The sequence below is a fragment of the Euphorbia lathyris genome, chromosome 2, assembly GCF_963576675.1.
Source record: "Euphorbia lathyris chromosome 2, ddEupLath1.1, whole genome shotgun sequence".
Classification (NCBI taxonomy): Eukaryota; Viridiplantae; Streptophyta; class Magnoliopsida; order Malpighiales; family Euphorbiaceae; genus Euphorbia; species Euphorbia lathyris.
The window spans coordinates 47,618,091-47,762,269 of record NC_088911.1 but is presented as its reverse complement, the minus strand read 5'-3'; the positions used below and the strand labels follow the sequence as shown (position 1 = coordinate 47,762,269).

Here is a 144,179-nt window from a genome sequence, read left to right as displayed (position 1 = left end):
GTGTAATGTAATAGGATTAGTTCCAGGGGGGTTAGGAACTAATGTAACGTTTTCGCATAATTGCTGACTTAATTTAATTCTTTAAACAACTTCACTCAGTTTAGGTCAGCAAGGTTGAGCGCGATGCAAGACAGCTGTAGTCAGAGGCTGACTAGAACTGTTTTACTTGTGAGTTGGGAATTAACACTTAAGGTCAGCTTCCAACTCAGCACTCTGATTACTCAGCGTCGACTTATACAGATTATATACTGAGTAATTTAAACAAGCAACACATACATATATATATATATATCAAGAGAAGGGCTAGAAATTACTCAGCAGCCTTATCCTGGTTCGGCCTCACCGCCTACGTCCAGTCCCCAGAATCCTTCCGGGCTTTTTCAATCCACTACTGAGCTCTTTAAAGGTAGAGCACAAACCGTTTACAAGCAATTGAGTATGCAAGAGTACCATCCTCTATTCGTCTACTCAACCCTACTGAGCGCTATAACCAAACACTCAGATTTTCTCTACCACTGAGTACTAAAACCGAGTACTCAGCACCACTCTCTCAATCTTTACAGTTGATACAGATTAGTTCTTACTAGATGAAGAACACTTTAGATGAATACAAATTCAATCTAGACTTGTTACACAGAGATAGGATTTGGGTGTAAGTATTTGCTTTTCTTGTTTGTATGTGCTTGTATGTATATGTTTTTCTTTTGTACTTCGGCAAAGGATCCAAGTGATGAACTTGTCCTTTTATAGTGAAATATGATGCTTCAATCATTTGAATTCGGATGTATCCGTTGAATTCAAACGGTCTTCTTACGTCATTCACTAGTCAGCATGCAGATTTGCAGGCCAATCCTGTCATCTGAATTTAGCAAGCGTCAGGCTTGTCTTCTTCCGTCAGGTTCGTCTTCTAGCTCCAGTTTCGTCTTTTAGCCAAATGCCAATTGACCCATGCGTCTCGAGACTGTCTCTTGCGTGATTCCAAATCTTCTGAATTGGCACAGATCCTTGTCGGTTTTTGTCTTTTAGTTAACGGATCATTGGCGTTGTCCTGAAGAACACTCAGCTTGACTTTAATAGACGTTGCATTCGATCTTTATCTTTGACGAGGCTGAGTTACATTCTACTCAGCTTCTTCGGTCAGCTTCGTCTTCAAGCGTTTATTCTGAAGAAAACTTTTCTTCTATGATGCTGAGTTGTGTTCTACTCAGCTTCTGTGGCTCATGCTGACTTCGTCATGTCTTACTTTTTATTTCTGTTCTCATTTATAAATATACTTAACATTGAACAAACACATTAGACAATTAAATCAAAGCACTTAAAATTAATTGTCTTAATCATGGGATTAACTTAAATAATTTTGTCAAATCAAAATCATGTGGAAAAGTGTTTCAACATATAATATTTATAATTTTGTTGGTGTATCTTAGGTGCTTTAGAGTTGGAGTATTTATACATGTTTTTATAACTTTTTTTAGCATTAATGAAGGGATAGTTGAACAATCATGCCTTCAATGCATTTAAGCGTGATTGATTGCTTATGTAACTGTTCTCAGCATAAAGGACGTTTGATCAGTTTAATCTTTTGGTGATCTTATAAGAGTCCAGGGATATAAAAAAATGCAAAACATGAACAAGGAAAAAAAAGTAAAATGGTAAAACGCAAAACAAAAACGTAGAGACGTGAAAAATTGTGAAAAGGCGAAAACAGTAAAAACTTGATAAACATGAAAAACGCGAAGATAGAAAAACCCATGAAAACATGATAATGTAAAAAAAACGTGAAAACGCGAAATATGCAAAAAAAACGTGAAAAATATATGGAGAACACAAAAATGTTAAAAAATGTTAAAAACATGAAAACCTGGAAAAAATATGGAAAACAAGAGAAGTGAAAAAAAAAACACAAAAAAACTGTTAAAAATACGAAGCATGAATTTCTTAGTTATTTTAAAACTTAATTATGACAATAAATTATTCAAATATATATATATATATATATATATATATATATATATATATATATTATATTTCATTTCAATATTCTCATCATCATTTTTGTCTTTTCCTGTTTTTTTTTTCATATTCCCATTATTATCTTTGTTTTTTCTATTTATTGGTTTTTAGAATATAGTCTATTAATATTTCCGTGTTGTTTATTAGACCCCTTGGATCCGTGGGCGTGTCTAGTATCAGAGCCTGGGGGGTATATTTATAGAAAATTCGTGTTTATTTTGGAAAGATCTTTTGTAAGAATAATTTATTTTCCTGAGTGTTTTTGCCTAAGCTTGTGTCTGGGTAGTAAGCCAGTGGAAAGGCTGTGAAACCTAGAAAGTGCTTTGGATTGTAAGGAAAATAATTTATTATTGCAAACAATCTTTTTAAAATGGATGCATTTTTCTGTAGAACTACCTCTACAAATTCTGTATCAACCGCTTCTTCTGATTCCAAGAAAATAATAAACAGTGAAGAAATAGCAATAGAAGATTTTCAAAAATCAATAGATAATTGGCAAATTCCAAAGAAAGAAAAGGATGAAATTTATGAAACTTCTAAATTTCATTTTTTCAAAACAAATTTTACAATTAAGACTGAAGAAAGAGACCTTCAGTTAACAAAACCTTTTGAAACAATAAATCTACTTTCTCAACAGTCTTTGAAAAAACATCGGGATAAAAATTTTAAATATATCCATATAGGTTTAATCCAAGTCGGAATTAAACCTTTGACCAAAGAAGGACTAGATACCTCCATCCTTGCCATCCTAAGAGATGCTAGATTCACGAACTTTGGCGATTCCCTATTAAGTTCCGTAGAGTCTAGTCTCTGTACATGTCCAATATCTTTTGAATGTTATCCCAATTTTACTATCTCCTTAAATGATAAAAATATTTTGAAGTCTTTGGTTTTACAAATCAAAACTCACAATTATAGAATGCTTGAAGGGTCAATTCCAGTTGCTTTAATCTATAGAATTCACTATAAGGCCATGATGTCCGCCTTTGCCACTAAGGTAAAATTCCATAGTAAGAAGGGTGAAACCATCCTTCTACAAACAGACTTAACCAAGTCAAACACTGTGATACCCAGATCTATACTTTGGAAGGAAGTTACGCTTCCTGAAGAATGGATATTGGAAGGGGTAAATGAACCTCGACCAGTTAGACCATTAGAGACTCCCAAACCAAACTCCGAGTTGAAACATATAACTCAGTACCAAGATGGGAAAGTTAAACTTTCATTCCATCGACATTCTACCAGTAGTAGATATTCAGATAATTCCTCGGTCTCAGATACCATAGACCTAGGAAGAGTTACTAATTTGCCATCTGTTATAAATTTGCCATACTCAAATATGGCAAGACATTCAACTTCTGAGATTCCCGATTCTATTTTAAGAGGTGTAAATTTCACCTCAGTGATAGCCAGGGTAGTTTATGACAATCCTAATAGAGCAGAGAGTTCTGGAACTCAAGCTCGTATTGAGGAGACCCATAATACCCAAAACCAACATGATCAATCTCACATTCCTGAAACGGACTTGCCTACAAGCCCAACGTTTTCAGCCGTCACAGAAAATGTTTTTAATGAATTGAATGTGATTTCAAGAGAATTTAATATCAACAAACAACTTCTTCATGATGACTTTTATTCAGAAAATAACATTGAAAAAAGGTCATGGTTTTTTAAAAATTTTATGGATTCCAGAAAAGCAATTCAAAATGAATTTTATGAATTTGTAAATCAAAATCAAGTTCATATTTTGTTTTTTGATTGGTTTGAAATTTATGCTTCAAAAAATTCCATTGATTATCCTTTTAGAAATTGTGTTAGCCCAATTACCCTTAGAAATAAGGCACCTGAGTGGGAAATGTTAGATAATAGGAAAGTTCAATCGACTCATCCACCACTTAGGGGTATAAGGCTAGATCACAATAACCAAAAGGTAGAAGCGATTCCTTATAAGACACCCAGTAATGATGACAAAACCAATGTTAAAAATATAATTCTCCAAAATAACTATACCAATACAAATTTGAATACAATAGGAAGACAACTAGATAGGATAGAAAAACACCTTGATAAACAACCTATAGTTTTTTATTCCTCCAAACCCATTACCAAACCTAAGATCCAAAATCCCATTTTTAAACCATATCAAATGACAAATCAAAGTTCAAAAAATATCCAAGATAGCAAATCTGAATACATTAAAGCCATTCGTGATCAATTAAGTAGGATGACTCCTACGAGTACCAACTCCAACCAAGATTCCGCTCAAATTATCCCTGATACTCCTCCCCATTCGGCCAGTAAAGTTAATGTCATAACTCAAGACTCTGAAACTGAAAGTCTCATTGAACAATTCCAAGAAGTCACTCCTGAAATTAATAAACTTCATTGGTCTAGGATTCCACAAGACCGTTTGCAAATCATCCCTGCCCCTGATATCAATACAGCTAAACCTTTATCTCAATCTCGTTTCAATGCCACCTCTGTCTATGATTGGAACATAGATGGACTCTCTGAGTATGAAATTCTTGGTCTTCTACAACAGATGACCATGGCTGCCAATGCTTATAAGACTCAACCTGGTACCCAGGATAGGACAGTTGCTGAACTCCTCATAGCAGGATTTTCAGGGCAACTGAAAGGTTGGTGGGATTACTATCTCACACAACAACAGCAAGAAGAAATTTTAGATGCCATTAAGATAGATGAAAATGATGAACCAATCTTTGATGATGATGGTGACCCGATTCAAGATGCCGTAGCCACTCTAATTCTTACAATTTCTCTTCATTTCATAGGAGATCCCTCCCATTTAAAAGATAAAAATGCTGAACTTTTATCAAATTTGAAGTGTAAAAAACTTAGCGATTTCCAATGGTACAAAAATACGTTTTAACTAGAGTAATGCTTAGAGAAGACTCAAATCAACCCTTTTGGAAAGAAAAGTTTTTGGCTGGCTTACCAACCCAATTAGGTGAGAAAGTTAGAAACAAAATTAGAGAAACACATGGACACCAAATTCCTTATAACAAATTCACTTACGGTGAGCTGATTAGTCTAACCCAACAGGAAGGATTAAAAATTTGCCAAGAAATGAAATTACAAAAACATCTAAAATGGGAACTTAAGAAAACTAGGTCCGAATTAGGAACTTTTTGTAATCAGTTTGACATCAACATAAATAAACCCTCAACATCAACTTGCCCAGGAAATTGTAGCAAAAATTCTAGGAGAAATGCTTATAGGAAACCCAAGAAATCCATGAAAAAATATCAAAAGTCCCAAGATGATTATTATAGAAAATCTCACTATAGGAAACCGAGAAAATACAAACAAAAGAAAACTGAAATTAAGAACAAAGAAAATAAATTTAGAGATATTACATGTTATAGATGCCATAGAAAGGGACATACATCGAAATTCTGTAAATTCAATAAAAAAATTACATGAACTACAACTAGATGATGAAATAACCAACAAAATCTCCAATCTACTTCTTGATTCCTCTTCTGATACCTCTAGTTCTGATTCTGAAAACCTTTCTTCAATATCCTCTGAAAACAACCAAGACCTTCAATTAGATGAAATCGTTGCAACTAGCTCTACGAGCTCTTTTGAAATTAATGTTTTAACTAGGGAACAAAGTACGACTTTAGATATCATTAACAACATAGGAGACCCAGAACTCAAAAGAGAATTTTTAAATAAACTTTTAAGATCCTTAGACAACCAAGAAGAGAGAAAAGAAGATAAAAAGGTAGAGAAAACTTCCATTTTACCCAATACCAGTAAAGGAGCCTACGATCTCACCAAAATTCTAAATAAAAGGAAAAAACCCATCTTAAATGAAAAAACAAGCATTCAAGAACTACAAAAGGAAATCAAGGAAATAAAATCTGAGCTTAGAGAACTTAAAGAAAAGCAAAGAAAGGATTCTGAATTAATTTCGAAACTTCTTCAAGATACCTCTGATTCTTCTGATTTTCCTGAAGAAACTGAGATTGGTCAAACCTCTTCCCATGAAATTCAAAATGTTCAAAATGTTGAAAAGATTCCAACTGATTTTCTCTTTGTTTTACGGGAAATCACTACCCGAAAATATGTTATCAAAATAACTCTTGTTTTTTCAAAAGATTTCCAAATCGATACCATCGCACTTTTTGACACTGGTGCTTATTTAAATTGTATAAAATCAGGAATTGTTCCAAAAGAGTTTTTAGAGAAAACAAATGAAAGGCTTTCTGCTGTAAATAATTCCAAATTGATTGTTGATTCAAAAACGGAAGCCTCGATTTTAAATAATGATATTCTCCTAAAAACTTGGTTCGTTTCTGTCAGTGCTATTCAACACAGTGTCATTTTGGGAACTCCTTTCATGAATCTGATTACTCCTTATAAGGTGAAAGCAGATTCAATTTCCTCAAGAACAGAAAATGGAAAATTAAATTTTGAATTTATCGAAAACCCTCAAACAAGGAATCTCGATTTAATCAAAGCTTATTCGATTCATGAAAATTCCTTAAATGTTTTAATCAAAGGGAAAACTTACCATCTTCAATCTCTCCAAAAAGATGTTGTTTTCAAACGGTTTGAAGAACAGATAAATAATCCTTCAATCCAACAGAAAATTTCTGAATTTCAAAACTTGATTGAAAAAGAAATTTGTTCTGATCTTCCAACTGCCTTTTGGGACAGAAAACAACATATTGTTGACTTGCCTTACGAAATTGATTTTGATGAGAAACAAATTCCAACCAAGGCTAGGCCAATTCAAATGAACCAAGAACTTGAGCAATACTGTAGAAAAGAAATTCAGGAATTAGAACAAAAGGGTCTAATTTCAAAATCAAGGTCCCCTTGGAGTTGTGCTGCATTTTATGTCAATAAAAATTCTGAAATAGAGAGAGGAACGCCTAGGTTAGTAATAAATTACAAACCTTTGAATAAGGCGTTGAGATGGATTAGGTACCCTATTCCAAATAAAAAAGATCTTTTGCAAAAACTTCATTCTGCTTATGTTTTTTCGAAATTTGACATGAAATCAGGATTTTGGCAAATTCAAATTTCAAAATCTCATAGGTACAAAACTGCTTTTACTGTTCCTTTTGGTCAGTATGAGTGGAATGTAATGCCTTTTGGTTTGAAAAATGCCCCTTCTGAATTCCAAAGAATTATGAATGACATTTTCAATGATTATTCAAAATTCTGTATTGTGTACATCGATGATGTTCTTATCTTTTCAAATTCTATTCAAGAACATTTCAAACACCTTAAAACCTTTTTCTATGTTGTTAAGAAAAATGGTTTGGTTGTGTCGAAATCGAAAATTTCCTTGTTCCAAACTCGCATCAGGTTCTTAGGACACTACATATCCAAAGGAACTATCACACCAATTGAAAGATCCCTTCAATTTGCACAAAAATTTCCCGATAGGATTCTTGATAAAAATCAATTACAGAGGTTTTTAGGAAGCCTTAATTATGTTCTTGATTTTTGTCCCAATATCAACAGAATGGCTAAGCCATTACATGATAGACTCAAGAAGAATCCTGTCCCATGGACTGAAGAGCATACTGCTTTTGTTAGAAAAATCAAACAACAGGTCTTAGAGATTCCTTGTCTTCATCTAGCTGATCCTTCCCTACCTAAGGTTGTAGAAACAGATGCCTCAGACCTAGGTTATGGTGGAATTCTTAAACAAGTTTCCGAGGGTAAAGAACACATAGTTCAATACACCTCTGGACATTGGAATGAATGCCAAAGAAATTACTCAATAATTAAAAAAGAAATTTTGAGTATTGTTTTATGTATAAACAAATTTCAAAGTGATTTACTAAATCAAAAATTTCTTTTAAGAATTGATTGCAAAAGTGCAAAAGAAGTTTTACAAAAGGATGTTAAAAACCTTGCATCAAAACAGATTTTTGCACGATGGCAAGCAATTTTAAGCATTTATGATTTTGATATTGAGTTTATAAAAGGAGATACAAATTCCATTCCTGACTTCCTAACCCGTGAATTCCTTCAAAATTCCAGCCATGCCGAAGAAAAATAAAGGAAAAGAAATCACTGGGAGAGATTCCACAATCACTGGGAGAGATTCCAACAAAAATTCTGATGGAGATTCAAAAATAAAAACATGGAGAGATGCCGCTCTAAAGAAAGAATCAACTCTTGAAGATACCAACCAATCAGGTTTGGATCCTAAAATCCAAAAATGGTTGGCAGAAACATTTGCAAAATCCCCGGAGCTTCAACAAGCTCTAGTCAAGTATCAGACTCCAAAAGAAGAGATTCCAATTGTTCAAAAACCTGAGAAAGGAGAATCTTCTTCAACAAAAGCCCTTTCTCATGAAATTTCTAAAAATGTTTTAAGTTCCCAAATCTCAACTTCCCAAAAATATTTTCATGATACCCAAAAAACAATCTCCAATTCCAATTTTCAAAATTCCCAAGTGGCTTTCACACATGTTGCCCCTTCTCCAATTCCTTCAACTTTTCCAAGTGATTTTATTGTCAAGAATTCATTTCAAAATGTTCTTTCTGTAGAAAAAGGCTTTTATCATGAAGATCCTCAAGTTTCAATTGAAAAAGCTTTTGGTAAAAATTGGTTTTTCAAATCATGGGACTTAAACAAGACTTCACGATATTATGAAATGATTCTTACTGTCACAAATTCTGCTTCTTTCAAACACTTTTACTGGAAATCTGAACACTCAGACCCAGCATATTCCACAGTAAAAATTCACAAGGTTATTTCTCCGATAGACTGGAAACACCCACTTGATTAATAATGTTGGGAGAAAACATTCTTGGCTTATCTTTTTTGATACCGCTTGTAATCCAGAAAAATTTCCTCTTTGGTTCCAACATTGGTGGGAACATTGGGGTTGCGTTGAGCAAATCCTCCAAGACAGAATTCTTACTTGTTACAAAAAATTTAAGGCGGGTTACAAACCCAGTGAGGAGGAAAAAAGGTTCTCTCCCTTGGCTTTATTTTGCATGAAAGTTTACTTTGCTTGGGTAGGTGTTTCGAAGGTACAATATGCAGAAAATTATAGAAATTCACTGATTCAAAGGAGATTTCTAGTAAGATGGTGGGACAAATTCAAGATTCCTCCTAGTCTCACTGTTGAGAAAATGGATATATGGTTGAAAAATCCTACTAGAAAATCTGGAGAAATACAGTTCACTGAGAATCGATTCCTTCCACTTTCCAAACAAATACCTGAAAAAACCATTTCTTTGGGACAAGCACAATTTTTGGCCGAGAAATCCCACTTAGCCTCAAAATTAGCTGCAGCAAAAACCCCTGAAGAGATGACTGCTTTGTTCAGAAAATATCTTCCCCAATCCCAGTCAGACTCGGACCAGGATGAACCAGCAATTAACTTGAGTGATAATGATTCCGACTATGATCACTTTAGCATGTTTGGTAATTCTGGTTTCTAAAAAAAAAAAAAAAAAAAAAAGATCCCGCTAAGTTACCCTAAATGGTACTTAGGCAAAACTTAAGGGACAATTACTCCCCAAAATCCAAATTTTGAAGATTGCAGATTTTGAAGATTCCAAAGATTGAAGATTTTTGAAGATTTCTGAAGATTTTTGAAGATTCCAGAAAACTGTGTTCCAATGAAATTATTTGAAGATTCCAACACGTGACCACTGACAATTTTGCAGACAGACATTGCAGCTGGCATGTGGATATACTGTACCAGTACTATTCACAAAGACAAAATTGCCCTTGGTTACTATTCATGATTCCAAAAATACCCCTGGTTACTATTTATGATTCCAAAAATGCCCTTTGGTTTGCCTATATAAGGAGGTACCCTCCAACACTACATCCATCCAATTTCATACATCCATTTTCAAGCATTCATTCTACTCTCCATACACCTTCTCTCTTCTTCCAACACTCTCTCTCTTCTCTCCATCATCTCTTCCACTTCCATCCCTACCTTCTACCTTCATCCATATACACCACCTTCCTCCTTCATCCATATACACCACCTTCCTCCTTCATCCATATACACCACATTTTCCACCCCAAACCTTAAATTTCTCTCTTGTAATCAATTTCAAGAATAATTTGTAATTCCTTTTACGAAGGAAGTTGTATCTCCAGTTTTTGATTCCAAATTTGTAAGTTTTTGATGGTTGGCTACGCCACCTACTTTTAATAAATTTCATATTTCAAGTTTATTTATCTAGATCCTTTCAAATTTTGTGGGATCCCTTACAAAAGTATGCAAGCTTATGGTCTATGATCATAAGTAGACAGAAACTGGGGGACGCTCAAGTTTGAAAGTTACTATTTTGTTTATTTCATTTTCTTACCTATATATATATATATATTTATCTATTAGTATTATATTAAATATATATACATATATTATATTATATATATATTATATATTATATTATATATATATATATATTACATATATATATATTATATACATATTATCTATATATTATATTATATATATATATATATTGGTAGAAATTCAAATATATATTAGTTTAGAGGAAATATGAAAAGAGGAAAAAAAATATGAAAAACACAAAACGGTAAAAAAGCATTAAAAAAGAAAAAAAAAAGCGAAAGAAAAGTGGAAAAGGTGAAAACGCAAAAAAAAACATATAAACAGATTAACGCAAAATAAAATACGCAAAAAATAAAAAAATTGTACAAAACGATAAAACACAAAAAAATAGAGACATGAAAAACCGTGAAAACGCGAAAAATAGTAAAAACTTGATAAACATGGAATACTATAAAAACGAAAAAATAGAAAAAAAAAGTGTAGAAAAAATCCATGAAAACATGGAAATGCAAAAAATACCACGAAAAACGTAGAAAAAACGGAAAAATCGAAAATGTAAGAAAAGCGTTAAATACACAAAAATCTAAAAATATGTAAAACCATAAAAATATTAAAAACCGTTAAAAACATTAAAATGCGTTTTTAACATTTTTCATGTTTTCGTGTTTTTAAATTTTTTTGTGTTTTTCACGTTTTTTTATTTGTTCATGTTTTGTCATATTTTCGTGTTATTCACATTTTTGTGTTTTTTTCGCGTTTTCGCATTTTCATGGTTCACGATTTTGTGTTTTTCGTGTTTTTCATATTTTTTTTACGTTTTTTTTTTTTGCATTTTATCATTTTTTCGTGTTATTCACGTTTTTTTTACATTTTTTCCACTTTTTTTTATATTTTTCGCGTTTGTTCATGTTTTGTGGTTTTCGCGTTTGTTTTTGGGTTTTATAACATTTTCGCGTTATTAACATTTTTGGTGTTTTCATATGTTTTGCATTTCCTAATGTTTTTCCCATTAACAAATCAAGAAAACGGTAGATTGACTGTTAAATCATTGGGGCAATTTACCAAACAAATAAATATCAACTTGAACTTTTCTCTCTCTAGAACTTATTACTAATAAGTTCTATGAATCTCTAATCAAATGTCCAAGATTACTCATCTCACCCGACCAACTCGAAATCATTTTTAGCAAACTATAAACAAGACAAGAGTGTCAAAAGTGAAGTGTGTGTGTGAGTAGTAAGCATCGCAATTTCTCCCTTTTTCTGAAAATGTGAAAGCAAATGAATGAAGCATGAACTTCAGATATTGGGGCATTATTACATTATTACATTACATGCGTCCACTCCACTGTCCTACTCCAAAAGTCCAAACTATGTCTATATGCATTCCTTATCACACATTAATTTTGAACTAAGTAACAAAATCCATAAAACGAGATTTTTATACTAATACAAGCTCAAGGGTTGAGGGGCACATAGCGTCAATACACCTACTGCCCTATGCCTTTAAGAACAACTCCTGATCACCCCATCATTTTAATTGCAGGTGCTTATCGTACTTCCAACAAGTAAATAAATATATATTTATTCAGGAATTTTTACATGCACTTTAATGAGCAAGTGAATTTGTTCATTAACCGTTAGATATATGTTTATTAAATCTAAGTCTCGTGATGCTTTGAATCTCCACCTTAGAATTCTAATAAGCCTACATCTAACGGTGAATGAGCAAATTCTATATGCTCATTAAGGTGCATGTGATCAAGACTGTGTATTTATTTTATTTTATTTTGCCTTAGTCCAATAAAATGACATTATTTTGGCTCTGAGTTTTTCAGGACAAAAAAAAAAAAACACCGAATTCATATGACCTGAATTTTTTGACACTCTAAACGGTTAATGACAGATTATATCAGTATTTAGACCAAAAACTAATCGACTTTGTAGCATAATGTTAATTTTGTATTGTTATAGTAGGATAAAGATGGTTGTTAGATCCAGAAAAATGATGTATAGCAAAGCAATGTGTTTTTTAAAAAGGCAAAAAAATAGGAATATTTACAAGTAAGATTGTTCCGCTTAGAACGGATGAAAATGAATATGCAAAAACCATTGATCACCACTTCACATGGCAATTGACTTGGTAAAATATTTATTTGGGAGAGTGCAGTGCAAGTGCAAGTGCAAGGTCCACTTTCCATGATCACCCCATAACTAGTGTCTCACATGTTTTTCACCCTTCCTTTTACTATTTTTATTTTATCAATCATTGCTCTATCTCAATAACACCAACCTTTTATTATTTTTAGTGTGGGATGACTATTATACTATATAGTACTTCCCTCCTTTATATTTTCTGGGACTAATATTTATCTATTTGTTTACATAAATATCCATGTGTAATATTATTAGTGGCTCTCTCTTATTTTATGTTTTCAACTCAATTTGTACTTAAAGGAGACTTTATTATCTTTATTCAATTAATCAATAATTATTCTTTAATCCATGTTTTTAGTTTTCTGTCAAAGACTTCTATTTTGTTGCTGTCTTCCTTCTTCCTCTTTTCATCGGGTTAGATTTTTGTATTTTTTATTATTGTTTTTTTCTTCTTCTTAGTCCGTGTTCATATATTTCATTGGATTTCTTTATCCATTTAAATTGCATATGTTTTCTAGTTTATACCTTTTTCCGATTCAGCAAGAACGGAAATGATTTATTTTATCAGTGGATCAATAAATCTACGTGGTTGCAACAAAAAAAACGACTCAGATCCAAATGTTCAAAGTGGTCTAAATGGTGAAATTTGGATTGCATCTACTTTTCTGCAGATTCCGATTTACGAGAAATATATGTTTCATTGTTATTTTGTATTATTTATGTCTTTATGGCATTTTTTGTTTTATGTAATAGTCTTTTATTCTCCTTGTAGATCTTGTAAGGTTTGATTGTTTACTGTTATTTTCTTATTGTACTTATTGAGTTTTGATCTAATGAAGTTATAAACATTTTTTATATATAAAAAAAATTATCGGGTAATAAACAGGGTGTGTTAATATTGGCATACCTATTTAATATTTGAGTTCGATAAAATATATTTATTAAATGAGTTGATATGACACAACTAATTTATTAGAGGATAAATTCCAAAAAGAACCCTTGTGGTTTGATGTTATTCCAAAAAAACCCTTGTGGTTTGTTATTACAAAAAAAAAAGGACTGTGGCTTGCGCCGTTACCCGAAAAACGGAAATTGGCTTAACACCGTTAAAGTGCTGACGTGGCACAGGGGTAAAACGGGAAAATCGATTTTTTTTTATTTTTTTCCTCTTCTCTCTCCTCCTTCTTCTTCTCTCTCCTCCTTCATCTTCTTCCTTCTTCTTCTTCTTCCTTCTCTCCTCCTTCTTCTTCCTTCTCCCTTCTTCTTCTTCCTTCTTCTTCTTCCTTTTTCTTCTTCTTCTTCTTTTTTTCTATTCTTTTTTTTCAAAAAAAAATTCCCTTACTCGAAGAAATCTGGAATTCCAGAAATCTGGAAAATTTCCAGATTTCCGGAAATCTGGACAGATTTCCGTAAATCTGGAAATTTTCGAAACTTAAAAAAAAAGAAAAAAAAAGAAGGAAGAAGAAGAGGGGTGAAGAAGAAGAAGAAGAAGAAGAAGGAAAAAAATAAAAAAAATAAAAAAAATTTCATTTTTCCGTTTTAACCCTGTGCCACGTCAGCACTTTACCAGTGTTAAGCCAATTTCCGTTTTTCGGGGTAACGGCGCAAACCACAATCCTTTTTTTTGTAATAACAAACTACAAGGGTTTTTTTGGAACAACATCAAACCACATGAGTTTTTTTTTTGAATTTACCCTTTATTAAATGAGTGAACATTTAATCAAATAAATTAAATACATAAAAAAAGTCAACAATAATATTTAAAAAGCGTGTAATTTCTTAATACTAGAACAAATCAAGAAAACAAATTTCTAGCATTTCATGTTTTCCATTTATTTATGTTTTTTTCGCTCTTTTGTGCTTCTCAATTTTCTATATTATTATATTATTATTTTTTTGCGTTTCTTGTTCTGTTTTGCACATGTTTAGTGAGAAAAAAATTTGGTGATGAACAAAATTAATCTAAATACCAATATATAACTCCATTCATGAACAGTCGTCTATGTTCATGAATAGTCGTATTTGTTCATCAAAATCGGAAAATTTTTCTTATCTGGGAAGAATCTCCATTCATTAAAGATCGGAATTTTTTTTTACCTGAACTTCAGAGAGCTCAAATGATCATTTAATTTAGACGAGTCTAATAGTATGAAAATTCTCTATGCCCCCATTTTTATTTATATTTATTTGAATTCTAATTCTTAATGAAATATACATTTGTTGTAAAATAAGTAAAAAAGAACTATGTATGTACATATGTTTCCTCCATCAATGTAGAAGCGACTTATTTATTTATTTATCTCTTACTATATTTACAAATTATTGTTATTATCAACACTTAACACGTGCAATCAAGAGTTTTCTCTGGAGCAAAATTCGATAAGTCCCGATGAGAGTCTCATTCTGCCATTCATCCAGTTCATTATTTCATCTTCATCTTTCTTTCTCTACTCCATTGCCTTTTTTCTTTGCTTCTTGAAGATTTTATTTTTGCTCCTTGTCTTCTTTTATTTGTTCATCTTTTTCCCTTCTTAAACATCTTTTCTGTTTAAATAACTTCTAGCTCTCAGTCCCTCCTTTTGGAGCATTTCTCTTGAGAAGTTTTAACCTAATTATATTTTATGTGATACTTACCTTACAAGCTAGGGTTTCGACCTGATTTTCAATGGACAGATGGAAGGGATTAATGGAGGCCTATTCCCGATTATGTTTAGAAGATGAGGAGAGACAATGGATGATTTTGGGAGAAGAACATGTTGTTAATCCTACAAATCAAGGTTTCTACGTTGCTGTTGGTCAGTTTCTAGCAGCCAAATCTGTAAAACTTAAAAGTATGAAGAATATGCTAGCATCAATATGGAAGTTTGTGAAGGGAGTCACCATCACTGAATCAGACTTGGAGGGGAGATTTCTTTTCCAGTTTTTTCACGAGCAAGATGTACAGCGAGTGCTGAATGACGATCCTTGGACATTCAATCAAAACGTGCTGATAGTGAGACGCCTGGATGTAATGGAGAAAGCAATCCAAGTTGAATTGCATGACTTAATCATATGGGTTAAGATATCTAATTTTCCAGTTGGCTTTCAAATAGAGGCTATATGTAAAATTCTAAGCAACCAAATCAACATGGAAGTGGAATCTAATATCCTATAAAAAAAACGAATATGGGGCGGGTCCTAGAGTTCAGGCCCGTCCAGGATTATGAGTCTCATAAGCTAAAACTGTCGTTGGCTGGGCAACCCATAGACAATTAGTGTTATAAAGGATCTAGTGCAGGTCCACAGACCCATGTTAGTGTTTCTTATGGAGACAATGGTTAACTCAGAACGTATCTTAGAAATATGTAAACAGCTTGGTTTTGAGGTCATTTTGTTAGTATCTTAAAATAGCTATGCAATTTCTCAGTCTCTTATGTAACACGTTCAACGAATTCGACCGCTCATCTCTTAGCTAAGGTGGTAAATTCTCAGTCTGATCATGGTGTGTGAGCATGTCCACCACCCTATCTCAATGTTGTTATGTCTTCTAATTCTAATAATTAAGAAGTGTTTTATTTCAAAAGAAAAAAAAAAAACTCAAAATAGTACTTCTCTTAAAAAAAATCAAAAGACTTCTTTAAATAAAAACAGAAACATATATAAAAAGTATAATACTCATTTGGGTCCCTAAACTAAGGCTTCAAAGTTAATTAGGATCTTAAACTATCAAAATCATCAATCAGGTTCTTGAACTAAGTAAAAATCATCAATTGAGTCCTCATTCTAAACAAAAATCATCAATTGAGACCTCATAAAAAATCATTCGATTGAACAATTTCATATCCTTCCACCAAACATATTTTGAACCAACATCAAGATTATTACTATCTATATCAAATAGTCATAGTTTCTGATTTTAGGATAAGATGATGACTCAATTAATGATTTTTACTTAGTTCAGAAATCCGATTGATTTTTTTGATATTTAAGATTCTAATTGACTTTGAAGTTTTAGTTTTAGGAATCAAAATGGATGTAATTCCTGTATAAAAAGAATCTGACCTGCGCATCTAATATATTTGTGTGGACAAAAATCAGTGGCGGAGCCAGAGCATAAAGTCCGGAGGGGTTCCACTGTATGAATTTATTTTCTTAATAACGACTTAAGGCTTTGATTCATAGTAGTGAAATTAAAATTTTTAAATTTTTGATAATGTAAGGGTAAATTTTATCTTAATTGGAAACGTTAAGGTGCAAAACAACTAAGCTTCAATATAAAGTAAGGATAAGGTGTAAAAATGCCCTAACGTGTATGCCTAAGAACAATTTTACCCCCTAACGTCTAAAATGGTATTGGCAGCCAAGAGCAATTTTACCTGTTGACAAGTTTGGTCAATTGGAGAAATTATTCATCAAATTGTCTTCTCGGTCATGAATCTCGTCATCTATACTTCACATATGTGTGTCATTTTATCATCCATTAGTAACAGATCACAAATTTATGATTAAACTAAAAAAAATTACAATTAAAAATAATAAGGAGAATGAGGTTTAAGGAAAAAAATAAAAATGGGATTAAAAATGGAGAGATGGAGATTCGAACATGAAACCAATTGGATGTGGAAGTTCCTTTACTTACTACTAAAAACAAACTATGCAAACTTAATTTTATATTATATTATTACGTCCTATATTATAAGTTATAACTACTAATTTTAACTATCTTGGAGGCTGTTCGAGACTGAATCACTATTTCTCAAGGATTTGTCGAACGGCCGGAAGGTCGGCCGACCCTCCCCGCCCCCTCTAGATCCGCCCTGACAAAAATAATTACCAATTGCTTAATATAATTAAACTAATTAATGCCCTTTCAGAATATAAATGTCTCTCAAAACATATGCTTAAAAGTTTCTAACACATTTAATAATAATAAAAAAAAGTTTCTAACACATGGGTCATTTTGGTTGATGATTGGCCAATTGTAATTCATTTATACACTTCCAGAACAATAGGGTGTGCTACAGTAAATAAAAAATATATACGTATAATATCCATTTGCCTCCCAAACTAAAACTTTAAAGTCAATTATAAGTTTAAATTATAAAAATCATCTTCATAAAAATTATTCGATTGAACAGTTTTAAACTATTTTCTCCAAACTCATTTTAACCAACACAAAGATTATTACAGTTTATATCAAATAGCTACGGCCTGTAATTTTAGGATAAGATTAGAGCTCAATTACTGATTTATTTTAAGTATGTAATTGATTTTGATTGAAGATGTCAAATAAATATTATGTGTGTATATAGATGAAAGGTTTCATTTGAATTTTTTATTTTTTAAGGAGGTTTAATTCTTATTTTTTGTTTTCTTAAGAAACTCTCTCTTTCTCTCTTTTGTATTTATAATATATTATTCCCATATCTCTTATTTATAGTAGTATTTATTATATTCCCAGGTCCCACCCAAGCTTACCGTATGGACCACGCTTCGCATGGAAACAATTATTTCTAATATTTTTTTTTTCTAAACATAAATATGTTAATGTTTATTAAAAACAATATAAATATGTTTATATTTTCCAAGTCAGGTGATTTCTGAGATTCTTATTATATAAGTATGAAGCCTCAAGGCAAGCTAAGCTATTAATCTCAACAAGTTAAGCATCTTTTTCAGTTTTAATGTTCAACCTCGTTTATCTATTAGTCATCCCAAGAAAGAAGTGTATCTTTAACTTTCTAAAGGATCGTTTACGCAAGAGATATAGTAGTTGGGGTTTTCGATTCCTCTCTAATGCCGGTAAAGATGTCCTTATCAAATATGTGGCTCAAGCTCTTCTAATGTTTTTTTTTATGAGTGCTCTTCTTCTTCCCCGGTCTATCTGTGAGCTCCAAAAAATAACAAACTCGTTTTGGTAGGATATGACAGCTAATGGGAAAGAGTATTGATTGGTCTAGTTGGTTGAAACTATGTGTAAGTAAGTGATGTATTAGGGTACCGCAATGTTCATTCTTTTAATTTCTCTCTTGGTTGAAACTATGTGTAGTTTATATCTATCCACACACTTTTGTTAGTAAAATCTTCAAAGCCAAATATTTTTTTAGAATTAACTTTCTTGTATTCTAAAATGGGCACTAATCCCAATTTTATTTAGAGGAGTGTGTGAAGTTAGATTGATGTGTTTCGATTAAGCCTAAGTTGACGTATTCGAGATGGCAATTATGTTTGTGTCTGGAAAGATCCTTATTAGTTGTTGGATAACTCTAATAAATTTATTTCTTCATCTTATTGGCTTAGATTTGAAAATACAACTGTTTCTGAGTTATTTAATCCATGAACCAAGGCGTAGGATATGAGAAGATCAGTGACGGATCCAGAATTCACTATCTCTCGTGATTTATGAGTGCTAAATTGATATTTTTGGTGTTTTTACATAAAACCTTAAAAACTCGTACACCATTTCCATAGAATTTTTAGCGTTTTTTTTAGTGGTCAGTGGGTGCTCAAGCCTCCCCCCCCCAAACCCCCCTCTAGATCCGTCCCTGGGGAGGATTAAAGCCCAACTAAGCCCTAGAGAGGCTAAAATTGTTTGCAATATGTTGACTCCCTATAGAAATTGTAAAGATACGATCATCTCGAGTCATACAGAGACTGAAGTGTATTCGTTCAAGTCAAGTTACCGAACTTTAGAGGATTTCTTGTATGGAGGTAAAATACTTTCGGCTCCAACTGTTATCTCACAAAACAAGTTGTTTTGTAGTGAATGACGAAGGTCATAGGTGGTGTGTGGTTGTTCTTATTCGCAAGATTCTTGGGTTGTAGCTCACTAGATTAAGCCGTCTCGGGGAGGTGTAAAGTGCATGTTGACAGAACTTTATTTCACTCGAACAAAAAGTGTGGTATTGGAGATGCTTTTCGAAACGATGAGGGGTTATTTTTAACTTGCATTAGGTCTCTATTGGATGGTCTTTTGAGGTGAAGGTGGTTGAAGCACTTACTCTGTTGAGAAACATGCAGCAGGTTAGGGACTTGAATTATCACCGAGTTATTTTTGAATCGGATTCGAAAGTTGTCATGGCCAATATTGCCTCTTCTAAAGTTGATTAATCATATCAAGATTGTAGGTAGTTGTTAGGCAATTAAAGATTTTTTCCATGACTTTTATTTCTCAGTTAGCGAATGAAGTTGTTATAGTGTTGTTAGACATTCTCTTTTCAATACTAATTTTATTATACATTTACCATTCTTAGTTGGTTAATTGGTTATAATTCGCTTTTTTAATGTAGTTCTTGGTTTCTCGTTAAAAAAATCCAAGTCTACAATGGGTGAAAACAAAAATATAAAAGCTCAATCAATCTCCAAAAATAATTACTTTTTGTGAAATTAACTATAATGGTCAATTAACTTTCTAAAATGAAGCAATTATAGCCTAGTGAGAGAAGGTGTGCCTTCTCTCTACATCCTACCCAGATCTTTCGCCGCCCTCTTCTTGCCTTCCCTTTCCATTTTTCTTTTTTTCCTCTTTCACCACTTTCTTTGTAAATCTATTTGTTTCTTCCTTCATCTGTTTCTAAATCATTGAGAAGGCTTCCTTCTTCCTCCTCTCCCTTTTTTTTATGTTTTTTTCATTTTTGTTTTGATAGTTTCTCATCGAGTTGGATTTCATATATTTTTTCGGATCTCTGACACCCCGTTTGAACTGCATCTGTTGTTCTTAATCTTTTCATTTGTAACCTTTTCTGATTTAGCAAGAGCGGAAAAGGTAGATCTTATTCGTAGATCACTAGATCTACGGGATTGCGAAAGAAAGGACTCAGATCTGAAGGTTCAGAATAGTTCTAGTGTTGGAGATTGGACTACAATTGCTTTTCTGCGAACTTGGAGTTTCGAGAAATATATGATTTGTCTGTTGTTGTTTATGTTAGTTGTATCCTTTATGAGTTTTTCTGCTTTTTGTAGTCATATTATTGCCTTAGTGGATCATGTATTAGACATAGTCTATACTTATGTGAGGTTTTTGTACCTTACTGCTTTTCTGATGTACCATCAATCTTCTTATTTAATGGAATTTTAACATTATTATATAAAAAAATATATATAATGGTCAATTTAATTAGTAATTACAAATTCTTGACCCATCAAATTCAGTTTTTGTTTTATAAAAAAGAATCAGAGTATTTATTATTTAATTTTAGACAAAATGAAAAAATATGATTTGAATCTTTTTTTCTTTTCTTTTGAAAAGAGTTTGAATCTAGGTTAACGCCACCTTCCAACTTATATTTGCAAATATTTCAGTGCGGTTATGATTCAAAAATCAATTAGTAAAGTTACAATTCTTTTATTTTAAGGGCATTGTTTTGTTTTTCTTTTATATAAGAATGGCACTAAAGTTATAAACTCCAAATATTGATAAATAAAAGCCGAAACAATTTTCTTTTCAAAAAAAAACCCGAAAAATTTGAGTTTCATATTATATTTAATTATACCACTAATTATGTCAAATTAATAAAAATTATCATGTCGTCTATAAGTCAGTTATGTCAACTAGTATTTTTAAGGCAAGAAATAACTTCATTTATGGTAACAAAATCCAGAAGACTATTTTTTTAAGAAAACAAAATCTGGAAGACCTAACCGAAATTCAAAATTATTTTTTAGTAATAAATAATCAAATTAAAGATTGAAAAATTGTTCTAAATTTTTTGAAAAACTGAATAGTGTACTATCCCCATCCCATAATATAAGTTATTTTAGAGATTTTCACACAAATTAAGAAATACAATTAATATAGAACCTAATTCATGAATTTTAAATAGGTTAACTTAAAAAAATTCTCTCTCATATAATGGGTGGACAATAAGTATTGGAATGTTAAAAAACATATCGATCAAGACAAAAAATTTAATGTTTGGACCAAAAAACTAAACTAAATTTTTTTGAAAAACCAAAACGACTTATATTTTGGAAAAAAAATCACTTTCTAAAACGATTTATATAATGGGACGCAGGGTCGGTCCTGAGGGGCCCTAGGCAAAATAAGCAGTAAGGGCCCTTTTAATATAAAATTTACAATTTAGGTCCCTGTAATAATAATAATATATACTTTATGTATTTATTTTTTCTCCTTATTTTAAAAAATATTTTCTCTAATTATTTACAGCGGTATTATTAATTTTTTTTGATTTATTGTTATCATTGATATTGTTTTTGTTGCTTTTTATTAGGGTAAATTCTAAAAAAAACCTCTGTGGTTTGATGTTGTTCCAAAAAAAACCCTTGTGTTTTGTTATTACAAAAAAAAGGACTGTGGTTTGCGCCGTTACCCGAAAAACGGAAATGGACTTAACACCGTTAATTTGCTGACGTGGCACAGGGGTAGAGTTGGAAATTCAAATTTTTTTTTTATTTTTTCTCTCTCCTCTTCTTCTCCTTCCTCCTCCTCCTTCTTCTTCTCCTTCTTCTTCTTCCTTCTTCTCCTCCTCCTCCTCCTTCTTCTCCTCCTTCTTCCTTCTTCCTTATTCTTCTTCCCCCTCCTTCTTCTTCTTCTTCTTCTCTCATTCTTCTTCTTCTTCCTCCTTCTTCTTCTACTTTTTTTTTCTTTTTTTTGTAAGTTTCGGAAATTTCCAGATTTCTGGAAATTTTCCAGATTTCCGAAGAAATCTGGAAATTTTTCAGATTTCTAGATTTCTTCGGAAATCGGAAATTAAAAAAAAGAATGGAAGAAAAAAAAAGAAGGAGGAGGAAGAAGAGGAGGAGAGGAAGAAGAAGGAAGAAGGAGGGGGAAGAAGAAGAAGAAGAAGAAGAAGGAGGAGGAGGAGGAGAAGGAGAAGAAGGATGAAGAAGAAGGAAGAATGAGGAGGAGAAGAAGAGGAGAGAGAAAAAAAAATAAAAATATAAAAAAAAATTCGAATTTCCAACTCTACCCCTGTGCCACGTCAGCAAATTAACGGTGTTGAGTCCATTTCCGTTTTTCGGATAACGGCGCAAACCACAGTCCTTTTTTTTGTAGTAACAAACCACAAGGGTTTTTTTGGAACAACATCAAACCACAGGGGTTTTTTTGGAATTTATCCTTTTCATTATTAAATTTTAAATTGATTTTTATTCATGTCATTATATAATTTTCAAATTTAATCATATTAAGGTAATAAAATGGAACTTTTTTTAAAATGAGGTAATAAAATGAAACTTATCTTTTTACCTTAACCATCCATATCATTTATATATTAAAAATATGATGGACGCTATGGTTACTTTGTTTTTGACAAAGTAACCATTACTTTCTTTTTTCCACTATTGGATGAGAATTTTATTTTTTTTTCCACAATTGGATTAATTTTCTATCTCATCATCCAGTGGTGAAAAAACAAAATAATGGTTATATATATAATTTATATATTAAAAAAGATTAGAGGTGGGAATCAAACTCATGCCCTCATTTTTATATTAAAAGTATATTAAAAAAATTACAAAGATTAGAATCGAACCAATGCCCCTCTTTAGTTAGAGAACAAAGTAATACCATTCTGCTACTTTGAATTTATTTATTATACTTAAAATATAATGTATTTAGTTATAATTGTAAATTTTTTTGGGCCCCCTTCCAACCCTGGGCCCTAGGCCGGCGCACACCGGGCCTAGGCCCAGGGCCGGCCCTGATGGGACGGAGGGAGTATCTTTTAAGACGTTATTATTGTTAAGGCTATATCGTTAAGGTGCTTTTAAATGGAAAGATTTTATCAACTTCTATAAAAAAAAATAATAGATTATAGGCGAAAAAAAAAATTAAGTGTTTCTCCGAGGTTACAAAGAACAAAGGTAGAGAGAGTCACATTTTCTCTTTTCTTCCTTTCAGATCCCGCCATTGCCACCACCGTCATCGTCACTTTCTTCGCTCTAGCTTTCTAACATGTCTAGTTAAAGGAGGAAGAAGGAGTCTTCCTTTTCCTCATCATATTTTAGTCTTCATTTATAACTTTAGATTTATTTGTTCTTGTTAGTTTTGAAGTCTATATACCTTTTTGAACTTCTTTTTCCGTTAGATCTACAACTATTTGCTATACTTCTTTCTTTTATTTTCTTTTTCGGTCTTAGCAAGAGTGGAAAAGATTCATATTATCCGTAAATTTATAGATCTGCATGGTTGCAAAAACATAAGGGACTCAGATCCAAATGTCCGGAAGAGCCTAAATGATGAAGCATGGATTACATCGGTTTTTCAATGGGATTTGACTTACGAGAAGGATATAATTTCTATGTTTGTTGTATTTGTAACTTTTATGGTTTTTATTACTCTTTGTAGTCTAATTTCTTCCCTTTGTAGATCTTGTACTGGTTGTAGCCTGTATGAGTGAGATGTTTTATTCCTCTTTATTTTCGTGATGTATTTGTACCTGTTAATTTAATGAAATGATATATGGCATTTTTATAAAAAAAAAAGTGTTATCATATAGTATTGGCTAAGTTTACAAGGTGCACATTAACATAAGTGGACTTAGACCGCTGACATCCGCTGCAGAGTAAACCACCATCTCTCGAGCCTCCAACTCATTCTACCATAGAAGGTATAAGGAGTCCTAATATTATTATACTTCCATTTGTCTTACATGTGTTATATTATGAGCGAGAGTGCTTTACGGTTTCGGTTCTCATATATATATCATGTTGTTGATGAATATATAAGAGAATAAGTTATTTTACTTGGTATGAGAGCCACATATGGTTTAAACATCTAAATAACCTTATAATATGTCTATTGATTCATCATTCTTCATCATCTTCTTCGTCCACTGCCTCTGTCAACAACTCCACCACTAACAATGCAATCGAACAGTCCATGGATAAGATCAATGGACAAACTATATCTCTTTTGTCTATGTTCCTAAATTTGTCTTATCATATCTCTATCAAATTAACATCTACCTACTTTTTACTTTAGCAAACGCAACTAAGCTCTCAAAGGTTGTCAATTGTTTTCTTATGTTGATGACAACATTACTCCATCACCAAATTGCACCGAATTTAGGAGTTGCAAGCTCACCAAATCTTATCCTGGATTTTCTCTTATATAGCTGAAAATGTGTTTCCACAAAGCATTAGCTCATCTTCAGCCAAAGAAATTTGGAAGAAATCGTAGATCAAGTTCTCCCATCCTCAAATTTGTAATCTTGGAATGTGATACTAATACTATTACTGTCTATATGTAGAAAACAAAAATATGATCAACTATCTGTTCTCTAAAGTACTGTGTCAAAAAAGGATTTAGGCTGGAAACGCAGCTAGACGGAGAATGAGTAAGCAGATTTCTCCCTAATGCATGATAATAAGAATATAGATCTAAGGCATCTTCCACTATTATCACTTGAGTCAAGTGTCCATTGTTCTCAAGGTTCTTTAAAAACATGCAAACTAAGCCTCATTGAGTCTACATATATTCTAAGCATTAAGATCAAGAAAGCATTTCAATATAAGCTAAAAACACTTGGCATATTCCCAATCATTTCCCCAATCCTAATCAATATGTGCTTAATGGTAATTCCATCTCCTAATCCCAGCCTTATCGCAGTTATTTGACTGATGTATAAGTTAACTAAGCATATAATGTATTAAGAACCCATTAAACAATCTTCTAATGATGTTTTCATTGAAATTAAAGGAGAAACTACTTACACTCACCGGCCTAAGGTTGGCTTCATCCCGTAGAGTGACCACTCACTCTTTGTCACTATGCAAGCCAATGAAATACAAAAGAAAAAGAAAGATTAAGTTTTGTCTATATTAGACCTTCTCTAATTGATAATGATTGATAATACTTGATAATGATTCTGTACAACACCCCAAACTGGGTTAAAAAACATAAGAAAAATGATAAAATACTAAAGCAAAGACAAAATTATATAAAAATCATCAAGTGAGAACAGTATATCGAAACAGATACAACATTCTGCCAGAAACAGACAAAATAGTCACAAACAGAGAAAACAGTCTGCAATATAAGGTAAAAAAAATACAAATTACTAGTTTCAACTATAAGTTTTAATTCCCTACGCAAGACAAAAACTTAGAAAAAGTAATTTGATAGTTCTAATGACAAATCCTTGAAAATCAATTGTCTTCTTTTGGCTTCATATCCCAAAAACATAGAAAAGCAATTTGATAGTTCCAATGACAAGTCCTTGAAAATGATGGTCTTCTTTTTGTTTCATCTCCCGCTCATTCTACCTTCTTGTTTGACTGTTCTTTCTCCAAATAGAAAGCAAGCGGAACAATCTTCCTATTTTGATTGTTTTTTTTTTCTAAATAGAGAGCAGGCACAGGTAAAACAGAACCGCCTTCATTATTAAGGTAGATTATGAGATTTAAGGATAATAAAAGTCACAATTAAGCTATGAGACATATCCAAGCACCCTAAATAAATAGGTATAATTTGCACTTATCAGTTATTGTAATTGAAAATTTGCCACCTAGATGGGAAAATTCACAAATTACCCTAAGCATAAATGAAATAAAATGACTTCTGAAGAGCTTATTTTTAACCTCTATAATAAGAAAGACAATAAAGGCTCATAGTGAAAAGTTTAATAAATGAATTAATTGTTGAAGAGCTTATGGGCAATAAATCTCAACATGGGATGAAGTTGGATCCAAAAGTGGCATTTACAAGAAACTCAAGTTTAATGAGAATTGCTTTAATTGCAACAAGATGGGCTATAATTCATCTGATTGTATGCTGCCAAAGAGTGGCAAGCCAAATGAAGCTAATGTTGTGCAATCCATTACTCAAGATGGATCTGACATCAATCTATATGTTGTGGTTTTTTAATTCAACATGGTTGACTCCAATCCAAGTGAATATTGGCTTGGTACTAGTGCCACATATTATTGTGACAGAGATTCCTTTATTTAAGTGGCTCTTAGGATTGGGGAGAAGCTCTATATGGGAAATTAATCTTCTTCAAAGATCAACGAGACTCATACTATTATTCTGAAGATGGCTTTTGGAAAAGAAGTGAAGCTGTAAAATGTCTTGAATGTCCTTAACATTCAGAATAACTTTATTTTTGGTAGCCTCCTCAGTGCTAATGGGATTAAGATGGTGTTTGAATATGAAAAGTTTGTTTTGTGAAAGGCTGGAACATATATGAGTAATGGACATGTATCCAATGGGATGTGGAAATTCAATGATATTTCTTATAAGTAAAAAACAATAAATATTGATAAGAATAACATATCTTCTATTTATATCATTGAGTCATTTGATTTATGATACTTTGCATAGATTAATTGATTCAGAACATATCCCTTCAATCTACATTAATTTTGAATATAAATGTGATATTTATGTAGAGACAAAATTAACAATATCTTCATTCCACATAGTGGAAAGAAATATAGAACCATTTGATCTAATACATAGCCATGCTTGTGACTTAAAGTTTGTTAAAGCTAGGGGAAGTAGTAAATATTTTATCACCTTAATTAACAATAGCACAAAGTATTACTATGTATATTTGCTTAAAAGGAAATACGAGGATTTAGAGAAGTTTATTCTCTATAAGCAGGAAGTAACAAACCAACTTAACGAAAGATTAAAGTGGTAAGAATTGACCGTGGTGGTGCCATTTGACGAGTGTTACTATCAACATGGAATTATTCATGAGTTAACACCACCTTATTGTCCTTAATCCAATGCAGTAGTAGACCGTAAGAATTGTACCTTAAAGAAAATGATGAATGTGATGCTAAACTTGGGTTTTCACAAAACATGTGGGGGAAGTTGTTTTGTTAGCTAATCACCTTTTAAAAACTATGAGTTATGGAAAGGAAGGAAATCTTCAAATAACTACTTGAAACTGTGGGGATATCTTGCTAAGGTCATGGCTTTATTGCTAAAAAAATATTAAAATAGGCACAAAGATGGTGGACTATATATTTATTGGTTATGCACTTAATAATAACGCATCTCGGTTTTTTGTGCATGAATCTAAAAATCATGAAATTCACAAGAACATGATCATGGAATCAAAGAATACCTTGTTTTTTAAAACGTGTTTCTATACAAGAAAAATAAGGTTGGTCAAGATCCAAACAGACTCTAAAAACTGTTGATGAAAACAGTTAAGATGTTCAACAAGTAATTGAGGTTGAAGTAGAGCAAGAGGCATAAGCGAGAAGGAGCAAAAGGGAAAGGGTGGAAAACCATTCAAGACCATATTTTCTAACCTATATGATAGATGTCGAACCTTGGAATAATAGAGAAGTTGTAAGTTCCAACATAAATCCTTTTATGAAAAGAGACTATAAAGAGTGAAATTAATTCCATCGTGCGTAATCATACATGAGAATTAATGGAAATTCCTCCAAGAATGAAACAACAAAGTTCTAAATCGATTTTAAAATGGAAAATGAAAGCAGATGGAACAATTGATAATAATAAGGCCATATTGGTTATATGAGGTTATAGAGAAAAGGAATGTCTTGATTACTTTGATATGTACGCTTGTGTGTCTAGAATAACTTGTATTGGGATGATACTTGCAATCATCGCTCCACGAAATCTTGAAGTGCGTCAAATGGACGTTAAGATAACTTTCTTGAATGAAGATCTTGATGAAAAAATCTACATGGAACAACCACAAGGTTGTGTAGCTCTAGTTCAACAAAGGGAAATTTGTATTGATTAAAGAAATAACCAACAATGGAACAAAAAGTTTGATGATGTCATCATGGCAAACGACTATAAAATAAACAAGTGTGAAAAATTCATATATGTCAAAACTACAAACAAAGGATATATCATTTTTTGTTTGTATATTGATGATATACCCATTGTGGGAAGTAATGACAATGTCATAAAGAGTATCAAGGACATGTTAAACTCAAGGTTTGATATGAAAGATACGTGACTCACGAATGTAATTCTGGACATCCAAATTAAATTTTCACCTAATGGTCTTATCTTGACTTAGTCACACTACGCGGACAAGATACTTGGAAATTTTAGTAAGGATGATTTTGGTAAAGGTAGAACTTCGTTAGAAACTAGCCAACATCTGTCTAAAAATAAAGGTAAAAGCATTAACCAAGTGGAATATCCAAGGATAATAGGCAGTTGAATGTATCTCATGAGTTGGAAAAAACCTGATATCACTTTCAATATAAGCAGTTTATGTGGACTCATAAGTAGTCTAGGGGAGAACCACTGGAAAGATATCACAAAAATAATAAGATTTTTGTGGTACATTCAAGATTACAGATTGCATTATGAGAGAGATCATGTTGTATTAGAATGATGCTCTGATGCCACTTGAGTATCTAATATAAAATATTCCAAAGGTACATATGGATACATGTTCACTCTAGGAGGAGGAACAATGTCATGGAAATCCTCAAGCTAAACTATAATAACAAGATTCACCATCAAATCTGAGTTTATAGCCTAGGATAAAACCATAGAAGAAGTCGAGTGGCTTTGAAACTTCTTGAAGGATAGTCTTGAATGGCCAAGGCATGTAAATGGGATTTTAAGACCAAGACTACATTGGACGAATCAATGGAGAGATATAAGGCTTATTTAGTGGCTAACAATCGGTTTCATCAAAGACATGGGATAAGTATACTAAAAACTTATAGTCTCAAAGTTTTTTTTGACAGCCTTATAGTCTCAAAGTTAAACTAATAACTATTCATCTTATTTTGACCTTGTCTATTCATCTTAATTGAAATCCAAATGTGTTTACTTGTGGAAATTCGAATATGAGAATGCCTTTTCGGATTTTATATTTTGGTGGAAAAATCAAAAATGTTGTCAATGACTGGTAATTTGATTCTTGGAATGCATTTCCAATTGTAAAATTGAATGTGCAAGAAACTAAAAATTGATTCTAGGAATGTCTTTCCAAGTTTGCAAAAAGTAAATGTGCAGGAAATTTGAATTGACTCTAAGAGTGGATTTTCTGTTGGAGATTGATATAAGATATATGATTGGGCCTTAACTATCAGTTCGATCTTTTAGTTCAATCGGTTCCATGATATGGTATCAGAGCCTCGTCGACCAAACGGTCGAGGGTTCGAGTCACGGCAGCCTCATTAATTTGTGGAATTAAAAACACATGGCGGGATAGGCCTGTGTTGTGCACGCTGCAAGCCCAAGGGGCATTTGCGTGTGGGGGTATGTCGGAGATTGATATAAGATATATGATTGGGCCTTAACTATCAGCTCGAGCTTTTAGTTTAATCGGATCCATGACATGGTATCAGAGCCTCTAGGACCAAACAGCCGAGGGTTCGAATCCCAGCAACCTCATTAATTTGTGAAATTAAAACACATGGCGGGATGTGCCTGTGTTGTGCATGCTGCAAGTCCAAGGGGAATTTACGTGTGAGGGTGTGTCGGAGATTGATATAAGATATATGATTGGGCCTTAACTAAGCAAATGTGCAAAAAACTAGAAATTGATGCTCGAAATTGTAAAAGTCGATTTACATGCAAAGGGAATAATTATAAATTTTGATTCTAGGAATGTTTCTAATGAGGTGTGTGCGCTGCCTAGACTTGCAATCAAAGGATTGTGAATTTTATAAGGACGAAAACAACAAAGGTTCGTAATAATTCTCTACTCGACATGAGATTTAATTATAAACAAGCCATATACATACAAATAAACATATTTTATTCTGACATGTCGGTGGTTTAATTGACACATGTCAACATATTAAAGAGTGGTTTTTTTATTAGTTGGAAGACCCTGACTCTAATATAAAATCCATTTTGGGCTTGTAAGTTAAATTTTGAGGAGTTTGAATTAAAAATCAACCCCAAGAGACTCTTAATCACTCCTCAAATCACCAAGAGTCTCCATTTCCTCTATATTATTGAGGAGTCTCTCTTCACTTCTAGTCCCCTCATTATTTCATTTTTTTTATTAATAAGTTATTATTGAGGATTCTCACTCCTCCCCTATTGGTAAATATAACAATACATAGTAATTCTAATGATAAAACATAAATAAGGAATGAGTATGAGGAGTATTGTTGGAGATCATATGTCTTTTATTGTCTTAAATGGCTAAGAGTCAATCGCTTATATTTTTTTAGAGAGCGGGCTAAGAGCTTCTTGGAGATATTCTTAACTCGATGAATAGTAGATGCTAAGGCAAACTAAAATAAAGCTAATTTAAGACATAATCATTTATCCTAAAACCTTGAAGCCTTTTATCTCGGAAGAATCTACTAGAGGTAGGCTTTGTCCCTCTTGTCGTGATGGACAAACTAACCCTAGTGACTCTGAAGAGGAACTTTGGTTGCCTTATTCGAGTTGGTCAACAATGTCGTCGACGTACCTTGGGTTAATAGGTGTGTTTTTTGCAGTCTGAGATGCATCAATGTTATCTTTGTCTTTAGAACGTATGAGTGACATATTGTTGGTCCTACTATGAATGCCAAAAACATATTTCTGGATTTTTTAGTTTTAAAGGTAACGTCCAAACGTATCCTAGATTTTTGTATCGAAATCCCAACTGTGTTTACTTGTGGAAATTTGATTTTGAGAATTCCTTTCCGGATCTATTATTTTGTTGAAAAAGGTAAATATTAGCAATGATTGGAAATTTGATTCTGGAAATTCCTTTCCAATTGTAAAAGTAAATGTACAGGAAACTAGAAATTGATAATATGTAGGAAATTATAAATTGTAACTAGGAATCTCTTTTTGAGTTTGTAAAAGTAAATGTGCAAGAAACTAGAAATTGATGCAAGGAATGGCTTTCCAAGTTTGTAAAAGTAGATTTGTAGGAAAAGTAAATAATTAGAAATTTATTTCTCAGAATGTATTTCTAATGAGAGGTGTGCGTCGCCTAGACTTCCAACCAAAGGATTGTGAATGTTGAAAGGACTAAAACGATAAAATTTTAAAATAAATCCTGCATCGACATTAAGTTTAACTAGAAACATGTTATAGACATAAAGATAATAACATTGTATTGAAAACGTAAAGGGAAATGTAAATACACTTACAAAGCAGTAACTGAAAATTGATTCTATGAATACATTTCCGAGTATGCACAAAGGAAACTAAAGTTGTGCTTAACTTGATATAGAATTTATGCAAAGACAAACTAAAATAAAGCTAATTTAAGCTAGATATACATTGATGATCCTCAGATATGTCAAGGAATTATAGACTGCGGGTCTGTAATTTGATAATTGGATTTGTTAGCTTGGTTGAGGTTGTAAAATAATGCCATAACCTCTTTTTTAAGACTTGGAAAATAATATGTACATTTTCTCCACCACTTGAAGTAAGTTGTAACTTCTTTCCATGATCTATAACTCCTCGTCTTCACCTTTTTTTTTTTAACATAACAAAAGATATTATTAAACTTGTAGGCTAATACGATCAATACAAACTAAATGTTAAAATTGATATTAGGTCTATGATAGTTAGTGTGGAATTGTATGCATGATAGCTTTATTCATTAGTTGACAGCTGTTAACTAAACTAACAACTTTTAGATATTGTTTGCACCAAAAATAAAGTTTTTTTTTATTGCATACCCTGGTTTACTCTTTTCATGGGATAAACTTTTCTTTTTAGGAAAATTTTTCTTAAAAGAACATCTTAGGAAACTTTTTCTTAAAAGGCCTGTTTAGGAAACTTTTCATTTCGGGAAACTTTTCATATTTTCCTAGTACATCGTTCACTTAGGATTTCCTAGAGTGAACCTCAGTTTCCCTCAAGGGAAACATATAAAATACTGTACCAACTTCCTAGACGGTGTACCTTAGGGGAAACCATGGTCTACCTTAGGGGAAACCATGTAGTGTACCTCATGGGAAATCATATTGTACCTCATGGGAAACCAACTTCCTATAGCGGACATCAGGGGGGACTTAGAGTAAACATATGGGAAATCATGTAGTGTACCTCATGGAAAATCATAGTGTACCTCATGGGAAATCAACTTCCTATAGTGGACATCAGGGGGGACTTAAAGTAAACATATGGGAAATCATGTAGTGTACCTCATGAGAAATCATAGTGTACCTCATAGGAAATCAACTTCCTATAGTGGACATCAGGGGGAACTTAAAGTAAACATAGGGGAACCAAGTGCCAGCTAATATTTTAACGTGTTTTCGTGAGCCAATTAAAAAGCAGGAACAATCAGAAAGTGTACGTATCAATCCATCATGGAAGTTAAAGTGGAGGTTACTCAATGTGGTGGAGAACGTGGATTAGTGGAAGCAAGCAGGAAGTTACCTCCAACATTTATAAATGGAAGGAATCACGATGAAATAGCCCCAACCAATAGTCCAATCAACCAACTTAACACAACTACCCAAAACTCTAGCAAATTATCTCTAGACTTCAGCATTTCTACAATTCTCGATTGTTTCCTTAGATTTAATTTTCAAGTGCAAAGTTCATTCAAGCTTCCAGTACATTTTTATTTTATTTGTTGTTCAACCATTTTCTGTAAGGTCGGTATCGTTTTGATAATCGAATCTTAGGAATTTTACGGTCTCTTTATTCCTTACAATCGTTTTGATAATTAGAAGTTGGCAAGCGCACTCAATTTCACTCCATAGTTTGATAATACTATAATTATCTAGCACGCCCGCAATTTCCCATGAAAGAGCCAAACAAATATTTTCTTTTTCCTTCTTTTCTCTTGTAACTGTAGTATATAAACGGTTCGCTCTTGTATTCTTCTGCTAGATCTTTTGGAATAATAATTTAGAGAGATATTTTTTCTCTCATTCCATTTCATGAATTCTAGACTAAATTCCAAATAGAAACTTGACAATCCTCTGTAATCACAATAGCGGAAGCTAAACTTTTTGTCCAACAAGATAGAGCGTGTGCTACACTATTGCTAGTTCTACAAATAAAACAAATACGACATGCAGAAAATAAAAAACTCAATTGTATAGCATCAAAGTATAAAAAGAGAGGTAAGATTGAGGGATTGATCCTTTGGTGAGTCCCTCCTCTTCACTTTCTTTACTTTCTTATTTAAAACGTTTATATTTCCATTTCTATTTTCTATTATCTTGTAATTAGTAATTAACAACATGCAAAATATTATGATTAAAAAAATATAAAAATACCTTCGGACAAATTTTTATAAAAAATGAAAATTACATAAATATTTGTCGAATAACTTGTATCTTGAACTAGATCGAATAACTTATGTCTTGAATTTGATCAGAAAAAATCCGATCCAAATTAAATACGACGAAAACAGTGCAATGTTTTTTTTTATTTTATGGAAATTTGACCAACAATGTGCATTTAATCTTTCAAATTTGTAACATTAATGTTGAGATTGTAAATAAGTTGATAGAAGAATTTGTATTTTAGCCCCCATAATATTACAAGTCAACCCAACTCAAATTACAAGTACTCAATAGGAATTTGCTAACAATCTTCTGCCCTATTTGTGCGACTTTATAACCTTACACACGAAGATACACATAACAACATTAATTAGCTATACTTACAAGAAAAACCCAACAAAATCCGCTTTTCTAATCACAATTAAATTAAATTAAATATATTAATTAAAATTAAAATAATCACTTATTTTCTCATCCCCTTCCCCTATGCATAGTCTTCCACGACCTTTTAATATATATATATATATACATATAAAAAACTGTATCCATCTCCCGTTCCATTCCATTGATCTTATTCAGTTATGGAGTTATTCACTAAAACAAAGGCAGTTAAGCTCCGAAGTCATCTCGATAAATACTTGATCGCTCAAGACGACGGAGAAACCGTTTGTCAGTCTCGAAACGGTTCAACCCGTAAAGCTAAATGGTTTGTGGAGCTTGTAGATGGAAGAACAGACGCTGTACGCCTCAAATCTTTTGCTGGAAAATACCTTACCGCCTCCGATTTACCGTTTCTTTTAGGTATGACAGGGAAAAGAGTTATCCAAACATTACCGGAAAAGATTTCCGATTGGAGATTACAGTGGGAGCCTATAAAAGACGGATTTCAGGTCAAATTAAGAAGCTGGTGCGGTAAGTTTTTGCGGGCCAACGGAGGTACACCGCCGTGGAGGAACTCGGTTACTCACGACGAGCCACATGCTGGTTCGACGGTGAGGTGGATTTTGTGGGACGTACAACCGGTGGACGTGACGGAGACTGAGTCTTTATCGGATTATTTATTGACCATGTCGAGTTTTTCTTCTGTTCCTGATGATGTTCTTGAAGCAGCTTCCGATGAGTATTTAGGGTCGGAGCCGGGTTCGCCCATTTCTCCGATTCCGGTTGTTTCGTCGGTCAGAACTCGGAGGTTCAGCGTTGTTCGGACTATGTCTCCGAGGTTGTCTCCTAAAAAGGTAAGGCAATTCAATTCTTCCCTCCTTGGAAAATTATGCAGGCTTAATTGCTATAATTAATATTAATTTAATAAGAAGGTCATTTATTATTAGGACTATGAATTTAGTCGAATATAATATTACTCCATAAGTTAAAAGGTTTAATTAGATTTATAAACCACATTTATTCGAGGAGAGTTACAGTAAGTGATATATATATTGAGAGAATTGTTGCAGAAATGAATATTTTTATTGGAAATTATAGTAATCATATTTTCTTAAAATAATATGGTTAAGATTTTTTATCTGAAATTACGTATGGATTAGAATAAGTTTGTTAAGGAAAAGAGATTATGTCATATTGTGTAGGCAAGGTCTGGTTTCATACCAAATGTCAAAATTGCAAATTAACATATGTAAGAACCTTTCGTGTATACAATAGGTAGAGAAAAATAATATCCAAAATAACTTTACTCCAATTATAAAGAAAAAATGTTTCAATTTCATCCATGGTTGGTAAAACTTACTAAAGTTTAAAGTATATTGAATTTCATTTTATTTAGATTGAACATTTCTTTTAATTTCAATAAAACCAGTCCGATTAATTTAATAGATTAAATCCCACGAATAGTCATGTACAATTATATTGAAAAAAGCTTACTATTAATAAAAAAATAAATAAATTTTCTATATAACATGTAGGTACGTGACAATAAAAAAAATTAAAATATGTTATTAAATGTCATATCAATTAAATTAAATAAAAGTTATCAAATTTTTTAAAAATGTGGTTGTCAATACATGTAAAAAAAAGTGAGTCATTTCTAATGAAATTGTGATGTTATTATTTCTATCCAAAATAATAAGAATGATTTATATTTTTATTAAAGTAAAATTAAACTTTTGTGAAATTTAAACCAAATTATAATACCCGATGTATTTATCACTGTTAAGGTTTATATTTATGTTTTTTAATACAATGAAAATGTGAATCAGAAATTTAAAAACAAATAAACTGGAAAATGATAAAGTAAAATTATCATAGGTGATCTATAATTTTAGGATACCAATAAAGTGACAACTATAGATGTATGATTTTTTTTTTTCAAAAACCTAAATAATAAGAATAGAGATAGCATGAACAAATTTCCAAAATGGGATGATTAGATTAGATTAGAATACAAAAAGCATATATGACCAAAGTTTGAAGCTTGACAATACCCAAATAATTGAGTGTCCAAATATTTTCAAGTTAGAACTAGTCTTACCTACTCTTTCGCACTATATAAAGGTAATTAATGGGCACTACCCACATTTATAACTTGCTTGGCCTAATAGTTTTCTGATTTATTTTTAGCCACACGTGTTTATATATATATATATATTATGATTATTGATTATCTTCAACCGTCAATTAAAAAATCCATGGTAGAAATTCAATTATTCAATAATAATTGTTGAATTGATATTCAGCGTTGATGGTGAATAAAATGGAAGAAATCATTTCTAAATGACTTTTCATGTTTAATTAATGAGATTCTGCCTTTCAAAATGCAAAAAGCAGACTTGCTTTTACACACAATTTCTAGAAAGCAATTAAAAGTTATTACTTATTACCCTTTTAAAAAAACAAAACCATACCTTTAATGAGAACATTAATAATAATAATAATAATAATAATAAATATGTTTGTTTGTCCCTTTGTTTTTCCTATATACATTTTGTACTCTCTATTTTTATTTATTGCATAATTAGTCCTTGTTCAGTAATAAATCACCAGATACGGATACAACATAGGTTTAAATCTTACAAAATAAAAATAATTGACATTAGAAATAAGATTTTTTTAATTTAAAATTTTCCTTGGTGCAAAGGGTCAAAATAGTGTATATTATTTTCTATTATTTAATTTGTATAAGCCTCTATTAGGTTACCTATTAAGTCCGTAACATATCAATATTATTAGATAATGAAAGCATTAAAAATACGTAGTGAAAAAAAAACTTGAAACAAACAAGAAATAAAACAACCTCAATAATTTCAAAATAGACTAGAAGTCAAAGTATTCATGTAAGAAGATGATTGAAAGAACACGCAATCACTCAAAAGAAATTTTCTTTTCATGATAAAGTTTCTACTTCCTGGAAACTTCTATATTTATTTCAGATGTTTATTCGTGTTTTGACAATTAAATAATTCAGAAATATGTGCTCTCTCACACAGCATCCATATGGTGACCAACTGACTTATTATTCGATTAAATTAAAGAAATGGTTGGATATTCTGTCCAATATTCATATCCAGGTCATAAATGTAAAATCCATAAAGGTAGAATCCCGCGTGTTATTAATTCATGTCCTAAAACTCTAGATGCGGATTAATTCGTCAAGATTGACAATTGGCGATTCATATTGCCAAAAAATTTATAAATCATAGTTTCCATCATTCTTTCTCGGGTAAATTACACTTATGGCCATTAAACTTTATCAATTTTAATATTATGGCAACTGAATTTTAATTTTTAACAGCATAACTACTGAATTTTAAACCTTTTCTAATATGAGTAGTCACTTAACACTTTAAAACAATTGTTGACGGTTTCAAAATAAAAAATTCAAAAAATTAATGATATTCTAATGAATTTTTGTTCTTGAAAATTTTCGTTTTGAGATCATTTAGGTGTTGTGTGGTTAGAAGAGATAGTGATTTTTTAAAGAATGAAAGCTAAAAAAAAGGTGATTTTAAAAAATAAAAAATATGGTTTCCAAGTAAATATTGATATGAACAACTTTAATTCTTAAATATTTTTATTTTCAAATCATTAACAATCATTTTAAAGAGTTATTTAAAGTTGAGTAGTCAATAGTATTAAAAACTGTAAAATTCAATATACATAATATTAAGAATTAAAGTTCTATAACTATAATATTAAAATGAATAAAGTTCAATGAACATGAATATAATTTAGCCATTCTTTTCTCATATTAAATGTTACGATTTGAAATTAATTGTTTACAGGTCAATAGTTTTTTTTATAGATAAATTAAATAATATTTTATTAATTAAGTTTTATATTTAAAAATAATTTTTTTATTACTCTAAAAATAGCCAAATTAAATTACTCTGTTTCTAAATTAACTCTGTTTGCATAAATAATTATAAATAGCCACGTAATTGAAGCCGCGTCCACTTTATACAAATGTGGGCAGCTGGCTGGCGCTGACTATTACCACACTTTGATCCCAATCATCTTCTCCATATATAATTACCTTTTCTCTGCATCTGAACAGAAGACTCAATCTTAAGTTCTAATTTAATTTTTCTGATTCTCCATTTATAGTCAAACTCCAATCCTTTCCGATCAGCCATGGAGTTTTTCAACAACGCAAAAGCTGTACGTCTCCGTAGCCACCACGACAAGTACCTTCACGCCGAGGAAGACGAGGAATCCATCACCCAAGACAGAAATGGATCTTCCAAGAGCGCCAAGTGGGTTATTGAAATTGTACCCGGCTCCGATTCAATTATCCGTCTAAAGTCCTGCTACGGGAAGTACCTGACCGCCTCTAATCAGCCTTTTCTTTTGGGTATGACTGGTCGGAAGGTTCTTCAGACATTGCCTAGAAGGCTTGATTCGTCGCTGGAGTGGGAGCCCATCAGAGATGGAGCTCAAGTCAAGCTTAAGACCCGGTACGGAAACTTCTTGAGAGCCAATGGTGGTCTCCCGCCGTGGAGAAATTCGGTAACCCATGATATTCCTCACCGGACTTCTACTCAGGATTGGATCCTTTGGGATATTGATATTGTTGAAATTGAAGTCAAATCTTCGAGAACTCATCCAAGAGCAGAGCCTCCACCGCCGCAGATTCCTCATTCAGATTCTTTGGATTTCGATTCAATCAGTTCTCCCTCTTCCGCCTCCGTTATCTCCGGCAGCTTTTCCAGACAGGAGGTATGGATCTCTCTCCCCTCTCTCTCTTTCTCTCTGTAAAGTTTGAATCTTTTGTAAATTTTAGAACAATTTTGAAAATTGAGTTTGATTTGCAGTCGACAGAGTCGAATGTGAGTTCGCCGCCGAAATGTGAGGGGAGAATCATATACTACCATGTGGCAGATGAATATGGGGATTTTGACGATGAACTGGGTGAAGCATACTCGTTGAATTTTAAGGGGACAGGGGTGGAGGAGTTAACTCAGAAACTAAGGGAGGAAACGGGTCTTTATGAAATAATAGTGTGTTCTCGTAGTCCGTTGAACGGAAAACTTTATCCTCTGCGTTTACAGCTACCTCCAAACAATGCCGATATGCATGTTGTTGTGGTTGAATCATCATCCAAAGGCCAGTTTCTCTTCTGTGCATTTTATTAAGATGTTTTGTGATTACCTGATTATGATTCCTTTATTTTTTATTTTTTATTGATTAGTTTGTTTGTGGTGGAACAGTGGCTAAGGAATTTGGGAGAAAATGAAGGAAATGTGGAGATGAGAATGTACATAAAGTGTTGAGGGAAATTGTTGTGTTAATGAAGAACAGTACAATAGCTTAATAGTATATGAATTGTTGTTGTTGTGAATGGTATGGTGATCAATTTTTATGTAACCAATGTTACCATACCATGTGATGTCACGACAAACTGCCTGTCCAATTATTTCGTCTATGAGGAAGCCTCTTAAGATATTTATTTCTTACTTTTTATTTATATATATATTTCTTTCATGGGATATTTTATTTTTCTTCTATCCAATATTTATGATGATGACTTTGCTTCACTCATACATAACAAAATAAATTTCATTCTCTGTTAAAAAGAAATTCATTCTATTGGTTGAATAATGAAATTAATTTTCGGTAAAACTAGATAAAATGTGAATGCGTTTATTTTAGGATAGTTTCTGATACGAGTAAATTTGAAAATGCTTTGACCTTAGTCTCTATGTTGCTAAAGTTTAGCATAATATAAAAAAGGCAAAACGCATATTTAAGCCCCTGAACTTTCCCTGTTTTAAGGATCAAGTCTCTAATCAATTATTTTTCCACATTGAACCCCCGATCATTGATTTTGTTATGGATTTGGCCCTTAATTAACTTTTCTGTCGAGTTTAGGAGATGAGAAGATCGATTTCGCAATTCTAATGTTGAAAATCACAAAATGGGAGAGAAGAAAATCGAGTTTGGAAGAATATACTGAAAATTAATTTCTATGATATTTTTAATTTTTATCTCTCCTAGTCAAAGAAATCTTTTTTTTATTTGTCCATGTCAACAAGCCGAATCGCCCTAACGATGTATGCAGTCCAAACTCGACAGAAAAATTAAATAAGGGTCAAATCCATAACAAAATCAATGTTCAGGGGCTCAATATGGAAAAATAATTGATCAGGGGTTTGATCTTTAAAACAGATAAAGTTCAGGGGCTTAAATATACTTTTTACCTATAAAAAATGTTCGCACTGAGTAATTGAGGAAGAATTTTCCTAATGAGGACAATTCGTGTCTTATAAAATTTGTCTTCATTGATTCTAGGGGTGAATTTCCTGATTTATTCAGGAGTAATTTCAAAACTCTTACATTATAGTTTAGTTCGATTAATGGTTTTCTTAACAACATATGTTCTTGGTTCTTGTGACAAGGACATTTATGTAATTTTTTATATTCATTTGATATTAGATGTTCCTCTCTAATTTTCGAAGTTTTTTAGAGTCCCGTTCGACTACAAAGCTAAATGATAAAAAAAATTGATTGAGGTCCAATAATAATTGAAGTAGAAACTAAATCTTATGAACGTGCAGTGTGATATTCTACACCATTGTCATAGCGTGATATCATGCACCATTGTCGTATCTAATTCTTCCTCTTGGGTAGGTGGTTTTACAAAATCTTTTTGCAGAAGCGTCTCATCGATTTTCTTTCTAATGCGGTGATTCCACGTGTTTAGCAATGCCCTAAGTAGTAAATAGATAGGGATTGGTGGGGTTCTCTAAGAGCGTCATTTCAGATGAGTCTTATTGAGTGTGTTGTGTTACCATCCTTGCATGCAAAAATCTTTAAATGAGTATTACGGCTCCATTTTCATCTTCCTAAGATTTCTGCTTCCTTAAACTCTTTTGCAATTCACGATTTCCGAAGCTTCATTTGTTTTTACAGTAAGTTCATCTTTTCCCTTCTCTTTTTTTTTGTTGTATGAAAATGTTGAGAAGAAAGAATCCCCCTAATCCATAATGTTGTTATTGTTGATCCAACCTCTTCTAGCGATTATGAGGTTATAGCCCCCAAGAAGCAAAATCAGAAGAACCAAGTTCTTTTATAGAACTCTAAAGGGAAAGGAAAGAAGATGGTTCCTTCAAAAAGCTCAGAATCCTTAAGGACGGATTGTTACTAACAAGAACAAAATCCGAAGGTCTAGGAAAGGCTCGTTTTTTTTATTGCGGACTAGCCGGTCAAATTGACCTATGAATTCTTAGAGCTTCAATAGATGAAAGTGCACTTGCCTGATCATAGACAATGCATTGACGACGATTTTGAGGAGTACATGGGTGTCTACGTCCAACTAATATAATGGAGTCATGTTGACTAACTGAATGGATTTTTGTACCCCCAATCAACTATCACCCAATGTCTAGCTCGAACTGCTGACCCTTAACAATTTGAACATATGGTTGAAGATATAGCACACTCGGAACTCTAGCATACGCTATTGACTTATCAACTTTTTGGCGTCATTACCTGGGAGCTATTAATTCATAGCAATATTGTTTAAAGTGCCCGATCTTCCAGTTCAGATGGTCGTCTCCCACTTCTACCTTAACATTGATTTTGCTGAGTAGATGGAATGTTTGTCCACTAATTCATACCGGTGGAGCTAACGCATTATAAGATTTATAGGCGATGTTTACTGAGCTATCTGTGTCAACGAATACCCTCTGAACGGTAAGGTTTTCAATGAGTACCTCAATAACTAAGGCATCCACACGCCCTTGTTATGGAGCATTCTTCAATTTGCCGAGTGTTCATTCTAAGCTAAACTCACATAGCCTCTATCTATCTTCATGGCCATTTTTCTCTTTACTGACCTGTCTCCTTGAGGTCCTCCAGTAAATCACATTGATCACTCCTCGAGGAGTACCATCAGAGACATGTTGCTTCTTTTTCCCTAGGTAGGTCTCTTTGATTATTTTTTCAAAAAACGACCAATCATCCCCTCTCCGCCATTTTGTCCAACTCGATTGTCAGTTGTCTAGAATTTCTATGTCATGTCCTTCTCTTTTATAGACCTCACAGATGTTCCATTGCTTCGACTTAGAGACCATTTGAATTTTAGAGGGTAGTAAATATATTGTTTATTCTTCTCGACCTAGTACATGAATTCCTTCATAGTAACATTGAGGGGTGCAAAATTACGCTTGTGTCACTTTTTGAACCTCTTGCGATCTCTATCCCTATCCCTTATAGATCGCTACTTTGATTGGTTATCGTGACTGAGGCGATCCTTTGCGCTTAAACTTCTCAATAATTTACAGTCATTACTCTTATCAGAAGAATTGGACAAAAGTTTTACCCAAGTAGCTATATAGATGATATTGACATGGACAAATTCTACATTTCTGAATAGTACTATACTGCATAAATATGAAATTTATCCAGGCTAGTGACATTTCTTTTGTATGCATTCACTCAATTTGATTTTGAAAAAAAAACAATATTGGGTTTAAAGTGATTGTAATTATTAGGCTTAATACATCATTTGCCCTCTGAACTTGTCCAAAATGGTTGATTGACTCCCTAAACTTTCAAAATGTCTCGATAGCCCTCTGAACTTGCATAAAATGTTCAATTAGCCATTTGAACTTGCATAAAATGTAATCAATTAATCACTCGGTTTTAAAAAAATAAGTTAAATGCGGAAGATATGTTGCACGCATAATAAAAAAAAAGTAAAACGACCAAGGTCGGGGTATGCGATTATAATATTAGAGAAGAAAATGTTTTATAGTTGAATAAGTAAGAAATTCTTTTTTAACATGTTTTAATTTATTTTGTGAAGTATGTAATAACATTCTAAGACACGTGTAACATATCTTCCGCATTTGACTTACTTTTTTACCACCGAATGATGAATTGATTACATTTTACGCAAGTTCAGGGAGCTAACTGAACATTTTATACAAGTTCAGAGGCTGTCGAGACACTTTGAAAGTTCAGGGGACCAATCAACCATTTTGGACAAGTACAAGGGACAAATGATGTATTAAGCCTAATTATTATGTCATAACTCTTAAAAGATAAAATGGATGATTCATGATTTATGTCGGCTTCAATGGAAAACCAAAGTTTGAACACAATGCAATGGCTTTTTATTGATATGAATTATGAGACCTTTCTAATCTTAATGCCCAATTTAAAAGATGATCATCATATCATCTGTGATTAATTAGCAGATAATTATTTGTGATTAAGCACATGCTTGCTTCAGCTGATTGGCATTAATTGATTTTCATTATAATTTTAAATAAACCATTGCATTTGCACACCTGGCCTCTGTAATTATACTTTTCAATCAACACCACATTTATTATCATTATCTCATCTGTAAATAGACATCAAGTAAAACACACATCATATTTATCATTATCTCAAATGGATATAGACTTCTTTGTCCTCTTTCTTTTTGGATTAAGGTCTGATTCTGTCATTAACATCAACTGGACTAAAACTTCATCTCTTTATATATTTATCACCAACAAACTCTACATAACAGTTATTTACTCTTTTTTCTAAATAATTTTTATATAAATGTAATATTTACCAACTACTTTGCACGGAGACTTCCAGAAACCAGTGCAACACATTTATGGGCTCAAACAATTTGTAAACATTGAAAATATGAAACATGTTTCTAGTTTAGGAAAGCGATTCAGTCAGTAAACACAATTCAATACATAAAATAAAGAGATTAAGGATCTGTTTGTTTTATCTATTGTTTATTGTTGTTACTGGTTGTTAGAAAAAACTGCTTTAGAGATTTCCTACTTTTGTAACAATATACTTTTCCGATGTAAAAGACAAACACCTAAAACTCTCCATTTTTGAAGTGAAAAAACAAACAAGAGCATTAAAATGAGCAACCAAACACCCCCTAAATGTACATTGGTCATTAAATTTATATGGTGGTTTTAAAATGGTCACTCAACTTCAATTTTTCTCAATAAAATCATTCAAATTTGAGTTTTGTCTCAATTAGGTCACTCTGATGATTTCAGTGATAAAAGAGCATCGAAACAATGACTTAGGTGACACTTCAACATGAATCAACACAGATCTTTGAAGGACACATGACATCTACGTATGCGTCACCTGACTATCAAGTGTCGGTTATTTTTATGATTTTTTTTTAGTTTTCTGTTATTTTTTCATAAAAATAACTGAGATGTGGCTGTCATGTTTCATTTCGGTCAAAGATATGAGCTGACTCATGTTGACGTGTCACCCATATCATTATTTCGATGTCTTTTAACAACTAAAATCGGTGGAGTGGCCCAATTAAGATAAAACTCAAAGTTAAGTGATTTTATTAGGACATTGAAATTGAGTGATCATTTTAAGACACTTATAAGTTAAATGACCATGATGTATATAACCCATTAAAAAAAATTCATATTAATTTTTGTTTTAAATATATTATCTCTAAAAAAAAGGTTTTAAATATATTATTATATTTCTACTATTTATAAATATATCTCTATATTTTTAATATATAAATAGTTTCTCAACGTTTCCATTTTCTAGAGATATCTTATTGCATCGGTTCCATTTTTGTGCAACATAGTTCACCAAACGAATTGTATAATTTTCAGTCCAAATCTAAGTATTAAAAATGAAAATTCATTCTCGTAAGATCCGGGAGGTTCCGGCTCTACCCTGAGTAATAGTTGTTTTGCCTCAAGATGGCTGAGTTGGTTTAAAATGTGTATTTTAATATAAGAAGGGGTTATGAATTCAAATTCTATGAATCTAGTTTTATTTTATGAAGTTTTAATTTATTTTATGAGGTTAAAAAAATTTGCCTGACTTTGAAAAATTACTCCCAACAGCGCGGTTAAATTTTGCCTCCGCCATGAATTCCTGAGTCCGCCAATGAAGTCAGCAGTCTCATTTCAACCATACTTATATATAGACAGCAGGCTGTAAAGTTCAGTTTCATAAAAGGTGTTACATTTACCATTGAAGCAGAGCAGTAGAATGGACTTACAATTGATTTTACAAGGGCTAGCATATCACCAGTAATCCTTGCAAGAGCAACATCCATCTTTAAAATGATGGAACCGGACACGGTCTCTCATGATGATCTCCACATTGAACATTTCAGAGATTAATTTGGTAACTTGATGGCAGTCATTGCATATCTTAAGATTCTTGAAAATTCGTATCGGCACTCCCGGTTTTAAGCTCAAGAGCCCCAAAGCAATTGCTAGCCTTTCACTATGCACTTTAAGAGTTTTTTGTTTACCATCATTCACCTCATCAATCATAGCTGCTTGTGAGATGTCCGGTGTATACCCCATCGAATCCAGTCTCTCTTCGATTACATCCAACAACTCGTATATTTCGTTAGTACGTGGATGAGACGTATCTCCAGCGAAAAATTCATGGCTACAACCATCAATCTCTATCAAACTACACCCAGGTTCTTTTGTTACTCCCCTATCAGTCATCAACTTCCTTATCATTCCAACATCATTCCATCTGGTGGCAGACGCATATACTCGAGACAAGAGCACATAAGCACCGCTACAATCGCCTCCTGCTGACTCGAGGACGTGCCACGCCATTTCTTCGCTTAGTTCAACACTTGCATTTTTCTTACAGCAAGAATCAAGCAGACTCCTCCAAATAACAGCATCAGGTTTCATAGGCATGCTTGAGACCAATTCTAAAGCTTCATCAATCAATCCGGCTCGAGCCAAAATATCGACTAGGCAACCATAGTGCTCGAGCTTCGGCTCAATCTTATACTCCACAACCATCATTTCGAAATACTTTCTCCCTTCAGCAACCATACAATTGTGATTGCAAGCACTTAAAACACCAACGAACGTGATAGAATTCGGCAAAATTTTCCCTGTTTTCACCATACGGCGAAAATATTCGAGTGCTAACGAAGCCTTTCCGTGCATAGCAAATCCAAGAATCATAGAATTCCATGAAGTTAAATCATGTCTATGCATCCTTTCAAAAACTTGTACAGCAATATCTAATGATCCACATTTACAATACATATCCACCAAACAATTGTTAACCAAAATATCCATAGCTACTTCAGCATCAAACTTTCTCAACAAATAAGCATGAGCCCACATCCCCAAAGACAAAGCACATAAACCAGCACAAGCATTTAGAACGCTTTGTATCGTGTACCCATCAGGCTCAAACAAATTCTGTAATTGAATAAACAATTTCAATGCAGATTCAAACTCACCAAATTGGACAAGTGCGTCAATCATAGCATTCCAGGAAACCACACTTCTCTCAGGCATTTTATCAAACACATCGCGTGCCGAATCCAAACAACCGCAAGAAGCATAGAAATGGATCAAACTGTTATTTATATAAACATCGGATTCAAACCCAAGTTTGAACAATTGGGCATGTGCCTGTTCGCCTTCATTCAAGGCAAACAAGTAGGCGCAAGCCTTTAAAACAAAGGGGAAAGTATGCTTATCGGGCAAGCGAACTCCTTTCTCAAGCATTGTTTTATACATGGAAAAAGCTTGTTCTTTACTGTCAGAACTACGTGCACAGGCTCTGATGAGGGTGTTCCACATGAATGAATTGGGGTTGTGAATTCCATCGAATAGTCTATACGCATAATCAATGTCATTAAGGGCGGCGAAATGGAGAATTCGACTGTAAAGAAAGGAGGACTCTTGATTATTTGGCAATGTAGAGCGTATAGCTTGAGCATGAATTTGCCTCAACTGTAACATGTTCTTGCAGTCGTTCAAGTAGCAAAGAAGATGATGAGGGTTGGGCTTGGTGAGGATTTGAGGAGGTGGGCTTGGTGATATTGCCAGCACCATTTTTGCAGCTAATAGTAGCCACCAAATTGTGAATTGGGCTGCTTCACTTTATATACTTATCTGCCTAATCTTGAAATATAAAAAATAAAGGTAACATTACTTTCTATTTTGATTCAGATCTTTTTTGTTTTTCCTTTTCTAATTGTCACTGATGGGCCAATTGTTAGCAAAATCAATTACTAGGGACTTAATATGATAAAATGGTTGAGCAAGGCCTTATGTATATATAAAAAAAAAAAAAAAAAAAAAAAAAAAAAAAAAGTGAAAATTCAATTCATGTATAAATATGATAATGAATTGAAGTTCTAGTGCCAGAGGGAGAGAGGCTGTTCCTTCTCTCTACACGTTCTTCTTCTCTTTTATTCTTTCTTCTCAAATTTTCTTTTATTACTGCCATCATCAGCGTCACTTTTTCTGTTTTTGCTTTCTATTCAGGTTGTCTTCCTTTTTCCTCTTCCCATTTATATTTTAGTCTTTGTTTTTTTAGCTTCAAATTTACTTTTTCTTGTTAGTTTGAAGTCTATATACCTTCTTGAATTTCTTTTCCGTCAAATCTACATATGTTAGCTATATTTTTATCTTTTATTCTTTTTTCAGTCTTAGCAAGAGCAAAAAATGTTCATCTTGTCCGCACATCTATAGATCTACGTGGTTGCAAAAAAAAAAGACTCAAATCCGAATGTCCGGAAGAGGCTAAGTGATGAAAAATGGATTACAGCTGTTTTTCCAATGGATTCGACTTATGAGGAGTATATGATTTCTATTTTTGTTGTATTTATATCTTTTATGGTTTTTATTGCTCTTTGTAGTCTTTTTATTGCTTTTTGTAGTCTATTTTCTTCCCTTTGTGGATCTTATACTAGTTGTAGCCTGTATGGATTGGAAGTTTTTGTTGAAACATCTTTCCACATAATTTTGATTTGACAAAATTATTTAAGTATAATTAAAAACATATTCTAAACACACTAAGTTTAAATGCTTTGATTTATACTACTAATGTGTTTGTTCAATGTTGAGTTAAATTGTTTATAAGATACAAAGTTTAAAAGGCCCAAGCCCAATACAGAAGTCAAAGCCCAAGTCAAACAGCTTAAGGCAACTCGGCCCGCGTATGTCAAAACGCTGTCGTTATGTACAAAACGCAACTCAGCGGTAGAAGGATCTAGAAGACCTTCGTGGAACAACTTCGGGACGAAGCTGCTGAGTTGATTCGACAAAGCGTACAAGACAGCAGCTGGCTAAGGAAAACTTCCAGACAAAGTGTTTCCACTTTGGGTAAAGTTCAGAAGACACAGTATGTTGTCTAGTTGACATTATCATAAATGGAGAGACATTCTGCCGAGCTGACCAAAAGCTGACCGAGGACAGAAGATACTCAAATCTGATTGGCCGAGAGTTCTGAGCAAGTCAGGATGACAACGACAGGAAGCCGTTTCCCTCCAACGGTTATTTCGAAATTCGAAATGACCGATGTCTCAGACGTCTCTATAAATAGTGCCATCAGTTGCTTCATTCCATACAGAACTTGATCAAGCCATTACGCTGACCAAATTTCTACGCAATGTTCTGCAAGCAAAAAGCAAAGCAATCTTACACTATATTTCATATCTTTGTGTAAAAGTCTAGAGTGATTATTCAATCATCTAAGGTGTCTTAGCAATCGTTGTTTAGGACAAACACTTATCATTTCTAGAGATTAGAAAGGAGAGGTTGAGTACTCGGTTATAGTACTCAGCGAGAGATTAGGATTGAGTAGAGGTATAGAGGAAGGTACTCTTGTTATACTCAGTTGCTAAGATTGTAAAAGGTTTGATGCTCTACCGTTAAAGAGCTTAGTAGATAATTCGAAATCTCGGAACGTGTTCCGGGGACAGGACGTAGGCTTGGAGGCCGAACCTGGATAAATCTGCTGAGTAACATATTTCTAACCTTTAACTCTTATTGCTTGCTTAAACAAAAACTGACCAAGTAAAGAGGTCAAGCTGAGTTGTGCGCATTGAATATCTGAGCTCAGGAATAGACTCTAAGTGCTATCTCCTGACTCAAGTAAAGAAACTGACCTAGTCACTAGTTGACCAAGCCAGTATCTTGCTATTCACTCACCGCCGCTGTCCAAACCTTTTTCTCACGAAAAAGAAGTCTGCCCTAGCTTTAAATTTTTTAAATAGTTCCTAACCCCCCCCCCCCCCCCCTTGGAACTATACTTGTAACGTTATAAGGGACCAACAAGTGGTATCAGAGCTTAAAAGCTCACTGTAAAAGGTTTAACCACCTTGAGCTGATCCCCACTATGGGCGAAAACAGCACTCGGTTTCTCCCAGGAAACCAAACAACTCAGATCTTACCTGAGGGGCTGTCCATTACTCGGCCTCCCCTATTCTTCGGGTCTAACTACACCTTCTGGAAGAATAGGATAAAAAATTTCATTCAGGCTACAAATATGAGTGCCTGGATATCCATAGTCCAAGGTCCATTTGTACCTGTCGAAGTTGTGGCTGGCCAAACAGTTGTTAAAGCTAAGGCCAAATAGACAGAGGATGATCTCAAGAAGCTACAAAATCATGCTTCGGTTATAAATATGCTTCACTGTGCGCTCGATGCTGCAGAATATAATAAAATCTCAGGTTGTGAGTCGGCGCAAGAGATCTGGAAGAAGGTGGAGGTCACCTACGAAGGAACCAATAAAGTAAAGGAGTCCAAGGTGAACCAGCAGATGAGACTGTACGAGCTATTCGAAATGAACAATGATGAGGGTATATCTGACATGAATGCAAGGTTTACCAACATCATCAATGAGCTTAAGAGACTTGGGAAGATCTTCACTGAGGAAGAACAAGTCAAAAAGATACTCAGGAGTCTTCCTAAAGACTGGCAAGCAAAGAAGACCACTGTTGAGGAAGCTCAGGACTTAACCACCTACAAATATAACGAACTCATCGGCTCGTTGCTGACCCATGAGATATCAATGAAAAACTTCGAGGTGAAGGAAAAGTCTGAAGACAAGAAGCAGAAATCTCTTGTCATGAAAGCTGACTCCACTGATGGGAGCTCAACAGATGATGAGGAGATGGCTATGTTCACAAGGAAGATGAAAAGGCTGTTCAGGAAGAATGACAAATATTCTAAGAAGCCTTACAGAAAGTTTGATAAGTATAAAGCTGAGTCCAGCGACAGCAAATACAAGAAAGACAACTCAAAGCCCATTACATGCTTTGAATGTCATCAAACTGGCCATATCAAGTCAAACTGCCCCACGCCGAGGAAAGATAAGAAGAACGGCAAAAAGGCAATGGTGGCTACATGCAGCGACAGTGATGAGTCTTCATCAACAGAAGCTGAGGCTATCGAGTCAGCGAAGATATGCTTCATGGCTGACGAACTTGCTGAGCCATGCGTCTCTAAGCATGCTGACCCCTCCATTGCATCTGATGATGAGGAGCAATCAAATGAGGTAATATCACTTTCCCAGCTCAGAAACGAAATGGGTAATGCCCTGAGTGACCTCTATACACTTGTCAAAAAGTGTAATAAGAAAATTAGAGCACTCAGTAGGCGCTGTGATGAGGTTGAAGAGGTCAAGCTAAGTGACCTCAGATTCCTTCTTCAGGACAACTCAACTTTGCATGATAATATGGAAATCATACATAAGTCTGTCTCTGAAGTCCAATCAGATTCAAAGAAACTGAGAAAGGACGTCACAAATATCCAGAACCAACTAAAGGTTCAAAACAAAAGGAATATTCCTCTGAATGCTTAGTACCGAAGTACTGGTCAGCAGAGATGGAATCCCCAGCGGAATGTCCAGTGTGACTTCTGTGGGAAGAAAGGACACACCACTAAGGTGTGCTGGCACGCTCAGCATTGGGGTGCTGACCAGTCAGTGAAAAATCCTAAACGGAAGGTCAGCTGTGACTTCTGTGGAAAGAATGGCCATACTGTCCAAGTATGCCGCCATAAAATAAAATATGATGCTTTACCTGTTGAACCTAACAAGCAAGGACCCAAAAAGAATTGGGTACCTAAAAGTAACTAGTTACAATACAGGTAAGCCTGAGGTGTGCTGAGAAGTCAAAGATGTGGTATATTGACAGCGCATGCTCGAGGCACATGACTGGTGATGAAACTCAGTTCATCACGTTTGAGCGTAAACGAGGAGGAAGTGTAAGTTTTGGAGACAACAAAAAGGGTAAGATAGTAGGGTCAGGAACCATCGGAGGTAATCCTACTATTGAGTCAGTCTCCCTAGTCAGCGGACTCAAATATAACTTACTCAGCGTAGCTCAGCTATGTGACAATGGGAGAAAAGTTATATTTGATGCTACTGGATGTAAAATATACGAGGGAAAAACAAATGAGTTAATTTTAACTGCCCCTCGGATTGATAATGTCTTTATGCTAGACTTAGAGAAAAAGTTTTCAAAAACTGTATGCTTAGTTTCAAAGGAAGAAAATTCCTGGCTATGGCACAGAAGACTTGATCATGTAAGCATGGACCTCCTGGCCAAATTAGCAAGAAAGCAATTGGTTGAGGGACTGCCTGAACTTAAATTTGAAAAAGATCAATTATGCCACGCTTGTCAAGCTGGAAAACAAACCAAACAATATTTTCATAGCAAAAACATTGTCTCAACTAAGCGTCCGTTAGAATTACTACACTTGGATCTCTTCAGTCCAGTCCAGCCGTTGAGTCTGGGTGGAAGAAGATTTTCCTTCGTCATTATAGATGACTTCTCTCGGTACACTTGGGTCATCTTGCTGAGTAGAAAGGATGAGACATTTGAGACATTTTCAAATTTGGTTAGAAAACTTGAAAATGATAAAGACCTAAAACTAGCTCACATCCGAAGTGATAATGGTGGAGAATTCAAAAACCAACAGTTTGTTGAATTTTGTGAAGCCAGTGGCATTGACCATAACTTTTCTGCTCCTAGAACGCCTCAACAAAATGGGGTTGTTGAAAGGAAGAATGCTGAGTGAGTATAGGCTTCCAAAGTATTTTTGGGGGAAGCCGTTAACACAGCGTGCTATATTCTTAATAGGGCTCTTGTTAGACCTATACTAAAGAAAACCCCCTACGAGCTTTGGAAAGGACGAAAGCCCAACATTGGATACTTTCGTGCCTTTGGCTGTAAATGTTTTATTTTAAACACTAAAGATAGCCTAGCTAAATTTGACTCAAAAGCTGATGAAGCTATCTTTTTAGGCTACTCAACAAACAGCAAAGCATACAGAGTTTTCAATAAACGAACTCAAGTTTTAGAAGAGTCGGTACATGTTGAGTTCGACGAAACTAACCCTGCAGGAAGATATCTGCCGCTGACCGAGGATGATCCACACTCAGCACCTGCTGATCAAGATACAGCCGCTGAGTCATTCCCTCAAGGGCTGACCAAAGGTAAAAGTGAACCAAATATTGTTTTCACTGACCAGTCTTCACCTGCAGAGATTGTTGAAACACAGACAACACAAGACATCAATCTATATTTGTAACGTTATAAGGGACCAACAGTTTTATCGTACTATATTTGTACTTTGTAATTTAATGGAATAATATATGGTATTTTTATAATAAAAAATCATGTATAACAATAATGCTTTTATTGAAGTGTGATTAGAAAGCTTTAAACTTCGCATTTTAGCCAATAAAGAAAATATAAGAAACTATTGTTAAATTTATTAATTTGAATTTCGAATATCATTTGCAATATGGTGATACTTTCTCTTATAAGAATGACCGTCTTATTTGGCATTTCTTAAAGGACGAGTTGCACTCATGAAAAACTAGGTATCGGATTATTGAGTATGCATGTAGCTAGATATGTCCATGGATCGGGTTGGGCCTGTCGGATTTTTAGGAAAAAATGCTCGGTCAAAGCCCATCCCAGCCCACTATTAATTTAGGGGGGCTTGGGTCAGGCTAGGCTCGGGCTTAAAAATCAAATCCCAAGTCCAACCCATATAAGCCCACCTAAATATAAATATAAAATTATTAATTATAAAATATAAATATTATACTTAAAAATAAATAGTTAATATATAAATATATATATTTATTAATTAATATTAATAGACGGACCGGGCTGGGCGGGCCGTGTTATTTCTATTAATCTCAAGCCCGTCCAAAAAATAGGCGGGCTTTAGCGGGCCTGGGTCGGCCTGGGTCTATGAACAATTTTTATTTTCCAAGCCCGGTCCAAGCGACACGGGCCTGGACGGATCAGGCGGGTACCCGAGCCTGTGCACAGGTCTACACGTAACGCCGAAAAGGATGGATAAATCTATGGAACTTAGCCCTTCCTCCTAAACTGAATTTTTTCTTTTGGAGATTTTCTACTAAGACGTTGCCTACTCAAATTCGCCTTATTAGGAAGCATGTTAGTATTCCGATTGAATGCCTTTTGTGTACGAACGACATTAAACACGGCTATCATCTCTTTGCGAGATATCCGTAAGCGAAGCAATCTTGGGTAGCAGTTCAATTACCAACTCTTATAGCATAATGGGAGTAAGTCGAAAATTAGTTTATTGATCTGTGTGAAGCATCGAATCTGGCATGTGTATGTGTTTCAGTAGTGGTTCTCTAGTCGATCTGGACATAGATGAATGCTCATCTTTGGTTGAAGTCGTGCAGGAATCCCAACGACGACGTAAGAAGTTCAATGCAGTTTTTACATGATTAGCGACAAGGGCAGAGGACTAATATTGAACATGGGGTGAATAGGGGCCAGAACAATGAGCAAGGGAAGAATTTCTAAACTAGTAGAAGGGCGGACGAAATGTAATGTAGATACATCTATTTTTAGACCTCCTTTCATTTTGGTATTGGTGTTGTTCTACGTAATCATGGTGAATGTTTCTAGCTTGTTATAACTCGGTCTCCAATAGCCTGATACCACCCAAGCTGACTGAAGCATAAGCCTTACGAAACGATATGGCTTGGATGTTTTTCTTTGGCTACAACAATATCAATTCTGAAGTTGACGCAAAAGGAGTGGTGAATGGTTGGTGCTCGAGCCATAAGGATCTTACAAAGTATGGTGGGGTAGTTTAAAATATAAAAAAACTTCTTCAAAATCGCATGACTTGTTCGATGATGTTTGTTCCATAATTAGTGAACGAAGTTACTCATAAAATTAGCACGTCATTTTTGTTCCAATGCTAGTCCTTTTATTACTTTTTATGTTCCTAGTTTCTTAAAGAGTACTTTATATAAGGATGTGGATGTTTAATCTTAATAAGGTTCTCTTTTCTCGATAAAATTCATATAACCTCGTAAAAAAAGATCATATAATTCAAAAAAATCGAATAGCTTATAGAATTGGATTCATTTTTTATATATATAGTGCTATTGTAGATATATAAACTTGCCTTTTTCTTATCCCAACAATATAACCTAACATGGTTTTTTTAGGTGATACCTTTTCTAATTAAGATTTTTTTTATGTATGCTAGAATTTGGATTCGAGACTTAGCTTAAAGGACTAGAGACTTTTACCATTTAAGCCAACCTTAATTGGTATATAACCTAATAACGTATTAATTAATATCAGTACACATGTCTCAATCCAAGCTAACCAAAGGCGTCCAGAACAATGTGAGCCATTAGATCTAACTAAATAGGAATACCGCACTTCTCTGACACGTGTACCAATAAGAGAGTCTCCAACTTCGATGAGGACTACATCCTGCCATATTCACCTAGAATCAAGATACTACTTGCCTAAATTACATTCAATTGTCTTTTGAGGAATCTAAGGACAATGATACCCTATAAATACGCCTAGAAATCATACAGTTAAACTACATACACATATTCTCTACAATTGCTCTCAATTGCTTAATACTCCATCATATACATTGCTAACTCGGGCATTGGAGTGGGATCGTCTGTTAATGGCCTCACCCTGACCATCTTTCTATCTTATCTCAGGTACCGGAAAGATCCATTCAATCATCAGAGTATTACTTTATAGAATCTCTAGTATAAAATTAGTGCGGTGAGCATAGATCAAACTAAAAACAACTATGGCTCAATAAGAAAATAACTCAAACCCTACATTTATGGGCGCGACCATAGGTTCTTTAGAGCCAGTGGATAGAGAATTTACAGACCACACCACAAAGTAGCTCCTCTATACTATAAGCATTGTTTAATAGGCCACAAACAAACAAGGCACCATAGTGGCCGAATTGCAGAACAATCTGGTTGTAGCTGAAGAAGCCATCAAGCTAGCAAAGAACAAAAATTCCATAACGTGCTCTAATAGGCGACCTACGGATCAAAGTCGTTCAATAAGGAAAATATCTCTGAAGAGTAATTCAGAGAGTGTGCACGAGGAAGAACCCACAGTAAAACACAAACGACTAAAGAAAACATGGTCAACCGATCCTTATCATTCTCATCCTCATACGTTGAAAGCAGTATTAAAAACAAGGCCGCCTGGACCGTCTAGGCGCTCAAAATTGAGAATCCTCTTTGATTTTCTCCGATTAGTCCTTTTGGGATTTTTTTCCCCAGGGCAATTTTTAGCGGCGCAAGCGACAATGAATAATTTTTTTAATATTGATTTTTTTTGCTTTATTATAAATCACTTTTTAAATTGTTGCATGGTTATTAGTGAATTGTTTTTAGATGTTTTGGTTTAATTGCATTCTCCACTTGTTTGTATGATATTGTTTAAAACTTTAAGGACATATTTTTATAGGTTTTGGGGAATTATATTACTTGTGAAAATTATATTTTATTTATTTGAGTTGTTTCAATTATATTGTTGTTGAAATGTTAATGTTTGCACATTTTAAAAGATATATGTTACAAATATATGTGTTTTTGTTTATGAAATCACTTTATATTATTATTTTTTAGGTAATATAATACATATTTTGATTGAACTTATACAACAATTTGTTTATTAACAGATAAAAATACAAAAGTACAAATTTGATTAATCCCCGACTAATCCACGGTTAATCCTTGAGGGCCCTATCTGCCCGACTAACGCCTATCATTTTTTACAATATTGTTTGAAAGCACTGGAAGGACTCCTTTGGGGAAGACTACTCTCTCCATGGCATACGTTTAAAGAAGGAGAAAACCAAACCCTTTATCCAAAGGAAGAAATGAGAGGAACACTTTGTTTCTCCAGCATTACTAGAGCGTAAGCACATGTCTTAGAGGTCCCCGAGCGAATGTGAATCCCCACATCACCGAAAAAAGACAATTAAAATGCCTGACTCTATTAAATGACTCCACTGGAATAAGAAAACGTATGCTTTATGATCTTATAAAGATCGACGAGCAAAACCAAAAGGGCATCCTCTAACAGCATAAGTAGCCAAAAGCTTGAAGAAAAAGAATTGATGGCGAAGCTCATCCAAAGGGGGTTATGAAATGCACTAGGAGGTTCAGCCTCAGACTCATTGATGCTGGAGGTAACAAATACGTCCTCCCCACTCTTTTTACACCTTTAGAGGGAGATACTACCTCAAGGGATAAAATACCCTTCATTAGAAAAATTTGACGGGTCCGGTGATCTCATGACTCACGTTAAGAATTACCTAAAGGCCCTAGAAACCACAAATGCCTTTCATGTGTCAACTTTTCCTTACTAGATTGAGGGAGGTGGAATCTTATTGGTACGAGCAGCCGCGTCCATTCAATACTTCAATCAGATGGCTAAAGAATTCATCAAACATTTCATCACTTCCATTCTTAAAAGTAAAACCATTCAGGACCTCAATTATATAGTTCAAGAACTTGGAGAATTTCTCTAGGATTGGGTAGAAAGATTCAGAAAGGTAGCAATCTAAATTGGAGGTCGTAGTGTGGATGTTACAGTATATGCCATGTCAGTGAATTACCGGAGTGAGGCACTATCACAAGTAATGACCACATGATAGCATAAGACTTTCCTAGACCTAATGCAATGGGCTAGGACTTCCTGAAATAGGAGGAGAAAATACAAAAGTTGGAAAAGAAAAGCTATTTTTTAGGAAACCCGAGCAAACAACTTTAATGATTTTTTTGGGACATCAATGATCAAATTTTGGTACGAGGATAAGGTATTCTGAAACTAGGGAGGTAGATGAATCTAAGGAGTATTTATGGAGCTAAAATAGTCGAGTATTAAAGGAGATATGAATTTTTGAAGTTGGACCAGAAAACACCAAGTCCAACTCGTGGCAGCTATTTTCATGGTAATATTTGTGCCATTTTCTTCAATAAAGCTCACATTTTTCATCTCAAATCTGCCAAAAGAGGCCAATTGAGATAATGAGATTAAGGATGAGTGAAAAGAGGGGACAAATGAGGCTAATGGGTGTCTATTTGTCTATAAATAAAGCTTTGTTCTTCTTTTCAAATCCTCATCAACCAAATCAACAATCAAACAATCAATCTATCAACAGATAAATTCGGCAATCTCGTCCATTTCGTACCTACAGCTTTCAATTCCATGTTTAAGTTCATATTCTTCAATTCTCAATTCTCAATTTCAGCTCGAAAGCTCGATTAATTTCATACATTCCAATATTTCAAAAAAAAAGTTCATACCTTCAAATAATTGTTTCTCCAATTGTAGTCGATATAATTGTTATATGATCATTTAAACCTCTTAGTTTAAGCTTAATATATATTTCGCAATCATCACTTTAGATTAAGTCTTCTCATTCAATAATATTTCATTATTGACTTCTTTCTTAGCTTCAAGCTCCAACTCACAAACTGAAGCACTCAAAATCTCATTTTTATGACATTTTCTGTTCGTAAACCTTTTCTAAATCATATTTTAAACTATCCATTGATTCCAATTAATCAAATCCCTCATAAACAAGCTTTTTGCAATTATCGATCTCAAAATCATAATTTCAATCAAACAACTATTTTGACCAGGCTTTTTTCAAAAATTACTCCAGCCGCCACTAGTCACTATTCCTCCCAAAATTAATTCCAATCTCTTCGTTGATATCCATACTATAAGTCTCGGCTTTTATTTCATCCAAAACCGTCTCCTAAAGCCTTTGTTTTGTCACTCGAAATCACCATGTTCATTGATTTTCTTGCACAAATAGCGGCTGATGTTTTAATTCATTTTTTGGTAAAATTCCACTTTAGTCCTTTAATTGTTAAAATGATTCCAGCAAGTCCAATTTCTACATCCAATTCGACAAGTTCCAATCCGATTATTCTAAAGTCATGTTTAGCTTAGATAAACATCACTCAATCCTCAATCCAGGTCAATCGTGTCTAAATTAATTGCATGCTATTGTCATCTTCTTCCTCAAGCTTCAAGCTTTTTCCATTAATCTGAGATACTCGAAACCTCAATTTCAAGCCGTTCTCTGTTTACAAACCAATTCCATGTCATTTTTAGAAGATATTCATTGATTCTAAATAATCATTTATCTCATAACCAAGCTTTTGGTATTTATTCGAGTTCAATCGAAATTAATTTCATTAAACAACTATTCTGAATAGCTCTTTTCTCGAATTTATTCCGACCTCCACGATATACCATTTTCCTGAAACTTAGTTTTAATTTCTTCCTTGCCATACCATCTTTGTATTCCAACTTTTGTTTCCCTCAAAACCACCCCTATAGCCTCTAAAATCAACTCCAAAAGTCTCTCCCCAGCCCTCGTTTTTTCCAACAACAAGACCTGCTGAATTTTTCCCATTAATTGGCAATTATTTGCCTTAGTCCCACAACAGTCCGTTTTGTTCCTGTTAGGTCTAGAAACATCAGAAAGTCCAACGATCTTCAAGCCTTCATTCTCCATCACTCCAGTGATGCCAACAACCAATCCTCAGCCACGACATCAAATTTGCTAGTATTTATTTATTTTTTAACATTTATCGCAATTAATTTCACTATACGTATCGCTTTTTTTTTTTACAATTTACTCGTTTGATTACATTTTCAAGTTGTAATTTCCTGCTTTATTTCTCACATTTGTAACCCAAAAACAATTGAAATGAACTACAAAAAATCAATAAAAAAATATCTTTGTGTTTGTTGATTTTATTTTATTAGTCTTAAGTAAGAAAAACGTTTATTTTGTTGACCTGCCAAGCAAAACCGGAAACCCATCATGAGGGATTTTTCAGTCCTTGAGTCCTCCATCAGTCGTTTTGGTTTTAGAAGTTAAGGTTTTAGGCGCAAATATTTTTTTAAAAGTACCAAAAATAATTTGGGAATTATTGTCTCTGGCACGCTCACATCATGTCCACACGCGTCAATGTTGAAAATTAGTATATTTCAAAAATATCGCTAACAGAAATAAAATGAGTAGCCGATTAATTTTTGTTTGGGAGTAATGTTTATTTTTATATTATTTTTTGAAAAAAAAATGGATGGTTATCTAAGAGCCCACATTTAAATAATATAAATAATTGACTCTTAGTTATTTAAGAGTGACTAAGAGCGTCTCCAAGAGACTCTTAGTGCACTCTCTAAAAATAATATAAATAATTGACTCTTAGTGATTTAAGAGTGACTAAGATATATCATCTCCAACAATACTCTTTATATTCACTTCTTATTTATTATTTTATAATTAAAATTATTAATGATTGTTATATTTACCAATAGTGAAAGGAGATAGATTCTTTAATAATAAACTATTAATAAAAATAAAGTTAGGAGGCACTAGTGGAGAGAGACTCTCTATTAATAGAGAGGATAAAGATGCTCTTAGTGATTTAAGGAGCCACTAAGAGGTTGTTGGAGTTGATTTTTAACTCTCCCTCTTCAAATTTTAATTTAAGAGCCAATTTAAGAACATGTTGGAGATACTCTAAGATATACTATCTCCAACAATACTCTTTATATCCACTACTTAATTATTATTTTATTATTAAGACTATTATTTATTGTTATATTTACCAATATTATGATGAGAGAGACTCATCAATAATAAATTATTAATAAAAAATGAAGTTAGGAGGCATTAAGAGGTGGAAATAGGTTTACCTTTCTTTATTAATAGAGATGATGGAGAGTCTTTTAATAATTTGAGCAGGGCCGTCCCTGAGCATGGGCAGGAGGGGCGTTCTGCCCAGGGCCCAAGGATGAGAAGGGCCCCAATTATAGTAATGTATTAGTACTTATTAAATTATACTTGATTAAAATAAAAAAAAATTATAATTGGTTAAAAACATTGGCATTAGATTCTTTCCAAATAAAAACGTTAGCATTAGTTATTAAATAGTCTTTCTAAATTCCCTAATTTATCTCGGATTCTTTTCAAATTTCCTAATAAAAACTTTGGGCATCAATTTCCTAATTTATCTCCAAGTATTTCTATAATTATCTTTCCCACCTATCAATCCCAATAAAATTTTATAATTTCTTTCTCCCTTTTTTAATCACACTCCAATCCCAAAGAATATTAAACAGTAATATTATTCTACATCCTCGGTTCATCTTCTCAATTCATCAACTATATAATCAATTTTGTTTTGTAATCACCTCACTGTGAAACTTCCAATTTTTTGTGTAAAGATTGGGACGCGAAGGAAAGCTGGGCATCCCAACTAGGTTGGCACCCCCTGCAAAACCAACAACCCTTTTATTGATAAAGAAAAGAAAAGTTACAGAAAGGGGAGAGGGAAAAGGAAAAGAATAAAGAATAAAACAAAAGAATTACAAAATACGAATATGCGCAACATTGCATAAGTCGTCAAAAACGAGAGCCTGGCAGAAGTGAGGAGCCGAGTGCCACCAGCAATTAGTCTGTGCAAATTGCTCGTGATTAGCAAGCCTGTCTGCTGCCTGGTTACCTTCCCTGAAAATGTGAGTAGCTCTCCAATGCATAGACGATAGCTGATGGAGACAAACTTGCCAATCTCTTCTAATTCTCCACGGAACCTCGGCCTGTCGATTATTTAACATCTGCACAGCATAAGCCGAGTCCGATTCTATCCAGATTCTGTGCCAGTTTCTTTCCCACGCGGCATTGACAGCGAAAGTAATAGCTTTGAGTTCAGCTATGATGGCGGTAGCATTCTGAATAGGGACAGCAAAACAACCAGTTACAAAGCCCCTGGAGTTTCGAAAAACTCCGCCTGCTCCAGCATTACCTGTGGGATTCGACGCACCGTCGGTGTTTACTTTTAGCCAGCTGATCGGCGGGGCAATTCAGCGAACTACAGCATAGTCAGGCTCAGGAGGCGGACGAGCATTGGCAGCAGCGAACTCCAATTATTAATAGCCTTTTTTGTTGTCTTTGAGAAACTCTATCAGATTCTGATTTACTCGGTCTTCAAAATCAATTTGGGAAAAACGTATCAAAATCTTCCAATTTCAAGAACTTAGGCTCTAAACCTCGTTAAATGATGTGATTTTCAAATTTGGTTTTTCATTTTTATGTTATCATGCTTTGTATCGTAAAGAGCATAAAATCTATTAGAATTATTTCATAATTTATTAAATTTAAAAAATTTACTTCTAGAAATGCTCATAGACATCATTTTGTATAAGAAATTGGGTACTTAAAGCAATATAAACTGTTTTTATTAGATATTTTATTAAATGTAACAAGAAAAGTGTCATTTTTAAATAATTTTCTTTTATACAATTTACTTTTCTACTTTTTTTATATTTCCACTTATTTATTAGGGCCCCATTTGGTAATTCGTCCCGGGCCTCTAAAATCTCAGGATCGGTCCTGAATTTGAGGAGCCACTAAGAGGATGTTGGAGTGGATTTTTAACTCTCCCTCCTTAAATTTTAACTTAAGAGCCAATTTAAGAGTCTGTTGGAGATGCTCTAAACCATCACTTACCTTACCTTCTATCCAAATACAACAAGTTATTTCATACACCTCACTTACTTTACTTTACATTACCTTACTTTAATTACACTTAATCCAAACAAGCTCTAAAAGTCAGGGCTATTTTTCTCTAAAAAAAATATAATAGGTTATTTTGAAATTAAGTTGTAAGCTACGGCTATTTTGCTTCGAAAAAACTTAATATCAACTTTCTTGATAAGTTGTGAAATCTACTTTACTCAAAAGCAATAAATTGTAATTTTTTCTAAAAACAGCTTTCTCGGTTTTTCAAACTTTTAAACAAAACAATTTTGCATTTACTCAGTACTTCTTTTAGCTGGAAAAACTTGTTTTAAGGTCTAGAAAAGCAATATCAAACACGCACGAAATATAAGATATATGACTATAACAACATTAAAATAGAAAGAATTGCTTAATACATGCCCCTTGAACGAACTTAGCTAGAAAAATTAACCCCGGAACTTTAAGGGTATTATATTAGCCACCTTAACTTTCTTAAAATGCTACATTATCCTCCATGTGGCAGAACAATGAGAGGTTGGACAAGTTAAAATGTATACCACTTTAAGTTAATGGGGCTAGTATATAATTGTAACCACTTTAAGGAGTCATACGTCTATCTAAAGCAAGTTTATTTTACAAGATTAATATGTCACCGTAAGCAAGTTAAAGGGTTAATGAGACACCCTTAACATTTAAGAGATTAATTCGCTTTTCTAACCAAGTTTAGGGACCTATAATATATTCAACCTAAAAGAATTCTAATTTTCTATCATGTAAAACATTATTTTGAAGGAAGAGAAATACTCCTCTGAAAACAACATAGTATAGAAATTTTTACTTTATAATCCGAATATGACTTCAAGGAAGATTGGACTTGATCCTGCAAAACAATAAAGAGTCGGATTTCAATGGGAGACTTTTTGACATTCAAATCATTATAAGCTTGATCCGAATCGCAATAACTAAAACAAGAATAGTTTAATGTAATATAACACTTGCTTTGAGATTTCCATTTGTTGGAAATTAAGGCTAAGGTATAGCAGCGGAAATATAAAAAATTTAGCCTATTTCCTTTTAACCATAGGATCCGTTAATCGTTATTTCATATAAAGAGGGATAAGAAGGAATACCTTTCGATGAACAATCTACCGTTGTTAAAGAAGCGCCCACAATTCTTCTCCGAGATTCCAACCACAAAGTATAACACGGTGAGGTTAAGATGGAATCAACCCTTATGAGATGCAACCAAATTAGATTGCCTCTAATTAACCAACACAAGATCAAAGAGAAAAGGAGATGAATGAGATTAATCAATTGACGGAAGTCGTATGAATTCTTGTCCACGAACTAGGGGATGCGAAATCACTTTTTCTCTCTTAATGTAGGTTTCGAAAATCACAATAAGGGGAGGGGATTAGCTTAGTCAAAATTCACACATTAGGGGGTATATATAATAACTTGTATCTAAACCCTAGTTAGATAGGAATAGGTTACTTAATAGGAATTCAATTCGGAATAGGATTCCTAATTATTATCTTATAATATATCTAATATATTTAGGATAATAATAAATAACCTAATTGGATAATAATAGGAGTATATTAATCTAATTAAAACTCCTAACTTAATTATCTCTTAATTAATTTAATTCACAAACCTAATCAAATTAGGATTAATGGAATTAAAATAATTCCTTATTTACTATATATAAATTTCGGCCCCCCCTCTATATAAATGGGCCTTACTGGGCTCATTTGGGCTTCCATCTATTAATGACATCCATCTCTCTCTTGGTTCCAAGTCTTATGTGTGATCCATTAGGTTCTTACTACTTCTGGCCGTATGCAACTATTAAATTAATTTCTTCAAGAATTATATTTAATCCTTGCATAACGGAATGATGTACTGAGTATGTTATTGGCAAGTCTGTAATCATTCCCCCAGAGTCCGTTAAGAAGACAGGTTGATTCTGTCGTTAACCCTTCCGTATTAGTTACGGTATAATTCGATCCTTTATCAACTACATCCTTGAACTGAATCTTATGACTATGGGTGATGTCAAGTCACATATAGCGAGACGTTCATTTTACTTGTACAAGCCGAGTCAACTCAAATAGATAGGTTAAGTGAAATCTGTATTTCTACTCTTAAGCTATCACCTTGCAAGGATTTAGAGTCGAGTCTTCCACAAGCGATCCTTGGATGTATCTCCCATTAATCGGGAGTGATAAATGCTCAATCCAATATATAACTACCCTGACATTACCTCCTGTGACACCCAACCTTTGCAGTTCACACCCCAGAGTCATCTCTGTTAAGGATCGTGGGACCACAGGATCAAAGTCTCACATTCAGTAATTCAGGATGACCAATTAACATTCCTTTGAGTCTGAGGATTAGTTATACCTATTAATACCAATGAGATGAACAGGTGACAACGAAGAATCTACCCATCCTGTTATCTCAAATCGAATCCCCAATCCTAATGAACGACGTTTCATCGGATCTATGTAACTGTCCAGATATCTATATATATGAAGCTTGTGAGATCAGCTTTCTGTCGGACAGAAGACATTGTTACATACAAGTCTCAACAGTGATATATCAATCCTAAACATATCACTTGACTTGGGGTGGTTTTAAGTTTATTAGTTTATTATAAAGTTTTGTCTCACTTCATGCTTGTATGAACACTTTATAATCACTTTAAACAAACTTACGGATTTCCTTTTATTAGACTTTATTTAGTGCTTAAAAGGGATTGCCTTTATATAGTTATAAAACATATATCTCATTAAAACAAATGACATAAAGAACAATTCATTTACATTAAGTTTGTATCCTGCAACAATTGTCTATAGGACACTAAACCCCAACATACTCCCACTTGGACTAAAGCCAATTGTTTCTAAAACTTATCCCAGTAGAAGTTAAATGACGATCATGTACTTTCTGGGTTAAAGGCTTTGTCAACGGATCTGCAACGTTGTCCTCTATAGGTACTCTTTCTATTCTCACATCTCCTCTAGCCACAATCTCTCTAATGATGTGGTATCGCTTTAGGTAGTGCTTGGATGCATTATGAGACCGTGGTTCCTTTGCTTGCGCAATGGCTCCATTGTTATCACAATACAGAGTAATGGGATTGACAATGTCAGGCACCACTCTTAGTTCTGTAATGAACTTTCTAATCCAAACTGCTTCCTTTGCTACTTCCGCAGCAGCGATGTACTCTGACTCGGTCGTAGAGAAAGCTATGCTTCCCTGCTTGGAACTTTTCCAACTGACCGCGCCCCCATTCAAGATAAACAGGTATCCTGATTGGGATTTAAAATCATTCTCATCTGTGAGATGACTAGCGTCTGAAAATCCTTCAATTTTTAGATCTCCTTCTCCGTACACTAGGAACATGTCTTTAGTCCTTCTCAAGTACTTAAGAATGTTCTTGATGGCAATCCAATGCTCGTCTCCCGGATTCCCTTGGTAACGACTCGTTACAGATAACGCGAACGCTACGTCAGGTCTAGTGCATAGCATAGCATACATAATCGAACCGATCACGCTGGCGTACGGGACTACAGCCATGCGTCGTTTGTCATCATCAGTTTTAGGACATTGATGATTGTTTAACTTTACTCCATGTACCATGGGTAAGTTACCTCGTTTTGATTCAAGCATGCTAAAATGATTTAGCACCTTTTCAATGTATGTAGCCTGTGAAAGACCAAGCAGTCTTCGCGATCTATCACTATAGATCTTTATACCAAGTATATAAGCTGCTTCACCAAGGTCTTTCATTGAGAAGTTACCAGATAACCATACTTTCACCGATTGTAACAGAGCAATGTCATTTCCCATTAACAGTATATCGTCCACATATAGTATGAGAAATGCTATAGAGCTCCCACTTGCTTTCTTGTAAATGCAAGCTTCTTCACAATTTTGTTCGAAACCAAATTATTTTATGGTTTCGTCAAAACGCTTGTTCCAGCTTCTAGATGCTTGCTTGAGTCCATAAATGGATCTCTGAAGTTTGCAAACTTTATTTGCATCCTTTGATATGAAACCTTCAGGCTGCATCATGTATACATCCTCAAGCAGGTTTCCATTTAGGAAAGCTGTTTTCACATCCATTTGCCAAATCTCATAATCGTAGTGAGCGGCAATAGCAAGCATGATTCTGATTGATTTGGACATAGCAACAGGAGAGAAGGTTTCGTCATAATCAACACCTTGTTTCTGATGATATCCTTTCGCTACCAACCTAGCCTTGTAGGTGCTAACCTTTCCATCCATGTCAGTCTTCTTTTTGAAGATCCACTTGCACCCAATGGGAATTATCCCTTCGGGTGGATCAACCAAAGTCCACACTTGGTTAGTATACATGGAATCCATTTCAGAATCCATGGCTTTAAGCCATGCTTTAGAATCTGGACTAGTAAGAGCCTTTTCGTAGTTTTCGGGTTCGTCGTCTAACATGGGAACCTCGTTATCATCTCCCACTAGAAAACCATATCTAACTGGGAGTTCACGAACTCTTCGTGATCTACGAATAGGTGCCACTGGAGTCTCATCTAATGGGACTTCTTCGGGTACCTCAACCGCTTCTATTGTTTCAGTCGGTGTTTCTTCCTCTTGAACTTCGTCGAGTTTGATCACGCTTCCCTTTTGTGTTTCTTCGAGAAACTCTTTCTCTAAGAAGGTTGCGTATCTGGATACTATTACTTTCTGATCATCTGGATGATAGAAGTAATGCCCCATGGTTTCTTTGGGATATCCAATGAAGAAACATTTATCAGATTTAGAATCTAATTTGTCGGACGCTATGCGTTTGACATATGCTGAACAACCCCATACTCTCATAAATGAGAACACAGGTTTCCTACCAATGAACAATTCATATGGTGTGGAACTAGCAGATTTAGTTGGTACTCGGTTCAGGGTGAAGAGGGTAGTTTCTAAGGCATATCCCCAGAACGATTTTGGAAGTAAGGCCATGCTCATCATGGATCGTACCATATCTAATAGGGTACGGTTCTCCTCTCGGATACACCATTGTGTTGTGGTGTATAGGGAGGTGTCCATTGTGAGCATATCCCACATTCAGTTAGATAATTCAGAAAATCATCTAAAAGATATTCGCCACCTCGATCGGATCGAAGCGTCTTTATTTTCTTTCCTAATTGATTTTCCACTTCATTCTTGAAGCATTTGAACTTGTCAAAAGCTTCTGATTTGTGCCTCATCAAGTAGATGTAACCATATCGAGTATGGTCATCTATGAAGCTTATGAAGTATCTGAATCCTCCTCTTGCTTGGACGGACATAGGACCGCATACATCTGAATGAATGAGTCCTAGAGTGTCTGATACACGCTCACCTTTATTTCTAAAGGGTGTCTTTGTCATTTTACCTTTTAAACATGATTCACATGTTTCCAATGATTCGGAATCGATTTGATCTATAAGCCCATCTGAATGTAGCTTTAGCATGTGTCTCTTGTTTATATGGCCTAAACGACAATGTCACAAGTAAGTTGAATTATCTATCTTATGTCTTTTGGTATCAATTGCAAAAACAGGAGTTTTATCATCTAACACATAAATCCCATTTTGTGATATTCCTGAAAAATAAAAGATCGAATCTTTATAAAAATTGCAACTATTGTTCTTTATTGAAATATGAAAACCGTCGTCAACAAGACGGCTAATAGAAATAATGTTATGAGACATCTCAGGAACGTATAAACAATTCCTTAATTCTATTACAAGCCCAGAGGGCAAAAGTAAAACATAATCTCCAATTGCGAGGGCGGCAACTCTTGCTCTATTTCCCACTCGCAAGTTTATGCTTCCTTTCTTAAGTTCCTTAGTCTGTTTTAGCTCCTGCATATTTGTACAAATATGAGATCCACATCCGGTATCAAGTACCCAAGATTCAGACAATGAAACTGTATTTATTTCAATATAAAACATACCAGATGTAGAAGCACCGCCTTTTCCCTTCTTGAAGGTGGCTAGATACTCCTTGCAGTTTCTCTTCCAATGCATGTCTTTACCATAGAAGTGGCATTCTCCTTTGGGCTTCTTCACTTCCTTTCCCTTGGACACGGCTTTCTTACCTTTCTTGGGATGTTTAGGATTGGGAAAATTCCCTTTCCTTTTCTTCGATCCCTCAATTACAAGAGCCGGTATGGTCTTGTCTTTCTTCATATTGGGCTCAACTGACTTGAGCATGTTTGCAAGCTCTTCAAGAGAGGTTTGCAAGTCAATCATCTGATAGTTCATAATGAAATATGAATAACTTTCTGGGAGGGATTGAAGAATTAAGTCAACACTTAATTCGTTATCCATCGCAAATCCAATACTAGAAAGTTTGTTAATGTAGCCAATCATCTTGACACAATGTGTCATGACTGATATGCCCTCTTGCATCCTGCAACGATATAACAGCTTGGATATCTCGTAGCGTTCGCACCTGGTTTGTTTCCCAAACAATTCCTTTAGGTGCATGATGATGGAATAGGCATTCATCTCCTCATGTTGCCTTTGTAATTCCGATGTCATCGATGCAAGTATGATGCATCCGGCATGATCGTCATCAGCCTTGTGCTTCTGGTAAGCATCAATTTCCTCGATAGGAGCATCATCTTCAGGGACAGGGGGTATCGATGTATCAAGTACATACCCAATTTTCTCGAACTTCAAAACAATTTTGAGGTTGCGAAACCAGTCGGTGAAGTTTGAATCATTCAGTTTGTTATCGGTAAGAATGTTTTGCAGATTGGTTTTAGTCATGATTTTAAGAGTGTGTGTTTAAACAAAACCTGAGAGTGAGAAAGAGTAAACGTATGTCATTCATTTGCTTTAAAGTATACAACAACAACAACAACAACAACAACAAAGCCTTAGTCCCGAAATGATTCGGGGTCGGCTAACATGAACCATCATATAAAACCGTGAAAATCAAGTCGTGTCAGCGACACAGATTCGCTCCCTCCACTCCGTCCTATCCACTACCATATTTTCCTCAATTCCCAATAAACTCATATCACTCTCGATCACCCTCCTCCAAGTTTGCTTAGGTCTTCCCCTACCCCTCACCACTACATCCCTTTGCCACTTTTCGATCTCCTAACCGGTGCATCAAGCGCTCTACGTCTCACATGGCCAAACCACCTTAGTCGGTTTTCTCTCATTTTATTCTCAATAGATGTGACCCCTACTTTTGTCCTAATTATTTCATTACACACCCGGTCCTTTCTCGTGTGACCACACATCCATCTCAACATACGCATCTCCGCCACCGACATCTTATGGATGTGGCAGTGTTTCACTGCCCAACACTCCGTACCATATAACAATGCTGGTCTAATTGCCGTCCGGTAGAATTTTCCCTTCAATCTATTAGGCATGCCGGGATCACAAAGGAAACCCGTAGCACTCTTCCACTTCGACCAACCAGCTTTAATCCTATGAGCAACATCTCCATCTACTTCTCCATCCGTTTGGATAATAGATCCTAAATACCGGAAGCAATCCGAGGCCTGAACAACTCTCTCATCTAGGATGATTGTCCCTGCCTCCCTACTCCTACGGCCGCTAAACTTACACTCCAAATATTCTGTCTTACTATAGGCCTTTAAAGTATAACAATCTAAAATTATAGGCCTTTTAATTTATTTCAGATTGCTCCCACTATTTTGCCAAATTAATAACCCTCCATATTAATTCGAAGAATTTCACAAATCCTTTAGTGAGCTAGGATCCTAACTCCTGAGATTTCGCCTTGACTTTAGCCAACAAGCTAGTCCCATTTGTTAGGTAGATTCATGCAATCAATCACATCTCGAATGTGATTCCTAGGTTATTGGGTTACTAACCACATTAGTAACTAATATGTCATTCATATTAATCCCAACCATTTTTCCCATTAGTTTATGACAACATGAGTTTGCCCATCCAATTATCATAATCTAATTTAAGTACTACCCCATATTCATGAAAGAACGATTTTCGATAATCCAGGTGTTACCATAAGACCCCGAGCTTGACTTTAGCCAACAACCCAAAGGCCCCCAGTACTGCCGGCTGAATTATAATATTAGGGAGGGGCAACCGATTTTAATAACTTGCTTATTTACTTAACTTTTTAATGAGGGATTTTTTTTATTTAAGTCTCATAATCTAACTTAGTCTTGATTTGCTTTAGCATACATCAGACACACATACATACATACATTGGCGTTATGGACATATCATCTAAATTATTCCGTCGAGCCAGAGACGGAATAAAAGGACAAACCTAAGGAAATACTAACTATTACATATTTCTCTTTAGGTCCTCCGTCTTCTCCATGGCGCCTTGAAATTACATATTAATTTCTATACTACTATAAGAAAACTTCAATTGAATTGAAGGGAATCAGATGAGAGGAGAAATTACAATAGATAGTAGAAAGGCAGGACGCGCAGGCCCTATTTCAAAAATACCAAAAGACTAAAAGAGGGTCCAAATATGTCCATAACTCCAAACATGCAAAGACTCAATTAAATAAATTTAATTGGTTGATTACATAACCGTCTTATGTAATATTTAGGTTAATCACATTAACTCGTCAAATTAACTTTCATCCAATTTTACATCTTATCGTTTCGTATCTTTATATTAACCCTTAGATTAATATAACCATATAAAACGTCGATTATGCATGTCCCAATTATTTTGATTTCAATTCATTTAACACTTTGATTTACAACTTGGTAAAAACAAACTTTTAAACGAATTTTTCATTCGATAATCAAAACAGAAAACTATTGATTTCCGAAACATATATATATAAATTATTTACAAGCCGATTTTAACAATTAAAATCAAGTGGAATTCGGGCTAGGGCCCGAAATTGGGCTGCTGCCGCGAGGCAGCAGCCGCGTGACAGCGGCTGGTCACGCCGTGAGGCGCGACCCGAGCCGCTGTCGTATATTTTTTTTTATAAAATATAAATATATATATCAGTTTTTAAAACGATTTCAAAAACGATTTTCAGAAATAGGAAAAACTACAATAGATTTCCGTTTTATCTTTTAGAATTAATAAAACTAATTTTATTAACCTAACTATAAAACAAATAGATTTTGTTATAATGATTATCAACCGAAATAATTAGGAACATACGCATAATCAATTTTAATTAACAATTAACTAAAATTTATTTATCTTTAGAATTAATTAATCAAACAATTTGTTAATTAATCCTAACCATAAATATTTATTCAATCCTATTGAAAAACTTCTAAATTTTCATATATGAAATAACGGATTTAACGATGGCTCTGATACCACTGTTGGAAATTAAGGCTAAGGTATAGCAGCGGAAATATAAAATTTTTAGCCTATTTCCTTTTAACCATAGGATCCGTTAATCGTTATTTCATATAAAGAGGGATAAGAAGGAATACCTTTCGATGAACTATCTACCGTTGTTAAAGAAGCGCCCACAATTCTTCTCCGAGATTCCAACCACAAAGTATAACACGGTGAGGTTAAGATGGAATCAACCATTATGAGATGCAACCAAATTAGATTGCCTCTAATTAACCAACACAAGATCAAAGAGAAAAGGAGATGAATGAGATTAATCAATTGACGGAAGCCGTATGAATTCTTGTCCACGAACTAGGGGATGCGAATTCACTTTTTCTCTCTTAATGTAGGTTTCGAAAATCACAATAAGGGGAGGGGATTAGCTTAGTCGAAATTCACACATTAGGGGGGTATATATAATAACTTGTATCTAAACCCTAGTTAGATAAGAATAGGTTACTTAATAGGAATTCAATTCGGAATAGGATTCCTAATTATTATCTTATAATATATCTAATATATTTAGGATAATAATAAATAACCTAATTGGATAATAATAGGAGTATATTAATCTAATTAAAACTCCTAACTTAATTATCTCTTAATTAATTTAATTCACAAACCTAATCAAATTAGGATTAATGGAATTAAAATAATTCCTTATTTACTATATATAAATTTCGGCCCCCCCTCTATATAAATGGGCCTTACTGGGCTCATTTGGGCTTCCATCTATTAATGACATCCATCTCTCTCTTGGTTCCAAGTCTTATGTGTGATCCATTAGGTTCTTACTACTTCTGGCCGTATGCAACTATTAAATTAATTTCTTCAAGAATTATATTTAATCCTTGCATAATGGAATGATGTACTGAGTATGTTATTGGCAAGTCTGTAATCATTCCCCTAGAGTCCGTTAAGAAGACAGGTTGATTCTGTCGTTAACCCTTCCGTATTAGTTACAGTATAATTCGATCCTTTATCAACTACATCCTTGAACTGAATCTTATGACTATAGGTGATGTCAAGTCACATATAGTGAGACGTTCATTTTACTTGTACAGGCCGAGTCAACTCAAATAGATAGGTTAAGTGAAATCTGTATTTCTACTCTTAAGCTATCACCTTGCAAGGATTTAGAGTCGAGTCTTCCACAAGCGATCCTTGGATGTATCTTCCATTAATCGAGAATGATAAATGCTCAATCCAATGTATAACTACCCTGACATTACCTCCTGTGACACCCAACCTTTGCAGTTCACACCCCAGAGTCATCTCTGTTAAGGATCGTGGGACCACAGGATCAAAGTCTCACATTCAGTAATTCAGGATGACCAATTAACATTCCTTTGAGTCTGAGGATTAGTTATACCTATTAATACCAATGAGATGAACAGGTGACAAGGAAGAATCTACCCATCCTGTTATCTCAAATCGGATCCTCAATCCTAATTAACGACGTTTCATCGGATCTATGTAACTGTCCAGATATCTATATATATGAAGCTTGTGAGATCAGCTTTCTGTCGGACAGAAGACATTGTTACATACAAGTCTCAACAGTGATATATCAATCCTAAACATATCACTTGACTTGGGGTGGTTTTAAGTTTATTAGTTTATTATGTCTCACTTCATGCTTGTATGAACACTTTATAATCACTTTTAACAAACTTACGGATTTCCTTTTATTAGACTTTATTTAGTGATTAAAAGGGATTGCCTTTATATAGTTATAAAACATATATCTCATTAAAACAAATGACATAAAGAACAATTCATTTACATTAAGTTTGTATCCTGCAACAATTGTCTATAGGATACTAAACCCCAACACCATTCTTATATAAGAAATATAAAATCATATTTAAATAGATATTTCTATGTAATAATTAGGAAAGAAGCGAAAGAAGACACAAATCCATGAGTAAATTTTGGTCATCCAAAACTCCAAATAAACTAAAACTATTCTATCCTAATAAGAAATTAAAGAGATTTTAGGAGTTTTTTTAACGTTAGGTTGATAAAGAAGATCTGATCTATATCACTCCGTGAATCGGATTAAAAAATTCGAATCGTAACTTCATTAATTATTTTTGCATTTAACCACGATAAAGGGTCTGTTTGAGCAACATGTTTGTTATTATTGCTGTTACGGTTTGTTATTTATTTTTAACATGAACCTAAAAAGCAAAGAATTCATGCTATTTTCCATGTGAAACTTTTGAAACTCTTATTTTTAAAATGAAAAGATAATATATAAAAAAAAGGACTAAACAAACACTATTAAAGTATATATAAGAAATTGAAAGGGGAAGAAAATATGATAAGAATAGATGGATTGCATTTTACGTGAAAAGGTGTTGTTTATCCTCCAAGCCTAAGCCTAAGCCTAAGTAACAAGTCATCATTTTCTTATAGAATTGAGCACCGTCCATTGCTTTGCTTGCTATTATTAACCTTATAATAACTCTCTTTTTTTAATTTTGTTGATTAACTAATTAAATATAGCAATTAACAAACATACTATACTACCGACAATTCATAGTCCACCACCAAAATTATGATGCCAATTACAAGTCTTCATCAAGTCTGATTTTATGAATAAAAATAATAATAATATGGCGTAATTGAAATTATTCCATTAGGCACGTACCGACGCCAAACCTGATTCTGCAATTAGATTATTCTTTACAACTACCGATTACTTCACTGCACGTTCTTTCTTTCCTTTCTAAAAACATTATCACCAACGCGACTGCTTTTTTATAATCCTACATGTCCGTCACGCTGTCTGTCACCTTACACCTATTGCCTTAACAGAATTTCCTCCTTTTTGTTTTCTTAACTTTCCAAGAAAAAACATTCACCCGGTAGTCGATATACATATACATAAACTAATGGAATCTCTCCTCTCTTTTCTTTTCTCACATATAATCCTCCTTTTATGTTTGTTCTTAATTTACTTATTTTATTATTAATATAATCAATTCATCACGCAATTCAAATATAACAAAATGAATCGTAATTGAGAAAAAAAATACTGTTAAAATTGGGGCATTTTTCTGAGAGATAAGTTATCAAAATAGATTTAAGGTTTTTTTGGAAAGTAGTATTTAAAGCATCATAAGGCTTGGCTTTAATCAGTCTACATCCAACGCTGAATGACCAAATTCACGTGGTCATTAGGGTGTCAATTTAAGTTCAACGTATAAAATAGCATTAATATAGGCTAATGTTTAAAAAAGACTACGAATTTAGGATTCGACAACGAAATTTGACACGTCATTCATATTACTCCTTTAAGTTTTGATTTCTCTCTCCATGTACAATTAACAGAACTTAATAGAGTAATATGAATGACATCTAACGTTTTGTTATCGAGGTTTAAATTGGTATTTTTCTTAAACACTAAGCCAAATTGGTGTTCTTTTGTACGTGGAGCCTAATTTGATATTTTCTTTAAAACTTTAAACCTATTTTGGTGCCTTATCACTTTTTCTTACAGTAACATAAAACGGTGTGTTTTGGTATTAATACCAAAACTATGTGTTTGGTATAAAGGTAGTCATTTCAACTGTATTGAGAGTATAAATACCAACTAGATCCGTAATTCATCAAAAAGAGAAAATGAGGAATAAAAGTTCCATTTCTTCCATTTGAGATATTTTTACATGATATCAGAACAGTATGGAGAATAGATCCAACCGCATCAATATGAAAATAGAAAGAAGCTACATGCATGTGGTTCGCATAAGAGATGGAGAATTTACACCGGATTCTAAAACAAATGAGTGAAATGATGAAAGTATTTCTTACTTTACATTTTTTATAAGCAATCTTTACACACACACATGATATTTGGAGACTATTAAGTGTTGATTGTGATCTTTCTATTTCACGCCCGATGCCGATTGAGGTCGTTTAGGGTCGGGTGTGACATTGTAGAGATGATATTTTGTTCTATCTTTTTTCGAACAAAGTGGAAGTCTATTTCAATGTTCTTGAGCTTCATTAAATGAATGTTATGACTATGTTTCTAATGGTGATATTGAGGAAACTGTCTATATATTGTAGCTAGAAAACTTTGTCTTTGGTGATCTAATGCAAATGGTCTGCAAGTTAAAGAAATCTATTTATGGTTCAAGCAGGCATCCCATCAATGGTGTCACAAATTTCACCAAGTTGTTGTCTCATATAGTTTTGAGATGAATTTGGCTAATGATTGTGTATACCACAAGTTCATTAGAAGTAAATGCATTTTCCTAGTTTTATATGTCAATTATATATTGCTTGCAAATAATGATTTGATTCGATTGTACGAGACTAAGAAATTTTTATCAAAGCATTTTGAGATGAAAGATCTTGGTGATGCCTTTTTTGTATTAGGGATCCAAATACATCATGATCGCTCTCGAGGTATTCTTGGATTATCACAAAATTGTTATATAGAGAATGTACTTAAGAGAATTGGCATGCAAGAATGCAACTCATGTAACACCCATGTGGCTAGGGATGGCAATGGATACTGTATCCGTGGATATCCGGTACTATCCGATCCTAATAGGACTACCCGTACCCTATATAAAAGGGTATGAGATGAGTATGAGATCAAAATCATTACCCGTTAGGGTAATGGAACATATATGGAAATATCCCCCTAGGTACCTGGTAACCGTTTTCCGTCATCACTCTTTTATATATTAAAAGATATTATTGTTTTTTAGATATAAATGTGAGATTTGAACCCCAACCTTTTGTTCTTCAACCATTGAGTGATATAATTAAGCTACTTTATTCTTATGGATTAAGGTTCAATTTGTTCAATTTTTAGATAGATGATTTATTAAATTTATACTTTGTTAAATTTGTAATTTTTTGTTTTATTTATTGATTCTTAACGGATAAGGGTACCCGCGGATATCCGTGAATTAAATGGGACGGGTATGGGATGCAAAAAGTATACCTATTAGGGTAATGGGACGGGTACTGACAATTGAAAAATAAACGGGTATGAATTTGGGATTAACACTACCCACGAGTATTCTAGCCGTTACCATCCCTACATGGGGCTAAAAGAGACACTCAAACAACACCCTAAGAAAAAATTATGAGTTTAAGGAAATGTAAAAGTTTCCTTATTCATAAGTTGCAAGGACCTTAAGTATGTATGTGTTCATATTTCTGATGCTAGACAGATATTTGAACAATCCTGGGCTGGACCATTGGAAGGCAGCCAAAAGGTTATTCATAGAAAATAAGTTCATATACAATAGGTTATAGTCTAATCGGTTTGATATCATTGTACACTAATTCTGATTATATTAGATCTCATTTTTGTTTAAAGTTAACTTTAGTTTATTGGATGGATGAGTTATTTCTTCCATCACGACAACAACATTTATAGCGCAATATAAGATATCTAATTTTAAACCGAGTGTGAAATTATTGTATTTTTCACAGAAATACAATTTAAAATATATTGTGACAATAAACTAACATTTATGTTCTAGACAATATTTAACATAAAGAATCATGTATATGGTAGATAATACAAAATAGATCGGTGTCTATTGAGCATATTAGCGCAGAATCTATAATTGCGGATCCGCTCAGTTATAGAAGGCCAATTAACCTAAATCGTTTTCGATTTCGTTTAATCTGTTGCGCTATGAAATTAGACACTTCATTTGTTGATGAATTAAAATACTATGATTATGTCACGAAGGATCTTTCACTACAAAATGATTTGTCATCTTTTTACTAACAAAATTTCTTTTTGAAGCACTATTGACTGATGTTTAATTGTTTAAAGGTGATTTAAGCGGTGTTTGATAACGATTTTCAACGCTTAAAATAAATATGTTAAGTGCTTATTTGGTTTTAAGTTTGTTTGATAATACAACTTAAACATTTCAATTAAGTAACATAATCACTTATTCTGGTAAGTAAAAAAATTTAACTTAAAATTTTAAGTTGAATATTAACTAATATTTTTAAATTCAGTATTTATTTTTAATATTTATCAAACAGTTATATAATTTAATACTTTAAACATTTATAATATTTAATATTTAAAATTCAGTATTTATTTTTTCATTAGTTAATTTTAAGTTTTATAAAAGCAAAATTTGCATTAATTATAAAAGTAATTTCTTTTAAATGAATGACCATTATAATTTATTTAATTATATTATCTCCGTTTTATATTACATGTCTTTCTAGAAATTCTTTTTTCTTGTTTCATTATACATATCATTTTATATGATTAGTACACGTTAAATTATCTTTTTTTCTGCTATAAATCGTGAGTTTATGAAAATTAATTAGAAAAATAGATTTTCTATAGAATAAATAAACAGTAGAATAAATAAATAAAAGACAATAATTAAATTCTCTAAATCGATATGTAATATGAAACGGACTAATATTTATTAAATTCATCCATTGAGATTGCAACACGATGATTACAACTCACAAGCATTTATCAGCGTTTTGTCCAACAATAAATTACTACTAGATTTATTGCCATTATTAAATTACTGTCACAGACAAGAGTTACAGTTACAGATCCCATATCGTAATTAATTACCATTAACTATCTGATGCATTCATTTTCCATACAACACCTGTTACGCCAGCGTTACCCCTTTTTTAAATATCGCCCAGTGACGCGTTATCAACACCGTGATCACTGCTACTCGCTTATTTTTCTTCTTCTTTACTTTCTCCACCACCGGCCGACTCGCCGGGTTCTTTGTTCGCCTCCGTCAATTCACCTTAACTTTAAGAATTTCGCCAAGCCCACGACTTTTCATCAATTTAAGGAAAATCCATTCGCCATTATAATCAATCAATCACTCTTCTTTCAATACTGAAACAAAAAGAAATACTAAAAAGGAATGGGAGTTGATTACTATAATATCCTAAAAGTTCATCGGAAAGCGACTGACGATGACCTGAAGAAGGCCTACAAAAGGCTGGCAATGAAGTGGCATCCTGATAAGAATCCGGTTAACAAGAAAGAAGCTGAGGCTAAGTTTAAGCAGATTTCTGAAGCTTATGACGTTCTCACTGACACGCAAAAGCGTCAGATCTATGATCTCTACGGAGAAGATGGACTTAAATCTTTTGAAATCGGTGGTCCTGGTGATGAGGGGAAGCCACCGACGGCTAACGACACTCCTTTCCGGTTCAACCCGCGGGATGCCGAGGATATATTCAACGAATTTTTCGGCGAATCTGGCGGCGGTGATGGGAGTGCGAAGACTGGGTTTTACCGGAATGGGGAGACTAGGAATCAAGGGAACAAGAAAGCGGCGGCGATTGAAAGCAAGCTACTGTGTAGTTTGGAGGACCTTTACAAAGGAGCTAGAAGGAAAATGAGGATTTCTCGTTCTGTTCCTGATGATTTTGGGTATGTTGAATTTTGAATTGTTTTCGTCTCACTTTGCTCGTTTTGAAGATTACTGTGCTCCATTTTTCGAGAAACATCCGAGCTTTTCTTCAGCAATTCAATGCTATAAAGTCATAATTAGGCGTTCATTATTCATTATGATGTTTGGTAGTAGTATAATTTATAAAATTTGGATTGCCTCTCCCTTTCCTATTTCCGGAGTTAATTGGGAAAAAAATAGTCAAAATTCCAGCGAATTGACTCTTCTGTGATTGAGACTAATAAGTGAATATTTATATGATCAGAAGTGAAAATTCTACAATTTGTTTAATTAAATTGCTGATGGAATAATTAATTCTGTTTCAGAAAGCCCAAGACTGTGGACGAAATATTGAAGATTGATATCAAGCCAGGGTGGAAGAAAGGCACGAAGATCACTTTCCCTGAGAAAGGCAATCAAGAACCTGGTGTTATTCCTGCTGATCTAATTTTTGTGGTGGATGAAAAGCCGCATGCTGTTTTTAAGAGAGATGGAAATGATCTTATTGTCAATAAGAAAATCTCATTACTGGAGGCTCTCACAGGAAAAACTGTTGATTTGACAACGTTGGATGGAAGATATCTTACAATCCCTTCATCAGATATCATCAAACCTGGCCATGAGATTGTAATCTCAAATGAAGGAATGCCCATCTCAAAAGAACCTCACAAGAAAGGAAATCTTAGGGTCAAATTTGATATCACGTTTCCCTCAAGACTTACAGCAGAACAGAAATCTGATCTCAAGAGGGTACTGGGTGGAATAGATAACTAGCTGAACAACTGCTCAACACTAAGTTTGATAATTATTCATGTAAGTTAAGTTAAGCCAGTGTAAATACATCATGTTTACTTTCCTATAGCAAGTTTGTGCATAGTAGGAAGAACGTCAGAAGCTTTTAAGTCCTGGTTTTAGTTAATGTCGCAGGGAGAAAAAGCTATCGTCTTTTGCATCGTCACTTCAGCCATAAGTTGAATCCTAATTCATATTTGTATATTTAGCAACGATCTAATTTTGATCCTTTTTGCTTGAACTTGAAGTGGAGAATAAAATAAAATAAAATAAAAGAGAATTCCCTTCTTTCTTAAGTAATTATGAACTTGTGACATTAAATGCATTGACTGTTTCACCTTAATCTTGAATGTCTAATATTGTTTCAAAATTATGCCCATAGATCCTGTTCCTGTAGTGTAAGGAATATATGCCTTTGACACTTCTTTCTAGTTTCTTTTGAGCTTTAGTTTTCTGGAATTAGCGTAATAGTTTGAAAAGAACTAGTGCCAAATTTGTTTAAGTTTTTGTTCGGTTATGCAGCAAACAATGAAACTTAGCTGGTAATCAATAGATTTGGTGTAGTCCAGGCAAGTTTGTGGAATCCTTAGAAAGGTGGGAACTGATTCTCTCTATTGATTTGAAAGTTGATGTGCATAGGTGTCCATACCATATGATGGAAGATGAGATAAGAGGGGTGCAGCTGGGGCCTTGCTTGCTGGATTAGAATGATGGAATGATTTTTCAGTTGCTAAGAGAATAAATCAATAGGAGAAAGAAATATGTATCTATATATGGGAGGCCAATTTCAGAAATTCATAGTAGAAGCCCACTTAGTACATAATTAGAAGCCAATTACAATTCACAAGCCTGTATTTGATGCGACTTGGGAGAGAGCACACTACCTGTGTTAGATACATACAGATCCAGCAACTGTTTAGACATACCATAAAAGGAAAAAAGAGAGTAAAAAGCAGAATAATTTGTGCCTACACAGGCAAAAAGTGCTACTGTCATCATCTTTCTAGTTTTATTTTGCTTCTGCTTATCAGTCACATGAATATATATATATATATATATATATATATATATATATATATATTTATATGTATTTGGCAGCAGAATTATGCCTTGATGATCATATTTTGTGTTGCTCAATCTTGTTCTGGAGTTCCATCTTTTTGACTCCTACAATCCTATCAACTTCTTTTCCTTTCTTGATGAGCACAAACGCTGGCAACGTGTTCGCCTGGAACCGGTCAGCCACCATCTGTTTTCAACCACAGAATTTCAATTACTTTCAGTATTCTCAAAGACCAGAAAAAGGAAAGAATCAGAAATCATTTAACTTGTTATAACATTTACCATGAACTTGTCCACATCTATCTTGATGAACTCAACATCTGTGTACTTAGCAGCAAACTCTTTGACAGAAGGATCAATGAATCGACAAGGTCCGCACCATGTCGCTGTGAATTGAATCACCAGCTACAACACCACAAGATTAAAACAATAAGAACATAAGCAATCATTATCGAAGTAGACCTTGTTAGTCGGTTACTAACCAGTTTGTTGTTTGATTTCGAGGCATCGAAATAGGTTCTCCATTGATCTGTAGATTTGATTTCAACAACTTCAGGTCGCTTTAATAAGGTCGGTGAACGATCTAAACTATGCATTCGTGATCCCATACTCCATCGTCTTTGAAGTACGGGGAAACGGAATTCCATTGCAGACATAATTTGCAGGTTTGATTCTTGAGAGGAAACTCAGGCTATGGCTTGGATATAAAACAGGTATAAGGATGCTTTTATAGAGGTGGTTGAGATGGAAATGCTTGCAAGTTATAATATTATTTTAAATAGAGAACTGATTCCTAATTAGTAACTCGCAATATGGACCACCAGAAACTAATGTGGAAAGATTTGAGGTAGAAAACAGAGGGCATGGAAACTCCATTAGCAGTAAATGAACAAGATTTAGGTATTCTGCGTAACAGTTGTAGTATTCCTTTTATTGTGTAGCGCCGTAATACAATGTCAATTTGCTTTTCTACAAAGTCACCAATTGTATTCGCAATTCTATGAGCAATTATTATAATTTAATTGGTGAATATTCCCCCATCTATCACTTGTATAAACATCACAATCCAAGTATTCCTCAATTAATGAGTTGCTGCACTATATGCTCAAGTCAATGAAATATCAAAAAAAGAAAAAAAAAATGAAATACTCCTCCATTCCATAAGTTATTTTAGAGCATTTCACACAAATTGAGAAATACAATTAATATAATTATATTTCACACAAATTAAAAAATACAATTAATATAAGAATGCTTTCTATACTTACTTTGTTTTTAATAAAGTAAGCTTTACTTTGTTTTTTCGACCATTGGATGAGATTACTTTGTCAAAGTTCATCACCATCCAATGGTGGAAAAAACAAAGTAAACATAGTCTAATCCTAATATAACATCAAATTAATGAATTTTTATTGGTTAACTAAATTTTTTTAATCTCAAATGTAATGGTTGGGGAATAAGTTTTGGAATGTTAAAAAACACATGGACTAAAACAACAATTTAATGTTTGAACCGAAAAACTATTGGAAAAATAAAATGACTTATACTATTTGGGGAAAAAACTACTAACTTGCTAGAATGATTTATAAAGTGGAATGAAGAGAGTATTATTATATTCACGGAAATTTTGTGAGAGAATTCACATTAACGCTAGGAATATTAGTCTACGTTTGGTTCTTTGTATTATTATTATTATTATTAGTGTTTAATTAGTATTGAGAAATAACTGTTGATATTTTGTGAATGTATCAGACTCTGAATTTGCCTTCAAATATGGTTGCTTCCTACAAAAGAAAGGAGGCATTGGTTGTTTGAGGAGGATTTTGTAACGACCCGGTCCGGAGTGGATGGCGCTGGGGTAGAAGGTCTGAGCAAGGAGCGGCCCTAAGGGATAGCGATAGGGGCAGGAATGAACTGAATCCCACATCGGAAATGGAGAGGGAGTGATTGAGGCTTATTAGTAAGATGTGAATCCAATACATGCAGATGTGTTTTAAAGCCGTAAGGCCCAATGTGTTGGATTTGGGCCAAAGCGGACAATATCTACATGGTATTGGGACAGAGTATTACAATTGGTATCAAAGCCGACTCTCCACGTATGATGTGTGGTTCGGGGATGAACCAGACGGAAGCTGGTGGGCCTGTAACGACCCGGTCCGGAGTGGGTGGCGCCGGATTAGAAGGCCTGAGCAAGGAGTGGCCCTAAGGGATGACGATGGAGGCAGGAATGAACTGAAACCCACATAGAAAATGGAGAGGAAGTGATTGAGGCTTATTAGTAAGATGAGAATCCAATACATGCAAACGTATTTTAAAGCCATGAGGCCCAATGTGTTGGATTTGGGCCAAAGCGGACAATATCCACATGGTATTGAGACATGGTGTTACAGGTTCTCTAATATCTAAATCTCTAACTTTCTTAGAGAAGAAAAAACAATGTTAGGATTTTTGTAACGTACTTCAAGACTCTCTAAGCTTTATTATATATAGTCTACTCATAGTCCTAACTAGAGTAGGACTTCACCTTTTATTCAGAAACTAATTTTCCAATAGAAAGCTCCAACATGTACCGCTTTTTTAGGAACTATCCATGCTATTGAACTCTCAAGACATGTGTTTTGCGATTTTCGTCTTCAATACAGAATATGAATCCCCAAGTTGCGGGATCTTGGAGCATTCAGTCCAATCCTTTCCCACAAGCTCGACAGATAACATTCACTTGTTATCAGAAGCCACACCTAAAAGGATAAAAACATCTTTTAAGGCGGAACGTTGCATCAATTTTTGCGCTTAGCTGCCAGGCTACAACCTGATGAGACTGCACTTATATCATTCGAATGGACAACATGTATACGGTCACGAGTAAGACAACCTAATAGCCATTTGCTTATTGTTTTCGAGAAAACTCCATTTTGTAAATGACCATTTCTCATTTATGCTCTTTCACACTCTCTTTCAATTTGCAGAGGTTCTTCCATCTTTCCTCGCATTGTCCCTATTTATTCTCGCCATCCTAGATGTTTCTTTCTTTCATTTATATCCTGACTCAATTAATTTCCACTAACCAATCATTAAATCTTAACAAATACTGATCACCTGCTAATTACCTTCCAATCATACATATATCCATTATCACATACCTCACTAATTACTAAGACTTAACATCTCGCTAATCACTTTTCACACCTTATTAAGATTTAACACCATGCTATCACCATCAGATTTCATGTTAATCGTATTATGTATATTAAACTTGTTATGGACATGAAATGAATCTAAAATATACTTATATTAGTCAATAGCATATATTAACGTGTAACGATGTAATAGATCTATATGGTAGAATTTTAGGGGTGTTTATCAAGGAACAAAACTCTAGGGGTTCAATCTCACTCCTGGTGCACTGCTCCCAGCTCGGTTTGGAATGTATCACTCACTTGAACATTGCCCATCATGCTTATAGATACATGAGGGAGCTTGCTTGTATTTCCTAGCTGCACAACTTTTTTTTATCTTCCGATCTCATGTCAAAAGCAACCTGTAGGATTTTTATCGATTGATTCCGTCAATAGAGTGACTTGTTTGAAAGGCTAGAATCCTCCTCATTCACGATGTCTTCAATGGTCACTCTATCTTTGTCCACATCGAACCACTCCTGAAAAATCTTGTTGTTCATCACATTAATGATATTTTACGAAGTTTTCAAAGGTCGAAACTCTGAATCTACCTTTGAGTCTGTTGCTTCCTGCAAAATAAATGAGGTGCCAATTGTTTAGCAAAGGACTCTGTCTAAGTGAGTAACTTTTTTAAAAGAAGAGATTCTGATATAGAGTAGGGTTCGTTTAACGTACCTTAAGATTCTCTAACCCTTACCATTTATAGTGCCCTTCTAGCACTAACTAGAGTAGTACTTCACATCCTATCGAGAAACAAATGTCCTAATATAAAGCTACCACATGTTCTACACGTGTTGGAAAAAAAGTTGAAATCAAAATATATCGTCAAGCTTAAAGACCTTATCTCCAAACCTAAAAAAAGCTCACAAATAAAAATAGAACCAATTGATATGTAATTAGTATAGAATAAAAGAATATAACATTTGTAATTTTTTAATAATGTACGAAATTGGAGGTAAAACGACATCATTTTAAATGTTAAAAATAAAATTGATATTCACACATCAAGGTTAAAAGTAATTTTTACTTTGTGCTCTACAGTTTCCTATAAGAGTGAGCAGAACTGAACAAAAAACCCAAAACCCGAATCAAAAAACCGAACCGAACTGGATCAAATTGTAATTCGGTTTGGTTTGGTTCTTATTTTTTAGGCAGTTAGGTTTTTGGTTCGGTTTAAACCGAACCGACTTACACTTTTTATTTTTTAGGTTTTAATTTTTTTTTAATTCCACCTAAAGTCCTAAATTAAAGTAAAGTTTAATTTGGAAGAAGTTAAGTGTTCTTTCTTCTAGTTCTTTTTTTTTATATATATATAATTCATAAAGGTTAGTATTACATTCTTAAAAATATTGGCATACAACTTATATTTGAATTTAATCAGTAATAGAATAGAAGTATATGTAGAAAAGCTAGTAATGAATAAATTAATGAAAAGACAAAGAAAAGAACATCCAAACAAAATTCATCATTTCCTCTTTATGTTGTTATCTACATATTAAAAGATAATTAATAGATTAAATCATAATATTTCATTATTAATGCAGATAGTGGTATATGGCTAAAGATAATAACCATTAGAATTCGACATTCTGGAAGATTTTCTGTTTAATTTTAATTGATTTATTGTATACATGTATATTTTTAAAATATTTGTAAGTGTTAGAAAAATATAAAACTAACAAAAAAATTTAATAAAACTAACAGAAAAACAGATACAAGATAATTTGAACCGAACCGAAATATTTCAGTTCAATCTAAACCAAATTAAATTAAAATTTGATTTGGTTCAATTGGATCTATAAAATATCTAATAATTTGATTTGGTGTTATTCAATTTGGTTCGATTTTTGAACCAAATTGGGCCAGGAGGAATACGAAGTAAAAGTGCAGTACCTTAGAAATGCATTTGTATATAAAATTGCGGCTGTTGTTATTTTGAAATTTTGAAACGTGAGCAGTGAAATTGAAGTAGACATTGCATCACCGACCCACTTGCATTGCATGCTTATATTCTTTACGGTACATGGTCATTCTCATTACAGAATTCTTGTCCAAGTGTTCTTAAATAATACATTATTTATCTATGAATTTGTTTAAAAAGTTTGATTGATCTGAATTATTAAAATATGTTGATAGTTTTTTTAAGTTACCTAAAATATCTAGTTAGTCTTTTAAATTTGCGTCAAAATGTAATCAACCGAAGATGTATTGCACGCGTATATAAAAAAAAAGTACGGTTTTGAAACCGAGCCTTTCCAGCAATGGGGCCTAGAGACCGATATGATGATTGGTTTAGGTAGTAAAAAAAGTAAAACGACCAATGTCAGGGTATATGGTTCTAATATTAAAGAAGACAAGTTCTACATTCAAGCAAATAAAAACTTCATTTTTAATCTATTATGTGAATTATGTAATAACATTTTAAGGCGCGTGCAACAAATCTTCCGTATGCAGTTTACTTTTTTACAACTGAATGATTAATTGATTACATCAATCAAACTTTTTGGACATGTTGAGAATGCAATTGATGTATTAAGCTCTTATTATTATTATTATGATCTAAACCATACGGAGCCTTTGAACTTGTCACTTTTGGTTATTTTGCCTCCCCTAAACTTACGAGACGATCTATTTGCCTCTTCAACTCTTTAAAAGTGGTATTAGCAACCCCATCTTTTCATTATAACGAAACAATCATGATATTTTCTCATTGTACTGCTAAAATAAGCTGCAAATGAGGTTAATATATATAGTGTACAAGTTCTCTTAATATTTGGAACTTCATCTTGTTTCCGTTATAATGAAAAGAAGAGATTGTTAATACCACTTTTAAATAGTTGAGGTGACAAATAGATCGTCCCGTAAGTTAAAATGACAAAATGACCAAAATTGACAAGTTCAGATGGTTGGTTTAAGCCTATTATTATTATTATTAGACTTCATACATCATTTGTTGTCATCTGAACTTGTTTAAAAAGTTTGATTGACCTCTTGAACTTTCAAAGTGTCTCAATAGCCCCTTAACTTGGATAAAGTGTCCAATTAGCCTTCCGAAATTACATAAAATGTAATCGATTAATCACTCAGTTGTAAAAAAGTAAGTTAAATACGGAAAATGTATTATACGCGTCTTATAAAAAGTAAAACAAAAAAAGTCAGGGTATGCGATTTTAATATTAGAAAAGATAAGTTTACAGTTGAGCAAGTAAGAACTTCATTTTTAATTTATTATGTGAATTATATAATAATATTCTAAGATACGTGTAACATATCTCATACATACAGTTTACTTTTTTACAACCATAACAATATCTCATATATGCAGTTTACTTTTTTACAACCAAATGACTGATTGATTACATTTTACAGAATAATATATATTATCCTATTAAGTATAAATGCTTTCCTTTAACCGAAAACTGATGTTAAGATAATCATGGAGCACATAAATCCTCCCTACTGTGTTAAAGCACATACGTAAATAAAATATAGAAAACTTGATTCCATTTGGTACAATGAGGAATCGTCAACATCGTGTTCGTGTATATTGATGGTCACACATTATTGAAGCTGGTGACCACTCGCTTTAAAGCTTCCCTCTCTATATTCCTCTTTTTAGGAGGAAAGTAAAATAAAACATAACAGTTTATCCTCTCTATATTAAGGCAAAGTATATAAACATAGCCTTAATGCTCAATTATGTCACTAATTTATATCTTACAATTTAATTAGCTACTCAAATTATATTTCAAAAATTAATTAAATCTTTAACCTTCTAAAACCATCAATTAAATTACATCTCTATATAAAATATATATATATATATATAAAAACACTATATAAGATATCAAAAAATACCAAACTGAATCCTACCAAAAAAAAAAAAAAATACCATACCGAAAGAATCAATTGAATCCCTAACGTATTTCTTGATATACAATTAGATAGAAAACTAATTGACGGCAAGTAAGTTTTAAAGTATAAATTAGGAATCTAATTGGACTTTATGTAACATCCTGATTCAATACCATGTAGATATTGTCCACTTTAGCCCAAATCCAATATCTTGGACCTCACGGCTTTAAAACGCGTTTTCATATATTAGATTCTCACTGTACTAATAAGCTTCAGTCACTCCCCCTTCATTTCCGATATGGGATTCAGTTCATTCCTACTCTCATTGCCATCTTTTAGGACTGCTCATTGCTCAAACAATCTACTCCAGCGTCATCTACTTCGAACCGGATCGTTACACTTTAAGCCATAAATATATATAGACTTTGTAGAGTATAATAAGCTATTATGAGGAAAAATTGATTGAACATTATAAAAAAAACAAATATATGATATAAGCAGGGCCAACTTTGAAGGTATGCAGGAAGTGTAATCGTATAGAGCCTTTAAATAGTAGAGGCACCATAAAGATTTTTGTGATATTGATAGTTAAAGATTTGTTTCAAACGTTAAAAAATTTAGGAACTGTTTTACCAAATGAGAGAAAAAAAAAGAACTATTGAGATATTGAGTTATTTAAAACAATTTTTTTTCCAAATATGTTTGTTTATTATAGGATATTATTGACTATAATATTTAACCTTGAATCTGCATAAAATATTTTTCGTAAACTAAAGTTACTTAAACCATATTTATGATCATGTGTCATAAGAAATATTAAATGGATTAACTTAATTATCTATTGAACACGATTTGCTTGAAGACATTGATTATAAGAGTCTTATGACTAATTCTGCTTCAAAATATGCAAATAAAACTATATTTACTTTATTTCTGTAATTAAATTCTAAAATATTGTATTTTTTCATTTTATTAGTTTAGCATTTTACTTAAGTTCTATACATGGCACTCGAAATCTCAGGACCGATCTTGGATATAGGAGGAGGCACCCTTTCTAAAATTCAATTTTCTACAACATATAGATGCAACTTAAATCACGTCTCATTTTATTGAGAGAGAGAGAGAGAGAGCCAACAATTGTTTTTGCTTACGCGGAAGTAAAGAATAAAGAATGAAGGATAAATAAAGGCAGATGGATAGGTGAAAAGAATATAAAATGATTGTGTTATATGAGTAACTTTTTTTTTTTTTTGAGTTCTTAGCATGTAATGAGATATGTAGACTGAATTGTTGTAAGCCCGTCGAAATCGGATGTTTTGTGGCGGGAACGGTCCATATCTGAACTCTGACGATCAAGTAAATAGGAATAATTAGAGTACTGAGAGAGATAAAGTAGAGAGAGAAAAGGTCCATTTCTAGATAGGTTTTTATCTATTCCCCAAAGTCTATAATGTCTTTGGGCTTTGCTTAGCTCTTCATGTCGGGTTCCTCACAGTAGTCCAATTTGGTCTTGTGGTACCGAGCCAGGCGTGGCCTTCATCTTTGGATAGTTGGGCTTTAATCATGTAGTCCAATTGATAGGCCCTCGCGTATGAAGCTAGGCTTTAATCATGTAGTCCACTTTATGGGCCCTCAGCATATGAAATTGGGCTTTGAAGCCCAAAGTTATTATCAAGAAGTCCCCACATGTGATTTGTTAGATTAGGTTCTTCCAAATGGGGAGTAATGATTGGGGGGTTCTAGCTGCTTTGCTGAACATCGTTCGAGGTTTCTTGACCGTCTTAGTGAGGAGCGTTCGAGGTGTCATGACCAAAGTTTGACAAAATAATGAGGTATAATGTCATATGTCTTTCTCCTAATGGAGTGACCGAATAGTGGGGTTGCATTTATGGACGTGTGCATGTGTGTCTCATGCCTTTTCTAAATGGTGGACAAAAAGACAGTGTATTGAATGAATGTGATGATCGTTGTGACTCTTGGTCTTCCCGGGTTGTCTATAGATACTCTAAAGTATTGCCTTTTCTGAAAATAGTTTGGTTAAGGACCTGGGTTTTTTTTTTTTGCCTGAGAGCTAATGGTTATCTCATTCTAGTGATAGGAGGACATTGTTTCCCTGACTGTGGTGCTTTATTTCCTGCAAAACCGAGAGGTCTGTCACTACCTCGGCCTTTTGTGTATTCTTTTATGGATTCTTCTGTTCTAATTCGTCTTTTCTTTCCTTTGGGGACGATTTTGCTCTTTTTGTGTTTGGCCTTAGGAATCTTCCTGGAGTATGTCTGAAGCGGCTAGTTGATCACAATTCATCTTTAGAGATGGTATCATCCGAGATCCTGATCAAGGAACTGTCGCGTTCCTAGAAGAGGAACTCAAAGAGTAAGAAAGTTTCTAAAAATGTTCGGAGTTTCCCTCCATTTATGATACCGACCTTAAGGTTATGGATCCTAAGGAGCAAGTGGTGAAAGTGGAGCCCTCTGTGTTTAGGCCGACGAGGATTGTCTGGGAGAATGAGTGCTCAATGTTAATTAGCCTTCCATGAGCTTATCAGAGAGTGGAGTATGATTTTAGTTTCGTATATCAAAGTTTATTCGACACTTTTAAATGTCCATCAGTGCCAAATTCGAAGGCTCTAGATGATGCTTATAGCATTATCATAAACCGGGATCTAAGGGTGATTTCGACATGCTACCGAATAGGATGACCATTGAGACTATCAGCACTATCGAGGACAGAGAGGGTGGACAATTCGAATAGGTTCACATGAAATGATTATCTACGAATACCATTTAGATGTTGGGATATGACTCCCCTATTTCCCTTTTTTTGGAGGTTTCAAGGGAATTTAACTTGGCGCCCAAGCATTTAACAATAAATGGTTGGAGGACCATGGTTGCCTTTTACTCATTGTGATTGTGTCAGGAGCATGGGGTTAAGGTGACAAGCTTGGCTTTTTTCAAGTTCTTATATCTTTGTAGTGGATAGATCTAGGGGTAAGTGTACAATACTTTTTGGAGGGAGTGTCACCTGCGGTTCCAGAAAAAAAAAAGTGCATCGCATCACGAACGGGGCATATAATTAATGATGCTTAAAATGCAACATTAAACAATTTATAGTTGAATTGTAATGAGTCACCGCCTGATGTACTAGACTGGAAAATTCGGTATCTACACCCTTCAGAGATAGGTTCGAGACATTCATTCATCTCTAACGTTAAATTGATTTAAACTTTTACACTTGATTTATATCGAATGGTACTGCAATTGATTAATTAATGGGGACTGATAACAACCCAAATTATTCTTGAATAAGGAATAAGGGAAAATTAATAGAAATAATGGCAAACCATTATTCCTTCTAAAAGAGATATTTATACATGATTAATGTGGAATTAATGATAATTAATGCAGGGGAGAATATGCAAATAATGAGGAAAAGGAAGGAGTCTCTAGCATTATGCCACGCCACGTGGACCATGGCGAGATACGCCATAACGAGATACGCACGCCCGATGAGAGCGAGTAGCGGAGACCCGCCATAGCTCTCAAGGAGAGCGTACATACGCCTTGACGGATCAAAGAATACGAAAAGGGATATTCATCTTACTGACAGAATATTATCCCAAGGACCAAAAGGGATATTCACCTTGAGAACGCCGCAAGAAGAACCGGATGGCGGATCTCCACGGTTCAGCTCAGTGAGATCCGCTGGCGAACCTATAAGGCGAATCTCCTCTTTCACCTGATTCATCATAGTAACGGCTAACCGCCGACTCGGCCATAAAGACCATTAATGAGCTATCAATTAGCTAACCGCCAGGTTAAAGGTAACCAGTAATCGCCAGCTTAAAGGTAACCAGTAACCGCCATTAATGGAGCATTAATGGAGACCTTCTAGTTGCTGAAGGTTACGACTTCCTAGCTATATATAGCCTACACCCCTAGGCTATCAAGGTACACTTTTACTTACCCTTTGTCAATTCAGTTTGCTCTCTTGATCTTCCTTACTGACTTTGGCATCGGAGTGTCCCCGGCCGATCCCAACGGCGCCTCACAGGGAAGTGCTCCGATCAAGGATTTTTCCCCGAGTTATCAATTGGTGCGGTGAGCGTGGATCTCTAACAAACAGAAGATCACAAAATCTTGATTGTATAGAGTTTCACAAAGAACAAAACAATGGAGTCAACAGAATAGAAATCACAATCTCAAACTTTGGCTCAATCAGTACAACAAATCTATCCAAAGATACAGTTCTCCATATATTGGTGGGAAAGAGTTTTCTACATTAAATCTGGAATTTTATGATGAAAAAGATAAGTTTCCTCCCCTTTCTTATTCCATTTTTAATTAAAGAAAATTGAGATCCCTCACTCTTATAAAGTGCTATGAATATCATTACATGTTATTATGATAAATCTAATAAACTATGAAAGATGAAGTCATAAACACAAATCTTTCATTAAATCTTGCATGCTTACTATGCCCTCATATTTTTATGCATGACAAGTGTAATATGATATTATCATTGAATTAGTACAAACGCATGTATCAGACCCGTAATCTTGGGATTTACAAAAAAAATCATCCATTCAATGTGATTTTGTCATTTGATATTAAAATATCATAAAAGGGCTCATGTAATTACAAATGATTTAGATCTGGTCGGTCTTTTGGATGAACGTGCATATAACTATTAGAAGAAATTATAAAAAAATCATATTTGGTTTTTCCTTGTACAATTCACCATCTATATATGGCTTTTCTCCTATATAGTACTTTTAATATCAAAAATTCATATTTTTGAATATTGTTTTGTCAAACAGTTATTTCATTCCCTTTTTTACAAGGATGTGTCTATTCATATAAAAAACTGTTTATTTGACATTGTTAGAATTTATGTTACCAACACAAGAGACTTGAAAATATTGAGTCTATTTGTAATTATCTTGTAATTGTCCCTAACTATTAAGGTCATTATGGGCTGATGAATTACCAAATTGGATAAACAAAACTTTCATGTCCTGAGCTAACTACAAAATAGTGCAAGTGTCGGTTTCGGATCAGAACATTAATTTATGCAAAATTCTTAGGATATACATGAGAATTCCTTAAAGATTGGAGGATTGTATGTGAAGGTAGGTGAGAGTGGATTTTGAGTAATTTTCCTTACACTCCAAATTAGAGGAGAATCATGGTACATGTATTTTTCTTCTAAAATTACCCTTACTCTTTTATTTTATTCGTACAAATGAAATGATACAAGAGTAATTTTATATATAACTATATTATTAAATCATCACTTACCTTTCTTTAATTACACCTCATTCAAATGAGCCTTTAATGATCTCTGAATGCCATTAATGTATGGATGCACAATATTAATTGCAAGTAAATAGCAACTATGTAAGATATCTTACCCAATATAGAATGTCATAACTTTTATGACGTTTAAAATAAATATGCTATCTTGGATATTAATGCGCATTGAAATACAAAAGGACATTATTCTTAAACCATTCTCATTATGGTTATTTATTAAGAATTCATTATGATATTCATGTGCAGTGGCAATCTTTATGGTTATGACAGTTATACGTGATATTATTATTAAAACAAGCGCGATTAAAATTCTATTATGAATTTGTTTGACATATAATATTTACTCGGTATTATCCTTTGACTAAGTTCATTCTAGAGTCAGGGACCAACGTGAAGGAATTATTAAGTTGATTCCAAGATGAACTAAAAATTCCATAAAGAGAATTGCATCATACATGATATTTGCCAACAAGGCAAATGCAAACATTCTTTTGCTATGAAGTATGTTCCATGGATCAAGCCATTGATCCCCAAGGTAAGTGAATATAGTTTTTATGACTTACCACAATCCTTTAATAATGGACAGAGTATGCCCCACTTCTGGAGTTCTTTCAGCGCTAACCCACAGGTACAAGGGAGTTGCTAATACTACAACCAGTGCAAACACTGATGTGAAAAATAAAGCTCAATCCAAAGAAGTGTATATGCAGAGCCACTTCAGAAAAATTCCTTGACTATGTCATTGGCCAAAAAGGAGTTAGAGCAAATCCAGATAAAATAAAAGCCATGCGAGGAAAAAGGTGAAAAGAGCGCCTAAATAAAAGCCATGCGAGGAAAAAGGTGAAAAGAGCGCCTAAATGAAAGCCCCACTATGGGTGAGAAAGATCCAGAGGTTGAACGGGCGGATCATCGTACTAGAAAGATTGTCAACAAGCATATCAAGGTATAAAACAATTCCTAGCAGAACCACCATTGATGAGCAGACCAATCTGAAGGGGAGACCTGCATTTGTATCAATCTGTCATGGATAAAGCTATGTGCACCGTGGTTATTCAAGAAGAAGAAGGTCAGCAGTTCTCCATCTATTATGTTAGCAAAATGTTGAAGGATGCAGAGACAAGATATCAGAAGCTAGATAAAATGGCTCCCACGGTTGTGACAACATCCATCCGCGTTAAACCATATCTCCAAGCATAACCTCAACATGATCGAGATCAAGATCAAGAACCAGCTTCACCATCATGATTCAACATTGAACACACGAATGATGAGATTGAAAGGCGAGTGCATGCCGCTCTATATAGACAAGAGAACAATGCAGAAAGGTACGCCATCAAGTTAACATGAATTCGCCATTCACAGCACGGATCCTGGGGTACGAAGCGGACAGAATGTTTAAAGCTTCCAACTTGCCACAATATAAAAGAAAAGATTCAATATAAGCGGGACATTACATATCCCGAACCCAAAGGAGGGGAGCATGTAACCGTTGGAAGAAACGCCAAAGTGTACTACAGGTTGGCCACCACATTGGTTGGCCACCACACTGAAGCTTGCTGGGAGCTTGCAAACTAGATAGCTTTGTCCAGAATAACAAATAACAAGATGACAAGCAGAAGACAGATCCCAAAAATAAATTCAAAAGTGTCATTAATGTCATAGCAGATGGACCAGTGTATCAGCCACCCGTGGAAAAAGCAAAAATATCCGCTCTGGATAAAACATCCCTCCATTGCTCCTTTTGCAGAAACAGGTCCAGTAATCTCTCCACATACAGATGCGTTGACAATTGAAGGATGAGAGATGAAATGAAGCGAGTAATGGTAGACACGGGCAGTTCTTGCAATGTCATCACCATAGGTGCATTCGCCAAACTAAAGGTTGATCTGATCCAAATAGAAACAACCATTGTTGACATCATTGGAGTGACGGGTCACACTATCCAGACCAAGGGCCAGAGGTTGCATGCCTAATTTCCATCCGTCGTCTGACAATGTACATTCTCACCAGCAAAGGAGGAGTAATGATTAGCGGGAACCAAAAGGTGGCTAAAGAGACTTATACTCGGCGTCACTATCAATCCGCCCACAATCCAAAGAGGACGAAGGTGAGAAATATTAACTTGTCACTACAGCTTTGGGCGACACAGAAACGCTCCTTATTGCTGATGGAAAGCGGGTGCGGATCGCCAAAGGATTAAAACTTGAGATCAAAGAGGATGTTAAAAAAGTTCTCATTGAGTCTGAAAGCGTATTTACATAGGAGAATGAGATCCCCACAGGAGTAAGCCCAGATGTGATTACTCATAAGTTAAACATCATTGAGGATGCGGTTCTAGTTGCTCAGAAAAGACGGAACCATGGGCCTAAAAATCAATATTTTTACATATTCTTATATCTGCATTAAACTGTTATAGTATCCTATATTTTATAATTTATTCTTTCTCGCCATACTTCTTATATTCATTTGCCTAGCTTTTAGTGCTGATATACGCCCAGTGGCTGGCGAATGAAAAGTTCCACAGACGGATCAATTACCTCAAAGATAGGACAATTGATCCCATCACGGGCGGATCCCCTTTCCACAAAGATAAGAAGCACAGATCCTCAGGAGCTTTCAAATGAGCTCAACTCTCTCCTCAAAGACAGGAAAAGGATTGACCACCATCAAAAGCGGGTTAAAATCATCTCAAACATGAGATCATTACACCCTCAACTTTCTCCTCAAAGATAGGAGAACACTCTCATGGGCGGATCCATCTTTAGATGATCACCATTCGAGAAAGAGTTAAAACATTCCTTGGACGCAAGGACTTTACACTCTCTCACTCCCTTCCTAAAGAAGGGTTCACAAGTCCTACGGGCGGATCGCTTCACCTTAAAGATAGGTAGCAAGTTGATCCCCTAGGCAGCTTTACTTCCTCTAGAAGGAATAGAACAGCTTCTAAACCTTCACAAAGGTTCACACATTGGGGTACGGCTGGCCACCTACCCTAAACAATCGGAGAAATCCTAAACCAGATTCTAGAAAATTACTTGCTAAAAGATATAATGCATTAGTAAAAATAGTTCTGGAAAGCAAAGGGTTCATCCAAGTAATGAAGCCTCGTCTTCATCTCCAAGTAATGAAGCCTCGTCTTCATCCAAGTAATGAAGCCTCGTCTTCATCTCCAAATAATGAAGCCTCGTCTTCATCCAAGTAATGAAGCCTCGTCTTCATCTCCAAGTAATGAAGCCTCGTCTTCATCTCCAAACAATGAAGCCTCATCTTCATCAAATTAATGAAGCCTCGTCTTCATTCAATTCATGAAGCCTCGTCTTCATTCAATTCATGAAGCCTCGTCTTCATTCAATTCATGAAGCCTCGTCTTCATCCAATTCATGAAGCCTCATCTTCATCCAATCAATGAAGCCTCGTCTTCATCTCCAAATAATAAAGCCTCGTCTTCATCCAAGTAATGAAGCCTCGTCTTCATCTCCAAATAATGAAGCCTCCTCTTCATCTCCAAATAATGAAGCCTCGTCTTCATCTCCAAGTAATGAAGCCTCGTCTTCATCCAAGTAATGAAGCCTCGTCTTCATCAAATTAATGAAGCCTCGTCTTCATCCAATTCATGAAGCCTCGTCTTTATCCAATCAATGAAGCCTCGTCTTCATCCAAGTAATGAAGCCTCGTCTTCATCTCCAAGTAATGAAGCCTCGTCTTCATCTCCAAGTAATGAAGCCTCGTCTTCATCTCCAAACAATGAAGCCTCGTCTTCATCAAATTAATGAAGCCTCGTCTTCATTCAATTCATGAAGCCTCGTCTTCATCCAATTCATGAAGCCTCGTCTTCATCCAATCAATGAAGCCTCGTCTTCATCCAATTCATGAAGCCTCGTCTTCATCCAATCAATGAAGCCTCGTCTTCATCCAATTAATGAAGTCTCGTCTTTATCCAAACAATGAAGCCTCGTCTTCATCAAAGTAATGAATTCACGTCTTCATCATAGAAATAACAAAGTCTCGCCTCCACAAAATGCACAAAAGTCCCTAAATGGCTGATCATTCTTACTGATCCCTAAGGGCGGGTCATTCTCCTCAATATGGCAGAACTGAAGAAAATAAGTCCCTAAAGGCGAATCATAATCCTATGTCATAGGAACAAATGGTCCCATAAAGGGCGGGTTATTCCCTTTCTAAAGGAAATATAACTCTCAAGAAGCCCCTAGAGGATAACAATGGATACGGTTGGCCACCTATCCACAAGGAAGCAAAAGCCCCTAAAAGTGCATCATATCCATATATGATCCCACATAGGGCGGATCTTGTTCATAAGATCCCGCATAAGGAAGCCCCAAAAGGCGCATCATTTCCATATATGATCCCCCATCTAGGGCGGGTCCACTTTCCTCCAAGATAGAAAAATAAAACACCATTTAGACAGCCCTAAAGAGCTTTTTATACCTTTAGGGGGGGCTTCTGATAACAACCCAAATTATTCTTGAATAAGGAATAAGGGAAAATTAATAGAAATAATGGCAAACCATTATTCCTTCTAAAAGAGATATTTATACATGATTAATGTGGAATTAATGATAATTAATGCATGGGAGAATATGCAAATAATGAGGAAAAGGAAGGAGTCTCTAGCATTATACCACGCCACGTGGACCATGGCGAGATACGCCCGATGAGAGCGAGTAGCGGAGACCCGCCATAGCTCTCAAGGAGAGCGTACATACGCCTTGACGGATCAAAGAATACGAAAAGGGATATTCATCTTACTGACAGAATATTATCCCAAGGACCAAAAGGGATATTCACCTTGAGAACGCCGCAAGAAGAACCGGATGGCGGATCTCCACGGTTCAGCTCAGTGAGATCCGCTGGCGAACCTATGAGGCGAATCTCCTCTTTCACCTGATTCATCATAGTAACGGCTAACCGCTGACTCGGCCATAAAGACCATTAATGAGCTATCAATTAGCTAACCGCCAGGTTAAAGGTAACCAGTAACCGCCAGCTTAAAGGTAACCAGTAACCGCCATTAATGGAGCATTAATGGAGACCTTCTAGTTGCTGAAGGTTACGACTTCCTAGCTATATATAGCCTACACCCCTAGGCTATCAAGGTACACTTTTACTTACCCTTTGTCAATTCAGTTTGCTCTCTTGATCTTCCTTACTGACTTTGGCATCGGAGTGTCCCCGGCCGATCCCAACGGCGCCTCACAGGGAAGTGCTCCGATCAAGGATTTTTCCCCGAGTTATCAGGGACATATAATACAACGAAAATAGAAAATAAGGAAAAGTACAGAAATAAACTTTGTGATTTGAGTCATTTTCAAACATAAACTACGTGTTAAAAGTTTGTAAAATGGTATCTTGTGGTTCATTCCATTAGCAAAGACATTCCAAACTGACTAACAGTGTTAAAGTAATCTCAGATCACTAACATAAACGGTATCAAATAAATTATATTTTTAGAGAGGGAGAGTGTGTTTAGAGAGAGAAAATAGAGAGAGAGTGTGTGTGTATTTAGAGAGAGAATAAAAAATAAATTAAAAAGAGATATGAGAGAATGATGAGATGGTGAATTTGATATTTTGTTTTTGTTTTGGGGTTTGTTTGTGATAGTTAGATAATAAAAGAGTTAATTTTATAAAATAAATAAATATAAAGATAAAAATAGCTCTTTACCATTTGAATTTTGAATTTTTTTTAACATCGTTAGTCAGTTTAGACTGCTTTTACTAACGAAATTGACCACAAGGTACTAGTTTACAAACTTTTAAACCACGTAGTTTATATTTAAAAATGACTCAAACCACAAGATTTATTTTTGTATAGACAAATTACATATTTACAATAAAGGATGAATGTGAGATACAAAATACCAAATAAAGGAATTTCTACGATCCGATTAAAAAGCTTAAAACAATTTATTCAGGCTCCAAACCCTTGTATTATTCCTGGGATACCGTAACCAGCATGGTGGGAAAGACCTTGCATATAACATGGTCTTTTTTTTAAAGTAAAGGTGGATCATGATCATGAACATATCATAGTACTAGTTCGGATCCTCGATGCCCATGTAGATTAGCATCTGAGGAGTTCTCCAATTCTTGAGAAAGCTTACCTCTATGATGTGCTAGATTAGGGAAGTTCTATTAGATGTAACCTTTCTCCAATAGCCCCATCCAATACTTTTCAATCCAAGAACCTCTAAAACTTAACTTCTAAGTGAGTGTCAGCGGCAACATGCTTGCTTGGGAGTGGTCCTCCCGAAAGGGGGACGTCATCACCTTCAGTTGTCATAGGTTTATTGGTTCATAAAATTTCCATCGACTTCTATTGTCTTCTTGCATCACTTTTTGAGTTTCTATTACAAGCTTACGTAACTTGAAAATCCCAGGGAGAGCGAAGCATTCATCAGCTTGGCCATAGGGTCCATGGATTCATCTTCAGCATCTGTCTTCAACATTTCTTGATTTCTACCATTTTGAGAGTTGTGTTTTTAATTGCTTCAGATGAAATGAAAGACTTGTAGTGCTAGTCAGTCCACAACCATGACACCAAATAATGATAAGAACGATCCTGTGTAACTCCGACGATCAAGTTAGAAGTATTTATAGAGTATGTTCTTTGTTTAGCTCTCTTCATCTTGAAGTCGTGTCTCTCATGGTGGTCCAACTTGGTCTTCTCGTGTGGGCCAGACCTGGCTTTTAGCACTAAATAGGTGGGCTTTAATAGTATAGACCATTAGGTGGGCCCTAGGCATATGAAGTTATCGTTGTTAAAATAAACTTTGATAACTATTGCTTTAATTTTAACGTTCAATTGTAATCAATATCCACCCAATCTATATTAATAAAAAAAAAAGACCAAATGAGAATATACTGCATCATCCAAAATTCAAATTTAGATAGGTAATTTAATTAAATTCAAAAATTAAAAAGAGAAGCAAACATGAGAAGAGTTAGGGGCCAATCCAAGGATCCAATCCAACCCAATCCAACACTCAAATATCTAGTTTATTGGTTTATTTATTATATTGGATAGTACCGGTTAATTAACCAATCCAAACTAAAAAAAACCCAATATTTTTAAAATGCATCCAAAACTTTTTTTTCTAACAATTACGGATCAAGGTAAGCTCAAACTAAAAGGACCAAAACAATACTACGTAAAGTCATGGAATTCAAAATAATTTTTTATTTTGTATTTATTTAGTTACTCGATGTTTAATGGGTAAATTACACCTATGGCCACTTTAGGGGTGTGTATCGGTATAAAACCGAATTGAACCGAATCAAAAAAACCGAATACCGAAATGATCAAAATAATTCACACCGATATCGAACCGAATAATAGGTAAAACCGAATTAAAACCGAACCAAGATATACGGTTCAGTTCGGTTTAAACCGAACAAACCTATAAAAGAATGTAAAATATATGTAATTCGGTGCGGTTTGGTTTTTTTACACTTTTTGTCAAACCGAACCGAACCGAATACCAAAATAGATTTAAAATTAAAATCGATACCGAACCGAATTGTTAAAAAAACCAAACTGAAAAACCGAATTCAATCGGTTTGGTTCGGTATACGGTTTAAACCGCACCGATGCACACCCCTAGGCCACTTAACTTTGCTCATTTTCACAATGTGGCCCCTAAACTTTAAAACATAACATAAAAGTCACTCAACTTTACATTTTTTTTTTTACATTATGGCCATTAAACTTCAATCAATACCTCAAAATAAAAAATTCAAAGGATTAATAATAATCTAATAAACTTTAATTCTTCAAAAATTTCGTTTTGAGACTATTTAAACGTTGTTTGGTTAGGAGAGAGAAAGCTATTTAAATGACGATTTTGAAATAAAAAGTGTGGTTTCATAATAAATATCATTCTAAACAACTCTAAAGTTATACCGTAAAAATAAGTAAAGTTCAGTGGCCATGAGTGTAATTTACCTGATATTTAATTAGTGAATGATTAGATATTTAGCTATTGAAATATTTGATGCTTTTCGTATTTAATTAACAGGATATTTAATTTTATGGTAATTAATAGATTAATTAAATATCTAATTTGATATTTAAACACAATTATTGATATTTAATTTGAATCACTTTACAAGAATACTTTACATTAATTTATAAGAAAAAAAGTAAACGTTCCAGGAGCAAAATTTACAAGATTAGGAAGAAAAAAATATGAAAAATTAAATATAATAAAATTAAAATTGAAGATATTCAAAAATCAGATTTAATATTGATTGAAAATAAATAAATTAAATTACTTAACCTGATTAAAATAATATGTAATATGTTTGGTGAAATTAATTTATGGATTGATGGTTAATAACCAATCCAAACCAAAACCAATCCAATTCAATTTTATAGAGTTTTTATGGATTGGATTGGTTATTTATAACCAATCCATGAATTCATTCCTTAATTGGATTGGTAGAAGAGTAATCATGTAAAGAATACAAAAGATCTTGTCTGGTGAAAGATAAAGAACTAACCGATAAAGCAGTCCTGTGGTACCTACAAAAATAAGATCCAAAATCTGCAGGAAATGCTACTTCCGCCGTGCATAATGCATATTCCAATACCTATGGTTATGATACAGGACTTAACTACGACCTCACATTTTTATAATATTATTCCTAATGACCCTCGGCCTGAGAAGGAATATAAGAACATATTAATTTGTTACTACTAACTTCAATTCCCAACAAATTTAAACTAGTGCACTCTTCAATAAAATAAAATATTTCACTGACTACAGAGAAAAAGGAGTGTCTTGGATGGTTACATTCATCAATTGAGATCAAGAGTAACCCACATTCATCACCAGTTTCATGCGAAAAAAGCAAAAAACAATGTCACCACCCACCTCTAAATTAGTTGAAGGACCTATGATTACTCACATCATGAAGCCACCCCAACATCAGCTGGCCCATGACTGCCCTGAACTTCTGAACCATGACCATGATTGTTATAAGGGTGTCCACCGCCTCTGCCACCCCTTCCCCGATTGTTGTAGTAATTCCTCGGATAATAGTTGTTCCCAGACTGCTCATGATATTGGCTGCGACCATTTTGGTAACCACCTCCTCTACCACCACTTCTACCACCTCGGCCGTTTGAATAACCTCTCCGACCACCACCACGGATGCCTCTTTGGTTTTGAAAGTTCCTTCGAGCATACTGCTGCTCCTTGTGGTCTTCCTCTTTATGATTATGTTCCGCTTCTAAAGGTTTCACCTGTTCCTGTTCACCTGAGGCCTCTTCTACAGGAATTTCAGCCTCCACTTCATCCTGGGAAAGAGAAACCAAGGCATAAGTTCAATCCACACAAGGGAAAACATTATGAATTTATGATACCTCAAGTATAAGCACCTTTTCAAATTCTTCAGCTGGACTGGACTGACCATCACCAGTTTCATGTCCTTGGTCATTTGTTGTCTCTTCATTCTACAGTGAAAAGAGGCAGAATTTAGAAACATCTTGAGGGACCTAAATCTTTTAAGTAAATCCAAACATCAACATTCTACAATGTAATAAAAAAACAAACTGTAATAGTTCATATATAATCAGGAAAGAACTATAAATGCATCTGGATTTCAAAAATATGTTTGCCTTCTGTGCGTGTGTGAAATCTAACATCATAAAAAGTAAGGTTTTCTACAGTAAAACCACAAAAAAAAAGATTCTAATTCTTTTTTCAGAAGAAGTTCAACTCAACCAAATCTATAACCTTAACAATTCATATCATAGAAAAACATTATAGGGTTCAATAGTAAACTCTCCCTCTCTTCTTCACATAACCAGCAAAACCCAATTCGTAATCCCTAAAACCCATTTAAAATTTCTTCTCTTTGAGGAGAGAAGCACCAACCACTCCAACAACCCAAAGTACAACAAAAGAATGACGTGTTCTACTAAAACTAGTGATTAACAGCTGTGATGGGGTATGCATATTACTTTATACCAAGAAAGAAATACATTTTTTCTTCTAATAGCACATGCTTCCATGTTCATGTTCAAATTTATAAGATGAGATGGTAGTGGCAAGTGCTTGAAACATATACAGTGACAAATTGGCATAGCTAACCATGGAGAGATTACGTGCTAGAGATGTGGTGGCATAGGCTTACTATTTATTACCAGTCAGCTTTGGTTAAATAGTCCTGAGGTCATCTCAATTAATATAAGGTTATGCTTTTGCAATATAATCAGAGCATAGGGGGAAAAACATTTCTAATGTTACAGCTACCAAGCAATCACATTATCTGTCAATGGGGCAAGTGAAAACATTGAAGATATACACTTGACAAAGGAGCATTAGAGCATCAACAGATAGCAGCCATGATGACGGACTAAGGTTGGAACCTTGATAGTTTTAGCATACAGTAGGGAAAAGGTGTATGGATAGGAAATAGTTTATTTAGTCAATTATAATATAAAATTATGAAAATAAATAGATAAAAGGAGGAACCAAAGAAAGACACTACAAAATTAGAAAAATAAAGGGTACGCCACAGCTGCTCCATTGTGTGCAACATGAAATATTTACACTTAAATTTTGATAATATTCGTGCATGTGCCACATAAGTTAGAACACACAGGTACACATAAATCAGGAGGCATACGATGATATGAAGATTTACAGGATACATAAGTGGGAAGAAGAAGAAACCAAAGTCAGTGTCTGCAACAGAACCACGGAAACTTTGAAAAGGTGAACCCAGTAATAACAGTAGATTAAGATAAATTCTGTTTTTACTGTAGGAATTTAGAAGCATAAAGGAGGAAACTGCAAAAACATGATGCAAGTTAATTCCATATGACCATATCACATAGTAAAGTTGATATTCAACAAATTTTTGTTGGTATGCTCAAATTTCAAGAAGGTGCTAATAATGGTAACAGACAACTCCTGAAATTGAAACAAAATCCCATTGGACATAAAAAAGTCAGTAGCATATCTCAAACATTCAATTCAAAATGATTAGTAGGATTTAATTATTAATGCATATCTAATTCCTAAAATTTAGAATTAAATCTAAATCATTCATTTAGAATTATAGTTGCAATTTATCTAATGAAAATTCTTATGTCCATTATGAACTTGAAAGGTTCCAAACCCCTCAAACTAACATAGCGTAACAAAAAACAAGCCAACTTGAGAAGAGATGTCAGGCAGCCAGATGATGCTATACATAGTATTAGTAATATAGCGGCGGCTCTTTAGCTTACATAATCTAAAAGGGGAGAAGTCACCTAATTTTCTAACTGATAAGATTAGTTCAAACTTATGATTTTAATTTTGCCGTATAAAAAGGTCTAAGCAGTAAAACCACAGGTATTCTGAAGGTTAACTCAATACTTTTTTTTACCAAGAGCACACACAAAGGGAACGTGAAACCACTGGCATAAAGAACCAAACCAGGCAAATGAATTTGAAGCCCAACATGCAACCAAGACGAGTAAATATCTCCAAATTCAAATTCTGACATAAGATACATACAAATCAAAGTTTTTCAAAGAGATGAACTTAAAACTAGGATAAATAGGAACGATTTGGAAGTGCATAGAAAGTTTAATCTACATCATTGTACCTAACAACCACTGCTACCTCATAACATTGCTAATCTATTTACCAAGTGATGCATAACTGAATACTTTTTTTTACCAAGAGCACACACAAAGGGAACGTGAAACCACTGGCATAAAGAACCAAACCAGGCAAATGAATTTGAAGCCCAACATGCAACCAAGACCTAATCTATTTACCAAGTGATGCATAACTGAAGGGCAAGCGCCTTCCTCAAAAAAAGGAAAAAAAAAACAAGCAAGCGAGCACACAGAGCACAACCAAATTTATTGATCAAAGATCTCAACAGCAGATTGATATATGAGGATGTGATATTAAATAAATGCATCACCATTGACAAGTGCGGAAGCTAACCATTATCCTAATCACTTCAGAACAATGCACCTTCAACTCGTTTCAAAAAAGTGATTGATGTGTTATTGTCATGCTAAATTCCAATTCATGCTAATATTTAAGCAGATTGACCCCGAACTGTAGTAAATAGGCTTGCAGCAATTATCCAACAATATTATAGCTGGATTTACCCAGATCGACAAGTCACAACTAATAAAATGGAAGTTTGGAAACTCCTACTGGTGATTCTTAGATATCAATGTACATTGTTGTGTAAAGAGGACTATATTCAGAATGTATACACACCTTCTCTTTGTAAATGGTATATATAATTAATTTATCAATCTCCGGAAATAAGTGAAAAACATTAGAACAAGAAGCTAAATTCAAGAAAATTTGATACCATGAACACCGATCAACTTTCCCCATGGAACATGTAGAAAAAAGAAAGATTTTTCAAAAAGAACCCCTTTTGCTCCAAATATGTGAAACGATCTCTAGATATATATACCAATCAATTCTCCCATTCCTATATAAAAATGCCGAAAATCCTCAGTTCCAATTACGGCTGGCAAGAGATATGTTTGTCAAAGTAAAGCATACATGCCTCATCAATAGTATTCCTTCAAACTGAAACTAATTGGTTTTCAGCCTCAAAGGGCAAACTGTGAGGCATGCTGTCACCTTAACAATAATTAAGTTGAGTTCAGAACCAAATTCTTACATTCTTCCAATGCAACTTCAAATGGTATTTGTTCAACAGGGGGATGCAAATGACACATGGCCATCAAATCACAGTTTTTGATGATGCACGGAATAAGAGATAACACGGCCTTTTTTAAATAATAATAATAATAAACAGAAACAACACAAAACTCTTCAGTGAGGCACAAAAAGGTGCAGAAATATGCAAACTATTGAGAGCAGAACCTTAAAGACACAAACCAAGAAAGGCATATGTGCAACAGTAACTAAACTCAAGACAAATGCCATAAGATGTGACACAAATATAGATAACCAAACAAAAATAATAATACCCAAATCATAATAAAATGCACAGGAAAAAGAAGGCATAATAAGCAATTGCTAATGGCATAGTGGATAATGAAGCAAACAAATCACATCTTTGATATAATTTTACAAGGTAATGAAGATGCACCTCCTGGTACTGTTCAGATGAGCCTTCCACCTGAACTGGTACTGAAATAGGAACTGTCTGAACAGGAACCTGGAAAGACCCATAATTTCCAGCAGCGGCTGCCACATCCACTGGAGCTTTCATCTCAGGAGACGTAATGAAGTAATCAGAAGCCATAATCTTGTTCAGCCTGTCCCTAAGGCCCGCGTCTGCAATATAAACAAATTCAAAAGGCCAATTAGACGACATAAGTGTAAAAATTGTATCTTTTTTTCTGAAAAAAAAAATAGATAAGAAAATAAGTAGGTAAAGAAATCAACTGCTTACAGGTAATGCTAGCATTGGGCTCAATTGGCTTTTCGGAGTTAGCAAGCCACAACTTGGCATGCTCAACGCAACGTTGCAAGGCATTCTTATGAGATAAGCTAGAATCTACAGGGCGCGAAATGAGCAAACCACCAAGCATGGAAATGAAATCCAAATCCCTCTCCCCAAGCAGATCCGTAGCATCATCAGTCACATAATCGTAAGTCAAGCAGCAACCTCTCTCGTGAGTCCGAGTCAACATGGTAGCAGTGAAGTCGTTCTGGCACTTGATATCAAACAAGGACCCAAAATACAACAAATTCAACAGATCCTCAACCGCAGTACCAATTTCGCTACCAGTATCTTCACCGGACTCGCAATTGGTTTCTTGGCTATCGTCCTTGGTATCAATGGCATTACCAGAGATAGAAGATTGTTGTTGATGACGCTGAATACCAAGAGCAACTTCTTCGGAGACAGCAACAGAGAGAGGCTGTCGAAGCTTCTCGAGCTCGTCGATTGCGGCGCAAACGGAGGGTTTAGAACGCAGGACGTCCTCTTGTTCTTTGTTGATAGGCTTACCTTGGGAGATGGCCTCCTCCATTTGGATGATTCGGTTGTGCTTCTTACGGAGAGCACGCAGACGCTTGTTGATGAAGTTAAGGACAGGTCCGTCTGTCAATTCTGAGGAAGAAGAGGCCGCCATTTCTAAAGGAATACAGGTGGTTTTTTCTGATAAACAGAAATTACCACCGGATCGACGGTGGAGGTGACGGTGGCGAGGGTTTTGAGGGGGCTTTGGAGGGGAGAGGAAGCGGCGAAGCGAGATTTTAGTGAGTGAGACACAGCGAGAGCGAGAAATAAAGAGAGTTTAAAAGGGATTTTGAAGAGGATTAATTATTTATTAATTGCATGGATTTTGGATTTTGGAAATCGGGTCATCCTGGTTTTGACCCGAACCCATTGTATTGTAAAAGGATGATAATTGTATGTATGTATGCATGTATTCATATGGGACCCGGAACAATGGATTGTCTTGTCCACGCTTGGCAAAAATCTCTAGCACGTACGGGAATGATTACCTTGTGTATTTATCCATATACGATTTCTTTCTTTAATATTGGCTAAAAAATAGAAAGTAATACTAGTATGTTTTTTTCCAGAAAATGAAAAATATGTTAATTAATTGAATTATGAATTAGATGAAAAGATAAAACACAAAAGAAAATTTGAAATTGAAAAGTCACAAATACAACTATATAGAGGATATATCATTGTTTTGATATAGGACTCACTTTTCTATCCATATTCAATGTTAAATTGAAAATTGACTACAGTTGGAGTAAAGGTCGTGTGATATAGAGTAAGTACGATTGTGTCTCACATTCGAGTTCTTTAAATTAAGCACCGGATCTTTCATGTCATTCGGAGAACCCCTAATTCACATTTGGACATGTGTATTGCGACCCCACATAATAATTAAAATAGTGGGACCTCTTATAATATATGTGGGTCCATGTTACACGTGGTAAAATATGTATGGAAGGTTCTCCATTTGACATGGAGAACCGGGTGCTTCTAATCATTTGCTCTCACATTCACATACCTTGTTCATATCAATGGAAAAAGGATGCGATAAAAACTAAAGTAAAGAATTAAAAAAAAATTGAAGACTGCAAAAAGAAAAACATAATTCAATGTTCTATATCAAGACCGGTCTTAACATTTTATGGACCCTGGCCGAAATAAGAGATAAGAGTCTTTTAATAAGAATGAATAATACTTTTTTTTAAACCTGAAATAGGATATTCATATAAAAGTGGGATTGACATCCTCAACAATAACGTTTGACAGCCATTTCGACACTACAGTTGACAAAAAATCGCTAGCATTGGAACAGGTCTGCCTAGCTACCAAATGTGCAACCTTATTCGCTAAACGAGGAATAAAAGACACTGTAAAAGAAGAGTTGGATCGCAAAATAGCTCGACAATCATGAATAAGCGATCAAAAAAATAATACTTAAAAATTTAAAATGTAAATTTAGACCCATTCTAGGCCTAAAATATCATATTATTTTATCATCTTTTAAGCCTAGAGGAGTATTATAACTATATTAAAATATTGACCCTTTTTTACCATGGCCCTGGGCGACCGCACTCCAGTCCCATGTCCAAGGTCAGCCTTGTTCTCTCTCTCTCTCTCTCTCTCTCTATATATATATATATATATATATATAGGAAAATTTTGAATAAAATTATATATTAATTTATATACCAACAAACACCTCATTTCATGAATAGTCGTGTTCGTACATGAACAGTCGTATTCGTATGTGAACAGTTGTGTTCGTTCGTGAAAAGACATATCATTTGAGTTCTATTTACATAGAATGGAATTGTCAAATTCAGTGACTAGAGTCTTGACTGTTGAAAAGATATTCTCTGGAATTTTTCCTGCTTTCTGTCTGTTCATAGTGTTCTTGTTTTCCTACTCCGATGATAACGAGCCTACACACGGTTTAAGTTTTCTTGCGTAATCTGTTGTATCCTGGAAGACGATCGTCAATATCGACCAGGGCCATCTCCAGCATTTTGGAGGTCATAGGCACATTGTGTACTTTTTTTCATATCTAAATTTAATACTATTTTATAAATAATAAATAGTAAATAGTAAAACCAATATATTATTTACTACAATTCAAGTCATATAATAATAACCTAAAGTTAACAAATTATTATTCTTCTTGCTTTTGTATATGTAAAATCGAGTTTTCTTTTATATATGTAAAATCAAGTTTCCTCTCATCAGTCATGAGAGAAGCAAGCAGACAACAAAGCAGTGCCGTCTTAAACTTTTAGGGGCCCCTATGCTAATTTTTTTTAAAACTTTTAATAATTAATAAAATTTTATATTAAGGTTGTAAATTTTGAATGGTTGAATATCTAAATCACATGCGCACTTAATGTAATGAAAAAGCGTAAATAAATCTTATTACATTATGTTATTATTATTTTTTAATTTAAGCTAATATCTATGTTTGACTAAGCATGTCTTAAATTTTTGGACCCTTATAAATTTTGAGGCCCTATGCGGAAGCGCTCCTTGCACACCCTCATCTACTCCCCTGCAACAAAGTATTAATTCTTGAAAATTAATCTTGGACGGCTGAACTCGAACCCAATCGCAAGATTCTATGGAAAGAAAGAGAAGAATTTATCTTGGTGATTAAAGATTGGTTGAGTCACGTCTTTATTATGAAATACATGCTTAAATCACTATTTGGACATCGATTGATCCAAGGAATCTTGTCATTTGGCGTTTGATCTATCCAAAATTTTATCATTTGGTCACTGAATTATCCCAATTGGTGAAATTTTATCCAATTTGGATGGGAACTTAATAAAATTATTGACATATGATGATATTTTGATAACTAGGCTTGATAAATTTTAATTTAGAAATTTGTTTTCTTGTTTTAATCTCATTAATTATTTAGGTAAATAAACTTTAAAACGTACAACATGTCAAGTCCATGTGTCAAAATATCACTACATATCATAAGGAAACGATTTTATCAAGACTTCATTCAAATTAAGTGGAGTTTCATCAATTTGAATAGTTTATGGTCCAAATGTGACCAAATAATAAATTAGTGGTCAAATATTAAAATTTTAAATAAATCAGAGTCTAAATAATATTTACACCAAATTATAAATTGTAATTCATAAGTGCATTTCGTCTTGTAACTTATAAAAACTAGTCAAAAACCCGTGCGATGCACGGGGTATGAAACTTTTATATAATTTAGATAAATAAATAAATTGACATTTACTTTTAAATAATTTTATATCATGCTATGAAAAAAATTTATATTATGTATACTTGAAATTAATATATATTTTTTTAATGATAATTCAAATTAAATTAATTTTAAAAATAATTGACTACTTTTTTTATAGAATTTTAACTAAAGATGAATGATTTATTTATTTTTACAAAATTCAATGATTTATACTTTTTAGGAATTTTAATACATTTTCATATTCCAAATATTCTGTGAAACAATAATGATAAAATAGTAGATTAATTAAGAAATATATTAGAATATAATAAAAAACTAAAAATTGAATTAAACTATAATCAAAATTAAATATTATATTTACGATACAAAAGAATTACAATATAGGTTAAACAAAAATTGAATTAAAGTACAATTAAAATTAAATATTATATCCACGATACAAAAGAATTACAATCTATGTTAAAATGAAAGAAGCATCAATATATTATTCTATAAACTATTACAATCAATACTTTTCTAATGTTGCATATGAAGAAACTTTATCAATTCAATATGTTACATATAAAAAAAATAAAATTCGTAAGAATTAGTCACAAATTCATCTTGATGATAATTATTTTGGTTGATGGAATTTCATGATCACCAAGTATTCGAATTCAATTATTCATTCTGCTACAATAACCCAATATATCTAATTGAATCAGTTTAAGATGATGATTTCTCCTATTTTCATCTCGTAATATCTCATCAAGACATTCGATCAATTTGTTCTTCATTCTTTCACTATACAGAATATCAACCATACTCGCAGATATCACTTATTTGACTTCATTAATATGTTCTAATAATTATACAAACAAAAGAATTGAAAAAAAATGAAGGGACGAAAAAGATAATTAGGAGAGAACCATCTTCCTCTCAGGTTTTTTTTTTTTTTGAAAATAAGAGAAAATGTCGAGACATAAGCGTATAAAGAGGAGAGTGAAAATATTTTTTGCCCATTAATTAAACATTTTATTTTTTCTTAATGAAGTATTAAGTCCATAAATTAATTTTAGTTAAATAGAATTAAATCGCAATTGTAACCACTCAGTACAAAAAAAAACGTTTTATAATTAATACGTGAAATTAATTATATTAATTAGAATCATTATGCTCAACATTTGAGAATTTGAAGAGATTCAAATAATAATATTTTCTTAATTAATATTTTTCAATAATTTGTCCTATGATCATATTTCATTTTCATCTGTTAAAAACTCTTGAAATACTAACAATTTTGTACGAACCATAATATAATAGTTAAAAATTATATAAGTCAATGTTGTAAAAGCAATTATCTCAATATCCATAATTAATGTACATTTCTAGGATTTTGAGCATCAAAATTTATTTATTTTTACCTTGATTTTGAATTCGTATCTAGCATAATCCACATTCTTCAAGAATAAACATCTTATCAAGCGTATTAGACGCTTACAATCTCATTGTCTAGAAAATTGGAAAAAAAATAATTTATTGATAATAATAATAATAATAATAATATAACATAATTTATATTGAAATAAACTTCATTGTAAGTATAATATTCCAATATCTCTTTAATATTTTATTTAATATATCTCAAACTTCAATGAACAACTATCGTGTGAAACTTTATATCTATTTGTACCAAAATGCATAAAAATAAAAAATACAATCCATATCAATTAGCTAAACTCAAACTAAAAAAATGAGTAGATTTCAACATGTTACGAATTAGAAAAATTAATCTAACTTCAATTAAAACTAAAAATTGAGTTCATAAAAAGCCGAAAATCTAAATTTTAGTTAGAGTTAGCAATCAAAACGATAACACCTATGTCACGTCCGTGGGTGTGACAACCTAGGAACATATACTAAAAAAGAATGCAAATATACAAAATCTTTATTTTAGTCATTTTGAAAAATAAATAAATAAAAAAGTAAACATGAATAAAGTAGCGAGAGGCATAGAATCTGGATAACGACAGAAATGGAATTTCATCTCTGAAAGATGAAACTATAACAACAATTGTTTAATAAAAATAAAATAATAGCACAATTAAAAAAGCCAAAAATTGAGTTCATATAAAGCCGAAAATCTAATTTTAGTTAAGAGTTAGCAATCGAAACGATAACACCTAGCAATATATACTAAAAAAGAATACAAATTTACAAAATCTTTATTTTAGTCATTTTGAAAAAAAAAGACAAATAAAAAAGAAAACATGGATAAGGTAGCGAGAGGTATGGAACCTGGGTAACGACAGAAATGGAATTTCATCTCTGAAAAATGAAACTATAACAACTATTGTTTAATAAAAAGAAAACAACAATACAATTGAGAACAAAAATAACTACAATATATGAAAAAAAATCAAATAATTACCTTGAGAAACATAAGAATTTCTTGTGATTTTTGACACTTTTTTGTTTTCTGATTTTAATTGTTCATGCATCTTCTATTTCTGTCGGATTTCTTCAATTGAAGCTATTAGTTTGGAAAAAAAAGACAAATAAAAAAGAAAACATGTATAAGATAGCTAGAGGTATAGAACCTGGGTAACAACAGAAATGAATCTGAAAGATGAAACTATAACAACTATTGTTTAATAAAAATAAAACAACAACATAATTGAGAACAAAATAACTACAACATGTGAAAAAAAATCGAATATTTACCTTCAGAAATATAATACTATCTATCGTGGCCAATGAATATAATATTGGAATACTATCTATCATGCTTTATATAGAAGTTTATTTGTGACTTTTGGAATTCTTTTGCTTTGTGTTTTTTCATATTCCCGTAACTCTTGCTTTCTTTTATTATTTTAATTAATAGGCTAGTAATTATAAATATAAATTTATTATTTTTAATTAATTAAATATTTTTAATCTGATTTTTTACTATGTTGACAACTCATCAAAAAGACCTCTAAAACACTTCTTCTAATTTCTCTCTGCTTCCGTAATTATATATAGTATAGATAAAAAAATTTAAAAATCACTACAATAACAAAATAATAGTTTATACATTATTTCCAAATATGAATTTATAATTCATAAGTGCATTTCGTCTTGTAACTTATAAAAATAAAAAAATTTAAAAATCACTACAATAACAAAATAATAGTTTATACATTATTTCCAAATATGAAAAAAAGTTCAGGAAAAATCAGTTCAAAAAATGTCAAAAGAAAGAAAGAAAAAATAAGAGAAAACGTGAACAAAAAAATATTGATCCAAGGAATCATGAAAATTGAATGAAATTTCATCAATTTAAATAGTTTATGATCTAAATATGACCAAATAATAAATTAGTGTCCAAATATTAAAATTTTAAATAAATCAGAGTCTAAATAACATTTTACACCAAATTACAAATTGTAATTCATAAGTGAATTTCGCCTTGTAATTTATAAAAAATTTAAAATTTAAAAATCACTATAATAATAAAATAATAGTTTATATATTGTTTTCAAATATAAAAAAAAGTTCAAGAATACATATGTTATCAAAAGAAAGAAAGAAAAAATAAGAGAAAATGTGAACAAAAAATATTAATCCAGAGAATCAAACTCTCACCCTTATAAATACCTCCATTATGCCTTTACCATTCAACCTAGTACTACTTTTTGTTATAAATCTAAGTCTATATACTATTTAACCATAGAAATCTTAATAATTATCAAATTTGAAACAAATTCGATCGAAGGCCCCCGTAAATCGGAGGCCTTAGGCGGCCGCCTATGCCGCCTCCCCCTAGAGCCATCCCTGATAGTGACGACATATGTCTTAAGGAAACTGTTAATACAAGTCTCAGATTTGTCTAACTCTTTCCTTCTAATTTCTAGTTTTATTATTCATATATTTTTCTGTGTTCGATTTGTGTTTTTGGTTAATCACATCTAGCATTTTTAAGACATATTATTGTTTTCTTAAGAATCTAACATTCTTAAGACAGATTGGTTGACTCTTTTCTGATTAACAAAAAAAACAGCAGATATGGTGACAATTAGAATATTAGAAGGAACATAGCAACAAACAAGCAAGGTCAAAGGTTAACCAAGTTGGTAAAGTTTCATGTTCTGACTCAAAATAAATATGGTTTTTGAGCATATATCTCATCTTTAATCTTTATGTATTATTCATGTGAGTGTTTTTTGTTGACTCATTTTTTCATGTAAGAAAAAAAATGAAATAATACATAAAGATTACATATGGTGGTTTTTTTTTTTTTTTTTGAACCAAATATGGTGGTTGTTTTTTAATTGCAAGTATGATGTAGTTCTGGTATAGATATAATCATGGAAAAATGCAGATGATACAAAATGACACTTTTGTTTGGAATGTTATTGTCTATGTGTTTATGATGGAAAAAACTGCAAGATTCTGTTTGTGGTATGCAATTATTTTTTATGTTCAATCAGGGACAGACCTTGAACCAAGAACTTAAGTTTTTTTAATTATCAGATTAATTCGTTCGTTTTAGTTGTTCGTTTTAGTTAAGAGACGTACATGAATACATGGATGGTTTGTCTTGACGAATGTAATATAATTCCGAACATTTGAGTGGAAATTATATTAGGACAAAGGGGACAACATAAAAAAAAATATAGTTTATATTTTTGTTAATTATTTGTTTGTTTAACAGATTATAATTTTTCTGATTCTAACTTGGTTTGTTTGGAATTTCAGGAAGAAAAAGTTGTTAATTACTGTCCTGTTTCTGTTTGTTTAAACAAATTAATTGTCATTTGGCATGTATTGGTACATTTACGTTAATTGAAGATGGATGTGGTTCTAAGAACACAGTCACTTCAGAGGCTTTAAACCTACTTGTACCAGTGGCAACGTTTGTAAGCCACAATGAAAGTCTAGAAAAACTCATCGGTATGAATTTTAAAGACTTGGTGATAAAAGAAAATATGCTTTCTTTAGAGATGATGATGATATGCGAAAATTCCATATTTGACATTCTCACGCATAGGGGTTCATTTACATTAGAAATGTGAAATGTCATAAATTGACAAATCTGAGCAGTGATGTTATCTAGCCGAGTTAGACGCTGGTAGATGAACATTAGTTGGCTAGATTTAATTTGTGCAAGTAACAAAAAATGTAGAAATCAAATCGCCTTAAAACGAGTACATCGCAATGATGAAATCGAAGAAAAATATCATATCAATTGGTGAATACGAGATTAGAAAGATTCCGAATGATGAATCGGGTAGAAAAGCTCTCGTATGATAACACTGTTAGTCAATTGATCTCAACGAGTGTATTCCTTGTTGATTTTGTAGAATCAAAGGATAACACAGCAGATCCGCTAACCTAAGGGTTAAATCGAGATCAAATTGAAAAGACATCGAAAGGAATGGGATTAAAGCCCATAAGAAAAGGCGTTATATGAAGGAAAACCCTACCTTATTGACTGGAGACCCCAGGATCTAGGTTCAAAGGGACAACCTAATTGCATAAACCTTGTGCATTCACTGTGGGGGTTAAACCCAAGTCCATTCCTAGATGTAAACAGTGACACAAACAGGAAAAAGGTTAAGCTATATGCTTTTTAATGATACATTGTGCGTCAGTATTCTGAGCAAATAAATCACTTATGTTAAAATGAAGTGGAGGTCGCTTCGAAGGAGACTAGTGGGGCCTAGTTCTCTTACACTCCCGTGGAACTAGGCGATGTTCATGACCATAACGAACGTAACCATGAAAACCAATACCGTGTTATATTGTGTTATGTTGATATCTGTGTGGGGTATATCATCATTTACACAAACGGCAAAATAGTTCAAAGACATCGTGTCTACTAGTCAGCCAGTAAAGTAAATATACTTTCACAAGGGAAGGTTCAAGACACATTAGCTACCTATCCTATACAGCTATCAACTGTAGAAAGTTATCACCACGTCGTAATCGTCTCGTTTTCAATTTTATTCATGTGGAGGATTGTTGGAAAATTTTGAATAAAATTATATATTAATTAATACACCAACAAATACCTCCTTTAATAAACAGTCGTGTCTGTCTGTGTACAGGTGTGTTCGTTCGTGAAAAGATATATCCTTTGAGTTCTAAAAAGAAGATGAAAGTTTCTCCTTAGAGTATCTACAATAGAGATTGCTATAAAAATTGCTAAAACTTAACACACCATATTAAAATAATAATATTTTATTTCTTCACTTGTCCACATCATTTTTTGTAACTTTTTGTTAAAAAATGCTCTAATAGTAAGTAACTTCAAAAGTTGACAAAAAAAAAAAGTTAAAAAATGTTGTTAAAAGTGTTTTCATTTCTTGAAAATTTTAAACACTCACCATCACTCCAATAGATGACACTTCATCAAGCACTCAATCAAACATCCTCTATTAGATATTCTCTTAACTCTTCTCCCACTTTATCTTTCTTCATTCATGGGGGGGGGGGGGGGGAGGTTGTAACTGCTTCTCATTAGGATCTGAAGAGACATTACAAGAGATTTATAACAGTTTCCCATTCGCAGAATATATATATATATATATATATATATATATATATATATATATATATATATATATCAATCCATATCACCTTTATTATCCACAAAACTCTCCCTCCCTTACGATCTGCAATTCTAATTCGACAACCAATGCCCTCCTCGCCAGACCGATTTCATCAGAAAATTTGTTGTTACCCGCAAACCTCTCCCTCCTTTGCGATCTGCAATTCCGAATCAACAAGCAACGCCCTTCTCTCCAGACCCATTTCATCAGAAAATTGAATATTCTCAAGGTATTGGATCTCCAAAAAAAATGTAAGGTATTCCCAATTCCTCACCTTTTTTTTTACTGTTAGCTGGTGTTAATTGAATATCTTGATGACTCTGGTGAATTGGAGATCGATGGTTCGACGTTTCTTCTACAACATGTTTATCATTTGTGGGTTTTCCAGGTATTTGTATATTCTCGTCAAACGAACGGGTATACGACTAGCTGAATTCAGCACAAAATCCCTATTCCTATAAGGTTATCCCAATTCCTTACCTATTATTGTGCTTGTTGTTCCTCCGTTGTATTTTCTGTTGCCTATGCAATGCTGTTCTGTTCCAGCTAAAAGTTGTATATAAGAGATAAAAGAAGAAACCGAATAAGAAAATGACATAATAAAAGGGAAGAAACGAGGAAATTATTTAAGGTATGTAATCTTTGTATTTTGGGTTTGGTAAGTTCTTTGAAAGGTAATATTAAATTTTGTCATATAAACTTTTTATGTAAAGTGGTGGATCTTTCTTTATTAATCAACATGGTCATATTTTATGTGGTTTTGGTTAAATTTGCGCCAAAAAATGCCAACCTTTTATGCTCTTACAGCCATGTATGACTTATTTTTATTACTTTAATATTTTTGTGTTCTCTTAATAAGTTTTCAGATAATGTTTGGTATATTAATGTGGTTAGAAGTACCTTTGTTAGCATAGGTCAATGATATGGAGTTCATTTCAATAAACTTCTTACATCTATCTATCTATACTATATATAATAGCGGAAGCAGAGAGAAATGAGAAGAAGTGTTTTAGAAGCCTTTTTGATGAGTTGTCAACGTAGTAAAAAATCAAAATTAAAAAGATTTAATTAATTAAAAATAACAAATTTATATTTATAATATATTAAACAATTACTAGCTCATTAATTAAAATATTAAAAGAAAGTAAGAGTTACAGGAATATGAAAAAACATAAAGTAAAGGAAATTCAAAAGTCACAAATAAACTTCTATATAAAGCATGATAGATAATATTATATTTCTGAAGGTAATTATTCGATTTTTTCATATGTTGTAGTTATTTTGTTTTCAATTGTGTTGTTGTTTTATTTTTATTATACAATAGTTGTTATAATTTCATCTTTCAAATCCATTTCCGCTGTTACCCAGGTTCTATACCTTTCGCTACCTTATCCATGTTTCCTCTTTTATTTGTTTTTTTTTCAAACTGATATCTCCAATTGAAGAAATCCGATAGAAATAGAAGATGCATTGACAACTGAAATCGGGAAACACAAATGTGTCAAAAATTACAAGAAATTTTTATGTTTCTCAAGGTAATTATTCGATTTTTTCATATGTTGTAGTTATTTTTGTTCTCAATTATATTGTTGTTTTTATTTTTATTAAACAATAGTTGTTCTAGTTTCATCTTTCAGATCCATTTCTGTCGTTGTTCTATACCTTTCGCTACCTTATCCATGTTTTCTTTTTTATTTGTCTTTTTTCTCAAACTGATATCTCCAATTGAAGAAATTCGATAGAACTAGAAGATGCATTGACAACTCAAATCGGGAAACACAAAGGTGTCAAAAATTACAAGAAAATTTTATATTTCTCAAGATAATTATTCGATTTTTTTCATATGTTGTAGTTATTTTTGTTCTTAATTGTGTTGTTGTTTTATTTTTATTAAACAATAGTTGTTATAGTTTCATCTTTCAAAGATGAAATTCCATTTCTGTCGTTACACAGGTTCTATATCTCTCGCTACCTTATCCATGTTTTCTTTTTTATTTGTCTTTTTTTTTCTTTTCAAAATGACTAAAATAAAGATTTTGTATATTTGCATTCTTTTTTAGTATATGTTGTTAGATGTTATCATTTTGATTGTTAACTCTAACTAAAATTTAGATTTTCGGCTTTATATGAACTCAATTGTTAGCTTTACTTGAAGTTAGATTAATTTTTCTAATTCGGAATCTGTTGAAATCCACTCATTTTTTTAGTTTGAGTTTATCTAACTGATATGAATTATATTTTTTATTTTTATGCATTTTGGTACAAATAGATAAAAGTTTCACATAATAGTTGTTCATTGAAGTTTGAGACATATTGAAGAAAATATTAAAGAGGTTTTGAAATATTATACTTACAATGAAGTTTATTTCAATTATAAATTATGTTATATTATTATTATTATTATTATCAAGAAGTTATTTTTTCCCAGTTCTTTAGACAAAGAGATTGTAAGCGTCTAATACACTTGATAAGATGTTTATTCTTGAAGAATTTGGATTATGCTAGATACGAATTCAAAATGAAGGTAAATAAAAATAAATTTTGATGCTCAAAATCCTAAAATTGTACATTAATTATGAGATATAGTTTTTAACTATTATATTGTGGTTTGCACAAAATTGTAACAGATGAAAATGAAACACGATCATAGGACAAGTTGTTGGAAAATATTAATTAAAAAATATTATTATTTGAATCTCTTCAAATTCTCAAATGTTGAGCATAATGATTCTAATTAATAGAATTGATAACAACCCAAATTATTCTTGAATAAGGAATAAGGGAAAATTAATAGAAATAATGACAAACCATTATTCCTTCTAAAAGAGATATTTATGCATGATTAATGTGGAATTAATGATAATTAATGCAAGATTAATGCATGGGTGAATATGCAAATAATGAGGAAAAGGAATGAGTCTTTAGCATTATGCCACGCCACGTGGACCATGACGAGACCCGCCATTATTCTCAAGGAGAGCGTACATACGCCTTGACGGATCTAAGAATACCAAAAGGCGCCTTTATTACCATCCATAAATGGGAATAAATACAATTAAATGGCAATTAATAGCCATTAAAGAGGAATAAAGACTTGACTGTTCGAATACTCCAACTCTGAGGGTTTCAAGGATAAATGCTGGGATTAATGGAGAATTGATAGCAATTAAAGATGAGTAATGACATGACTGTTCATCTACATTTCCATAACATCCAAATATCATGCATGGGGAAAAAGGATAATTAGACAAAGAATGAAGGATCCACCATCAATACTCTTATGGATAAGGATCCATCGACGGATCTCTAGATTCCTCAACGCGCCTCAAAAGGTCAAACGCCTTGGGAGACCCGCCGTTAAACCTCGATACGCCCAAGGAACGGCAAAGCCGATTCCCAATAAAGGCAACTAATAACCCATTAATGAGCTAATGGTCATACTTGAATAAGATCAGTAACCGCCATTAATGAGGCATTAATGGAGACTTTCTAGTTACCGAGAGTTACAACTACATGACTATAAATAGCTTGCCTCCCAAGCTATTGAGGTACACTTACTGATTCTCTACTTTTGTGCTTACAGTTTATTCTCAGAAATATTATTGACTTTGGCATCGGAGTGTCCCCGGCCGATCCCAACGACGCCTCACAGGGAAGTGCTCCGATCAAGGATTTTTCCACAAGTTATCAAGAATTAATTTCACATATTAATTATGAAACATTTTTTATACTGAGTGGTTACAATTGCGATTTAATTCTATTTAACTAAAGTTAATTTATGGACTTAATACTTTATTAAGAAAAAATAAAATTTTAATTAATGGGCAATAAATATTTTCACTCTTCTCTTTATATGCTTATATCTTGACATTCTCTCTTATTTTCGAAAAATACGAGAGGAAGATAGTTCTCTTATAATTATCTTTTTTTTTGTCCATTCATTTTTGTTTTCTATTCTTATGTTTGTTTTTCTTGCTTACGAAATTCAAGAATATATAATTATTAAAAAAAATATTAATAAAGTCAAATAAGTGATATTTGCGAGCGTGACTGATATTCTATACAATTAAAGAATGAAGAACAAATTGATTGAATATCTTGATGAGATATTACGAGATGAAAATATGAGAAATCATCACTTTAAGCTGATTCAATTAGATATATTGGGTTATTGTAGCATAATGAATAATTGAATTCATATTGAATTGATAAAGTTTCTTCATGTGCAACATTAGAAAAGTATTGATTGTAATAGTTTATAGCATAATATATTATTGTTGGTTTTTTACACAGACTTTCGTTTTTGATAATCAGGAGAAGCGATGACCTAGCCGCTCTTGCAAAGCCGTCCTTCCATCACCACCGCCGCCGCAACCATGACGGACTACTCTTCTCCGAGCAATGACGATCACGTTGGCATCAGAGTTTTCTTCAATCTAAAGCTTCGTTATGGCACTGTTACGGATGCACCTAGGAAATCGACGTTCTCCTCGATCGTCAAGCAATCTATTCTAGAGAAACCGTCTTCTTCGGCAACTGTTTCTGAATTTGGGGGCATTCGCTCCATTAAAATTTCGCAGGATGCTTACAACAGGAGGGTTGCGCTCTGTGAACATTCCATGATCGGCCGATTAATTCTATCCAAAGGGGACTCACCAAGGAAAGTGGAAGACGTAAAGCGAGCACTCACCGCCTGTTGGGGACTGACGGAATCTTGGCGATTAATTTCAGTGGGTAGAGGCTTCTACCACGTGTTCCTACAGTCGAGAGAAGCGAAAGAGAAAGCTTGTAATAAGGGGATAATCAATTTGAGGCCGGGGACCTTTAGACTACAGCCATGGAAACAAGATTTTGATTCGTTTGCAGAAAAAACAACTCAAGCCCAGGTATGGGTACGATTATATTCACTCCCTTGGGAATACTGGGATGCTCAGATCCTTTCGGACATCGCCAGAGGGCTTGGAGGATTGATCAGATTAGATAGAGCCACCTTAGTGGGGGACTTTGGCCATTATACAAGACTACTGATTGACGTAGATCTTGCTTCTGACCTACCGACGACTCTCGGAATACAAAGAGAAGGCAAGCACTTCTAGATTGATGTGGTATATGAGAAGCTCCCGAGCTTCTGCAAAGTCTGCTCTAACATAGGACACATGGCATATGAATGCAAACAGAACCTAAAGCCGAAGCAGACCAAAACTAAGAAGACAAACATAGAGAAAACTGAGAGCACTCGTTTTCAAGAGAAGCCACCACAAGAAAAGGATGACTTGGTTGTTGTCCCCGTAACAGCAGTGACAAGCAGAATAGTGCAGGCCTTAAATCTCGAAGCTAAGGAGAATGATAAACAGAACGATTCCGATGAGGTGCAGGCATTAAATCTCGAAGCTAAGGAGAATGAAATATAGAGCGAATCCGAAGATGATACACCAGAATTAGAGGTGGCAGAGAATCCAGAGGAACCCACCGTCAGGCAGCCATCCCCAGGTAACTCAAACATTCACATTGAGGAAATCACTGGCAATAGCACAAACTCTCCAACGAGTTGGGCGGATGACGTGGAATCTGAGAGCCGGGAATGGGAAACTGTGTGTCCAAAAAAAACCAGAGTGCAAAACAAGAATGACAAAACAGCCCGAACAAAGAGGGCCGTCAAAACACCAGCAAGATTTAAATGACGGTTCTTTACTGGAACTGCAGGGGTATCGCCAACTCAGGTACCCAGAATTTTTTACTTAAGCTTTGTCAGACTCATAAGCCAGATTTTTTATGCCTTGCCGAACCTATGACTGAATTTAGTTCTATCAATTCAAGTTTTTGGAACCATTTAGGAATGGATTTTGTGGCTGCTAATGCAACTGATCGGAAGACACTTTGGTTGTTCAAAGCGAAAACTATTGCCTTTCCATTAACAGTTCTTTTACAGCATGATCAGTTTATTCTCATTAGCTGTGTTATTCAGAATTCTCTGCATTTTCTATGTTTTGTGTATGGTAGTGTCTGGGCGAACAGAAGGAAAATAATGTTTGATACAATCAACTCTCACCAAGCAGCAAAGCCCGGAATCTGGCTCCTGGTGGGAGATTTTAATGCTGTGACTGGGGCCCATGAGAAATCTAGTACGCCGCTTGCGCAAAGACCGTGTAGGGAATTTCATGAATTTCATGACATGGGGGAATGGAGGGATGTCCGGGCAGCGGGTTCTTTCTTTACTTGGGCAAATGGTAGGCAGGGTCAGGCTCGGATTGAAAGTTGACTAGATAGAGCTATAGTTTCTGGAGAGTTTGCTGCTTTGTGGTCTTTCAATTGCACTATTCTGACCCGTCATCACTCTGATCACCATCCAGTGCTATTGAAATTTTATCAAAACCCACCGAGAGGATCCAGATTTCGCTTTCAGGCCATGTGGACCTCACACCCTAGCCTCCGAGAGGTGATTAGAAGCTATTGGAACGGCTTGCACCCAAGCTTGGGGCCAATGCATCTTTTATGCTATAAACTGAAGGGGCTTCGTAACATCCTAAGAACGTGGAACAGGGAGGTTTTCGGTCACTTTGATAGAAATATTGAGAGCAGCGAAGCAGCCCTTGCAGAAATACAGAAACAGATCTCAGACCTGGGGTTCACGTCTGTCAGACACGAGCAAGAGCTTCAGGCGCACGCGAACTTAGAAACTCATTTGCTGCAGAAAGAAACCTTCTTGCGAGAGAAGAGCAAAGTGACTTGGCTGGCCTTGGGAGACCGGAACAGCTCCTTCTTCCATAGAATGGCTTCTGTGCAGAAATTAACAGCCGGGATTCATGCGCTGCGGATCAATGATGCCATCTCCACGGACAATCATGAGATAACTGAGCATATAACGAACTATTTTGCGGATCTGTTCAGAAATCCGAGGTCAGAACCTGTTGATTTGGCGCTGGTTAATGAGATAATCCCAAATAAGGTGGTGCATGAGATGAACGAGGCTCTTGTTCGCTGTCCCACGTCTGCTGAAATTAAAAGTACAGTCATGGCTATGAGTCCCTCCAGCGCACCGGGTCCGGACGGGTTCACAGGTATCTTCTTTCAATCCTATTGGGATCTGGTTGGCTCTGATGTCTGCAACTCCGTTATCTGGTTCTTTCGAACTGGCATGATAACAACTGGGCTGAATTCAAGTTTAATGGCTCTTATCCCCAAGGTTGACGGTGCTCAGAGAATAGAACAATACCGGCCGATTGTAATGAGTAACTTTGCATTCAAGATAATCTCAAAAATCTTGGCTGACAGACTAGCAGAAGTGGCTAAAGAGATTGTGTCTCCTAATCAGTTTGGTTTTATCAGTGGTAGAAGCATCCACCAATGCATTGCACTCGCGTCTGAGGGGGTGAACCTTCTCCAGAAGAAATGCTTTGGGGGTAATTTAAGCATGAAGATTGATATTACAAAAGCTTTCGACACCCTGGATTGGAACTTCCTTCTAGCGGTGTTGGAAGCTTTTGGCTTCTCGCTTAAATTCCGTGACTGGATTCTGAACATTCTCTCATCAGCCAGGATCTCACTCATGACCCCGTCCGGAATTGCAGGTTATTTTGGATGCTCTAGAGGGGTCCGGCAAGGGGATCCCCTTTCACCGATCTTGTTTTGTCTAGCGGAGGATTTTCTAAGTCGGTATTTTACTCTCTTAAAGAACTCTGGGAAGCTGGAACCCTCCTCCTACTCAGCCTCGGATTCTCTGCCAACACATCTGCTGTACGCAGACGATATCCTACTCTTCTGTAAAGCAACCACAAGGAATGTCAGACATATCACAGGAGCTTTTAGAGTGTATGAATCATTGTCGGGTCAAAAGGTGAGCTGGGGTAAATCTGAACTGTTTGTCGGAAAGCACATTGCTGCTCGCAGAAGCGGGATGCTTGCAAAGATTATTGGTATACGGGTTGGCCAACTGCCGTTTAGATACTTGGGAGTTCCACTATTCTTAGGATCACCACGCACGACCCATCTGAAGCAAATCGCGGACAGAGTTGCAAGCTCCTTTTCTAAATGGAAGGGAAGCACTCTATCAATGGCGGGTCGCATGACTTTGGTGAAATCGGTAATAAATAGCTCACTGATCCATTCCTTCATGATATACAGATGGCCTAGGCTTCTTCTAAAACTCCTGACGCGGCAGATAAAGAACTTCATATGGTCGGGTTCGACCACCTCTCGTAAGATGGTAACTCCGTCCTGGGATCTCTGCACCAAACCGATACAGGAGGGTGGTCTGGGGCTAAAACGGCTGGAGCTTATGAATCTGGCTTTTACTGGGAAAATAGCTTGGGGTGTCCTCACTGGCTCCTCAATGTGTTTCAAGCTGCTAAGAGCTCGGTTTATCAGTAAGGCGGATATGCCTCGTCTAATCTCTTTCTCCTCACTATGGGGGTCAATTAAAGAGGCCTTTTACCTCCTAAAAGACAACTGTCACTGGTTTCTGGGTCCGGGTTCCAAGCTCAACTTCTAGAACTTCGAATGGATAACACCGCCTATTGCAGTACAGCTGGGGCTAAATGCCAAAGAAAGAGGAACTCTCACTGGTTCAATTACAGACTTCCGCAGCCGGGATGCGTGGTTTAACCTTCCTCCTCTACCTCCTGATATCCGGGCGTCAATAGAAAATACAGCCATTGTGGAGGAGGTTGATGATCTGTGCGTCTGGAAGTCGGCGGCTGATGGTGTGTTTTCAGTAGGTTCATTTTACAAGTGGCTTGGGCCGCCACCAAACATTCACTCGTGCCATACGCTGTGGAAGGCTTACATCCCACCGTCACACTCATTGCTTGCCTGGAGGGCTTTTCACAACCTCTTGCCTACCCAGTCGACTCTATAGTCGCGTGGAATGGTTATGGCTTCTCCATGTTGCCTTTGTGCAGCAAACACAGAAAGTTCGGATCATCTGCTGCTGCAATGCATCTTCACGCAACAACTATGGCAGGGAGTATCGAAACTCTTTGGTAGAAGGTTGCCGATATCTGGCACCCTCCAGGAGCTGCTGATATATGCTTGGGAGCTGAAATTCAGCCCGCAGATCGCGGTTTTATGGCACAGTGCTCTGGTACACGTAATCTGGTTAACATGGAAAATAAGGAACACATGCATTTTTGATAACCAGCAACCAAACATTGCTGTTGCCTTGCGCTCACTATGGCACCTTACCAGACAGGCAGACCGAGTCAGTAAAGGCGCGGTTTGGAACTCAGTGGTTGAAAGGCAAATTCTAGAGTCATTGATCATCCAGCCAAGACATCCTCGAGCTCCTCGCACCCTCTTGGTTCAGTGGCAACGGCCTCCTGCGGATTGGATTAAGGCTAACACAGATGTGTCTGTGACGTCAGATTCTGCCGGATGTGGTGGAGTCTTCAGGATAATAATGGTATGTTCATGGGCGCCTTCTCCTTTCCTTGCAACTCTCCATTTGCGTATATTGTAGAATTACAAGCGGCGCTGTTTGCGATTTCTATGGCCTTTGCAAAGGGCTGGAATAGGCTTTGGCTTGAGAGCGATTCGACATTCGTAGTCTCTCTTCTACAAAATCGGACAGGAAGAGTTCCGTGGTCTCTCAGGAAGGATTGGAATCGCTGTAATGGGTTTCTAAACCCGATGCAGGTCAGAATCTCTCATGTGTACCGCGAAGGAAATAGAGTAGCCGACTGTCTGGCATCACTGGGCCGGAGCAGCTCAGAGGAGAAATGGTGGGATTCGCCACCGTCACCCTGCATACCTCTCATTTTTGAAAATTCTTATAACAGAGCGGTTTACCGCTTTAACTAGTCGTCTGAACTCGCATGTTTTTCTTTCTGTTTCTTTTTAATAATATCGGGTCGCTGGGGAGCGGTGCGCGGGGGGTGCCGACCTAGTTGGGATGTCCTGCCCCGTCTCTCTCGCCTCCTCATTTTTAATCAAAAAAAAATATTATTGTTGCTTACATTTTGACATAGATTGTAATTCTTTTGTATCATAGATATAATATTTAATTTTAATTGTAGTTTAATTTAATTTTTGTTTAACCTAAATTATAATTCTTTTGTATCATAGATATAATATTTAATTTTAATTGTAGTTTAATTCAATTTTTGTTTAACATAGATTATAATCCGCTCGTATAGTAGATATCATATTTAATTTTAATTGTAGTTTAATTCAACTTTTAATTTTTCATTATATTCTAATATATTTCTTAATTAATCTCCTATTTTATTATCATTGTTTCACATAATTTCAGTTATAAAAAATATAAAAATATATTAAAATTATTAAAAAGTACAAATCATTGAATTTTGTAAAAATAAATAAATCATTCACTTTTAATTAAAATTCTATAAAAAAAATTAATCAATTATTTTCAAAATTAATTTAATTTAATTTGAATTATCAATAAAAAATATATATTATTTTCAAATATACATAATATAAAAAAATTCATAGCATGATATAAAATTACTTAAAAGTAAATATGTCAATTTATTTATTTATTTAAATTATATAAAAATTTCATATCTCATGCATCACACGGATTTTCGACTAGTTTAATAAAAAGCACACGTAGATAAGCTGTAACTTTTAGATCATTATGTTAACTTAAATCATTAGTCACATAAATTAAAACTTTCGACTGATTAAATATGATTTTTTTTTCTAATTATTGATAATCTTATCCGGTTTTTGCAGACTCACAAAAATTTGACATATCAACATCACTAAAAATTAACACATCAGCATATTGAATTAATTGATATTAACTCTCTTTTTATACTCTTAAAACATCTTTGTCATCTTGACTTTTCATTTCATTTTCCATCAATTAATAAATCTGCATTAATTTTATATATGGAGAAGCTCTATATCTATCTATATAAAAGCATAAGCGAATAGTATATCTAAAATTGACATGTAGGATTTTTTTATGACGTGTTAAAATAAAAAAAAATCCTAATTTATATCATTAATTTTCCTTTATTCTTTCATACTACATGTAAGATTGACACGCGTGATTTTTCATGATATATAATTCCTTTTCTTCTCTATTCTTTCATATCATATTAACTATTTATCTAATTTAATAAATAAAATAATTAACATTTATATAATTCTTTTTGCTCTATTTTTTCATATTATATTACCGGTTTGTCTAGTTTAATAAATAAAAAATTAACATTTTGTCTTATAAATAACAACTGAGTATCGTAGTAAGGTATTAAACTGTCAAAATTCCTTTTAAATTATGAATTGTTGTTACTAGAGAATTAAATTTCATTAATGAAATTAATAAAAGCAGAAACGAATAGTATATCTAAGATTAACTCGTATGATTTTTTTATGACATGTGAAAATATAAAAAAAGCTTAATTTATATAATTCTTTTCCTCTATTCTTTCATATTATATATAAGATTGACACGTATGATTTTTATGACATGTCAAACTATAAAAAACTTAATTTATATAATTCTTTCTCCTCTATTCTTTTATATTAGATTAACTATTTTTCTAATTTAATAAATAAAATAATTAACATTTTGTTTAATTATAAAAAATCATAATTTATATAATTCATTTTCCTCTATTTTTTCATATTATATTAACATTTTGTCTAATTTAACAAATTAAAAAAGGCCTAAACCATACGCAGCCCCCTGAACTTGTCACTTTTAGTCATTTTGCCCCCTGACCTTACGGGACGACCCATTTGCCCCTTCAACTATTTAAAAGTGGTATTAGCAACCCCCTATTTTCATTATAACGGAAGCAATTATGACATTTCTCATTGCAAGTACCAAGGTCATTAAAAAAGGTTGTGCACTACTAAAATAAGCTGCAAATGAGGTTAGTATAGACAATACACAAGTTCTCTTGTAAAGCATATATGGTTATGCACTACTAAAACAAGCTGCAAATGAGGTTATATATATACAGGCTGGTTCCAATACTTCCATGAACACTTGTACTAATGTTGGAATTTCATTTTGTTTCTGTTATAATGAAAATAGAGGGTTGCTAATACCACTTTTAAATAGTTGAGGGGGCAAATAGGTCATCCCGTAAGTTCAGGGGGCAAAATGACCAAAATTGACAAGTTCATGGGGCTGCATATGGTTTAGGCCATTAAAAAATTAACATTTTGTCTAATAAATAACAATTGAATATGGACTACTCATGATTCCCTAAGGGGCTTGATTGCCGAACATTGGAGTAACAGCCATGTTTCTCTTCCCCTGACGCAGCTACTTTGTCATAAACTTAAAACTTTGAAGCCTAAATTGCGTATATGGAACAAAGAAGTGTTTGGAAGGGTGGAAGTAAATATTGCTGCTGCTCAGTCCAGACTTACTGATATTCAAAGAGACATTTCAGTACTGGGTTTGAATGAGAATTGGCAAACGCTTGAGATGAAAGCTCAACGCGATCTAGATCTTCAACTTCACCGGCAAGAACTGCTTCTCCGTGATAAAAGCAAAGAAAAATGGCTTGAGGCGGGGGATCGGAATTCAATTTTTTTCACCGTTCGGCAAAAGGTAGAAAAATTCAAACATCAATGGATTCTCTTCTCATTAATGGAGCATTGGTTGATGATGAGAATATCATTTCTCAACATGTTGTGGAATACTTCTCCACTCTTTTTACTAGCAGCAGGCTCTTTATCGATCAGGAATCTATTTCTGCGGTTATTCCGGATTCGGTCACTTTGATGGACAATAATCAGCTCACGCGACGGCCAGTGTTAGATGAGATTCGCGCTGCGGTATTTAGTCTTAGCTGTGATAGCTCTCCGGGTCCAGATGGCTATGGGGGGGGTGGGGGGTTCTATCAGCACTTCTGGGATGTAATTGGCTCAGATGTCTGTAAGATGGTGCAGAGTTTCTTTGATACTGGTTGTATGCTCCCATGTATGAATTCTAGTATTATGACTCTTCTTCCTAAAGTTGCTGAAGCCAATGAAATTCAACATTTTCGACCTATCTCCATAAGCAATTTTAATTATAAGATTATTTCAAAGATCCTTGCTGATAGGCTGGCGCCTGTCGCCACTCGCATTGTCTCGGATAATCAATTCAAATTCATTTCTGGCAGAAGCATTCATCATTGCATTGCAGCAGCCTCTGAAGGGGTAAATATGTTAAATAAGAATTGCTTTGGCGGAAATATGGCTCTGAAGATTGATATCAGGAAAGCTTTTGACACCATTGACTGGAATTTTCTTTTGGCTGTTCTTAAATCATTTGGTTTCTCTTTGCAATTTAGAGGCTAGATTTTGGAAATTCTTTGGTCTGCTCGTATGTCAATTCCTTTTAAAGGGGGTAGTAAGGGTTATTTTAGCTGCTCATGTGGGGTTTGTCAAGGGGATCCTCTTTCTCCAATTCTATTTGGTATTGCAACGGACTTCTTTAGTCGTTGGCTGGCTAAGTTGGTGGGTGAAGGCAAATTTCAACCCATGGTTTATCACAACTCTTCTCATTTTCCTTCTCACCTCTTATATGCAGATGATATGTTAATTTTTGGTAGGGCTACTCTCAAAAATATGAAATGTGTCAAGGATCTTTTCAACTTTTATGCCGTCATCTCAGGTCAGACGGTTAACTGGGATAAATCTACAATTTATTTTGGGAGCAGTATCAACATCCAGTGCAAGAATCGGCTTATTAGTATACTGGGTATTCGTGTTGCTCGGCTGCCGTTTAATTACCTTGGGGTTCCAATTTTTCAGAGGGCGCCAAAGGCTCGTTATTTACAACCGCTTATGATCATTTCCTTGCTAAATTTAGTCTTTAGAGGGGGCGGTCGCTCTCTTTAGCAGGAAGACTAACTCTGACCAAATCTTGCTTAAGGGGTGCTCTAATTCATTCATTTATGATTTACAAGTGGCCATCCTCTCTTACCAAAAAGATTGATAAAGCTCTCAGAAACTTCATTTGGACTGGGGACAAGGAGCAGAGAAAGCTTCTCACCGTCAAGTGGAAGAAATGTTGTCAATTGTATGAATTTGGGGGGCTTGGAATCAAGGATATTGGTTTGTTCAACAAATCTCTTCTTGGTAAGTTCAGTTGGGACTTGATTCAAAAAATGGTTATATCCCTACTTTGCTTCGAAATCATTTCCTTTATCAATCTGGTATGCCTAAGCGCTATATTTCAAATTCATCAGTTTGGACCTCTGTTCGACCAATTTATGATCAGATCTGTTTGGAAGTGACTTGGTGGTTTGGCGACAATTCTGAACTGAATTTCTGGACGGACTCTTGGATTACACCGATGGTTGCAAATCAGCTCGGTATTCCGACAAATATTCAACGCAAGCTTTATGATCCGCTTCACTCTTTTCGCGCAAATGACTCCTGGACTAATTTGCATCGACTCCCTGATCTTGTCTAATTGAACATTCAGCGGGTTTCTTATAGTCGGGACGGATCCGACACTTGTTTATGGAAGCCGTCTATGTTAGGTATGTATACTGTCAAAGGTTTTTACAACTCTTTCAGCAACAACACTCCGGTTGAGTGGAATAAATTCCTTTGGAATGCATTTGTGCCGCCTAGGCGGTCAGTCACCTGCTGGTTAGTGATTCATAGGAAAACTGCGGTCCAAACCAATTTACAGGTATGTGGTTTTTCACTTGCTTCGAGATGTGAACTGTGTAAATGCCATATTGAATCAATTGATAATCTTTTCGTCAAGTGTCTGGTGTCGAATAGTCTCTGGAATGTTGTCTTCTCTGTTTTCGGTATACACCGTAGTAGTGTATTGACCTTTGGGAACCCTTTCCGGGATATTAGAGCTATCCGTTTACATACTTCTATGAGAAAATGGTGAAATTTGGCTACTATAACTGTTCTTTGGTACATTTGGTACATCAGGAATATGGCTATTTTTGAAAATGATCTCCCTTCAATCCAATTCCTTCAGAATCGGCTTCACTTTTACATTCAGGAATCAAAATGGATTGTTAATTTATCGAGCCGTGCTAGGCATCTGCCGGACCCGATCATTGATCGCTGGTCTCCGCCGCCGTCGCGTACGACGTGGCGGATGGTGTGCTTGGAATCACCGGAGCTAGTGGGATTTTCAAAAATTCCCGAGGTTTTGTTATTGGCTGCTATGCTATTAACCTCTCTAGTTCCTATGCGCACATTGCCGAACTGACTGCTATTATTTTCGCAGTAGAATCTACCTGGGAACGGGGGTGGCACAATCTTTGGATTGAATCAGATTCTGCATATGCGGTTGATATGCTAAACAGAAAGTCTACTATGGCTCCTTAGAAAATTAGACAAGACTGGCTTCAATGTTTATCTAGATTTTCGAATATGAATTGCAGAATCACTCATATCTACCGAGAGGGCAATCAGGCGGCGAATCAACTTGTCCGTTTTGGCAAAACAGCTTCTGCTCTTACATGGTGGCATTCGGCTCCTCATTTTTATCAATCGTCTGTTTTTGACGACTTATGTAATGTTGCACATGTTCGTTTTGTCACACCCGACCCTAGACGACCTCAATCGGCATCAGGCGTGAAATAGAAAGATTATAATCAACACCTATGAGTCTCCAATTTATTCCAATATCATAATATCATATTATATTACAATTGAAATACCAACTAACAATAAGCAGCCAACTTCCAAACCTCACCTAATCGGTCGGTAACCTTCTATATATCATGTACTTTATCACCTAAAAACATTAAAACATTTAAAAACGTGAGACAAAAATCTCAGTAAGAAACTATCAGCTATAAAAACCAACTTTACTTAACATAGCTATATATATATATATATATATATATATATATATATATATATATATATATATATATATATATATATTTATAAAAGGATTTAATCAAAACCTTATAAAATATACTCAGAACTTGTCAAAACGAATCAAAACAAATAAACGTTTCATCAAACCAATTCATAATCAAATGAATGTTTTATCAAACCAACTCGTATTCAATCAAACGTAAAACCTTATATCAAAATCAATCATAACCGAAAACATAATCCAAATGAACTTAAAACATTGTATCCATCCTCGAGTTTCTCCCCTTAAGTATCAATCCATAATCACATATATAGTCGAGACGTCTCTTAACATTGCCTATCCCATATGGTCTTACCCGACACTTCTTTGCCATACCCAATAGGTCTTTCAGACTGTGTACACAGGCCATGTCCATCACTGAACATGGTCTTCAAATATAAAACCACCGATCCGGATAACTCTCGATGGATATAAAATCATAAAATCATAGCGTGCTCAAATTTCATTTCACAATTAAATTTCAAACTATTTCATAACCATAGATCATTTGGCTTCAATTAGCCCTTTTATATCATAAAAATCATATTTGGACTTCAATCCAAAATAATAACAACAATAACCGCAACAGATTTCTCAATCAAAAACCAATTCGTAAGAAATCATCAAATTCATTTTGTTCAATATAGATATATATTGAAACCAAAAACATATATATGTAAATCAATCAAATTAAGCTTTAAATCAACATAATCAAGTAAAATCTGAAATTCACATAGGAGCATAATCAATAGCTTCATTTGAACCGTAATTTCACAATAAAAAGCAAAATCATGAAAAAACCTAATTTTACAAAATTCCTACGTAACCCTAAAATATCAATTTCTGAAAATTCTTTGATTATATATATATATATATATATATATATATAAAACTCAAAATATAGTTGATAGTTACTTACCTTGGCTATTAATTGAATAAAACACACCCGTTCCATTCTCCTCTAAATTCTGTCTAAGACGTTTCGCCTCCAAACACTGCCGAAACTCAAAAACTCTTCGGTTAGGACTTAGATCTATGCATAAGAATGATATGGTTCCAATTTCGAGTGATTCGGACGGTTGAATTTCCGTAAATCAAAAAAACGGTGGAGAAACGGTTCAGAAAAAACTGATGAATTTTAAAAAAGAATTGAAAAAGAAAAAGAAAAGATATAAATGATGATATTCGATATCCTCTGGAATATTTGAGAAAAGTTTAGTAAATATTACGTTTGATCCTCCATCTTTCTATAATCGTTTAAAAATTATCATAAACTTTAAATTTATACCTAAAATCATCGAATTAACTCCAAACTTTTTCTATAACACCAAATAAAAATCACACACCTAATAATTATAATATATACTAATATTAATATATCAATTCTAGAAATTTAGACACGTACGTGACAATTTACCTTCTCACTTTCTTTACCGGTTAAATTACATACGTGGTATACAAATGTTGTCCTATTTCACAATTTGATGTACAACCTTCAATTTTGCATAAAAAAAATGTACAACATTTTGGTGACTTCTCACTAAAGTGTACAACAATTAATTGTGACCGATTAACGCGAAATCAATGTACCACATTAGCAATTTGACTTTTAATATTTGACCGTCAAAAGTTGTCCGTTCAATGTAAAAATCAACATGCCACATCAACACTTTTGACTTTTAAAAAAGTTAAATTGCTGATTTACCAGCGGTACACTTTAATGAAAAGTCACCAATTATATAATTTTGTGTACAAAATTGAAAATTATACACCAAAATGTGAAAAATGATAGATTATACACTACATATGTACCTTTTTTTTTTTTTTACACTATGCTAGATCAAAGTGTTCACGCCATGCATCCAACACACTGTTTTGCAAGAAAAAACCCGAACAGTTTGATCCAAAAGTATTATATTTTAAAAATAGTAAAATGAACAATTATCCAAAAATATTAACATAAATAATATCAAAACCCAAGCAGACATCTCTAAAATATACCGTAACAAGAATAAGAAAACTATCTTTAAAAAACATCAGTTCAAAGTACCCCAAACAAAATAAGATGTAATATACTATTTTTCTGATGCTAATACCTGGCCAACTCTGTAAAAAGAGTACATTAATGCTTCATACTACACCTAATAAATGGTAAGATCCATTATAACATTAAGTGGATTACATTGAATAACATTTCACAAGAAACCAACTCATCTCTACAAGAATTGCTGCTCAGTGCCCAGAACCAAAATTGAATCTAACAATTCCAGTTTCAACAGAACTGGATGGTCCTGCAATTGGCCCTGCAGAAACAGAATCTTACCCTAAAAGCTTAGTGTAAATGTTGTAGTCAGTCACCGGTTTCATGCAAGTGTATATTCCTAGCAAAGTGTTCGAGTTAGTCGCGACTCATTCAAAATTCTATTTTTTCAGGAAAAGTAGCTCTTCCTGAGTAGACATACTGCATCTCCTCTTTCCACGTCTGCAAAACTGGAAACTATCAGCAGTTGAAGGAAGCTATGGACATTCTTGTTTACACTAAATTACATATCAACTTACCTCGTGTCTAAACGCAATCCTCATATGGGGTACATTCGTCTTATGAATATCATTTCCTTCTGGACCACTTGTAAAATATTTGCTGCCAAGCCAATGCAACTGCAGAAACAACTCCAAGAGAAAGCAGAAACTCATCAATAGATGCCATTACAACACTGGCACAATTACAAGAGGAATTCAAGTATTCAGATATTTGTAGGGAGATTTCTTCCCCGTGTTATGGTCTTTAGAATATTATGCTGAATTTTGGTTATTGCAAGTAAATACTTTAACTTGGCAAGTATTTGAATGAGGTAATTACTAAACTAATTCTGATGCATGCTTGTGGCATTCACCAATTTCCCCACCTTTGCCATATGGGAGAACCCAGATTGATACACTGAATTTCTTGCTATCTCACACAGGTCGCAAGAACTGAGCTTCCACACCTACACAAGGATTACAATTCCGTAACATATATCATCGTGATACAACGACAAAGACAACAAAATAAGATGAACGAACCTTTGCTGCAATGCTATATTCTTCCACCAGCGCTTCCCTCGTTAAATGAATTTGCAAAGGATCATCAGATGAGAGTGAAACATTCATTCCACGCTGAAAGAACATGGGAAATGGGTTTCGATGATAATCCAGGAAAAGAGAATTGTTGCTCAATGGGGACATAGCTAGCCCAACCTGATAATAGGAAGGAAAATTTGCTAATAAATAAACCATTTCAAAGACCTTGGATAGTTAAACTAAAAAGATCAGGATATCATATTTATGATCGACGAACCTAATAAATAAGAGAGATTGTTTAAGCAGGTACAACCCAATCTTCAAATTCACCAAGCGAAGCACCGCCCAGAACTCATTTACCAACTTCAAAAATATAAGCAAATAGGCGAATAACATGTCTCATTAAAGCGCGGTCTCAGTCTCTTAACATTTTTGTGCAAAGTAGCTGACTCTAGAATAAAATAGCTATTGGCCTATTTTGCTTATATTTTTGGAGTCGTCAAATGAGTTCTGGGCGGTCTCAATCTCTTAATATTTTTGTGCAAAGTAGGTGACTCTAGAATAAAATAGTGCTCTTGTAGCTACTAGTCCAAGCATTTTATAGCCACCCAAGCAATAGCATCAAATGCATATATATGAGATGTACATAAGAAATCACCCTACACCCTAACCCAGCTCCCTGACTGGTGAGGGTATTATTTGTACATATACAGCAAACAGACAATGCTGGTTGGCAAGCAGTTATATTCCATAAAGCAACAAGGGTTGTCTTGTGAAGCCCATAAGCCATTATTTAATTCAATGTGAAACGCATGCTATTTAGAGCAAACCTGAGCAAGGTAATACAAATATTGTAAAACAGGAGATTTCCGCAAGTTGATCCCATGAGATATATTATGGCACAAAAGAAAAGCAGCAGCCAAATGGTCAGTCTCACCAGCCTGCACAAATTGCTGAAATTATCAGAAACCCAGGAGTCCAGGTTGATCAAACTGAGATTTATTTTCTAAGAACAGAGAATAACCTCTCCACAATGTGGCCGGAATTTTATGGTTGGCATTCCTTTAGATTCACGAAGCTGGAAATGAAAGGAGAAACATTAGTTAGTTGATTCAAATACCATTAGGCATAATAAGTACCTTTGTCCCTTTTATTTCTTGCTGAAATAAGAACAATAATGAACAACACTGATTTGCAAAAATGCAAACCAACAAAATAAGCTTGCAAATGCAGATCCACTTAACTCTTCCATCAGATTACTTCCAAACGAAGTCATTCATTCTACCAAAATCTGATTTATGTGCATTTGGATTACACATAATAAAAAAATTTGGCTTCTGACAATTTCAATAGAATACTTATGTTAGTTCAAACTTATAAGTATTATCATGTATTCAGGAAATTGTTTTATCAGATAAATTTGTACACATGCACCAGCCACAAGTACACCCTAGACACACGTGCGCACACAAGCACACACAAAAAAAAAAAAAAGGAAGAGCTAAAGCAATAAGGCGTGTTAATATCAAAACTGGCTCATGCAATTATTTGACAATGAAACAAACTCTCCAATAAATTACAGCTGCATCAAAGGAAACAAGTATGTCGCAGAAACCTTATTAAGAGTATATAGGTTGGCATAGCAGTAATAAGCATAATAGGAATAGGCTGGATTGAAATCGTTGGTCCATTCAGCTGGTGTTGGCATGTGCTTAGTTGGACGCCTTTCAGGTTTACTTTCATCATCGACAATATCTAAACCAACAACCTGCATCAAGAAAGATCAATTAACATTTAATGATATAAATTCGTGCATACTCTCTCAAATCTCTCTGTCAGAATGGAAGGAAATGGGCCTTTTCCCTGTAAATATTCACTATTGTGTATCTGTAGTTGTATTCACCCACCTGCATGGATAAGAGTTGGTGGGTGGTTGCAAACGTGTGTAAATTACACATACAATAATGCCGTGGGTTTCATCTGGCCAGTCATCGTTAGATATAAGCTTATTAGAATCTAAGATGGAGATTTAAATCATACTAAGGCTTTAGTCCTAGGGGAATCTAAAGGTAGCATGCCACCGGGTGAGGACACATCTTGGTGGACAGAAGAAGTACGACAAACAGTAAAGAGTAAGCGAGAATAGTGCAGGAGCGATGAGAACTACGAAAAGTACAAAGAGGCTAAAAGGGAAGTAAAGAAGGTCATCCGAGATGCTAGAGCAAAGGTGAATCGGGATCTGTATACAAGATTGGATACGAAGGAAGGGGAAAGAGACATATATAGAATTGCTCGGATGAGAGATAGGAAGACGCGAGATCTCGAAAAAGTTAAATGTGTGAAGGATGTGGACCAAAAAGTCCTAGTTGGAGATAAGGATATCAAGGAACGATGGAGGTCCTATTTTGATAACTTATTTAATGGAGATCGCGGACAAGATGTTGGAGATATAAGTATCCCTCACTATATGATAAATCGTGAATGCATACGGAGAATTCAAAAGGGTGAAGTCAAAATGGCATTAAATAAGATGAGATTGAAGAAAGCAGTAGGACCTAACGGCATCCCTATTGAGACTTGGAGATGTTTGGGAGAGAGAGGAATCGAATGGTTGACGACGTTCTTCAACAAAATTTGGAGAAACAATAAGATGCCATCAGAATGGAGGAAAAGTATCCTAATCCCTTTGTATAAGAACAAAGGCGATGTCCAAGTTTGTGCCAACTATCGAGGAATCAAATTAATGAGTCACACTATGAAACTGTGGGAGCGAGTGATCGAACAAAGGCTAAGGAGGACGATGAAGATCTCGGAAAACCAGTTTGGCTTTATGCCGGGAAGATCAACTATGGAAGCCATCCATCTAATGAGACAATTAATGGAGCACTATCGAAATAAGAAGAAAAACTTGCATATGGTTTTCATTGACTTGGAGAAGGCATATGATAAGGTACCAAGAGAAGTATTTTGGTGAGCCTTAATAAGGAAAGACATTTCGCGGAAATATATTGACATCATAAGGGACATATATGAGGGAGCATGCGAGTGCACGCACCAGTATTGGGAAGACTGAAGAGTTCCCTATTACGATTGGAGTGCATCAAGGTCCTGCACTAAGCCAATTTCTTTTTGCCATCGTTATGGATGAACTAACGAGTTCACTTCAAGATGGTATACCATGGTGCATGTTGTTTGCAGATGATATTGTGTTGGTTGATGAGACGAAAGAAGGCGTGGAGAGAAAGTTGGAACTATGAAGACAAACTTTAGAATCTAGAGGCTTTAAGTTGAGCCGAAGTAAGACAAAATATTTGAAGTGTAAGTTTAGCGGCGATAGGAGTAGGGAGGCAGGGACAATCACCCTAGATGGGAGAGTTGTTCAGGCATCGGATTGCTTTCGGTATTTAGGATCTATTATCCAAACGGATGGAGAAGTAGATGGAGATGTTGCTCATAGGATTAAATCTGGTTGGGCGAAGTGGAAGAGTGCTACGGGTTTCCTTTGTGACCCCGACATGCCTAATAGATTGAAGGGAAAATTCTATTATATGGTACGGAGTGTTGGCCAGTGAAACACTGTCACACTCATAAGATGTCGGTGGCTGAGATGCGTATGTTGAGATGGATGTGTGGTCATACGAGAAAGGATCGGGTGAGTAATGAAATAATTAGGACAAAAGTAGGGGTTACATCTATTGAGAATAAAATGAGGGAAAACCGACTAAGGTGGTTTGCCATGTAAGACGAAGAGCGCTTGATGCGCCGGTTAAGAGGACTGAAGAGTGGCAAAGGGATGTAGTGGTGAGGGGTAGGGGAAGACCTAAGCAAATTTGGAGAGAGTGATCGAGAGTGATATGAGTTTATTGGGGATCGAGGAAAATATGGTAGTGGATAGGACAGAGTGGAGGTAGAGAATTTGTGTCGCTGACCCGACTTGATTTCACGGTTTTATATGATGGTTCATGTTAGCCGACCCCGAATCATTTCGGGACTAAGTACTAAGGCTTTGTTGTTGTTGTAAGGCTTAGATCGAATAAGCCTAGATCTAACATTGTCTACCCAGAGATTAAACAAATTCATTATCCTGGACTAAACAAGAAAAAAGGAAAAGGTTGGAGACTACAAAATACCATGCACAAGACTAAATTTCAGTAAATATATTAAGATCAATGAGCTGATACAATATTGTAACACATTAACTTACCCACATTAGGAACACATGTAGTTGAGGATGAGAGCTTGGATTTACTGTGACTTCAAATAGTGGAATGAAAACATTATCAAGAATAGTCTGAAAAGATTTAACTGTTCCCATTTGCTTGTACACATTGTACAACCGTGGTAGCTGCACATTTAAAAACCGATATTCAAATAAAAACAGAAGAAATATGAGAACAGAGTAAACAAAAAAGCAAGCAACCCAAATAAACAGAAAACTTTTAGGGTGTGTTGGAAAGTGTGCATTTCGAAGCATGTACAATTTCATATCCTTCCCCCTCTAATCCTCTCCATCAACAAACTCTTACAGCCTGCCAGCCTACCAGTATGATGCAGTTGATCTTAAATAATTGCTAGGATACAAACAACATTATTGCAACTCGTTTCTTTGTTGCGCTTTTCTAACAAGTGAATAAATGGCGGATGTATATATGCTGTACTTTTTGGAAGGTTTACATTAATTTGTAAAACCAAACTTGCAGAAAGAGAATACCAGTAAGAGATGAAGGAGAGAATTGTGTATAAATCAAATTCTTAAATTACACCATGAATTCTTGTTGTGCATCAAAATTTTAAATGCTTTGTACACTAGGGTGTAGCTCTCCCTTACTTATAGCCGTCCATCGAAGGCCGAGGGGGACTCAAACTTGACTTTAGATCTCCTAACTCCTGATAGATATCTCTAGCCTTTTACTATAGGACTACAGAATTTATGCAAGTGCAACAACAAAAGTCAAGGAATTATATATATAGAGGCTTCGGCTCGGCAGAACCTCTCAACAGCTCTCGTTCCTTTATGAGGTCCTATCGGGATAGGTAGGCCCAAGCCTTTCCCTTCCCCCCGACCGAGCACACTTCTTATCTTATCCATACGCCCACAGGGATTAAAACTTGAATTCAGATCTCCCAAGTCCTGATAGATATTCACTAGCTTTTTTCTACAGGCTACAGAATTTAAGCAAGTGCAACAACACAAGTCAAGGAATTATTACGGAACCACACTTCTTATCTTATCAATTGAAATGCCTCTATGTCTTAAATAATATCAAACTGATATCAAGCATATGATGCAGCTACCAGAAGAAAAGCAAAGTCATTGTGAATTACCTGGATTAACCAAACCGCATTGTCACTATAAATTGAATTGTTAATAAACCAACTAGCCAGTTGGTCCCATTCGCTTTGCTTCCTTCCATAGATGGAAATCCGGTACTCAGCCATCTGAAAATTGTAGATTGAAAAAACAATCAAGAAGCAAATATGTTTCAGATCAGCTCATCTTGTTTACAACTTCACTATATTTAGCACCTACAATCAACAGAGGCTAGAATGGAAAATTTTCACAATTTTGGCACATTTGACCTCTTTAATTTTTCACAAAATTTGGCACTTGATGATGATCTTGAAAGACACACTGTTAAAAAGGTCCTTTACACAATAAGAGGACATAGTTTGACTACACGCATTTTAACAACAAATTGATTTACTGCTAGTAGAATCATCTATCAATGGTCAACTTCGAAAAAATTGGGGTCAGATGTGACCAAACTAAAGTATAAGGGCCATAATGATAAACTATACCCAGTTCAGGGACCTAATTTTAACTTTTACCATCATAAAGCTGTTAGTTATATCCAACAGTAAAATAAAACAATACAACATCAAATATCAAATATCAGTAGAAGATTTTTTGCACAAAACCAAGGAAATTGAGGACATAACTTCAAATGTCAAGACAGAATCCATCTTTTAACTCAAAATCAAGATTTTGGCTCGGAAGAATTAGAAATTGTGTAGATAGTTTATCTATAATGTGTTATAGCAAAGCTGTAGAAACAAATGCAACTCACTATATATATATATATATATATATTTGTCTTTCATAGTTCTAAATGGCTTTCTTCTCTTCACAAGAGCTCTTGGAAAAAATAGAAGGAACAATTCCATCCCTAGTCCTATAAAGCATTATAGAGAGAGAAGAGACAAACAAAATACAACTATTTTAACCCCTGAATAACAGTTCCCACTGTTAGTGAAAAGCAGGATTTTACCAGATAGCAAAATTTCTAAAAAGAGAAGTTTATCATAGAACAGTAGTGTCCCATAGACTGGATTAAATAGCACGATATATATAAAAAGGAGCATCAAAGAAACGCAAGGATTAGTAGGTAGTATATTAGTTTAAATTACTAATTGCTTTAGAAGCAAGAGGAAGATCAACAAAAATATTACTTCCAATAATTCTTAAGGTGTGTGCAAAACAATACCTGGTATTTGCTTGCCTCCAGATCCAACAGAACTTCTTTTGTAACTTCTGCCAAAAAACGTCCTGCAATTATTCAGTTAAAACATCAGTATATTATTTCCAGTTTTCTAGGGAAAAGTACAAAAATAAACCTTGTGGTTTGGCCGATTTGCAAAAACATTCCCGTGGTTTAAAAGTTTGCAAACAAGAGAGTGGAGTGTGCAGTTTACAAACTCAAGCATTCCAGTAAAAAATTGTTATCATGACTATTTACCCCAAAAAGGAGCAAGTTGGAGCAATTAACTAAACCACAAATATTGTTTAACCGAAAAATTGACTTAGAGATCCTCTAACTGCAAACTTCACAAACCTCAAACCCTTGTTTATAAACTTTTCAACCACGGGACTATCCAAACCACAAAGTTTATTTTTGCACTTTTCCCTTTTTTCTAACATCCTTAAATCAAGAACTTAAAACATCCATATACTGTATCATGGTGCAAAAATTAAGGAAATATCCATATATATACATATCGATTTAAATACCAATATCTTTTTCGGGAAACACTATAGAAGAATAAATACATGATATTGAAGTAATATAATAACAAAAAGAAAAAAACATACTACCCATAAAGGATTATGCATTGTGAATAAATATCACCTGATATCAGAATCTGAATTACATGAAAATACATTTTATAAACATAGAATTTTATTAATTAATGAGGGAAAACTTGTAAAAAGTTTATAATTGATAAGAAAACACCCCCTATTTATAAGTTACTTGGTTTCACAGTTTCATGTTAGCCGATCCCGAATCATTTCGGGACTAAGGCTTTGTTGTTGTTGTTGTTGTTGCTGCTGCTGCTTGTGCCGCAACAATATAAGTAGATGATATTATCCTTGATATCACATCGAATTTCTAGTACAAATTTCCGCCTTCCACTTGCTAAAGATTGATATTGCGAATTTGTAATCAATTCATAGTATTAATCCCAAGTCATGCAGGTATGGTAATATGTTAGCACACTGGGAGGACAATTCGACATGCACTCAATATTCATGCAAACATCTTCAGAGCATCCTCTTGATGGAAACTTAAAGAAATCATCACTTTCAGATATCCTTTGATTAACATGTTTAGCATTATTAAGATGTGACATTTGAATATATTTCCGCTTGTTTGTGTTCACATGGCATAGGATATGCATTTGTTGGTTCATAACTAGAAATAAATTGAAACCAACTATCAACAGAGGAATGCACAAAATAACTATATGAAGGTGTTCAAAACGTTCTTTGTTCATCTCCAAGCCCAAAATAAGTGAGAAATCTTGCAATTTTCATTAAATTTTATACTTCTACTCTTTTATTTCTTCTCTATGCCCCATTTCCCCACTTCTTAATCCATGATCTTCATCGTATGGCATGTGGGAATTGCTTTACAAGAAAAGGACCTATAAAGTTAATTTCTTTCTTATCAATTTTCTTATTCCATTATTTTTTAGATTTTTTTTTTCTCATTTTCTTGTTAAAAAATCTCTTTTAGTTTCAAATTTAATTTTTTATTAAGATATTCTTTTACATGAGGGCGAGCCTTGGCGCAACGGTAAACGTTGTTGTCGTGTGACCAAGAGGTCACGGGTTCGAGTCTTAGGAGCGGCCTCTTACCAAATAAATTGGTAGGGGAAGGCTTGCCCCTAGTACACCCTTGTGGTGGGACCCCTCCCCGAACCCTCGCTTAGCGGGGACGCGTAGTGCGACCGGGCCGCCCTTTTTTTTTTTTATATTCTTTTACATATTTAATACTCCCTCCATTACCTTATATAGGTCATTCTAGCAAATTAGTTTTTTCCCCAAATATAAGTCATTCTAGGATTCCAAGAATTTTTAGTTTAGTTTTTTGGTCCAAGCATTAAATTTTTTGTCTTGGTCCATGTGTTTTTTAATATTCCAAGGCTTATTCCCCAACCATGATATGAGAGAGATTTTTTTTTTTTTTTTTTTTTTTGGTAGAAAGAGAGGATTTTTTTTTAGTTAACCAATGTAAATTTATTAATTTGACTCTATTAATTGTATTTCTTAATTTGTGTGTAGTGAAATATTTTTATGTTTCAACAATAATATTGATAATTCCATAATATATACTTTATGTTGGAAATTCTTTCAACATGAAAACATTTCATAAAATACGTACATTTTATGATATTTAGGTATATCATCCGAAATATTGCTAAAAGGACATACAATTTCTGTAACTCTTCAAACATAATATCTCCATGCTTATATTCACAGAAATTTGGGTACTTAAGCCCAAGCCTTAAATAGTAAAATATATCCACAAGAACATAACATAACATAACAAATAAATGGAACA

At 34.2% G+C, this 144,179-nt stretch overlaps 6 protein-coding genes across 9 annotated transcripts in view; 2 read left to right on the top strand and 4 right to left on the bottom strand.

Annotated features, from left to right (window-relative positions):
• Nucleotides 1–34,143: 34,143 nt before the first annotated feature.
• LOC136218087 (uncharacterized) lies at nucleotides 34,144–39,537 on the top strand. The gene is made up of 4 exons (XM_066004836.1): nucleotides 34,144–34,836; nucleotides 38,156–38,767; nucleotides 38,863–39,154; nucleotides 39,259–39,537. The coding sequence occupies exons 1-4, from the start codon at nucleotides 34,183–34,185 to the stop codon at nucleotides 39,282–39,284; spliced, it is 1,584 nt and encodes a 527-aa protein (XP_065860908.1). The 5' UTR covers nucleotides 34,144–34,182; the 3' UTR covers nucleotides 39,285–39,537.
• A 5,425-nt stretch (nucleotides 39,538–44,962) lies between these two features.
• On the bottom strand, nucleotides 44,963–46,926 carry LOC136218086 (pentatricopeptide repeat-containing protein At1g59720, chloroplastic/mitochondrial). Its single transcript, XM_066004835.1, has one exon. It carries the CDS (start codon nucleotides 46,888–46,890, stop codon nucleotides 45,088–45,090), a length of 1,803 nt encoding a protein of 600 aa, XP_065860907.1. The 5' UTR covers nucleotides 46,891–46,926; the 3' UTR covers nucleotides 44,963–45,087.
• Nucleotides 46,927–77,694: 30,768 nt separating this feature from the next.
• LOC136218084 (uncharacterized) lies at nucleotides 77,695–80,048 on the top strand. 3 transcript variants are annotated; one of them, XM_066004832.1, is made up of 3 exons: nucleotides 77,695–78,466; nucleotides 78,812–79,298; nucleotides 79,917–80,048. In XM_066004832.1, exons 1-2 carry the CDS (start codon nucleotides 77,952–77,954, stop codon nucleotides 79,257–79,259), a joined length of 963 nt encoding a protein of 320 aa, XP_065860904.1. In that variant the 5' UTR covers nucleotides 77,695–77,951; the 3' UTR covers nucleotides 79,260–79,298; nucleotides 79,917–80,048. The 3 variants fall into 3 exon arrangements, with proteins under 3 accessions (XP_065860904.1, XP_065860905.1, XP_065860903.1); XM_066004833.1 differs by having other exon boundaries at nucleotides 79,904–80,048; XM_066004831.1 differs by lacking the exon at nucleotides 79,917–80,048 and having other exon boundaries at nucleotides 78,812–79,577.
• A 1-nt stretch (nucleotide 80,049) lies between these two features.
• LOC136218085 (thioredoxin H7-like) lies at nucleotides 80,050–81,096 on the bottom strand. The gene is made up of 3 exons (XM_066004834.1): nucleotides 80,822–81,096; nucleotides 80,622–80,744; nucleotides 80,050–80,526 (listed from the first exon to the last, which is right to left on the bottom strand). Exons 1-3 carry the CDS (start codon nucleotides 80,993–80,995, stop codon nucleotides 80,395–80,397), a joined length of 429 nt encoding a protein of 142 aa, XP_065860906.1. The 5' UTR covers nucleotides 80,996–81,096; the 3' UTR covers nucleotides 80,050–80,394.
• A 20,311-nt stretch (nucleotides 81,097–101,407) lies between these two features.
• LOC136218083 (uncharacterized) lies at nucleotides 101,408–106,948 on the bottom strand. Of its 2 annotated transcripts, XM_066004828.1 has the most exons (5): nucleotides 106,098–106,948; nucleotides 105,792–105,979; nucleotides 102,209–102,232; nucleotides 102,082–102,153; nucleotides 101,408–102,000 (listed from the first exon to the last, which is right to left on the bottom strand). In XM_066004828.1, exons 1-5 carry the CDS (start codon nucleotides 106,780–106,782, stop codon nucleotides 101,611–101,613), a joined length of 1,359 nt encoding a protein of 452 aa, XP_065860900.1. In that variant the 5' UTR covers nucleotides 106,783–106,948; the 3' UTR covers nucleotides 101,408–101,610. The 2 variants fall into 2 exon arrangements, with proteins under 2 accessions (XP_065860900.1, XP_065860902.1); XM_066004830.1 differs by lacking the exon at nucleotides 102,209–102,232 and having other exon boundaries at nucleotides 102,082–102,156.
• Nucleotides 106,949–134,217: 27,269 nt separating this feature from the next.
• LOC136218082 (probable AMP deaminase) overlaps nucleotides 134,218–144,179 on the bottom strand; it is a 15,685-nt gene continuing 5,723 nt past the window's right edge. Inside the window, exons 10-19 of the mRNA XM_066004827.1 lie at nucleotides 141,822–141,883; nucleotides 140,662–140,775; nucleotides 139,541–139,681; nucleotides 136,952–137,104; nucleotides 136,361–136,414; nucleotides 136,167–136,277; nucleotides 135,340–135,513; nucleotides 135,183–135,263; nucleotides 134,836–134,934; nucleotides 134,218–134,758 (exon numbers count right to left, since the gene is read on the bottom strand). Of these exons, the coding sequence (XP_065860899.1) occupies nucleotides 134,690–134,758; nucleotides 134,836–134,934; nucleotides 135,183–135,263; nucleotides 135,340–135,513; nucleotides 136,167–136,277; nucleotides 136,361–136,414; nucleotides 136,952–137,104; nucleotides 139,541–139,681; nucleotides 140,662–140,775; nucleotides 141,822–141,883 (1,058 nt within the window). The 3' untranslated portion in view covers nucleotides 134,218–134,689. The remainder of the gene's footprint in view (nucleotides 134,759–134,835; nucleotides 134,935–135,182; nucleotides 135,264–135,339; nucleotides 135,514–136,166; nucleotides 136,278–136,360; nucleotides 136,415–136,951; nucleotides 137,105–139,540; nucleotides 139,682–140,661; nucleotides 140,776–141,821; nucleotides 141,884–144,179) is intronic.

Excerpts from the sequence above, each read along its gene's own strand:
- LOC136218087 (XM_066004836.1), top strand. The coding sequence starts at position 34,183 with ATGGAGTTATTCACTAAAACAAAGGCAGTTAAGCTCCGAAGTCATCTC. Across the intron at positions 34,837-38,155 it reads CGAGGTTGTCTCCTAAAAAG|TCAAACTCCAATCCTTTCCG; the intron begins GTAAGGCAATTC and ends CTCCATTTATAG. Across the intron at positions 39,155-39,258 it reads GGTTGAATCATCATCCAAAG|TGGCTAAGGAATTTGGGAGA; the intron begins GCCAGTTTCTCT and ends GTGGTGGAACAG.
- LOC136218086 (XM_066004835.1), bottom strand. The coding sequence starts at position 46,890 with ATGGTGCTGGCAATATCACCAAGCCCACCTCCTCAAATCCTCACCAAG.
- LOC136218084 (XM_066004832.1), top strand. The coding sequence starts at position 77,952 with ATGGGAGTTGATTACTATAATATCCTAAAAGTTCATCGGAAAGCGACT. Across the intron at positions 78,467-78,811 it reads TCTGTTCCTGATGATTTTGG|AAAGCCCAAGACTGTGGACG; the intron begins GTATGTTGAATT and ends ATTCTGTTTCAG.
- LOC136218085 (XM_066004834.1), bottom strand. The coding sequence starts at position 80,995 with ATGTCTGCAATGGAATTCCGTTTCCCCGTACTTCAAAGACGATGGAGT. Across the intron at positions 80,745-80,821 it reads CGAAATCAAACAACAAACTG|CTGGTGATTCAATTCACAGC; the intron begins GTTAGTAACCGA and ends GTGGTGTTGTAG. Across the intron at positions 80,527-80,621 it reads TAGATGTGGACAAGTTCATG|ATGGTGGCTGACCGGTTCCA; the intron begins GTAAATGTTATA and ends GGTTGAAAACAG.
- LOC136218083 (XM_066004828.1), bottom strand. The coding sequence starts at position 106,782 with ATGGCGGCCTCTTCTTCCTCAGAATTGACAGACGGACCTGTCCTTAAC. Across the intron at positions 102,233-105,791 it reads CATCTGAACAGTACCAGGAG|AATGTTGATGTTTGGATTTA; the intron begins GTGCATCTTCAT and ends ATTACATTGTAG. Across the intron at positions 102,154-102,208 it reads TTGATGTTTGGATTTACTTA|GAAGAGACAACAAATGACCA; the intron begins AAAGATTTAGGT and ends TCACTGTAGAAT.